Source organism: Chionomys nivalis, chromosome 2 (genome assembly GCF_950005125.1).
Source record: "Chionomys nivalis chromosome 2, mChiNiv1.1, whole genome shotgun sequence".
Classification (NCBI taxonomy): domain Eukaryota; kingdom Metazoa; phylum Chordata; class Mammalia; order Rodentia; family Cricetidae; genus Chionomys; species Chionomys nivalis.
In genome coordinates, this window is record NC_080087.1 from 132,243,822 (window position 1) to 132,388,000 (window position 144,179).

General features: G+C 44.4%; 2 protein-coding genes across 4 annotated transcripts; one reads left to right on the plus strand and one right to left on the minus strand.

Moving 5' to 3' along the window:
* Positions 1 to 21,357: 21,357 nt before the first annotated feature.
* LOC130869315 (uncharacterized) lies at positions 21,358 to 29,300 on the minus strand. The gene is made up of 2 exons (XM_057761305.1): positions 28,963 to 29,300; positions 21,358 to 21,703 (listed from the first exon to the last, which is right to left on the minus strand). The coding sequence occupies exons 1-2, from the start codon at positions 29,298 to 29,300 to the stop codon at positions 21,358 to 21,360; spliced, it is 684 nt and encodes a 227-aa protein (XP_057617288.1).
* Positions 29,301 to 29,535: 235 nt separating this feature from the next.
* On the plus strand, positions 29,536 to 117,290 carry Klf7 (KLF transcription factor 7). 3 transcript variants are annotated; one of them, XM_057762040.1, is made up of 4 exons: positions 29,536 to 30,068; positions 69,317 to 69,947; positions 104,821 to 104,944; positions 111,106 to 117,290. In XM_057762040.1, the coding sequence occupies exons 1-4, from the start codon at positions 29,967 to 29,969 to the stop codon at positions 111,155 to 111,157; spliced, it is 909 nt and encodes a 302-aa protein (XP_057618023.1). In that variant the 5' UTR covers positions 29,536 to 29,966; the 3' UTR covers positions 111,158 to 117,290. The 3 variants fall into 3 exon arrangements, with proteins under 3 accessions (XP_057618023.1, XP_057618024.1, XP_057618025.1); XM_057762041.1 differs by having other exon boundaries at positions 69,317 to 69,944; XM_057762042.1 differs by having other exon boundaries at positions 69,317 to 69,745.
* The last annotated feature ends 26,889 nt before the right edge of the window (positions 117,291 to 144,179 follow it).

The window sequence follows — 144,179 nt, forward strand, 5'->3', positions numbered from 1 at the left end:
CTGAATACAGCTTTTCATGCCAGAGGAGAATCATAAGTATAACTCAAAGGACACTGGAAAATGATGGCCTTTGTCTTCCAAGCATGGGTCTTAGAAGCAGCTGCAGCTTCTTCAAGGCCTCTTGCACCGCTCACTGTAGGTGAAGGCTGCTGCTGTGTCATGAAAATGAGCCCCATAGAGACCATGTGTTACAAATAGTGCCCCCTGCTAGTAACCAGCACCCACTTGCTACCCACCTTGCCTATTCTAGTCGGCCAAAGGGGAAATATATTCTCAGCTCCTGATGCCTGCATTCTTGGCCAGCACCTTCACTACAGCAGACCCAAATCGGAACTGTCTAGCTAAGCCTTTGGGGATTTTTTTTCATGTTGCAAATATATAACCAGTACTCCCCACAAAAGCCCATAGCTCCCGCATTTCTTCCCCCAGGCGTCCACACCAGAATCCAAGTTCATCAGTTCATGCAACAACTAATAACAACTTTGGCTAAGATGGCGGGAAGAGAGTGAGCTAAAGAGATATTTACAAACATTTTTGGAGTTTGGGGGCAGGAGATATGGCACAGAGTATTAGAGAACGCTAGGGTGTTGGGATGAGAGGCTTGTTTATTCTGCTGTAGGTTTTCCTGAGCTTTAGTTGAAATGGAAGGTGAGAAAAATCCAATCATGACGGAAAGGGGAAAGTATCAATAATATGTCACCGTTATGGAAAATGCTGACAATATTTCACATTTCTGTTCGCACTCTTGAAATTTCCTCTATGTAAATGATCACATTTTCTATTTATAATAATACTGTATGTCATTGGATTATTCTACAATGGATGTAGCAAGAAAGGATGATATTTGACTTAGTTAACATTACTATTGCTGTGATAAAACACCATGGCCAAGACAATTGGGGAGGAAAGGGCTTATTCAGCTCCCACTTCCACATCACTGCTCATCATTAAAGGAAGTCAGGACAGGAACTCGAGCAGAGCAGGAACCGGAGCTAGGAGTTGACGCAGAGGTCATGCAGTAAGTGCCCTTACTGACTTGCTCCTCAAGGCTTGTTCAGGCTACTTTCTTACAGAGCTCAGGACCAGCAGCCCAGAGATGGCACCACCCACAATGGGCTTGGCCCTCCCCCATCAATCACTAAGGAAAAGCCCTAGGGGCTGTCCATAGCCCAATCTTGTGGACGCAGTTTCTCAGTGGAGGTTCTCTCTTCTCTGATGATGCTCGCTTTTAACATGTTGGCATTAAACTTCCCTGTATAATGTTGTCAGTCTGTTAGACCTTCTTTCTGAAACTGAGAGGGGACCCAGTGCACAGCATATCAAGCCAAGGGTGAGTTTATAACTAAAATGACAGGAAGCGGAACAGCCTTCGACAAGGTGACTGGGCCCATTTCTTAGCTGTGTCTGCCGCTTCCTTGGTGTTCCTGCACTCTTGTGGCATGGTGACATTAGACTCTCAGCCTGATCACGCCCAACATCAGCTCAATGGAGCCAGAAGCAGTACCTTCAGCTAGCTTGTAGGAAAGTCCTGAAGTTCACTCTGATCAAATGTCTACCCTAAGTTAACCATTGCACTAGCTGACAAAAACCAACCAAACAAAACAGTGTGCCATGAAACACTACCTGTAAAAGCCGACAACATGCAGGTGAGCCGCAGTAGGTACGCGGAAAGAAGCTGATAAGTTGAAATGTAAAAACAGGGTTAAAAAAATAGCGCTTAAGCAGAAAATTGCCTGAATATTAGAAAGTGTCACTTGTACCCTAACATGGTGGGGGGTGAAGTCTTGCAGGTTTCAAAGAGGATGACTTTCCTCCTCCATCCACTCCCAGCTATCATTTCATTTCATGCTGGGGCAAAACAACCTCCACTTTAAGTTCTGAGAGAGGAAGCCATGCCCAAGCCAATGTACCGATGCACTGTTGTTTTTGAGATTCTGATCCCCAAAGACCCATGAGACTTGCGGAACAGAATGAGAAAGAGACCTGTTGGGGGGTATTGCTGAGGGCAGTGGACTATGGGTAGCTGCACAAAGGACCTACTGACATCTTCCCAGTTTGCTGAAATCAGTTTCCAGCCTGGAATCCTGGGCGGGAAACCTTCCTCCCACAGCAGAACAGGGCAGAGTATGCAGATGGGACCTACACCACCGCAGAACCGGCAGAACCGAGTCCATCTCTGCCGTGTTGTCAGAAGCGCGCTCCTTTCCCGGAGCGGCCAAAGGCTTTGTCCTTGAGAAGAGGCTGGGAGAAAGTGAGTCAGAGTGGAAGAAGCAGTCAGGGCAGGCCTGCTCAGTCGGGGCACAAGAGCTTTCTACTTAGACTCCTTAAAATGTGGTCCGATAACTGCTCTGGCTCGCTCAGGGGGTTAGCTTTGAACCCACCCAACAGGCTGGAATGTTTAAGGACATTTGGGGAACAAACGCCCATTTTGAAAGCATGACCTACAGCCGATTCAGTTGTGTGTTCCTTCTCATGGATGATCAGACTCCATATTCTGTCTTCAAGGAGAGCTAATTAATTCTAATGTGGGGAGGCTAAAGGATATTTCTTCCTGACTTCTGACCGCACTTTCTTTTCAATTCATTGTTTTTTTTTTTTTTTAAACACTCGTACTTCAGAAATGGCAAGTGACCCCTGTAGGAACACAATGAAGGGGAGGAGTACACTATAAAAGCATATTATATATATATATATATTGGTTTTTCGAGACAGGGTTTTGGAGCCTGTCCTGGAACTAGCTCTTGTAGACCAGGCTGGTCTCGAACTCACAGAGATCCGCCTGCCTCTGCCTCCCAAGTGCTGGGATTAAAGGCGTGCGCCACCACCGCCCGGCTATAAAAGCATATAGTGAGCCAAAAAGGCATTATAATCCTCATTATTACTAGCAATGAAAACTGAAGTTCTAAGCCTACATTCAGAAAGAAGAAATGGGAAAATTGCAGGCATGATTTGTTTGTTGAAGGAGAAAGGGCAGTACTTAGCAGCTGGTTTATACCGGTTTTAAAGGACCAGTTGTGAATGCCTGCCTTCCGGAGCATGTGTGCGCACAGGAGAAAGAAGCAGCAATATTTTACTCTTCAGACCCCAACCCCGAACACGAGACTGACAAAGTTTTACTCATTAATTCTCATGCATTTCTAACAATAGCCTCCAGATATGCTCAAACTCATCGTTTCTGTTAGGTTGAGAGCCTAGGCCCCAGTCCCTGGCGTCTATCTCAGCCCCCAGGCCTGGTCTGGACTTCAAATCCCAGCAGGCCAGGTCCTGACCCCTCCCTGGGGGTGGGGTCAGGACCACTCCTTAGGGTACTTAAGTGATCCCCCAAAAGAAGAACACGTGGTCCCCCTTTCTTCCTCCCGGGGGTCGCTTTTCTGTGGCTTCCCGTTTCCCCCTCGGGGCCACCCGAGAGCGCAGATCTCCCATTAAACCTGGATATTTCTTAATTCGGCTTGTTCTGATTTGGCTTGATTGGGAATTTTTGTGTCGTCAGAGAGCTCGGTTAGGAAATATTCCTAACAGTTTCCTGTCTGATTTGGGACATCTTCTGGTATAGATGGTCATAAATATTGTGAGGAATATTGCTTTTTTTTTTTTTTTTAAGAATAAATGGTGATTCCAAGGCGAGGGCTGGCAGCCTCTGTCACACCCCAACATGCTCTCTCTTCTGCGCCAATGTGCTCCATGGGTGCCAGCAATTCTCGGTGAGTGGCCCACACAGAAAGGGCACACCATCAAATCTTCCCGCTAAGGCCATCTTGTCTTCCTGGAATTTGTAATATTTTTCTGATACGGATAGGGAATATTTTTGAGAGTGCACAGTCATGTTAAAGTAAATGCCCTGGAGAAATCCTTTCAATTAAAATTCAGAGGGTTTAGAAATCCGGGCTAGAAAGGATTTCCCTGACCTACAAAACCTAATAAGATTTTTTTTACTTTCCATTTTATCCCTTCTTATACCTCCTAAGTGTGCGCGCCTGCCCTGCTTTCTTACCTGGTGGCCCCATTTAGCTCTGCCCTCTAGACATTTCAGTCAGCAAATGGCTTTCAAGAATATTTCGAGAAAACTTGACATACTGATCTACTCTCAAACTCAATGATTTTTTTTTCTGGTGTAAAAGATAAAGAAACCACACATGTGTGTAGGTGTGTGTGGTAAGTATACGTTCATGTAGGTGTGTGCATGTGTAAGTAGGTGACCACACTCATGTAGGTGAGTCCAGAGGTTGGTGTTGGCTGCCTTCTTTGATTGCTTTCCATCGTATTTTCTTAATATGTTTATTTACTTAGTGTGGATGTGTGCACACATAGAGGACAGCTTCCACCATGTGGGTTCCAGAGATCAAACTCGGGTTTTTAGGCTTGGTAGCCAGCACCCTTAGCTCCTGAACTGTTCTGTTTCTCTCCACCTAATTTTTGAGACACATCTCTCAGAGAGCTCATGGTTGCCTGGGACGACTGGCCAATGACCTTAGAGATCCACATCTGTCTCTCTGTCCTCCCAGTGCTAGGGGTTATAGATGCCGGCTGTGATGGATGCCAGGATCTGAACTCAAGTACCACGCTTGTGTGGTGCGCACTCTCCGGACTGAGCCATCTCCCTAGCCCACTGCCAGCAAAACGCCTTTAGTCAAGAAAAATCTTACCAGGATTAGTGGTACATGTTTGTGATAAGAGCACTTGGGAGCCCGAGACAGGAGCATCATGTAGATCCAGGTCAGTCTGGGCTACGCAGCTGCAACACTGCCTGAAAACAATTAAACAAACCAAACCAAATAAATCAGTACCGCCCCCAACAATAACAATAAAAATTAACTGAGAGATAGGCAAAATCTGTGACAACTGATAAAGGGAGTTAATGCAAGAAAACAGGGATGGGGCTGGAGAGATGGCTTGGTGGTTAAGTGTGTTGCTCTTATCAAGGCCCTGAACTCAGTTCCTAGCACCCATACCAAACAGCACACAATCACCTGCAGCTCTAGCTCCAGGGGACCCTAGACCCTCTTCCGGCCTATGCATGTGCATGTACCCACATGCAAACAGACACACATGCACAATTAAAAATAAATAATAAGTCCTGAAAGGAGGGCAAGCAAGGATGAGATGTTTCTATCGGCATATGCATATGCAGTTAGGAACCGTGCTCTCTCCTGTAGAGATCAGCCGCGGCTTTTCAGTTATCACATGCACTATGAATGTCTGGGATGAGAATTTCCTGGTGAATTTCACACACTGCATATGTGACATACAAGCCCACTTTAAGTACAGTGCCTCAAAATAACTCCTTGACTCTTTAGAGTTCTCACTATACAATACTAAATGTCCAGGTTCTCCTAATGGCCAGCAAACTCTCTTTATCTGTAAATGTGTTCTCATTAGAACTCTGGTTAAAAGAAAAGATATTCAACCCAAATTTGTTAAAACACCCACATTAGAGCCAAGAAGCAGGAGATGGGTGAGATGAACGCAGAGTGCCGGGTGCTCCTTAGAGTCTATTCTCATTGGAGGAGGAGCTAGAAACAGGGAGTTCCCAAAGAAGCAGGGGCCAGACACCAAGGAGGCCTGTGCCTTGGGGCCTCCAGGCCAGAGCCTGCCCAGAGCACCTGTCAAGTAAATGCCCTGTGTAACCCTCCTGCACTGTTGTAGTGCCTAACGATGTGTTCTGAAGCTACAGCAGCCACTATTGCCGAAGACCCAGCATGCGTGAGTGAACAGCGGGTTGTAGAAGACTATGAAGTTTAACTGCACAGATGACCTCACGTTCAGTCATCAAAACCCACGGAGGCACTCTCTAAAATTTCCACTGCCAAGGGTAACGAGTCATGACCTCATTCTCTCTCACACCAGTTTTAGTGAAGATGCTAAAAATAGCAAGTAGGAGCCTTTTATTGGATTTTCAGAGGGCACACTGGGGGCTGGGAAACGACTGTCACCTTCAAAGGCTGCCCCCAGATGGCAGAAGATAAGTGAAGTGTCTAATGTACCTCAAGAAACAGGGCAAAGGAACTCTAAGAATACTACAAAATTTCTCTCTAAAGAAAGCACAAATTGGACTCCTAGGTTCAAAGATGCAGGGTTATCCTTAAAAAAACATGAAGGGCTGGGTAAGTGCCCAGCACTCAGGAGACAGAGGCAAACAGATCTCTGTGAGTTCAAGGTCACCCTAGGCTATATGAAATTGATCCAGTCTAAAAGATAAACAAAACCAGGCTGTGATGGCTCATACCTTTAATCCCAGTACTTGGGAGTCACATGACTTTAATCCCAACACTAGGGAGGTGGAGACAGGAGTGATGTGGCTGGGTGGAGAGAGGAATATAAGGCGGGAGGAGACAGGAGCTCAGGTCATTCAGTCTGAGGACTTGTAGAGAGAGGACACCCCATACAGTCTGAGGATTTCTTAGAGGCTATTCTGCTTCTCTGATCTTTTAGTTTTCACCCCCTAATATCTGACTATGGGTTTTTATTGATAAAGTTTGCACTACACTCCAGTTTGGAGTAAAGATTTGAAATAACTCCTTGGAGCTCAAGTTGTGCTGGGAAAGAACACAGAGCTTACTTTACTATGCCCACCATATAGATTTGTATGTAACTTTTAAGTTATTACAAGTGGGAGTACCATGTCTGCTCTTAGCATCTTAAGGCTAGCAACATCAGGAAGTATCCCAAGGACCAAGTCAGTGGCAGACAGGAGTGCTGCTCTTGGAAGTGTGGCCGTTTATCCAGCTGACAAGGGCTTATGAAGATTCTCAGACCCAATAGCTAACCTGAAACAAATGAGACTTTTCTCAGAAATCACAGTAATGGAGCAGGAACAGTAGCTCCCTAAAATCTAACTCCTCTCCCAAAGGAGGCATCATTTGTGAAATGGAAAGGTTGCTACAGAAAATTAGCCCTTACCCAGAGTCAAGAGGAATAGGCAGGTGAGGGTGCTGTCCTGGAGCTTCATGGTGCTGCTTACATACAAGTTCAGAAAGAGGGCATCAAGGAACCCCAACTTGAAAAGATATTTCTCTTTTTAACAGGTATGTGTGCATGTGTGCTTGTGTGCATCCAGGTGCACATGCGCGTGTGTGCGCACGCGTGTGTGTGTGTGAGAGAGAGAGAGAGAGAAAGAGGGGGGGAGGGAGGGAGAGAGAGAGTGGTGTTCATATGAGCATGTGTTCAAGTCAGTGTTTTACATCTGGTGTCTTTAAAAAAATTCTTTTATTTTTTTTTATTTTATTGATTTTTATTGAGCTCTACCTTTTTCTCTGGTGTCTTTTTTGATGGTAACAGTTCTCCATTTTATTTGCTGGTGCATGGTCTCTTGCCAGATCTTTGCCATTTCAGCAAGCCTAGTTACCCAGCTTCCCCAGGCGACCCCTTGTCTCCTCCTGGAGAATATTAGGATCGCAGGAGTGTGTCACACTGTCCTAGCTAGGGATGCTCTTGCTGTGATGAGACACCATAACCAAAAGCAACTTGGGAAGAAAGGGGTTTGCAGTCACAGTTCCATGCGAAAGGTCATCATCAAAAGGGCGGGAACGCCATCAGAGCAGGAACCTGGAGGCAGGAGCTGATGCAGCAGAGGCTATGGAAAAGAGCTGCTTACTGGCATGCTTCAATTGCTTGCTCAGCCTGCTTTCTTGTAGAACCCAGGACCCTCAGACCAGGGAAGGCCCAACACACAATGAGCTGGGCCTTGCCCCATCAATCATTTACATTAAGAAAATGCCCTGTAGCATTGTGGTATATTATTTTAAGATGTATTACATTTGTTTATGTGGTGGAACATTTGTGTAATAATGCAAAGATGTGTTGCATTGTTTTATGTTGCATTTCTTTAACTCTGTAATGCTGTGTTACTTTGCCTGTCTGAATATGATTGGTCTAATAAAGAGATGAACAGCCAATAGCAAGGCAGGAGAAATGATAGGCAGAGAGAATAAATAGAAAAAGAAACCTGGGGAAAAGATCAAGGAGCAAGAAAAGAAGGGGCCAGCTACCCAGTCACACAGCTTGACACAGAATAAGAAGGAAAGGAAAAAATACAGAAATAGAGAAAGGTAAAAACCCAGAGGGAAAAAGGTAGATGAGATAATTTAAGTAAGGGAAAGGTGACTAGAAACAAACCAAGCTAAGGCCGGGCATTCATAAGAAAGAATAAGTCTTTATGCAAATTTATTTGGGAGCTGGGTGGCATGCCACTAAAGAGCAAAGAGCCAAAAAGTCGAAGAGTACAAAACAACCAACACTATAGCCCATTCTTGTTGAGACATTTCTCAACTGAGGTTCCCTTCTTTTAGATAACTCTCTGTCAAGGTGACATAAAACTAGCCAGCACAATTGACCCCTTGTTAGCTTGACACACAAACATATCACTGTTAAGCCATAACTTTTCCTTTTTTGTTCATCCCCAAAATTACATATGAATATCAATCTTACAATATAAACTTTCTAAATTTTAAAAGTCCCAGTCTTTTAAAATTCAATCACTTAAAAATTCAGTCCCTTTAAAATATTCAGTCTCTTTTAAAATCCAAAGTCTTTGTAAAATGGTTCAAAGTCGCTCAACTAAAATAATAAACTCAGCATCTAACGTTTGGGATCCACTCGCCGTATTCTGGGCTCCTCCAAAGGGCATTGGGTGACTTCTACAGCACACACAGCTTGTCTTCCAAGATTTGACAGGTTCTGCTTTGCCACTGCTGCTGTTCTTGGTGGTCATCCTACGGTATGAGCGTCTCCAAAATGCTGGCATCTCTTGCAGCTGAGCTGCACTTTCACCAATAGGCTCTCCTAGGCTCTCTTCGATATTCCAACCTTGCCCCTCAGTGCTAAGCCTCAGTTGCTCTCCATGATTCCTGTATGACTTCAAAACCAGAAGTACCTGACTGACTTTTACTCTACCAGGTTTGACTGCCAAGCATGAGGGATAACCTTGGGCCCCTCTGGAACACAGCTTCTGTGTGCTGACCCCGAGGAAACACTTTCTAGAAGATTTTAGCTCAATGATGATTTTAACTCGTGTTTTTGTTTTTCCTTTTTATTTGTTTTGCTTTGCTTTTTGAGACAGGGTTTCTCTGTAACACAGCTCCAGCTGTCCTGGAACTAGCTCTTGTAGCCCAGGCTGACCTCAGACTCAGGAATCCGCCTGCCTCTGCCTCCCGAGTGCTGGGATTAAAGGCGTGCGCCACCACCGCCTGGCTTGCTGGTCTCTTTTTAATCACTGATAATTTCTCAGCTCCAGCTAACCAGTATCGACTACCACAGCAAAGCAAAAGTTCTACTTCAGTGCTCTGGTCTCTTGATAATCATCACAGCTGATTCTTCAGCTCCAGCAGACCAAACACCACCAATTCCTCACACAAAATGCACAGCAGAGTCTTTGTTCCCCTCTGAAACTTCACACGCCCAGTCTTCAATGTCTCCCAACATTCTTACCTTTTTCTCTAAAGATTTATTTTATTAATATATTTTTATTGATTTGGGGGAAATTTTGCATCATGCACCCCAATCCCACTCATTCCCCAGTCCTTCCATATCTGTTCTCCACCCCTGCAGCCTCCACAACCTACCACACAAAAGAAAATTAAAAAAAATAAAAATAATTCTTTAAAAAGAAAAACAAAACCAACCAAACAAAACCCTTTGTTTCTCCATTTTTCCTGTCTCTTTGTTATAGACTCCTTTGTTGTAGTGGCCTTGGGAGCTGTAGGGTGTCACACAGTAGATCCTGTGCCCAAACATCTGTACTTGCAAATGTTCATTGCAAGGAGTGTTGGTCCAGTTCAAGGCCTCTGACTCCTGCTACACCATCAATGCTGTATGCTCACTGAAATGTCTCTTGGATATCCTGATGTCCCCGAGTCATGGAGTTCCTGCAGTACCATTCTGCAGGACCAGTCCCCTTGTCTAGCTCCAGCAGGTCATAGGTGGGGTGGGCCAACTCAAAGCTCTTGGTGTGAGCCTGAATGGTCAGCTTTCTAGCTCTTCAGCCTTCCTACATGCATGGCCAAAGATGGGGTCAGCTTTCCCATGTACAGAGCCGGTTCTCCCAGGGCCGTTTGAGGATTGGGGCCGGCTTTCCCATATCCACACCGCTGGGGCCTGTTCTCCTGCGGGTGTGGGGTGGGACAGGTCTTCCTCTGTGGCAGCTGGCCAGCTCAGGCCACCAGGGCCAGCTCTCCCTCGGTCTCTAGTGTTAGCATGGGTCCAGCTGCCGTAGGAACATTGATCCAGACATGAACTTCGGCTGTAGCTCAGGCCTGGATGTCATCATGTCTGTGAGTAGCAGCACAGGCCACTCAGATTGGTGTGACCTTGGTAACAGCGCAGCCCTTAGTCCCCAGTGTGGCCTTAGGCGGCAGCCCAGACCCTGGGCATTTTCATGGCAACGTTCTTATTTTATAGACTCGTACAGAATAGCTCACTGAGCTTTGAACATTCAATGACTTTCTAGCCCAAACTTCCGAAGTCCTTCCACAATCCTCCCCAAAATAACATGGTCAGGCCTGCCACAGCAACACCCCACTCCTGGTGCCAAATATCCTTAGTTAGGTTCAATATGGCTACGATGAGGCACCACGACTAAAAGCAAGTTGGCGAGGAAAAGCTTTGCTTCTCTCACAGCTCTACAGTGTGGACAGGAACTCAAGCAGGGCTGGACATTGGAGGCAGGAGCAGAGGCAGAGGCCCTGGAGGGGTGCTGTTTTCTGGCCTTGCTCAGACGGTTTGCTCAGCCTGCTTTCTTAAAGAATCCAGGACTGCCAACCAGGCCAGGGATGGCACCATTCACAATGGGCTGTGCCTTTCTCCACCATTACAAATTTGAAAAATGTCCTCCAGGCAAATCTTGAGGAGGTATTTTTTTCAGCTAAGTTTCCCTCATTTCAGATAACTCTAGCTTGTGTCAAGCTGACATAAAACTGATGAGACATCCTTCAAGCTTTCACATGGATGCAGAGGATCCCAACTATGGTCCTCGCACCTGCACATCTAGTTCTTTATCCATGGGGTCTCCTCCCCTGCCCCTCCTCTACCCTTACAGTGTAGCCTGGGGCTTTTATTCAAAAGCATCTACCAGCTCTGTAGGTCTAGATGGGGCTGTCTTCTGTGCTGCCGGGTTGTCTGGTGGTGCAGGTCTAAAGGTTACACCTGGAGCAGCAAAGTCCTCCCTGATCTCCAACGTGAAGCCAGCCGGGGGCCAGGAGCTTTCCAAACTGAAATTCTGGGGCTTTCTGTGCTTGGCCTTCCTCAGCTTGAAAACACTGAGGACTGTGGAGATCCTGGCCTGAGTAACCTACAGGATTCCTCAACAAACTCGGCTTACAAAAGAGTGTGGGAAAGCTGGAGGGAGAGACACACAGCAGAGAACGATTATAAACAAATGGTATAGATTAGCCTAGAATGTTGAAACCGAGTGCGGCATGTCATTTAAACATCATTAAATGATAATATGAGGGGGATTCGGGAGACAGACTTAAGGTAGAGACCCTACTTCCTGAACACTGTGGGAATTCTTACAGCAGGCTCTTGGAGGCCAACCAAAATCTCCTAAATCAAAAGTATATTTTTACTTTGACATAATTTCTTTAAAAATTCTATGAGTTACAGCTAAACTCGTAGGGTGTATGGACTCAGAAAGATAAGCAATAGTCTCTAGGGATCAACATCTGTGCTTTACGTTGGAGTCAGGCCAAGCAGCGTAAAGACTGCCTGGGTGGTGACCAAGCACGGCAGGAAGGCTGTGTACACAGTATTTCTAAGTAACACAGCCAGTGAAATGGACCATGGTGCTGGTGCTGCGGTTTGAACGTGAAGTGCTCGCGTGCGTTCCCTAGCTGATGGTACGATTTTAGAAGGTAATAAGATCTTTAGGATGTGGTATATGGCTTTTTCTTTTGAGCCACCAACCAACTTCCAAATCATGACAGGGAGACTTCTTCCAGCTTAGGCTTGTTTGTAGCTAGTTCTTTTAATTTAAACTAACATGTTTCTCTTTATCTATCTTTTGCCTGAGGGCTTTTTCCCTCAGTCTCTCCCTCCCTCCCTCCCTCCCTCCCTCCTTTCCTCCCTCCCTCCCTCCCTCCCTCCCTCCTTTCCTCCCTCCCTCCCTCCCTCCCTCCCTCCCTCTCTTCCTCCCTTCCTTCCTTTCTTCCTGTCCTACTTTTCCCATTTCTGTGCCTAGCAGGCTGGCCCTGGATGTGTCCCTCTCTTTCTCCCTCCTCCTCTTCTCTTCCTCTTAAGCCTAGATTTCTCCTATTCATTTTCTCTGCCCACCAGCTCCGCCTGTCCCTCACTTTCTGCCTATCTATTGGCCGTTCAGCTCTTTATTAGACCAATCAGGTGCCTTAGGCAGGCAAGGTGAAACAAATGCAGCACAGCTTTAGATAACTAAACACACATCCTTACACCATGAAACAAATGCAGCGTAAACAAATGGAACACACCTTCACAGGTTAAAGTCATATTCTTCAGCATTAACAAATGTAACATGTCGTTATATAGTTAGATATTTCATAACAAGGTGGGGTCTCTCTGGAAGAAGTGGCTCATCAGGATGGTCCTTCTGCCTCCTGTCCACACTGTCAGGATCCAAGGAGGAGAGGCAGTAAAGCTGCAGGCTCCTGCCACCCCAGCCCTACCTGCCACATAGCCGCCCCTCCATGCTGAACCCTATCTCCTTAAACTGGGATTCTCCCTTAAGTTACTAGTCAGAAATTCACTCACAGTGAAGATAAAAGTAACTGACACACATGGTACCATCGTGGGAAAGAGAATGAGTTGTGCAGCATGTGCTAAATCAGCCCAGTGTTAGATAGGAAGGCGACTGAGCTCAGTGTAAGAAAGGTGTTTGGGAAGGCTTCAGAGTAGCAGGGTCATCCTTGTTGGTGGAGCTGCAGGCTGTGTTCCTGCCGCCCGGCTCCTGGCCGCCAACTAGCTTATGCTCCGAAATAACAACACACAAACTCTATTCTTTTAAACACTGCTTGGCCCATTAGCTTTAGCCCTTACTGGCTAATTCTCATATCTTGCCTAACCCATATTTAGTAATCTGTGTAGCACCAGTCTTACCGGGAAAGATTCAGCATGTCTGACCTGGCGGCTTGCTTCATCGCGTCTGCCCTGGAGAGGAGCGGCATGGCGTCTGCCCTGGAGAGAGGCATGGTGTCTGAGCTCACTTCCTCATCCTCCCAGCATTAGGTTCTGTTTATTCCACCCACCTATGTTCTAACCTATCAGGCCAAGCAGTTTCTTTATTAATTAACCAATGAAATCAACAGATTGATATATGACACTCCCACATCACATCCAGATACATCACCCTCAGAGTTCTGACAGGGCAGGCACGGGCAAGCAAGGCACACAGGCTTTCCACTTAGTTCACCCAGCTTATCCCTCAGCGACCGTGCAGCCTAGAGGGGCTTGTTTCGTCCTTCGGTGCCTCACCATTTTAAATAGGTGGACAGTGGGTGGGGTTGTGCGTCCCATGGTATTCTGTGTCTACAACACCAAGATAGACACAGGATAATATGTGCCAATCCCTAACACAGGACCAGGTACACAGCAAGCTTTATGTGTTTCAGCTATAATTATCAGTCCTATCTATTTTGTATGCCTAGGTGACGAAGAGTTAGGAAGGGTACCAAATGTGTTAGACTATGAAATCAAGAACTTAAAAAGACTTTTGACAGGAAACATAAAAAAATATTAAAAAGTGACATTTAATGACAAAAAGTCCACTGGGGGCAAAATAACAAGAATGAGATTGTTTTGATAACAGTGCATGAATTATAAGTTTTTAGCTGATTATATTTTACGTAAGTTAATATATACTTGCGAAAACTAAATTGAAGTTGACTTAATAGAAATACAGTGTCCAACACTGACCCTACACTGGTGGAAATACATTTGGGATTTCATTTCATATTCTTTATAGGCATTGAAAGTGAGTGCATCCAAAGGAATCAAAATCTGATGGATTAGATGAAAACCCTTTTTTCTAAGATTTAATTTTATTTTATGGACGTGTTTTGCCTGAATGTATATAAGTATGTATGTATGTTCAGACACACACACACACACACACACACACGCATCACATGTGTGCAGTTCCTGGGGAGGCCAGAAAAGGGCATCACACTCTCTGGAACTGGAGGTCGTGAACTCCCACGTGGATTCTGGGAACTGAACCCCGGTGCTCTGTGCAATACGTGTGCTTCCCTGCTGAGCCATCTTTCCAGGCCCTGGATACATACCTTAAAAGGAAACATTTGTTTCAAGGAAGAGAAGACTCTGGGGAGATTTAGCCAATGTGATCCTTAAGGGTTGTTCAGAAAAGGGTATGGACCTATGGGGTGGCAGGAACTAAAGGAGACAGATGCACATCCCAGCGTGAAGAAGTGAGATGTCAGGTAAACATCTAACTCTTGAACTGACTAAGAAACCTAGGCCAATCAGTTGTGACACTCAAAGTCCTTCCCTTGCAGGTCATCTACTGTTGTTGCCCACTGTCCCCTCACCCTAGGCACTTACCATGCCAATATTGATCTCCCCAGACTTCTCCCCGACCCCACAATGCTAGAGAAAAGAATCCCAGCATCTCACACATGCTAAACACATGTTCCAATACTGAGCTCTGCTCTTAGTTGTCTTTCTATGCAGCCCACACTGACCTGAAGGTTGCAGTTCACCCGTCTCCACACCCTGTGTTGAAATTGGAGGTGTGTACAGTTGTGCCTGCTGAAACCAAGCTCCTTGAACTTGCTGACATTTTTCATCTTTCAGCTGTGTTTGCTACTTAGCTGCAGTCTAGTTATTTTGGTGGAACACAACTCTGCTGATGGATAAACGTCTTCCTGGCCTTCCTTTTCCTGCAGGAACTAGAATTGGTGAGTTCGCCCTGCTAGATCACTTCTTTAATACCTGCTGTGGGAAAAACCTTCTGTATGCTGTGAATATGTGTTGCTCTCATTGGTTGATAACAAAAGTTGATTTGACCTATGATCAGACAGAATAAGGCTGGGAAAGTCAAATGGAGAAAGAGTGAGAAAGAAGGGAAGAGAGGGAGAGAGAGAGAGAGAGAGAGAGAGAGAGAGAGAGAGAGAGAGAGGAGCCAGCCACAAGAGAAGCAAGATGCTAGAGAACAGGTAAAACCACAAAGCCATGTGGCAAAATGTAGATTAATAGAAATGGGTTAATTTAAGTTGTAAGAGCTAATTAGTAATAAGCCTGAGTTATAGACCAAAAATTCTACATTTAATATAATAATATAATTTTGTCTTTGCCTGTTTATTTGAAATTGGGTAGTTGGGACAAGAGAAAACTCCGCCTCCATCTACACCTTCATATTGAAGGTGTTCTCATATTTACCTACATTTTGTTTGTTCTCTGGGGGTCTCCCTTGGCTGGAGGCACATTGAGTCTGACCATGGTGTGGCAACACTTTCTAAAAGCCACGGCTGGGAACATGGGGTTTCAGCCTACCCACTGTAAACTCATGTGGAACCTGACCTGCATTTAGATTTTCACCCAAGAACATCTCATTACCTTGGCAACTTATGTTGCCAGTTATGATTTTTGTCCATATCCATTTCTCTTAGTTATTTTGGTTGTTTAACAGAGAGAGGAACCTGATTTAATGATCTTCTCAGCTGTGTTACTCTCCTTGGTTCTCATTTAGATGTGTCTTCGTCTAACATGTCAGTTCTGAAAGGGGAAGAATCACATTCATCCTTGTAGACCTAATCCCCAAACTAGTGCTTGGCAGGACAGGTTGGCAATTGCACCTGAGGAACTGAAATGATACAGCTCCCAATGACAGAGTCTGGGTGGTGGCCTCACCAGAAATGAAGGACCTGTAGCTCAGTTCTCCCTGTTTAAAAACCAACGACTAAATTCACAGAGGTAAGATTTTTGTGCTCTAGGGACCTTGATTCACAAAGTAAATTTACAAGGGACTAATTTATATATATAAAAAAATCACATTGTGATTAGTGTTTAATGGAAGGCCTAGCTAGAATGGCAAAGGGAACCTATTATATTTATTTTTCACCTTTATATTTGATTTTTGTCTTTCTTTAAATACAAATAGGTTTTTGTATTAAAGACCTTGTTTTTTTATTGCATTTATTCATAGGAACCTCTGGGAGTAGAAGAAATAATAGGCAAGTATGAAAATAAATAAAAATTGATACCATGTGTTTATCCAAATGTTAGCAAGGGCAATCTTGTATAACTCAGTCCACTCTGAAAATGAAACCACAGACTAGGAGGTGGCTATGGTAAGGACAAGCCAGAAAGGGAAAGTTCAAGGTTGCTAAATTCTCACTGTGAACTTCTGAAGTAGAGACCTCTCAGTCCAAGTGATCTTGAACGATCATTTGTACGAGGCCATCTCACCTCCTGATGATGTGGAAAAAGCTTGTAGTTCGCTTCCTTGCCAGCATTGCCACTGGTTCATAGGAAGGCCCATTATCACATCATGCTTTGTAAAGTGCCCGTATTAGTATCACATAGTTTCTCTTCTAAAAAACAATGTAACAAATCTCAATGTATTTTCTGGTAGGCCTGTGTTAAGATTTAGCTGTAAGCCTACAAAAGGTCCTCAGCCTGCTGGAAGCTGTTAAGATATGGTGGGGCCTTTAGGAAGTGGGGCGCATTAAATAAACCTTGTCAGAGGAGCGTATACCCATGGAGGATACATTGACACTGGAGACCCTGTTGTCTCTTTCCTTCTGCATCCCAGCCGCCAAGAGGTGACGAGGTCCCCTCACCATGTGCTGTGCTGTCACTGACCCAAACAGATGAGGTCCAGAAACCGTGCACCAAAGTCTCAAAAATCATGAGCCAAAAGAAAACAGTCTTCCATTTTCCTTTCCTCAGGTAGTTTATCATGATGAAGGGAAGCAGACACAACTGGAGAACACCTTATAGGAACACAGAGAGAGGTTGGGTGTGGTGGCACACGCCAGCAACCCCAGAACTCAGGAGAATCACACGTTTGAGGTCAGCCTGGGCTATATAGTGAGCGTCAGACCAGCCTGAATCACAGAAGGAGGATAGCCTGTCTTTAAAAACCAAAACAACATGCATGCTGAATCCTATACATTAAACATAGTATAGATAGTATTCATATATACAGAAAAATCCAGTTACTGAATACTAAAATCCCCTGATGCTCAAGGTCCTTCTGTAAAGGGGTAGTGTATTTGCATATAACCTCCACACATACGCCTGTGTATTTTAAATCATCTCTTGCTTATTCATAATACTTAATATGATGTAAATGCTGTGTAAACACTTGTCACACTCTATTGCTTAGAGAATAACTAAAGAAAAATGTTTGTGCATATTGAGGACACACTTCTCTGGGTATATAAGTGCCTCTCTGCCCTGTGGTTTACTGAATCCACAGCTGAAGAATTCATGTTGAAAACCAATGGCACAGAGGTCTTTCTAGAAATCCTAGAACTTTTATTTTCTTGAAGTCCACTAGATATCGTCTAAAGTAACATTTTCTTTCGTTTAGCCAACTTCACAGAAGCTGGTATAATGTATAAACACGCCTGTAGAAGGAGGAATCTTATTTAAAACTTTATCATGTTTTATTGAAAAAGATCATGAATTTGTTTATTTTCTGTATGTGAATTTATGTGATGTACACACATGTATATGGGCATATATATACATACACACACATATATGTGTATACACAAACACACACACACACACACACACATATATATATATATATAGTCGGTATGTCTGCCTCCTGAGCGCTGCGGTTACAGTGGATTGCAGTGCCCACTTGGCAATTAAGTGTGTGCTGTGGATCTAAACTCCCATCCCAAAGCTTGTGGACCAGACGTTTTACCCACTGGGTCATCTCTCCAGCCCTAAATCTCATAAATTATTTGAAAAGCAATGTGTATGTTTCCACAGATGATAGGAAATTCTCTGTAGGATTGGTCTCAAAGAGATTCCATCTTCTCAAAGGGGTTATGCTGCACGTATGTGCAGAAAGAATGACCGAACAAAGGAACTGGTCTAAAGCAAGCACCCCTCCAATGGTGAGAACCCATACTTCAGAAAAACAAAGGTGGCATTAATCTCTAGCACGGGGAGGTCAGTGGCCTCACCTTTGGATGGCTGGGTGCAGAGAGGACTTTTTCTGGGTTGTACTGGTTTTAGTCTTTGCCAAATGGGGCTGCTTAGTCTTTCCAAGTAGTGACACCCAACTTGGATGCAATGTAGGCAAAGAATATTTGCCAAAAAGCCAAAATGAGATAACCCCCAGGGTAAGACATGACCACTCTGATCAATCCTTCACCACTGTAAACAACAAGGAGAGTTGGTTAAGAATGGGAACGGTTCCAGACGGGCACTGAACCATTATGTCTCCATTGAGACTGCTGGAGAGAGTGTCTCGGCTACTTCTGAGAAGGGCAGCAACCACTAAAATCTGTGGACTTTCTGCCCATTCAAATAAGCATTCTTGGTAAAGAAAATCCAGTAGAATTCAAATGAGCCACCAGTCAGCAAAAAACTGCTGCTGACATTATTAATCTTCCAAATTACTCAGATCCATCATATACATAAAACTCATCATCGGGCACTTGTGGAATAGGTATCCTTCACTTAAGAAATGGTCCCTGTCAGCAAAGTTTGCAGTACAGAGACTTTCTATCAAATCAATCTTATTTTCTCATTGATTTCCATTACAAAATCCAAGATGCATTCTGCTGTTAACTACCATTAACGGCCTACGGAACCCTTTGGAAACGGCACACGTAAAAGAAAAATGATAATATCCCAATAAAAATGACATTGATATTTAATATATTAATAATAACATTGTGTTGTATTCAACATGTCACAACAAAAAAAAAACATTCAGGCTTAAATATAAAACTGCCTCACATTCACAAAGGGAAACATTCTCTAAAACATGGGACTTACTTTATCACTACCTTTATAACTGTCTAGCATTTCTATCCCTCTACAGTAAAAGTCATTTTTTATCATTTAGAAAAATCTTCTCATTTCCTGCTGGTTTCTTTCTTTAAATCTTTGTTCAGAATCCCTTTAAGGGTCTCTGATACTGCCCCTAGATGAGGGAAATCAGCCTATCAGGTTTAGTCATAGTGGGTTAACCCTGTGCTGCAGGGATTGAGGGAACTGGGCGCCTCCTGGAAGGGGCTACAGAAGTTAGCGTTAGTAAAGCATAGAGTAGACGCTTCTGGCGCCTTGTCTACATCCTAGGACAGAGTCTAGGAACTGCCCAACGACTGTCTGACACTGGTGACACATCTGTGTTTACCATATTATTTTCGGCCTATACCTTAGCACTATATGTTGTGTGTTTTACTGAATGTAAGTTGAATGACTAAATTTCAATGACTTTGCTCATTCTTCATTACTGCTTCTCAGATCTAGTTTTTCAAACTAGACAAGTGATTGATGATATTGATTTCTATAGAAATCATGTCATGATGGTGGAATCAAACATCTGTCTAGACATGGAGCCCGCCCTGGATACTCTTGACAATGGGCTTTTGCTGAATTTTTCAGTTCCTTACTTTTTCATCATGCTCCATGAAGTTTTGTTAAGCAATAGGTCACTCAAGTTAGAGGGAAAAGCAAACCGACTCCCTAGCCCGTGTATGCTACCAGTAATGCACCGAGTCATCTTTTTGCTCAATTTGGATGACCTAGTAGAATGCAAGCCTCAGTATTCTGTATTGGCCTTCACATTTTACGTTGAAATAAATATTCTATTAAATTGTTACCCACAGAATTCTGAAATGTTAAAAACTGAAAAATTGGGGTACAGCTTGAAGTAAAATCAGTAGACTAAATAGTTTTAATTTGTTAAGAGTCCTTGGTTAATTCAACCAAGACTTATTATTATTATTATTATTATTATTATTATTATTATTATTATTATTGGCCGATCATGTTCAGAGTTCTCAACATGTCAGTGTCTCAAGACGGAACCCATATAGAGAGTGAGGTCCATGCTAACTAAACTCAGAGGGAATAAACAGAATTTTATTTTAAGCATTTTTTTATTGGCATTAGCAATCGTGTTGGTCGCAGTGATCATGTTCCTTTAGGAGGTGCATCTTTTTCCTGCAGGCTGAGCAGGAGGGATGCCAAAGTATGAGTGGAGGGTGAGCATAGGACAACAACTAAGACAAGTATTTAACCTTTAGAAATAGTATTCTGTAGATGTGTGGTGGTCTGGACAAGGCGTTTCTGACGCTGTGTCGGAAGAAGCATGCCACTGGGCTGCGTTCTCAGAGTTCATGGCCTTGCCTTATTTCCAGCTCACTCTCTGTCTTACACTTACAGTTCAAGATGTGAGCCCCTGATTTCTGCTCCTGCGGCCAACCTGTCCCTGCCATCATGGATGCCAACTCTCTGGAACTGTAAGCCAAAAGTAAACTCTTTAAGTTTTCCTGGTCACGGTGCTTTGTCATGAGAGTATAGTGACTAAGGCAAGAGGCCAGAGAAAGCTGACTTTTTTCAACTTGGAATCACAGGACAACTTTCTCCTCTCTTCTCGCTCTTCCATCTCAGCCTTCAGCATTTACACCTCGTCTTGTCAGTTTTTAATCCACCTCCTGTCAGACACTCTTGTTTACACACTACCACAGACCGCTTCCTCACCTCTCACTTTATAAGAGTCTGAGGGACAGAAGTCATGAATACTTGAAAGTACTTTTAAATTTTTTATTACAATTATTAATGCATAACTAATTGGACACATTAATGAGTTTCATTATGAAATATCCATGCATGGAAAGTATTTATTCGTGGTAAGACCATTTGTATTCAAATGATCCTCGCTAATACTCCCCTTCCCCATGAGGACAAAGACAATATAACGCAAATACATTCAATTCTGTTGCAAAGTGAAACTGCAGGTCTGGCAAGAGGTATAAGCGTTCATATGCCAATGAAAGTGAGGTCAGGGAAACCACTGGCAAATGAGGGGTGCAGAGTTAAACTCAAAATGCAGGTAAAATCAACAGGCAAGATGACTAGTCAGAAAAGAATACTTCAAATACTAAGGAACTGAGATCTTCCAAGATGTGTATGAAGTCTCACGTTTTTACAAAATGGCCCTTTCTTTGATTATGCTGCAAAAGTCTAATATTAGACAAAGTGACTTAGGAGTTGAGTAATTCCTCCCTCCCATTGGAAGGTTTTACATCCTTCCAATATATACGGATAGCAAAAGATGACTTGGGAGAGAAAGCAAATAGGATTTATTGAATTAAGCAAAGCTATGTGTGAGATGAGGAAACTGCATCTTAGTGCTTCAGCTTGCTGAAGACGTGGCAGTTTGCTAAAGACGTGGCAGTTTGCTTAAGACGTGGCAGGTTGCTGAAGAAGATGTGGCAGGTTGCTGAAGAAGACGTGGCAGTTGCTGAAGACGTGGCAGTAGCTGAAGACGTGGCAGGTTGCTGAAGACGGCATTTTGCTGAAGACGTGGCAGGTTGCTGAAGACGTGGCAGTTTGCTGAAGAAGACGTGGCAGTTTGCTGAAGACGTGGCAGGTTGCTGAAGAAGACGTGGCAGGTTGCTGAAGAAGATGTGGCATTTTGCTGAAGACGTGGCAGGTTGCTGAAGAAGACGTGGCAGGTTGCTGAAGAAGATGTGGCAGTTTGCTGAAGACGTGGCAGGTTGCTGAAGACGTGGCAGTTGTGGGGAGTCTGAGGGGACAAAGGGCATACAAAGGAGAGTGACAGACTGAGGAAGTAAGCAAGGCTGCTGCTCAAAGGCTGCTGCCAGTGTGGGAAGGGACACTTTCAACAGGAGGATCTTAGGGGAGACAGTGGGAAGTCACAGGGTGGCACTCTTACTTGCTATGGGTCGTTTTGGAGGAAAAGAATCCAATTTTCACCACAACTTCAGGGGAGTAAGGAGAGGCCAGGGTAACCAAGAAAGATCTTCATTTTCAACTCAAACTACTCAGCACAGCACAACATCTTACTTTTAGAGTTTGTTGAGACCCCAGACAGGTGCTTCGTATTTTGTAGACAAAATCAAGTGAATAAAATTGATGTGTTATTAATTAATTCTATAATTAGCACAAAAAGTCCAAAACCACATTTTTTTTTTGCTAAGTACCACATAGAATAGTTATCTTTTAAAAATTGGTTTTGTTGAGTTATACATTTTTCTCTGCTCTTCTCCCTACCCCTCCCCTTCTACTCTCTACTCAGGAGATCTTATCTTTTTATCCTTCCTGTGCAGATGCATGCACGTCTCTCATAGGGTCCTCTTTGTTGTCTAGGTTCTCTGGGGTTGTGGACTGTAGGCTGGTTTCTCTTTGCTTTATGCCTAAAAGCCACTTATGAGTGAATGCTGGTGGGAGAGCAAACTGGTACAGCTGCTTTGGAAATCAGTATGGCAATTTCTCAGAAAATTGAGAAACAACCTTCCTCAAGACCAAGAAATACCATTTTTGGATACATACCCAAAGGATGCTTAATCGTACCACAAGGTCTATGTTCAACTATGTTCATAGAAGCCTTATTCATAATAGCCAGAATCCAGAAACAACCTAGATGCCCCTCAACTGACGAATGGATAAAGAAAATGTGGTACCTTTACACAATGGAGTACTACATAGCAATAAAAAAATAATGACATCTTGAAATTTGCAGGATCTAGAAAAATGCTGTGGCCAGCGCAGCCTGGACGCCAAGACTGGCAGGGCTGCTGGGATTGAGACACGGAGGCTTCATTTCAGGTGGAAGAACAGCAACTTTTATTTTGCCCAGCAACCTTTTATACCTCTTCTCCTTCTGTGGAGACCCACTGGCCAGAAAGAACACAAACATCCTTGTCAATTACAGACCACAAGGAAGTTCCCCTGTCAGTCAGGGGGAGTGAGGGCAGCTGGATCACAACAACTCCCCCCATTTTATTTTATAATACCTTGCCTGTCATGGGGAATAGCCATCTAATATTCCCTGTCTTAGGACTCCTGCCCCCAAAGTATTCAGGGGAAGTGAGGGCAGCTGGATCACAACAGAAAAAACCATATTGAGTGAGGTAACCCAGACCCAGAAAGACAAATATAGTATATAATCACTCATAGAATAGGTATCTTAAGACTTAAAGTTTTTTTATTTCTTTTTTTTTTTTTGAGAATTCCATATATATAAGTACAATGTATTTTAATTGAGTGTACCCCCTTTTCTCCCTCCTACAATGATGTAGGAGGGTCATCTGTCTATTTGTTACTTTCATTGGTTAATAAAGAAACTGCCTTGGCCTTTTGATAGGCCAGCCCTTAGGTGGGTGGAGTAGACAGAACAGAATTCTGGGAGGAAGAAAGCAGAGTCAGGCAGACACCATGATTCTCCGACCCAAGACGGAATCTTCCCGGTAAGCCACACTTCATGGTGCTACACAGATTATTATAAATGGGTTAATTAAGATGTGAGAGTTAGCCAAGAAGAGGCTAGATATAATGGGCCAGGCAGTGTTTAAATGAATACAATTTGTGTGTTGTTATTTCGGGTGCTAAGCTAGCCGTGTGGGAGCTGGGCGGGACAAAAAGCAGGCCTGCTCGCCTCATCACTACACTACAATTTCTCTTCTGTTTCCCTACCACCATTCCTTCCTCATTTCATCTTGGTTTTAAAATCCACTGCTACCTACATTTAGCATTGAGTTTTAGTTTTAAATAAAATTCAAAACAAACCCTTAATTAAAAAAAAATATTGCTCTAAAATTCAGTCTCTGTTTTAAGTAGCTGTCCCCTGAGGAAGCCCTACTAGTCCTAAGCACAGGAGGATAAGGTATCCATATATTAATAAAGCTGAACTTACCCAGTGGTGATGCCTGCCTTAGTTATGTCTGTGGGTGACGTGTCTGTATCAGCTACTTTCATGCCATTGTGGTTCAGAACCCATGAACAACTTAATGGAGGAATGGCTTATTTGGGCTTATGGTTTTGAAGAGCTGAAGTCCATCCCCGCAGGGAAGGTATAAGGAGGGCTCTGTGTGGCAACAGGATCATGAAGAGAGTGGTCACATCTAGTGGACCATGAAGTAAACAGAGAAGAACAAGGCCCAGGCGGGTACATCTTTAAAGATCCTATCACTTGCTGCCTACTTTGGAAAGCCAGGTTTCAACTTCTGAAGGCTCCATAACCTTCAGAACAGCAAGCACTACCAACATGGCAATCAAATATTCAAAGCACCAACCAATGGAGGGATATTCAGACCCAAACCATGCTTTATATACATACTCAATTACAATGCTTTTAAAATTTATATCATGTGTGTGAGTATATGTATGTATGAACACCGTTCATGTCCCTGGTGCCTGCAGAGGTCAGAAAAAGGTATCAGATCTCCTGGAAATGGAGTTACAGATCAATTTGAGCTATGATGTGGGTGCTGGAAATCAAACCTGGGTTCTCTGCAAGAGCAGCAAGCACTCTCAACCACTGAGCAATCTCTCCAGCTTCTTATATTAAATTACTATTAATAAAATAGTCTCATTTCTGAATTCACGAGGTTAATATTATTTATTCTTGGGTACTCCCTGTACTATTACTTCCAAAGTATTTTATTTATTTGATTATTTAAGGCAGAGTTTTACTGTGTAGCCCTGCACTGTCTGAACACACAGAGATCTGGCTACCTCTACCTCCCCAAAGTTGAAATTAAAGGTATGTACCACCACATCTGGCCATTATTATTGAAAATGTTATCAGTGTTTCCCAAGACAATATTTACCTAGGAGACAGGTTTGGGAGTCAACCTGGAGGGATAGCTATATCTAAATTTGCTTCTGGTACTTAACAGACACGGAAGAATGGAAAAAAATACATGCATTCTCTGAACTTCAGTTCTTCAAACAGACCAACACACTACAGTAGTAAAGACCTGATGTGAAAAACTGGCAGACACCGGATACTGCGAAGGCATTCAATGTGTGAGTCAGAGAAGTGCAGGCTACTTTGTTCCTGTGATCTTAATTTGTTGATTATTTTATACACTGACATACTTAACATGTATTTTTGCAATGTCAAACTAGGATTTCTAGGCTATTAAAAATACGGAACAAAATCCTAATACACAAGACAGCCCACTCCAAGTTGCTGGTCAGCGGAGTCCAAGAGACTCCCAAAACAATATAGGTCATTTCTGTTGACTTGCTTGCCTCCCAGAGGTTTATGGTAGGTCCCCTATTGTTGAAGACATGCACTTCCGAGGCTGGACCCAAAGGACCCGACCTAGATCTGATCTGAAAGACTCCTTCCGGAGGACTGGTTCTCATGGCGCAGGAAGGCACCATGCAAGTGTCGGAGAACCACAGCAGCCACCACCATGGCATGGCAACCCCAGTGGCACTCACCTTGGTGGTAACCAAGAGCTCTCTAATTTGAGGCCCCTCAACAGGAGGGAACTCATGCCTGGTAATGGAAACCAAATCAAGTACCAGGGTTAGTGAGGTCAGGGATCTTGGAGGAAAACCTACTGCTGCTTATCCTTACACCCACAGGTGAGTGCAGCTCTCACCCACCATCAAAGGAGTGTCCTTTGCAATAGACAGATACCATAACAGAAAACCACAACTTGTCAGAATTCAGAGAACAAAGAATCTCGAGATGCCCAGCCTTAGTTGCTCCATCTACAACACAACTCCTGCGCCTAAGGCTTGGGAAACACCAAGAAGAGGAGGCAGAAAACTGTAGGAGCTGAAGGACCAGGAAATCCGCTGTGAGGCTGTGTCTTCTACAAAGGCATGGAGCGTCACCCATGATTCCTCATGCGTTGAACAAGTGCATCTCCAAAAGATATGATGGTCTTGGTTGTTTTTACTGTTTTGCTCTTTTGGGGGCCCGTCCAGCTCCCAAACAAATACACACAGAGACTTGTTATTACTTATGAATGCCCGGCCTTAGCTTGGCTTGTTTCTAGCTAGCTTTTCTTAACTTAAATAATCCCATCTATCTTTTTGCCCCTCGGTTTTTACTGGTCTGTCTGTCTGTCTGTCTGTCTGTCTGCCTCTCTCTCACTCTTAACGTACATTACTATTTTGCCATGGGTGTCAGGTTTCCTGGACCTAGAATTACAGACAGCGCTGAGTTATCACATGGGTATTGGGAACTGAGCCATGGTCCCTCTGAAAGAGCAGTCAGCGCTATTAACCACTGAGCCATCGCTCCAGTCCATCTTTCTCTATTTCTGTATCTCTTTCCTTACTTCTTTCTCTGTAGTTTGCTGGCCCTTGGAGTCTTCCTCTACTCCTCGTTCTCACTCCTCGATCCTCTCTTGATTTTTTCCCCTTCTTTTATTTACCCTCTCTGCTTCCCAGTCCCACCCATCCTTTCTCCTGCCTTGCTATTAGCCATTCATCTCTTTATTAGACAGGTGTTTTAGCCAGGCAAAGAGACATAACATCACAGAGCTAAACAAACATAACATCTTTGCAGTATTAAACAAATATTTCAGAACATAAACAAATGTAACCATCCTAAAATAATATTCTACAGCATTATGCTAACAGGGAGGGGGGGGGGAGTATCACAGGGCCCACCCCTAGGCAAAGAATGCAGGTAACTAAAGAATGCTGAGCTTCCTGTTGGTTAGCTGGTATCAAGTGGTCATCCCTAAAATCATATACATACAACAACACTAAATGGACTGAGTACACATACATTTAGACATATGTGTGTGTATTACACAAAACCACATATATACATATACAAATATAACAATAACAAAGAAAAGAAGGCCATGAATTTGAGATGGAGGAGGAGAGGACATGGGAGGATTTAGAGGGTGGAAAGGGAAGTAAATTTATTAAATATCTAAATATGATGGATTTTGGAAGCATGCCATTTGGAGTGCTTTGTTGCATACATCTCTTAGAATGAATTCTCAATAATAATAAAAAAAAACCTCAAAATGTTATTTGTAAGATTTACTTTGTAAAACTTTGTAGGTTGGGTGCTTGAAAGTTACCTGGAGAAACCTTCAGTGGCAATCGTCCAACCCACTAGAGCAATTGCTATAAACACATCTTAACCTAAAACCAAGAAACCCAATATTTTGCCAGGCAGAGCCTCATGCAGAAGTCTTGTAAGTCAGGCACTCATGAGCTTGAAGCTCTGCCAAGTCACTTCCTGCCTATCTGATCTTGTTCAATTTATATACCAAACCTGGAGATCTTTGTCTATTAAATTAAAATAATGAGAATCCCTATTCCAGGGATGTCCTGAGGGTTAAAGGAGACATTACACACATAGAGCATAATGTGTTGAGATTTACAAAATCTTCAAACTCAAAAGTTAAGATATATTTTGTTTAAAAAATGGTAATAAGCTGGGTGTGGTGGAGCACACCTTTAATCCCAGCTCCCAAGAGGCTGAGGCAGGTGGATCTCTGTGTTCAAGGCCAGCCTCCTCTACAAAGTGAGTTCCAGGACAGCCACACGCTTCAGAGAAACCCTGTCTCGAATAAACAAAACCAAACAAATAAAAATGGTAATAGAAAAAAATGCAAAAATTTAATTTCCCTGAGCCTTAAATAACAAATTATGCAATCTTGCCTTGATATTTTCTCTTGTATCCAAGTTCTTTTTCTTCTCTTATTACTCATGAATACATCTTCGGCACTAGGATCTCTCAATGGATTTCTGCCCAAGTCTTACAACCAGGTAGTATTGGGGAAAGAGTGGTGGGCAGGAGGTCTTCTAACAAATTAATGCAACGGCTTGGGATCTTGCTTTCCTTTTCAAGACCCCGCTTGGTTCCCTACGGAGCCTATTAACTCACATGCTCTTTAATTTCCTTGCTTAAAGTCTGGAGACAGTGACAGCTAACATTTAGTGCTTTTAATAGTGACATACTACGCTAGGTGGATTGCAAACGGTATTTTGTCTCTTTTGACAAATAAAGGCAGAGATTGGCATTGTTGTGCCCGTGATGGGTAGGCAAAAGCCTCGACTCGACTCCGCCATTTGCTAAGGTGGCAGTGGCAGCGTTTTCTCCAGGAAGATATCAATTATAAAATTAATATGATCAACAGAATCTCAGGAACTGAAGGATAAATGAAACGGCATTTCTTCAATCTTAGTAATTTGTTTAATTTCCTCTGAAGGCTAGGGATTTTTTGTTTTACAGAACAAAGTCAATATTGTTATCAATGAACGGGAAAGGTAGGGAATTCTGAAATTGTGTCTTCCATTGAAGGTAGTTTCTTGTCCCTAAGAACCGAATTCTGCAGTCATTCCGAAAGTAGTACAGCTTTCGGTGTATTTTGGAGAAACTTGTACCACTAGCCATTTAAGGTCAAGCAATTGGGCAACTCTTAACCACGTGCACCGCGCAGGTTCCATCTCCGAGTTTGCAGAATCTCGGCATCTCTAAAGCCCTGCACCGTCCCAGCTGTTTGCACGACTCCAGGAAGCTCCTGGATAAACCTCGTGTAAGGACTCACTAGCTAGCTGCCCACTCCCGTCTGCACCCTAATTCTACCCAGGCTCCCTCTATTCTCTTTCACGCACACTCAAAGATGCTGGGCACCAGTACTTCAGCCAGGTCTCCAGTTCGGGCCAGAGAAACCAGAAGGCGGTAGGCGATCGGCGGCGCGCACGGAGACGCGCGGGCCGGGGCGGGGACAGCGTGCGGCGTCGGGGGCGGGCGCAGGCTGCGTCTGTGTGCAGCTCGCCTTTGTTCTCTGCCATTGTGAGGCACTTCCTCCTCTGGCTCTTCATTTCTGCACCGCACGGGGAATTCGGAAGGGGCTTTTGGGGTTTACTTTTGGGTATGTGACGCTGTCCTGTGCTTGGCCTCTCCCTCGCTGCCCTCCTTCCCATGCTTGTTGGGGAGACCGAGTGCAAAGAGCCACTTGACCCCCACCCCCACCTCCCGACGGCTGCGCCGCCCCTCAACCGGCTGCACCCGCAGGAGGCATTCCAACCCAGCACCAGGGATCGCACCTCCCGATCGGCCACCGCGGCGGCGACCCGTTCCCTCGGATCCGCACAGGGTCCGGGCACCAGCGGCACGGGAGAGCCCCGCAGCGAGGGTCGGAAGCCAGCGCAGCCCAAGCCCGGTCGCCCCGGCTCCCGGGAGCCAGCGCTAGTGTCGCAGCGGCCCTCCCCAGCGCGATCGAGCTCCCCGGCCGCAAGGCGGCTGCCTCAGCCCCCTTATATAGCCCTCTAAAAATAGCTTGCCTCGCACCGCCTTGTAAGGCAGCAGGGAGATCCGCAGCGTGCCAATCGGAGGCCGCCGTCGGGGCCAGGCCCCGCCTCAGGGCCCGCTTCGAGAGCCGCATTGGTCCTCAGTGACTTCATGAGCCCCCTGTTTACCTTACATGGTCACACGCGGCCTAATGGACGCCCTCCTCCGAGATCTCACGGCTGCGCGCAGAGCCCGGCGGAGGGAGGGAGTTTGGGGAGGGGGAAGAGCAGGAGGAGGAGACAAGGGGGGGGGGACTACAAACTAGCAAGGATGGGGTGGGGGGTGGGGAGGGAAGGGAAGGGGTGGGGGGGAGAGAAGCGATCGCGAGAAAAAAAATGCAACCTCCCAAAATAAAGAGCAAAGATTGCATTAGGAGCGAACAGCGCTGCAGATATAGATGGCAGCTTCGTGTCAGTGAGTTTGCGTCCCCTTTCCTGATCCACGAACTGGAGTGATTAGAGCCCTGGAAGGGAATCGTTGCTCCCGTGAAGTCCCCTTTTCCTGGCGGTCATCTGCCCTGTACACGCTGGATCCCTCGCTCCATCCACCCCACTCACTCGCTCCTCTCTCACCTCCTCTCTCCCTCTCTCCTGCATTGATTTTTTCTCTCTCCTTTTTTTAGTTGACTGAAACAAAACAAAACAAAAGGGCCACTGGATGTCTGCCTTCTTGGGGGGTGAGCCAGACAGACTGACAAACAAACAGACCCAGCTGAGCTCGGGGGAGGGTTTCTCCTCCGGTTTTGCCCGGCAGCAGCAGCATGGACGTGTTGGCTAGTTATAGTATATTCCAGGAGCTACAACTTGTCCACGACACCGGCTACTTCTCAGCTTTGCCATCCCTGGAGGAGACCTGGCAGCAGGTGAATGATTTAAATTACTTGTGTAAATCGTGTTGCGGCGGCGGAGACGCGGGGGCTGCGTTGGTGTGGGCTTTGCGTTGAAATTTTAAATTTTTTCTTATTTTCTTATTTATTTTTGTCTGTGTGTTGTTTAAAATGTTTTCTGAAACAATCATATGCGCTTACCTCTCCACCCACCCCTAACCCCTTAGTGTGCTGAGCTGAGCCGGTCCTGGTTCTAGCTGCCTGCGTTTCTGTCACCAACACACATCCCTGCGCACACGTTGTCGGGCTCACTGTCCCCCAGCAGAGACCTGCTGGTGAACTTCTGGGGTTTAGAGGAGCCGGGTGGGAAGGTGGTTGAGCAGTGGTTGACAGGATGCCAGGCTCCCAAATTTAGGAGTTCTGACCTTCCCAGTACTTAAATCAGGTTCATCTATTTCAGCTGGTGCTGAGGACCATCGTCAGTTGTGTGTGGAGGGTGGGGGGGCACGGAGTGTTTTCTCCAGTTATTTAGCGAGTGTCAATAACGAACAGAAGCTAGATTTTTAGATTAGAAAGTGAGCTGTAGGAATAGAAGCCAGGTGACCAAAGAGGCTTAAGGATGTGTACAGGAAGATGGGAAGATGGATCTTGGGCTGACAATGCATTGTAGGTTTCCCAGCTAACGCCTCCGGAATGAACAGCCAATACTGTGCCCTTGTTTTTCTTTTTTGTTTGAGGTGCCTCTCAGGTTAGCTCTACCTTGGACAAAGGGTGGTGTGTGCTTCCTTGCTTCCGACTTTGTCTTAGAGGACTAGTTAAGAAACTCCTAGGATGCTGAAGGGTATCGATGCCAAGTTGGCTTGGCATGCAAGTGAGGTTGAAGCCTGACTGGGGACAAGTTTACGGGGCTTTGTGAAGTGGAATAAAGAAAGTGCTGGTCAGTGGAAAGTGCTGGGTCTGCTGCGGAAACAGTGGTTTTTCCAGCACCGATTAGGAGCTGCTGAGGGGACATTCTGCAGGAAAGATGGTGGTAGGTGGGGGCAGGGCGGCTGGGGAGAGGGAACACGATGGAAAGTGGAGAGTCCAGGAAGACCTTCCAGATTTGAACGCCAGGAGTGTGAACTTGTACAGACATCCAAGATAAAACCACTTGCCCTTAGGGAGGGCTGTGCGATCCTTGGTGTGTGGCTGCTCGTGTAACTTCCCTGCTCAGTGACAGCAGCTTGTTAAGACTAATGAACGGCTGGGTTTTCTCTGCCAGGATCCAAAGCAGGATTTGCCAGCTTGTGGCTGGGGTGTAACAGTTGCTGCTTTAGGAAGAGATGTTTAGCTCGTGGTCTGAGGAGCCAGAGTGGCAAAGCCCTTGCTCTTCAGACGGTGCCATTGTTTCTAGTTGTTCTCGCCTGGCTAGAAGCTGTGAGTTCTCCTCCAGGTATTGGTGGCCTGTGTCTGTGAGTCTGTGCAGGGCATGCATTCCAATCGGAAGACTGGAAGACGGTCGCAGTTGCTGGCCTTTGCTAAAAAACACCCAGCCACACCAAAGGAGCATGCATTCTTTCCTCTCATCCTTAACAAGGCTAGGTCACATGAAGGAGCTCGCTACATCCCTTTCCTCCTTTTCATTTCGCTTGTGAAGTAAGCCAAAATGTTGGCAGAATTTCATTGTCTGAGCAACCTTCTTTTCACAGCCCGTTGGTGTGGAGTCTGTGGCGTATTAACAGCAGTCTAGACTGGTTAGGGAAGGGAATCTGTCGATGTAGTCAGCCTGCCCCAGGCAACCCTTGTTGGCAACTAACTGTTTAGTGTTGGAGGGAAGAAAGTTGGCTTTATTTGTTACAATGTTCCCTCCTGATGAATCACACAACTTTGTTTTGGTTCAGTTTTCAAGGTAGTAAAGCCTGCTCATGGAGAGGGGTGGGCTCTTTAGAGGATACCTGCCTTTCTAGATCTGCCTAGAGAATCCAGAAGGTACAGCTTCAAGGAAACATCATTGGCTTGACAATTAGGGGATGTCTTGGATCTATTGTTTCCTCAGAAGCCAGCTCTGCTCTTCCTCTCCCCCTCCTCCTCCCTCCTCCATTTCCCTCCTCCCTCTTCTAGAAACCTCTAGCTTAGTCTTGTTTTTTTTTTTTAATGAGTAGGCAAAGGAATTCTCATGTCCTCTCTTATTTTCTTGCCTCAACTGTCTCCAACTGCCATCTTCTGTCATGTTAAAACCCTTCTCCAAGTCCACATGGAAACATAACTTGTGGGCAAGCACTTGTAAACAGGGTACCAGGGCCAGGAGCTCCCAGCTACCGACTCTATGCATAGCTGCTCTGTATAAAGGTAACTAGGACCTGAGTTCATGCTGATGACAAAACCTTTAGCCTTTATCTCTTCCTTCCTCCCCCTCCCCAAGCCCCCTTGCTTCTGAGTCTAAGGGGTACTGGTGGTTTTACGCAACTGTTAGTTCACAATTAACCAGATGGTGAAATTTTAAGACAAAACAGCTCAAGAAGGTTGCTACAGAAACCCCAGGCAGGAGGAAGCTTCCCGATGGTGCTGTGGGGCAACCGGATTCTAGAGGTCAAATGAGGAATCATTATTAGATGTTTTTCTTAAAGTGAGCGATATACCTGGCCTCGGGGAAACAGAGGTACTGATAATCTAATTTGGTTTCTAGAGAATGGTTCTGGATGATAAATCCAAGAACCTGTGCATTGGAAAACTGAGGAGGTGCTGTTTGTCGACTTCCTTCAAACTTAGGCTGTGGGATAGTTTCCTATGTGTGTGTGACATGGATTCTTAAGCAGTGATAGTCAACCAGAGGTCCAGCTCCCAAAGTTGTTGTTGGTGTAATTAAAAATCCAAATGGACACGCCAGATAAGCGCCTGGCCCCTATCTGCGTGCTTAAGCTCCTGGCCCACGTAAGCTCACGTCTGCCTGTCATGTAGCTGTAAGTCATGCATGTGTGCTTATGCGGTCTGTTATTCTGCGGGATTCGGCTGACATAACTCTGAAGGCTACCAACCCTAAGCTCTCGAAAACTTTCAGGAAATATTTCAGAAGCTGTTTGAACAAAAGTTGAAAACAGTCAAGGCTAGAACAGAAGCTAGAGTAAAATGTAGGGTACCATTTGATGGCAAAGCGAGGAATATCCATAAAGTCAGGAGAAGTCGGACTCTTTGAACTGACTGCTGACTCAGAAAATAAAAAGCTTTCATATAGAACATTCATTTTCTTCCAGACCCTATAGAGACTTAGAATTTTTATAGATTCTTTATTCCCGGCATGCCGCTTCATGAGGGCAGTCCCAAGTCATGATAATAAGTGTTATTTGCACTTAACTTTGCTACATGTCACTGAGAAGCATGGCATGTTTGCTTGAAAACTCTTATGGAATTATGTTCCTTGTTAATGCTGATTCATAATTGGCAAATGGGGTCAATTTCAGGCCTCTCTTTTGCTTGGAGAAAATTTTCCACTGCTACTGGAAACAGATAAATAAATCATAGAACATCCTTCCCTCCTCCTCCTCCATCCCCCGTTGTTTTAAACTAATGGCAATCTTGGCTTCTGTGAGGACTAAAGTGTCCCCGTAACTCTGCAATTTCATCTTGGTTTCAGGCGTTCTGAAACACTTTTTATGAGGGCTTTTGGTATGGGACATCTCTAGGGGGAAAACCTACAGAAATGGTTGCCTTCCAAGAAGAGCCTCATGGTACCGGAGCTGGGATTTGGTCTGTGAGGAGGTCTTGCCCTTGCATTGCCTTCCACAGGCCTGGGCAGCCAGGTGCTACCTCAAGCATCAAGACAAAGCAAACTGCAGGATCTGTCCATCTGCAGGTTTGCCACTGTCCCAATTTGCAGGAAGCCTTGTCATGAATTAGAATTTCTTGGCAACAGCACCACCCTGAGAAATTTGTAGACACAAAGGAGCCTTGGCAACCACGTTGAAAGGATAAAATAGCTGGCTTTTGTGTGTGTGTGTCAGTTACTGTAAATCTATTTCTTTATTTGAAACAGTGTCTTGGTAGAAAAGAATCAGAACTACATGATTATGAATATTTCCTTTATCGATGCAGTCGCTGAATACATGCGGCTTTAAGACCGAGAGCACATGTGAGTCTATCCATCACACACTTAGCCTTTTTGTGATAGATCCACTTTTATGTTCTCTTCATAGACACGTCTTTGCGTGGGCTTAGGGACTCGCACACATAATCATTCAGTCTACCTGTTTGCAGTTTGGTATTTTAAAGTAAGCAATGATCTCAGTGCAGACACTGCTACTACACCTGTCTTCAGTAAGGGGAAGGGACTCACTAGTCTTTGTTCTCATGCGTCTCACAGCCCTGCTCACCACTGTGAGGAGATGGGGATGTTGGGGTCCCATCCATTTAAAAGGCAAAGTGGAGGATACTGAGTGACAGCTTTACCCTGAGATGATTTATGGGTGGGTATACCGGAGACCGTAAGTGTTGCAGTGTGTCTCTTCTCTCCCAGCCCCCTTCTACATAGAAATGCCTATTGAGGCTAATTTGCCTCCTCTTAAATGGGGACAGTTCGGAGAGGATCGGAATGGAGCTTTGAGTAGCCGTTCTCTTACGATCTTCAAGTTCTCCCTTCACAGAATCCTTTCATTTTAGCTGTTGGAGTATAGCATCTCCACGCTTCCTTTGTGCAGTCGCAGCGGCCTCATGGCGGTAGGGTACCTCCTCCAATATTTGACCTGTTAGATGGTAGAGGTTCCTGTCCAGAGTTTTTAATTGCCTTCCCTGGATCTGTTACTGGTGAGTGTATACAGTGCCTCCGTGGTCCTGGCTCACTTACTTGGAACTAGCACACATGTGGGAGCTGGGATTTGCTGAAAGTTTAGGACAGCTCCCCGACTTGACATGAACCATGCCAAGGTGGTGAGGGCAGAGACTTTGTGTCCTACCAATCCCTTTGTTCTCTCGAAGCAGCTAAGTTCTTGCTTGTCATAAACAGGTGGAAATGTGTTACCAACTCTACCAAGGAAGGAACCAGAAAACTCTACAGCTACTAACGATACTTAATCATTAATGCTATATATAACACTGACAAAACTAGAAAATACTCCTCTTTCCCCTACATTATATACCCGTTATAGAACATCCTCAAGAGAAAACATTCTTACTAAATCTCATTTAGGAGTCCCCCAAATAAAGTCTTGCCATTTTTAAGACGCGTGTTTGCCCGAATAGCTCTGACCCTGCCCTCTAGTTGCCCGTGCTTGCTCTGGAAGTCTGCAGTCTGTTGGTCCCACTTTCCGTTGCAGGAGCTCTGTCTGCCACATCCTTTGTGTGCATGCTCCAGCTGAGTCAGCAGTCGCCTTGGGGAAACGAGTCCCAAATGTCCACCTGCTTGAGATGCAAGTGACCTCTGGTTCCAGAGGGAAACCATTTCTGATTGACCCAGTGATAGCAATAGACCAGTGATGCTGTGTGGGACTTGGCTATTAATAAAATATTCTATTTATAAAGCTATATTAAACCTGTTCCATGGTAAATATTTCATTTATTAAGACTTTATTTGTGCAGACTGTGGTGTTTGAGTCATGCAAAGTTGAATAGGATTGCTGATTCTGCGCCAGGGCTGCTTCACCCCAGAAGAGAACATGTCTAACGTTAACGCAGAAAAGGTCGCCATCGTAAAAATGAACTCTTCGTTGCCGTCGATTTGTGCCTGTCTTTTTTTCGCCAATGGACTTGTTTATTTCAACCAGGCTTGAGATCTGCTCAGTTCTATTGTGGGCAAGCTCGGGGCATGTTGGGGGCCAGTGAGCACCAGTGTGACTTCACCTATTCGTAATGTCCAGGAAATGGCGTCTATGTGTGTGTCATTCGGAAATGACTTGACGTAATTAAAATAATTAATGTAGAACCGCGTGCAATATCTGTTTCTGAATATGGATTCATTAACCATTTCCTGAGGGTCATCTTGAAAGTCTGGCCTCTAGGTTGTAACAAAGCTAAGAACATAAAAGTCTTATAATTTCAAATCTTGAAAGGGGTTCTGGTTTGCGCAACCCTGAAATACTGGAGTTGAATCACTGTTAGCACTGATGACTCCAGAGACCAGGACTCAGACACTTGAGTAAGTTTCAGATAACTGCTTATGAGTATACTTCAGCTAATTTCTCATTCTACCGTCCCAAAGATACACAAGAAAAATCTTCCTTTTACCATGGAAATGAGAACAGAAACAAAACACACATACAAACACACACACTTTTGTTTACATTAACAGCGCCTTGGCCCTAGAACAAATCATAGAATACTTTAGGGAAAATGGATTCAGCTTGACCCTTCTCCCACTCTCAGTAATCTTTTAAAAATAAAAACTATGTTCTGTTGTTGGTGTGAGGCGAGAGCCCCATAGTGATAATGCCACTCTTCTAAACAGTGGTATCATGCAAAGAGTAGCAGATTGGTGGGGAGGTGTGTCTAGGTATAGCTCCTCACGGGCTGGGTGGAAGATGGATCTGGGGTTGCTATAGAAGGCAGCAGCTGGGAAGTGGCCCTGTGACACCTTGCCAGCCAGAGGACTGCATAGAGCACTGGCCTCTTCGTGGCCCAGTCCATGACAGCCTTTTCTGAAAGGTTCTCAATTCTCTGGAAATTTAGACGGATGTGGGGCTGGGGTGCATAAAGTAGGAAGAAATCCAGTCTCACAAACAGAACATTTATACGGCTGCCATGTCACTCCCAAGTCTAGGATCCTCTTTCTTCTTGTCTACCCCCTCACACTCCCTGCTAGTTCTCATGGGAGAAATTCTCTCCTGAAACTCGCCTCATGGTTACCCTTTGCCTTCTAAGAGCTGAGAAGCTGAAATTCCACACACCACCCCCACAGTGAGAGTCTTCCGTACTGTCTCAGAGCTGTGGTCTGTTCTCTGGTCTTTGTGAATGTGGTGTGCTGCAGGGTTTTCAGGTTGTTCACCATCACTAAAGCTCTGACTTTTCTTCTCCCGTCTTCCCTCTTCGTTTTGTGACTATGGCAACCCTTCTCATGACCTAGCTGCAGCTCTCCAGCCGTCTTTCGCTGCTCTCTGTATATTCTATAATATAAAAAGTTCTAGATTGAAAAATCCTGTGAGTTGATACATAAAATCAGTGTTAAATCTCCCATTGATCTGGCCTCGGTGTGTTAGCGCTGGCCTTCAAATTTGGCCCCTTCTGTCACTGCTCTGGAACTGTCTTTGTATCACCTCCTGTGGTCAGCTTTCAAGCCTCCGTATTACACATAGGATAAGTCTAAGCCTCTAAGTGTCAAGCTGTAACAAGACCAGGCCCATATCACATTATCAAATTGCCCCTGCTCTTAAGAGTAGCCAGTGGCATCCAGATGAGGCAAGTGGCTTTATCTACCTTTGTTTTTTTAATTTAAGGTTTTCCCCTTTACCCTTTTTCCACTTTTTTCTCTCTCTGCAATTTTCTTTGTCTAAATTCTGTATCCTTTAACTTTCAGATGGTTGCTGTATTTCCCAAGAAACCACCCACCTGTTTTTCTTGTGCTTAGTCACTAGCAACTGCTTCTATTTTTTTTTTTAACAAATTGTGTCTAATTCTTTATTTCCTTGTGATCTTTTCTTGTTATACTATTTTCTACTCGGGTTATATTTCTTAAAACAGAGTTGTGCCTTAATTACGATTTTGATAGTTACCTTTTAATATTTACCTCCTAGGTTTTAGTAAATCCAGTAGAGGGTCCATAGTTCCTTGAAAGCTTGCGGTGGCTGTGGTTTAAGATGTATTTTTTTAACAGTGGTTCTTAGCCACACAGACCAAGCAAATGGTATCCCATTGGGAGGGACTCAGTCGGGCTTCTATATGATTCTAATATGCAGCCTCAGATTTGAGCCACTGGTATACAGAGGGTTAACTATCAGTCCTTACATTAGAGCAATTTGAAAATAAGATTGCTGGCTGTTTCTAAGGAAGCAGAACAGAGATGTTCAATATTCCTCATCCAGCTTTGTTGGGATGTTGAGTTTTGTTAGGAGTAGCTGCCCAGGGGTTGTTCCACCCATCTTCTTTGTTTTTCCAAACTTGGTATGTCTGAGGCAGTTCTTGTTGGCTCACATTTCCTATGACCCACCCCGAGTTTGCTTAACCTGGTCAAATTCTATTTCTGGAAGCTTTGTGGTGTTGGGCATTAGTATCTAGTTAGTGACATTTTAGATAATTTATCCCTGGTAAGTCTGCAGTCAGGGTTCTCCACTTAGCTCAGCCTGCTCTGTGGTTTAAAAGGAATCTATGCGTGCATGTACGCCTGTCTATCAGATGGTACAGGCAGGCATTAGGGTCCACTTCTCCATTTTTCTTACTAACCACAGTGTTTGAAAGTAGACTCTGCTGATAACAAAGAAAAAAAAAATGAAAGGCGCCATCCTTCTAGTAAGAGGAACAAAAATAAACTGTAGGAAAATGACTGCTGAGGCCGTTTGGGCAAAGAGCAGCCTCTAGATCCATGGAAGGCTTGGCTCCTGTGGTAATGACTATGGGCATGTGGTGATATTCACAGAGCAGCTTTAGAAACGCCTCTTTCTCAAACTGTGATGTTTGCAAAATTACATCTCCTGTAGCTTTGTCCTTTAATCTATAAGCTGTCTTTGAAGGGGTGTGGTTTGCAGGAGAGACCTCTAGGAGAAGCTTAGGGCTCTGAGTTGAAGGATGCTTTTTGGAACGCTCAACCCAGCTGTGAAAATGGCAATTAGCCATGGAGCGATTGCCCTGCAAGGGAATGTCTACCTGCTTTTGACCCCACACACATTTGCCTTCCAAGGCCAAGCGAGCAGAATTCAATGGAGTGGTTATAGTCATGGTGCTTACTTTTGGAGAAGCGGCCGATTTGTTCAATCTACAAAGGAGTGGAAATAGATACTACCTGCCCCTGACTTTTGAGCCTTTGTGTTTTGTTCATCTGGGAACCATTGTCCCTGCTCATGGGCATAGTTTCTCCTCTGGCATTGGAGGTCCCCTGTGAGGAGGCTGTGGGCATAACAGTTCTCCTGTGATCCTGCTCATACTGAATTCTGCATTCAGGAGTTGTTAGCCCTTAGGTCTAAGTCCTCCCCTGTGACTCCAGATTCTTACTTCCTTTAATAATGACCAAGAGATGATTTACTCTGCAGTAAAGAGTTTCACATTAGCCAGGCAGCGGTGGCACACACCTTTAATCCCAGCACTTGGGAGGCAGAGACAGGCAGATCTCTGTGAGTGTGAGACCCGCCTGGTCTATGAGAGGGAGTTCCAAGACAGCCAGGACTGTTACACAGAGAAATGCTGTCTCGAAAAATCAATCAATCAAACAAACAAATTTTCACATTTGTTTATGAGCATCTTAACAAACATATATATTGAATTTAAAAGTTCTAAGGGGCTCATAGCCTTTTGACATTGACACATTCATTCTGTAAGTAGGAAGCAGAAAATATTACAGAATTTCCTACTCAGAGATGAGAAAACTGAGGTGGAGATGATTAAGCAAGTTATCTTACTGTGGCTGCAAAGTAAACAGTTTGCAAAAGTGGTGGTAGATACGCTGTGGTTACTATTCTTATTATCATAAAAGGATCGAAATAACACCTAATATGTATCAGATACTTCCTGAAGGTTTTCTCCTTTGAGGGTATTGTATGTATGATTTTATTCTCTCTTCTGCACAACCACGTGAAACACGCAGTGTGCTCGTCCCGCTTTAGAGATGGGATCACTGGGGTTTGGACATCCAGTGGCTTACATAAGTTTCATGCCATAAAAGTGGCTTGGCTGAATCCAAACCAGTGCTTCCAGTTTTGTATGTATGCTAACTCTTGGTTTGGTAGGAGACATAAAGGCACAAGTCAAAGATATGGCTTGGTACCAGTTAACCCATAGCTGGTTTTTGGGACGTCTTGCTTTTTGAACCTTGGTTTTTGTCCTCGCTACATGTTCCAGGTGCTTCACATGATTAGTGTTTTGTCCTACACAAATGACATGGAAGTGTAGCTGGAACCTCATGGACACTGCTAACTCTTATTCCTTACCTGAAATGGAGTTATTGGTTCCTTAAGAGTTGTCTCTGTGACCCACTCAGCTAGTGCTCCTAGTACTTAGAACTGGGGAAAGGAATGCACTGACCCCAGAAATCAGACCCAGGGTGACAACCTTGGAATTTTCTTGGCTTGTTCATGCAAACATCCAACCTTTTCCCTTTTCTTTTGCACCCGTCTTATTTTTAGCTACTTTTCCTGAGTTTTTCCAGTGTGCATTCCCCCCCCTTCTTCTTGGAGCCAGAATTAGGCACATATAACTTAATACAGTGCTAGTTACCACACCTCCCATTCCCAGCTTACCTGATGACTGAGCTTACAGCAGCTCATGAGAACAAATCAGGTTTTATGAGATCTATAAATATCTCAGATAGGAATTTTATTTCATTTTCCTCCTTCAAATAAGACATAATGGAAGCACTCACATATACGAGGAATATTCTTTCTGTGATAAAGTGGGGTGTTTGTGAATAGGCCTCTGAAAAGCAATCATTTGATACGGTTGTTCATGTTAGGAGTTTTCTCTCAGGGAGGGGGTGTAGCTGTGCTTACACTGCTATAAAACTCAAAGATTATATCTTGGCATTTCAGGTTTGTTCAGCACCTATGGAGAGGTATATTTTGCAGAAGCCAGCCTGTGTAGACTGTATCCCTTCCCTCAGTGGATTCTGCATCTCATGTTGTTTTAGAGATAGAGGAACAAGACCAGGGGAGTCCCATTGAGAATAAGGGTGGCGAACTTCCAGAAGGCGTCCTCAGTTTCCCTCACTGCTTCCCTTCTCCCCCTCTCTCCATTTTGTGGATTGTCCTAGGAAGACGTCAAACCACTGCTTAGCACTGAGGATGCTGTTTTCTCCCAGGTTTAGATTTTCAAAATGTGTTTAAGCTTCTTCATTTCCTTAAGGTGTGTTAACCTATACCTACTAATGGAAAAGCCTCTTTATTATTGTTATTAATTATTATTAGCCCTTTCCTTTGAATAGTAGTTGCAAGGAACTTGTGCATTTTATAGCATGGGCTTCCTTTGCTGTACCATATCCAGGGCTACCTTTAGAAGTTTATATATAGATTTAACAGAGGTTTCGTTGTTTGTTTTGGTCTTGAGGGGTATTTTTAATTAAATGCCAGACATAACCACTGAAGTTTTTCTTCTTTTCTTTTAGCACACATTTCCCCTCATCTCATGCCCACTTTCTGGGACTCAGTTAACTAGGCTAGAATTTAATTTGTTCTTGAAACAGTGAATCATTTGGACTAAGTATGCATAAGCCAGACGAGAATTTTTCCTCTAATGTTATTTGTTTGCTAATTCATTCATTCATTCATCCATCCATTCATTCATTCACTGGCTTAAAACTGCGTCTCGCTTGGCTAGCATACATGTGTCGTCTCCTTTATACCTGAGATGTTTGGGGCAGGATGGCATCTTCTTCCATTCACCTTGTCTCCGATGTTCACATTCTCCTACATCTGTGATTCACATGCATTTGGGGTTGACCTTTAGACTAGCAGTACTCTGAGGCTGCACCTCCCAACAGCTCCTGTTTGGGGACAGCCCTGACTTCTCCATCACTCTCATAAGCTGCATGGCTTTGTGCATTCACTCAGAATCCATTTTAATTTCTGCCTCAGTCTCTCCCTTCTTGTTGAATGTCTTTTCTTTGGGGCTCATTCTGTTTTATAAGGCAATTTCCAAATTGCATCTCACTTTTTCCTGGTCACCCAGGTTCTGTTGTAGATGATGGAAGTCTGGGGTGGAAAAGACCATCTGTCTTGCTCCTCCCCCACCGCGGCTGAGCAGTTGCTCCAGCACCCATTATTGGTATCTGCAGCACTTTCCAACTTGGAAAGAAACTGACTCTGGGTTTCCTGAGCCGTACAACCTCTTCTTGTTCTAAATGAGAGTAAAATGGAATTTAAAAACACCACACACACACACACACACAAATAAACAAAACAAAAACCCCAAACTCTTCAACCCCTTCAGTGCTATTTATGCTGACATTTAAAATTAAATGAAATTTATTAAATAAAATTAAAACTCAAAATCCTTTTTTTTCCCCACCAGACATTGCTTGCTCATTAACAAAAAAATGTTTTTGTCAAAACCCTGATGTAGAAACATGTGCAGAACTCTGCTGACACTTTAGCTGCAGGGTTTTATTTTGTTTTTTGTTTATTGTGGATGTTGACTTTGTGGGACTTGGAGAAGTGGTGCTCTTTGTGCTAAAAAGTCCTGGTTTTATAATAAAAGACTTTCTAAGGCTCAAGGGCTTTGCCCTCTTCCTGCCATTGACATTCAGAAATTGCCAGCGAGGCACTTGGCCTTCATTTCTAGTGCGTTCAGAATGCCTGTCTACATTAGGGGTGCTTAAAGGAATTATTCCTTTCTGTTGGCTTCCTTATATAACTAAGGGTATCACTTTTGTTGCCCAGATGGGATTTTTTCTTTCAGGGTCGTTTTTATGCCCCCCTTAAAGCAATCTCTTTGAGTGACTTAATATGAATTATTCCCCTCTTTCTCCAATCTCTAATTATTATTTTTTCTTTTGTAAAACACCTGAATACTAAGTCGTGACTCAAGGTCAGTCTCCATCTCTCTCTTTCTCTCTCCCTCTGTGTGTGTTTGAATAAGTTTTAGAATCCACGTGGCATTTATATTACTGTGTGAATGAACCACTATTAAAATGTTTCAGAAAATATTTCTAGCAAGAAAAGAGAAAAAGAAAGAAGGAGAAAGGCAGACAGGGTGTGGGCATGAAGGAGCTGCAGAAGAGAAGCAGAACGCAGGCCCTTTGCTCCACCCGAGACGTGCCTCTGCCCTTTTCCTCCTGCCTCTGGGTCATGAAAGCCAGAGTTGTGAGGACTAAAGTCCAAGAGTGCTATACATTTCATGGGCATCTCTTCTCCTCCCTCTCAATCTGCAAATAACCTGGCTGAGCTTTAGGGGCCATTAAGTCCAAGCCAGGATTGGTCTCTCAAGAATTGTGAGCCCTCTGTGTAGTAATATAAACACATTTGCATATTAGCACAGTGCATGGTGTGGGCTCGGTATGGCCTGCTTAGGGCAGTGCCTGCCAGCGTGGGCTGTGCAGGTTGGGATGTGAGTGTGGTACTAAACAACACAGCGCCACCTTGGGGGACAGCTTTCGTCCCCTTCAGCTTTCTCTCTGTCCTAATGCGAGCAAGGTCAGCGCTGGAGCAGCTCCTGCTGTTTAGCCTCTCCATCCTTCCGTCCCTCTTTCTCTTTCCTTTCTTTTGATTTTATTACCAATGCTATTACCACTATTTTAAATGAAGAAGTTCAAGATCCAGGACATCTGATTGGCAGACATTCAGTTAAAAGCTTGTAGTAATCGTTTTTGTTTTATGATTGTCCCACATGAGCACCTATTTTTAATAAAAACTTTTTTTGTCTGTCTGTTTTGTTTTTTGAGACAGGGTTTCTCTGTGTAGCTTTGGACACTGTCCTGGAACTCGCTCTGTAGACCAGGCTAGCCTTGAACTCAGAGATCCGCCTGCCTCTGTCTTTCCAGTGCTGGTATTAAAGGCGGGCATCACTACTGCCCCGCAATAAAAACTTTTGAAACACGCGTGCAGCTGTAGTGAGGAATGGGGCTCCAGCAGGTCTGCTGATCTCATAGAAATGTGTGATGGCGACCGAAGTGGTAGGACATGGAAAACGTGAGGGATTCAGTCTCGTAAAGCGTAAACGGAAACAAATCATCAAGCTCTTTTTCCCATCTGCAGTGCGGGCATTGTAATGACAGGATTGCCGTCTTCAGATGACATAAGGATGTGAGCACCTTGTATGCATCACGTGGCATCCTGGACTATGTTTTCTGGATTGTTGTGGGGTGACTGTGGTTTCAAGCTTTGAGCTAATGCTTCTCGTTGAGCTTTAAACCACATTTTTTATCATTAAAATGTGTTGACATATTTAAAATCAGTTGTGTGTGTGTGCGCGTGTGCGTGCTCACGTTCTGTCTGGTAGAGCGTGCAGAGATGAAGAAAGGCTAGGTTTGAGGGTGGGAGAGAGCTCTGTGTCTGAAAGTGGATCTGTGTGGCTAAGTGACTCATTGACAATGAACTGTCACATGCTGTTCCGTGATGGGAAGATGGGGCTTACCTGGGAAGTCCTGGGCTTACTGGGACCTCCGCGTGGTTTCTCTGAGAGTCTTCTAAGTTTCTACCACTGTAGAAGTGAGGCACAGAGCCGTATGTGGCTGTATTCGATGTGGCCTCTTGTCTCAGCTGGAGACGACCTTGGTGGGAAGAGTGAAGGTAGGAAGGGAGCACGAGTTTCCAATAGGGCCACGTTGACCTTGGATGGAGTTGCTGCAGGTAGGGAAGGACGTCACGTCCGCATTAACTGGACTGACCAACCTCCATAATATCTTTCCTGAGGATGCTCGTGCCTGTCTGCTGTTCAGGACAGGTCTTGTGCTGACGGGGCTTTGAGAATCAAGTGCCGGCTACTAAGGACATTCTCAGCCTGTGTTCCCAAGCACTGGGAAGGGATGTCAATTCTAGGTCTCTGTGAGAGTTGTTCTAGCCTCCTGTTACTTGTGATGTAGCCAGAGTGCGGTATCTATAGTGGACAGTGCTCTAGGGCTTCTTCGATAGTTTCAGATTTCCTAGATGGGAAGGCATGGGCATATGCCTGGGGACCCCTTTTATCATGTTAGTCTAGATCCCCAAAAACTCAACTAATAACAGTGCTTATGGACAGAGGGATGCCTCTGAATGGGGTGTTGCTTTTAGCATGGTTTACTTTTTTTCCCAGAAATCATTTAATACCCTTCACAGACAAGAAATTCCATCAATTCTTAATATCTCTTAATGTATTTTTTGTCAATTTCATATCTCGATCAATTTACTTCCTCTCAGGTCTCTCTCCCCTTCCCTACCAGTAACTCAGTGAGTTCAGTTTGTGCTGCCTGCTGGACATGCACGTGGGGCCACACACAGAAGAAAACATCCCTGCTGTCAGCTGCCCATAGCTCCTCAGCTAGGGCCGGGTGTCTGGTAAACACTTCCTCCTGCGTGCTGGAATGTCATGCCGGAATGCAGGCAACCGTAGCTTCTGAGTGCATGTGTACCGCAGTCCTGCCGTGCCCAGGAGACGGCATTCCACAGCCCTTCCTCATCCTCCAGCTCTTACGTTCTTTCTCCTCCCTTCCTGTGATATTCCCTGAGTCTTGGGGGCCTGATATAGATGCATAGGGCTCTGCATTTGGCCTGGCTTGCTTTTTATTGCTGTGATAAAGCACTGACCAAAACCAACTTGGAAATGGTTTCTTTGGCTTCCAGGTTAAAGTCCATCACCAAGGGAAGCCTTGGCAGGGTCCTGGATGTAGGAACTGAAGCTGAGACAGTGGAGGAGTGCTGCTTACTAGCTTGCTCTCTCTGCTCGCTCAGTTACCTTTATTATATAGACCTGCTTGCCTAGATGTTAAGCTCCTACAGTGGCCTGGGTCCTCCTATACCAACTAGCAATTAGAAAACACTCCCATGTCCACAGGCCCATCTGACTCTCTTCTCAGGTTTGTGACAGGTTGATGGCCCAAGTTAGGACAGCACTCTACAGTCACTCATTTGCAGCTCTTTGACCAGGTCTAAGCCACTGTAGTGACTGCTACCCAGTGACAAAGAAGCTCTTCTGGCAATGAAAATGCAGAGCTACCTCGTCCGTGGGTATAAAGAGAGATTTAGAAAGCAGTCTGACAGCGTGAGCATTTACCCAAACAAAACCAGCGGTTCTACGTGAAGGTCTGTGACCTCCTCAGCTGTGGGTCTTTGGCAACATTTGCAGTATCAGCCATGAATTCCCTCTTGTGAATGGGTTTCACATCCAAGCAGAAAGTGGTTGGTTACCTCCATAGCGGTCATGCCACCAATACATCTTGCTGGATATATTGGCACAATCCAAGATGCATCCTGCAGGCTGGGTTTTGTAGCATTCAGGGTCCACCACTGGGTAAGTCCGTTGAAGACATTTTCTCTACCAGTTGCCTTCATAGCTTCTTCTGGCACTGTGAAAACTGGACAGCAGAGAGGATGTTTCCTGTCCATTTGGAGACTGATGTCTCAGTGTCCTGCAACCAAAACATGGTTCACTAATTTCTTACTACTTTTTACAAGGTTTCTAAACGATTTTATTACTATTGTGTATGTGTGAGAGGGAGGGAGGGAGGAAGGGAGGGAGGGAGGGAGGGAGGGAGGGAGGGAGGGAGGGAGGGAGGGAGGGAGGGAGAGAGAGACCCCGTGCAGGTCATGGGACTGTTTTATGGAGTCAGTTTTCTCCTTCCTCCTTTCCCTGGGTTCTGGGATTGTGCTCTTAGCTTGTCATTGCCAGGTTTGTGCATAAAGTGCTTTTAGCCAGCGAGCCACCTGGTTGACTCCAATTTCTCATTCTTGTCTAAGAAGCCAAGACATCTAGACGGTATGTGGGAGAAGCTGGCTAATTTTCATAGTGCTGTAGGTAGAGCAGGAGGGGCGCTGGGACATTTCCTTTTTCCTTGTGATTATAAGCAAAACTAAGGAATTGGGGGGGGGCAGGTGAAGACTGGGTACGTAGCACGTGCTAAGAGCACCAAGAATTTGGAGAATGGAGAACAGATCAGGGATAGAAAGGTGATGGAGACATTAGCAAATACAAAGAGCCATGGGAGTGGATACTGGAGCTAAGGAGAGGCTGGCAGAGTGGCAGGTAATGGAGAGGTGGTAATGTTGGCATCTAAGGGGGAAGCACCAGTTCTAGCCAGCTGCTGCTGCTATGGGGGATACAAAATCTGCTGACAGATCTCGGATTTCAAGAGAAGCTAAAAAAAATCAAGACACAGCAAGAAAGAGCTAGAATTTAAGAATTGTCATTTCCTGCTTATTTTCTGTCTAAAACACTGGCAGAATAAAAATATTGAATGTTCAAATAAACATTGTGGGCTGGGCCCGGCCTGGGTGTTTAGTTTATCTGTCTTTTAGGCTTGTGCAGTTTTGTGCCTCTGTTTCCCTTCAAAGTGAAAGTTTGCATTTCGGGGTGACCTTGGCAGGGGTACCATCTACTGGGACTTTCTTGGTCTGTCTGCTTCAGTAGGCAGACTTTAAGTAGAGTCCAATGGGGTCTCTGAAAGCTCACAGCTACTGACGGTCTCAGCTCTAGATTTCCATGAGGAAGGAGAGATGAAATTGGGCGGGGATATTCCTCAGCCTCCTGACCACTTCTGTAGGGATTTGTTGGGCATACATTTGGCTCAGTTTCCCAGAGGGGCAGTTTGCTTCTGGGGTCAGGAATGTGACAGAGCCCTTGAACACGTTGCTAGGTTCTGCCGCCAATATGATTTGCAGAGAAGTGTGGCCATAGAATGCTTGAGGTATGACTTGATCAGACTCTTCATCTGGGCAGCTGCACCTGTCTCTGTAAACGTGAATACTTGTGTTTATTGAAGGTGTAGCTTTGATTTTTTTTTAAAGAGAGGATTAGAAAGGCTCAACTATTTAAAAAAAATGGTAAATGATTCAGATTAGGTAGCAGCATTCCAACTTATAACTATGACAGTTAACTTCATTTGAAAACAGTTTTCTTCAAAAAAAAAAAAAAAGATCAAATATGTCCTAAAATAGTTCAGAAACTGACTGGTGTTGTCCCAGGAGCCCTGACCCAGGTACCATAGAAGTAGCCAGGCCAGGGGTGGTAATATTTATATTCAGAATCTTTGCTCTCCTTAAGTAGGTCCCCTTTCTCCTACATGAGGGGCCCCTCACTGTGCCTTTCCCCTTAAAGCATGGAGTCACTCATTTTTGAAGACTTTATTTTGAAATAATTATAGACTCATGGGAAGTTGCAAAAAAAGAGTACAAAGAGACCTATGTGTCCTTTACCCAGCCTTCTCCAGTGAGAACTACACACCCGTCCTAAAGCTTGTTTTATTTTGAGGCATTTCTTAGGAGTGTTGTGAGATAGGAGAAATGCCTAGGAAAACCATGTGTTTATGAGCAATAAGGACTGTGGGGGGGGCTCTGCTCGGCTCCAGCGGGGGTGGGGGGCTCTGCTCCAGTGGGTGTTGGGGGGTAGGGGCTCTGTTCTGCCCTAGCCTCTGTACCTTTCAGATGATAAAATGAAAACCCCAAAAGCCAATCCCTTTCCTTCTATAAACAAGAAAAGAAAAAGTAATAAAACTATCTGTTGTGGATGCTGATGTACATAAAATTTGAATATAAGACATAGGAGAATTCAGATTGATAGTTTGGGGGAAGGGATGAGGTATAAGAGGATCCCAAGAAAGGGGAACTTGGACTTTCTATAACTTTCTGCTTTCTTTAAATGCTTTGGTCTTCCTGTGGGATCATTACTTTTTCAGTTTTAAAGAGCAGTCTAGGTAATGGAGTGATGGACCAGTCATGTTTTCCTCTGTGTGTGTGTGTGTGAAGTCTTACATGTTAGCAAGGTTCTTACTTGGTTTGCTGGTTTAGACCTTTAAGAGGACTCTATAATAGGCACTGCTGCTTTTTCAGCAAAGGCAATAAATGGATCTTTCCTCTTCCTGTAGCCTTCATGGAGTAGTCGCGAGAGCCAGGCAGGTGAACGTCAGATACCAGCTTTGTTATTGATGAAGCTGCATATAGATCCATCAGATGTACTCTCGGTCTAGCCTCTTTATGTATAACCACTTTTGCCCAGAATTGAGCTTCCAGTGGGCTGATGTGTAATAGTCCCCGTCCTACCTGGGCTTCAGTGGACCTGCTGTGTCTTGGCCCGTGATAGGGGTAGAATCGGGTAGACAGCCCCTCTCCAGGGAGAGGTAGAGTGTGGTCGGGAGAAGACAGCTGAGCCATGCACTGACCTCTTTTCTTTTTCTGTTTTCTTTTCTCTTTGGCAGCAGTGAGTGGAGTAAAAGGAATTCTGGGAGGCTGAGTTCCCAGGGTACCTTGAAAAAATTTCCTTACATCAGTGGAGGTCTGGATGGGAAGTGAATACCAGAAAAAGACAGCTTTCCAGGGAGGGTGTGAAGGGAAGTTTCAGGGAAGCAGGGGAACTGAGGGGGGGGTAGGAAAGGAAAAGAAGTACCAACAGATATTGGCTTTGCTCAGGGGCAGGGCTGGAGGGAGTATTTCCTCTTAGTATTGGAGAGAGTGGCAGAATGGAGCTAGTACAAGGGAATGATTTAGGGAATAACTTTGCCTGAAAGAAAAAATGGAGGGAAACGAAAGGAGTATTTAGCAGGACCCTTAGTGGGCAGGTAGTGTAAAGGGAGCAATGAGAAGACAAGAACCCTGGCCTCCCAGCCTTGTACTTGCCTGTTCTTTGTCACTTTAAATTAGCACAGTTACTCCTACTCCTGAAGTCAGCCTGCCTTGCTAGAAGAGTCCCTTGTCTACCAACAATGGGTGGGCACATGAGAATGGTTGCACCCATTCCTTGTAAGCCAGGGGATGCTAAACCCACAGCTAGCTATAGCTCAGGCTTCTCCTTCTGTTTGTTTTCTTCCATCCCCTCTATTTAATTCCTCCCTTCTTTTATTCTTTCTTCTCTTCCTTCAGTGATAGAGTTAAGCTCTGTGCTACGTGTGGAGGATGCTCTAGTGAACCAACGGGGCATAAGCTCTGTGCTACAAGTGGAGGATGCTCTAGTGAACCAAAGGGGCATAAGCTCTGTGCTACATGTGGAGGATGCTCTAGTGAACCAAAGGGGCATAAGCTCTGTGCTACATGTGGAGGATGCTCTAGTGAACCAAAGGGGCATAAGCTCTGTACTACGTGTGGAGGATGCTCTAGTGAACCAAAGGGGCATAAGCTCTGTGCTACGTGTGGAGGATGCTCTAGTGAACCAAAGGGGCATAAGCTCTGTGCTACGTGTGGAGGATGCTCTAGTGAACCAAAGGGGCATTGTCGCTGTTTCCATGGAGCGTAGTGTGTAGGAGTGGGACAAGAAGAGAGGAGAGTAACTATGGAAGCGTGAAGTATTCCTGGGATAGGAGGAAAGGGATGGCTGCCAAGAGTGGATGGGGTTCAGACACATCTGACATAGCCGAGGAATTTTCCTACCCATCTTTCTAAAACTGGCCTCCCAGAACTTTCCCCAGATGTTTATAGTTACTACTCAGAAAGACTCTAAAAAGGAACAGATATTTGATAATTCTTGCAGCAACCCTTGAACACCTGCGTTTCATTATTTTGAATCTGCAGTTGTTTCATTTTCTTTCTCTGCATTTAGCTGGAGTTCACTGTTGCTAAACGAAGGTCTTGTCACCTTCCATGTTTTCTGTATGGTGGCACTTTGTGTCCATTCCAACGCTGAGTCGAAACTTAGGAGAAAGTAATGTCTGTAACTGAACATGTGCACACGCCTCTTCCTCTTTCTTTCTTCCATATTCTGCTTTCCTAAACAGCAAGTGTGGCGGCTAGTTCCAAAGCACGCACACTGTAAAGGGTGTTAGAAACAATCTAGAAATTACTTAAAGAGGTCTGCAGATTATGCACAAATATCACTCCATTTTAGATAGTGTTTGAACAGATTTTAATGTCTGATGTAGGGGGGTTATTCTAAAAATTAGCCTCCCACATACTAGAGTTGAGTGTTGTCATTAGCATTGAATCAATGTGTTGTTTAAAGCTTTTTAAAAATTCCCTTGTTGGGGGGAGGTGAAAGAAAAAAGAAAAGTTAGTAGGTGTCCCTATGTGACTTAGTAAATCATGTCAGGCAAAAGAAATCCCAACAGAGCCCCTAAATACAGAGCAGGTGGTTCATGGTCATCAGGAGTGGTAGTTGGTTGCTGAATGTAGATTATGGGGAATGTCCTGGTCCTGAAGTTCTGCTGGAGACCCTGTGAGTGAGATGCCATCTACTCTGCTGATGGATGTGAATGTTTGTGAGCAGGCTGCAGGAGTCTGATCTACTTGGGCCTTTCTGGGGAGAAGCATGCTCTTAACAACAGACAGACTGAACGAATGTCTGCTTTTCAATAGGAAATGGTCAAACTTCTATTTAGAATCAATAGCTAGAATCTGAGAAGCTGAAGGAGGCATTTGCTTGGTCTGTGTGGAGGCTGTGGGGACTAATATGTATCTGAAAGTGTGCTTGATTATGTTTCATGACAGTTCGCTGTGTGCAGGCAGCCATTAGGAGTCTGATTTCACTGGATCTTGTGAGCTTTGGTGGTGGTTTTGACCTGGTGATGGAGGCATTTGGATTGGGTCATGAGACCTCATGGAGGGAAAAGTGACCTTTTTTCTAGGCTGAGAGCCCTAGGCAAAGCAGAAGTGACTCAAGCCGGGTGATGCCAGCATCTTGGCAGAGTTAGTGTATCTCCCCTGCCTTTTGTCCTGGGGTAAACAAACCAGAACAAAATGGAAAGTTTCATTTTGGTGTTTGAAGGTGACTCAGATGCAAGTGGATATTCAGTGACAGTGGGATGCCTTAGGAATTTATGACTGTAAATGAATGGATGTCATGTTTGCATGATACACTTCAAACTTTTGCCATAGCCCCCTGGCATGACTTTTCCCTTCTTGGCATTCAAGAAGCTACCAGATACTAGCTCTTTGTGGGATAGACTTTGCTTGGTGTAGCTGTTCTTGTTGACAACACTTGGACCTGGTGACATTTATTTTAAGGGAACCCTGGGTTACTCTGTTGTGCCTTCGGGGCCGCTGCCTCCTTGGCATTGGTAGTGTCAGTGGGTAGACAGTATCCTCTCTTGCATCTGACAGCCCCTCCCTTCTGCCTTCTAGGCAGTGGTAAAGCCCTCTCTCATGATATTGCAGAGTCCATAATACTGCTATATTGATTTTTCCAGCTGCAGTCATGGGGGGGGGGCACGTGGGGGCTGGGCCTGGAGCATCGGTGAGCCGCTTCCAACGCTCTGCAGCTTTTGTCAGTTTGGAAGCTGCAGACAGAGCTGGATTTTCAAAGTTCTGGCATTCCTGAGCACTTCGTCCTAAATGAGGGATCCTTGCCTCTAGAGCTCTTCTTAGGTGACCAGCATTGAACCCTTGCTGTAGCTAACAGAGCCCTCCATAGCCAGGTGCCCTGGCTAGATCTGGATTGCCCCCCATCCAGAGAAGGCCCCCTCCCCCGGAGCAGTGAGTGCCATTGGGTCACAGTTGGGTCACAAACTCAGCCTACAGGAATGGGAGAGGTTTCCTCTTTGCTTAGAAAGCCAGAAAAACATCCACAGTGAGAGGCTACAAAAGAGAAAAACATGCTCAGGCCAGGAACCTTTGGTTGGATCTTTGACAAAAACCTTTCTGACGGTTTTGAAGGAAAGTGTTTCAATGTATGAAAAATCTTTTTGTCGGGGACAAGTTTTTTCTCATTATCTAATTTCAGTGCCCCTTCCAGTGTGTGTGTGTGTGTGTGTGTGTGTGTGTGTGTGTGTGTGTGTGCGTGCGTTATACATACGGTAAACCTAACGAATGGCTATCTGATAGTTGTTTGGTGGGGAGGCTTTCTTAGCTCACTGAGGCTGTGTTTAGGAACCTTTCTTTTCTTTTTTTAAGCTGTTTAGGATAGAAGTCATATATGTATTGATTTCTTACTCTGTTTCGATTCTATTTTGCGCTTTGTTGTGAGTGTGCTTTATGTTGGGAGTATAAATCTGGAAAAGCAATGCCTAAGAAGACTTTGTGAAGACATATAGCTTCAGAAATACCACTTCCCCGAGTTGGTGCCAGCTACCTAGAGAAGCAGCCAGGCCGTTTCAGTGAGTGCCCCGGCAAAGCTGAACCAGAGAAAACTAGCTGACCCGTGACCTGCAGCTGATCACCCTTGGCCTTTTCTGGGCCTTGCTGGTATATTTCTCACTGTTCCTGATCATGTACCATGTGCATCAGAACCCCCTAGGTGGGGCATCTTTCCCCAGATACATGGTGTAGCTTTGATGGCTCCAGGCCCTTCCTCATGTGGCCTGTACTTCAAGAATGTCATTGTTCTGCCCTCCACTGCAAAGGCTCTCTTATTTGTCAAGGTCTACCTCAAATGTGCCTCTGTCACAACATTTTCACTGACCTCTTTAGGAACAATGTATTGGTTCCTTTTCTGTGTTGCCATAGCAATGAATCTATTGCAGGTACTAGACACACATATACAAGATCACCTTCCATTGTTCGTGTTTCTGAACACAAACACAACCCCAGCTCCATAGCCAGATGTCCTGGCTGGACCTGGATGGCTAGCCAAGAGCAGGAAAAGGGCCATTGACTGCCATGTTTGTAACCATGTTAAAAACACCAATATGATATACCGTGGGCAATTTTCAGTGAAGTACTGAGCTACAGGATCCCCAGGAGTCTCCATCAGTGCCTGACAGAAAGTAGAAACTCATGAAGTAAGCGTTGAGTTAATATCAGAGCAAAAAAGCTACAATCCCTGTCTCTCACGGCCTACCATCTAACCAGAACCTTTTTTGTCCTCCGTCATTATCCTGTTGACCAGTCCTACCGATCAGGGAGTCTCACTCACTCAGTCACCTCACAGAGGAACATGCAATGAGAAATAAACATGGCTGTATGAATCTAAATCTTTTAAAAAAATTCTTCATTTTTAAGTTAATTATGCCTCTCTTGAGCCCACCAGACTCCAAACTCTCAGACACAGATGGCCCTCATTAAACCTGGTGGCCCACAAAACCAAACAGATAGACGTGAACATGACAGAGACATTTGTGGGGAGGGGGATGGATAGGCAGGGTAGGGTAGGGGTTTCAGAGGTTAGAGTTGTCAGTTTGCAGAGTGTACATGTGGGAAATTAGTTTTTAAAAGATATAGAAGTACATAGAATACCAGAGAAGATAAGATATTAAAGTGCAGCCATCTAGTTCATAAATACATAATTTTATTAAATATGAAAATGTTTTTATGTAAAATTTATTTCATTGAATGACCGCCAGTTGTGCTGAGCACCATACTTAGCCCAAAGGATGTTTCAAGCTTCAAGACTGCTGTGAGTCATCGTGGTACCTGCCTGGGGTTCCATGCTGCGATCTCTGTAGTTCATACTTCTTACTGAGACACTTTGTAAGAATAGGGATTGTAGCTAGGAGTACTGAGTAAGAGCGTTAGCCAGATCTCAGTGTGCAAAGACGCTTGTTCTGTGTTCCTTCTAGTGGGTCTCTCACCAAAGGGTATTGACTCAGAATTGGGGGAGAGCAGTTCAGGTCTTCCTGGTCTGTAACTCCCCTAAGACTCAAACAGGAAGGAACTGCACAGATGTGCCTGGAGATTTTCCCCCCTCTCCTCCTTTCTTTCGGAATGGAAGCCTCAGTATGGCTTCTGTGGCTCATTTGCTTATCTCATACACTCTAATTTTTCATAGTTCAAACGTTCAGGAGAGTTCAGATAGCCTTCTTGGATTTGAGGCTTTTTAAAAAAGGAAAGTCAACTCTGGGTCTACATTTCCCAGGTGAGACCAGCGAGCAGAGACAATGTTTCTCTTTTTCAGTTAGCCATAGTCCCTGCTCCTCTCGACTGTCTTATTCCTTTCATGAATACATCTTATTTTCCTTGGCCCCTCTTTGTATTTGAGAACTATTGATTTATCAGGAAGAGGATTTAATGACTAGAAGCGTCTGTCCACAGAACTATGCTATCATCTGCCACAGTGTAGCAATTGGACTTTGTCTGGGAGATGGGGTAGAAACTGTGGTTTCAAGTCTTTATCACTGAGATTCCTGGAAACATGGCACTTTTATATGTAGAGGGATCAGAGCGGCAAATCCCATCTCCTTTGTGCCTAGCTTCTTGCAGACAGGCAAGATTTGGCCATAAGAAGTTTATTATATTTACACCCAGAGGATTTTCAGGTATTGAAAAGGATTGTGTATAGCTAGTCCATTTTTATTAACACCTTTAGTTTCTTGGTAAAGAAACCAAGGAGTAAGGATCAGATGTCTCACTGAGGGCCACACAGTGAATTAAGTAAGAGGGTCTGGTAGAAGTTCTCCTGGCTCTGGTCTGCATTCTTTCCGCTATATTTTCCTTGATTTTACATGCTTTCAAAAGTCCCGAAGTTGAAAGACCAAGCTCTTCTGGACAATCTGGCTGTTCCTTTCCCCAAAGTTACTAACAGAGATGATCCACCACCATCCAATCTGAGCCACACTCATCCTTATTTACACTGTCCCTTTTCCATTTAGTCTCTTACTACCAAATGACTGGATACAAAATGGTATAAAATTAATATTTACATTCCAGGTAGGAAGCAAAGCCGTATGTCTGATGGATCTTTATGCTGGGGGCCAGGATTTTTACACCTAAGGGAGAAGCTTGCTGTTCTATTTCCCATTGCTCTATTTTTTCCTCCTCTTCTTTAAGAAATATTTTAAGTCTTATTTTTATTGTCTTATTTATGTGTCTACGTGTGTATCTGTGTAGGGCTATGTGTGTGCCCTTCAGTTTAACTGTCCTCAGAGGCATCTGAAGTTATGATCACTTGCGAGCTGCATGACATGGTTGTAGGGAACCAAATTTGTGTTCTCCAAAAGAGCAGTGTACACTCTTAACCAGTGAACTGATGAGCTATCTCTCCAGCACCCTTGCTTTTCCTTGTTGTTTTAAAGATTACATTTTCGTGTGTGTGTGTGTGTGTGTGTGTGTTGTAGAGGGGAAACCAAGGAGATCAGAAGAGGGTATCAGATTCCTTGGAGCTGGACTCCCAGGTAGTTGTGAGTCGCCAGATTGGGTGCTGGGAACAAAATGGCGGTTCTCTAGAAGAGTAACAAGCTCCCTTAACCACTAAACCACTCTCTAGCCCTTCTCCTCCTCTTGATGCTCTTTTCCTGTGTTTCTTTTTGTTATTTGCCTTTTCTATTTGATTCTTAGACAGATATGGATGAATGATTAATAATATTGGTGTTAAAAAATGAGCCAAGAGGGCCAGTGAGATGGTTGAGTGAGAAAAGTGTTTGCTGCCAAGTTTGATGTCCTGAATTCAATCCCTGACTTGGTAAGGACATAACGTGGTGATATGGTAGAAGGGCAGAACCAGCTCATCGCTCCTATGTGTTGCCTTTAGACCTCTACACATCTGCCATGACATAGTCACATTCTCTCTCTCTCTCTCTCTCTCTCTCTCTCTCTCTCTCTCTCTCTCACACACACACACAGTGTTAAAGAAGAGAGAGAGAAAAGGAAAAAAGGAACCAAGAACCACTATTTTGAAGAGTAATGTGTGGGGGGGATGTTAGTTTTCATTAATAAAAAATTATATTTAAGTCAGGAAATATTTTTAAAATGTTGGATAGCAGGCTCAAACCCATCATTTTATATACATTGTAGTTTACATTAATCTGGCATTGATCAGTTAACTCAAATGAGGCTTCAGCACACTATATAAGTTTTATCTGGCCACACATGAACAACTTTCACTGGTGTTGTCCCTTTATATTTCAGTAAATTACACTGGAAGTTGAGAGATTAGAATGACTAAATCCCATTTGCCTTCAGCAGTTTTACCAAAGTATGGAATAATAGAAGACAGAAATGGCATAATAATGGGGTGTTTTCTGAACCAAGGGTGCTCAGCTCTGTTTTATCAGAAATGAAAGAAAAATATAGTCAAAAGCTTCTGGAATGAAGCTCAGGATCTGTGGGTTTTTCTGATTTAGAAGATCCCATTCCCTCATCAGAAAATTTTATTCCCCCAAAACATCTGAGGGATATCATATGTTGACGTTTTAGACTAAGATCCCAGGTTGAAGGCTCAGGGTTGGACCAGAATTGTTGAACCTAATTGTTATTTGCCAAAACTTTTGATTCCATCTCTGGTTTTATTGGTGATTTGGCTGCTTAATTGTGAAAATGCCAATTTTCTTACTAAGTCAGGTTTCATATACATTGGAATTTTAATCCTTGTAAGGCTACCCAACGGGACTCCCAGCTATGAGACTATGAAAACTACCGATAAGCCTTTTAGATGGTTTTTAGAATATGAATTCTGTTTGGAAAACAAAAATCATCATTTCATATGGATTGAATTTGAAGAGTTCTACTCCTGCCTGTGTTCCAGTTACGAGTTGGCTTCTTACCAGCCAGCTTTGTTTGGTTTGTTTGGTTTGTTTAGAGGAATGGAAGGTTTCTGTAGATTTCTAAATCAGTACATCATTGGTTGTCATCTCACCGTGTACTTTTGAGAACTCTGTAGATCCTCTCCATTCAGGGGCACGTTAACAAATGCTGAGAGTGTAAATGTCATCGTTGTTTTTCAAGAAAATAAGTCACATGCAAGAACAGCTTAAGTCATTGAAGATCAAACCAAATATGACCAAATTTGTGCAATGATATTCATATAAAACATCAGAAGTCCCTTTAATTAGAGCAGTGGCTCTACTGGGGCCCACATTCCAGGAATCTCAGTAGAGAAAATATGTTTTCTTTATAGGCGAGTTTTATTAGCAGTGATGTTCCGGTATGTGGTTCAGGTTAATTAATGGTGTAGTCACCCTGGTGTCTTGCCATGAGCTTTATTCCAGTGAGTGAGCACTAGGAAATCGCATTGGCTTATCTTGTCATACCAAAAAGAAATCCATAATTCGGACCATTGTAATGTGTTTCTATGAGGTATGTCAACAAAGTAATTTAAGAATTCTTCCATGAATATGGCTGTTGACTAAGAATTAATTCACTATAAACAGTACGTGTCCTGAGCAGTGGCCTCAATGGTTATACACAGTCTTAACTATTTTATTGGCTGAAATGATTGAGACCTCAAGGTTCAGACCACCCACAAATTCCAGAGGCACTGACCTTCATTGTATGAGGAGATTTGTACCAACGGCCATTTTCCCCCCCCAGGGGAGTTTTTTTATTATTAATTTTTTATCATGGTAATGTTTTAAAACTTAATTTGGGTTGTGCCTACATAGCAACCTTCCTTGGAGGTTGAAACAACAAAGCAACTGGATTGGAAATTAGATTTTCCCCCTTCCACAGCTAATGTAGTTCTCATTCCTTTGGGAGTTCCCCTTTGCATGGGCTGATGATTGCTCTGGAACTCTATGGAAATTGGTTCAGACAGGAACAAAGGGGAGAGGGGTGGCAGTGATGATTCAAATTAGTGTCTCTTCTTCAGTGAGAGTCTGGTCGCTTGAAAGTGCATGTCATCTGATGTCAGTCAAGCCGTCTAGGGTTAAGTGAGGTGCCAAAGTAACTGGAATCCAAACTTCAGGGTCTCAGCAGTGAATTCATCCTGTCAAGATGGCTTGAATTGTTCATTTGATGCCTGCACTATCTTCGCGTGGTTCAGAAATGGGCCACACACAATTTTACTTTTCATTACATGATGGAAAACTATCTCTTTTCTCCCAGGCAGCCCAAGAAAGATTCCTAGTGCCTAACATAATGAATTAGAAAGGGAACAGCTTAGCGACCCAGAACAATGACAGCTTTAGGAAGAGGCATCCAAAATACATTAAAAAGAATACACGCTTGCTGTCAGTGGCATGCATGCAAACACAGACACACAGTCAAGGGAATGCTGCACAGATCCTATTCAATATTTTTACCTTCAGCTCTTGCCGGTTCAAACACCATCCCCTGTTAATTGAATTTTGGCTTACTTCCAATGTTTGAGAGCCTGTACCCGTGAAATAGTGACCCGAAATAAATAGTATCTCTCAGTAGAGATATCTTTTTATGTAAAATTCTTAAAAGGAACAGAGAGGAATAAAATGCTTCTATGTTTGGAAGTTACGGGAAAGACGGACAAATGGGCCAACAAAAGGATTTTTAAGGCCCTCACCCATGGAAGTGCTCTAAACGACAGAAAATGGTAGTTCCTGGAGACTTCTAGATTTGGATGGATTTTTCTGTGGAAGGACTGATTTAACGTTTGATGGCCATACGACTGGTAATCCTTGAGACCGGATTGTTGTAAGCATCTGCGCTTTGAAGACTGAGTGACTAGAGTCACCTTTGTTGTGGACGCCCTATTCAGTGCAGAAATGGGAATAAATGGTAGAGAGTGTGTCGAGCCTCTCTCCCTCAGGACAACAGTTAATAAGCACCCATCACGCAGGTGCTGAGAGGGGTGGGTGTCTTCTCCTGAGTGACACTTGAAGTACATGATGCAATAAGGCCTGCTGAGAGGAAACAGGCGGGCGTTTGCATCCGTCTGGAAGGGGCAAGTTTGAGCAGCCCAAGGAGACTTTGTCTTCAGGAGAGACTGTTTCTCTCCTGTTTGATGGGTGTGAATCAGCAGTTACCTTCTAGGTGAAATGGTGGAGCCTGTCAGATCAGTATGACAGCATTTGGGGATGGATTTCCAAGCTCTAGAGATCACCTCAAGGGTTGTCTAAAATTCCCAGTTAAGACATAACTTCATTTATTCATTCAACTATTCTGATTTTGGGGGTGGGGTTGAAAGACATTTTTGCTGGGTACTGGGGATTTATTGGTATATTTCAGCTTCTACTCTCTGGATCTATTGTTGTAGGAAAAGGTAGGAAGGTAAATATGAGAACCAAGAGTTGAGATCAGTCCAGGACTTTGTAAACACTAAACTGCCAAACAAGGCAGTGTAAAGATGAGTAGATGGGTCTTCGGGGCTGGTTTGTCTAGGCGGGTCACAGCAGGCCTGTCTGTGTAGGTGCCGGCGAACCGAACCATGACAGGAGCCCACGCTCTGGGTAGGGGGACGGGGGTACGAGGAGAGTCATGTCTACCTGAGAAGGTAATGAGTGGAGAGAGAGGAGTGGGTGGGGGAAAGACAGGTCAGCAAGGTGCAGGAAAGAATCGGGGGTGGCGGTGGCTTATCCGCAGAAGCTTTTTGGGGGGGTGGGTAGTTTGAACGCGTAGTTCATGCATCTTGTAGAGAAGCAGATTGAGCCCTTGCTTGGGGAAAGCTGAGGGACCAGGTGAAGAAAGGAAATCCTGACCCAGATTCTCAGGCTCGGGTTTTTTCATCAGTGGTAGTGGGGGTGGGGAACAGCCACAGATCAAACAAGAGGAGCACGATGTCCACTTGTCCACACTGTTCTTCTCTTGGTGTTTTCTAGAGCAAGAGACAGAGGTGGCAAGTTTGTGACGTTTCTTCCGCTCAGGCGCCTTCTGTCAGGGCCATACCATGAAATGAAATTGCTGCTCAGCTTAGACTGTGAGGTTTATTCTGTGTTGTAAACGTATAAATTTGTCCTCAAAAGCCCTGAAACAGACATGATGCTTGTAGTCCAAGCTTCGTGAGAAACAGGAGCAGGGACGACCACCCACCCTGTCTCTTTTTTTTTTGCCACTGAAGAGGTTTTGAATTTATCACATTCCTGCCACCCCAGAATTGTGGTCACTGATGGCTTTTCCACCAAATCCAGGGTTAGTTCATTCATTCATTCACCTACCCACCCGTCACGCATTAGACAAGTATACGAGGGCAGGTCCCAAGTCGGGAATGGGTTCAGATGTTGTTGACGCTCCCACACCAGCTAAATTTACATTTTAGATACTGGTGAAGCCAGCAGCCACGTGGAGGCAGGAAACACAACATCATAGCATTCTGTAAATAGGATTGCAGAGAGTCCAGACTCTGAGTTCCTGCTCAGAGACATGTGTCAAAACACTGTCTAGGTTCTCCAAACCCTTCCCTTCACTATGGTATCAGCATTGAGCCATGTCTCGTGCTTCTGACCCTGCTCTCCATATGCGGGCTACACTTTCAGTCTGTCTGTCTATTTCAAGGGCTCTGCCTACTTTAGACGTTCAGGCCATTCTTCCAGTGGATGAGCACACCAAGTTCAGGGAGGTTAAGGTTGCTCCATCACGCGGCCATCTTAAATATTTTACGAAATCGATTCCACGGGCATACAATTACACAAAATGACAACACTCTGAGCAATGAAAGCAGCTCAGAGCTTGCTTTCATTGTGCCCTTGGCTGCCATTTTCCATGGCCTGGGGAGTACAGCACTCTCCTTGTTCCCTGCATTGTCTGTAACACTCTGCACCCGAGGTTCCTGGAAGCTGTATTTTCAAAGTGTCTTTTGTGATCATCAGCCACGAGATTGCATCTGCCACTGAAAACCCCAGTGGGCTTTGAACCTGTTGTTCTCGGGAAATTCAAGCTGTGAGAGGGATAGGAGAATACTGTGCGTGTGTGCGATGGTGTGTGTGTGTGCACGCCCGTGCGCGTGTGCGCGGAAGAGCATGTTTAATTAACCCAGTGCAGAAGGATGTAACAGTGGCCTAGGAGGAAGTCCGTGAAAAAAAAAAAGGAAGAGAAAAATCCCAGTAGCCTGAGTCAGGCTGTGGAGTGTTCTGGGAGAGGAAGGGGGATGATGTCATGTTCCCATCCTGGTTGCTGAGAGTGAAGGGGCCCAGGGAGTTTGTGGAGGGTGTGTGCATGTGTACACAAGGTTAATGGGAACGGGTGGGGTGCGGATGAGCGAGCCGTAAAGCAGGATTAATAACCCCTTGTCAGACCTTTCTCCGTTACTGTGTTTTTCAGTAATTTTCGTTTGAATGAGAGCTCTCTAGCCAATTAATGTTTATTTGTTTCTTTTGGCAAGGCACGGTGGGGGAAGGGATTGAGGTTGGTGAGTTTAAATTTTTTGTTTTGTTTTTGCATTTTGGAGGAAGTGTGTAGCAAGAGCTTGGATTTTCAGTGATGCCCCCCCCCCCATCTCTTAAGAGGCAGGAGGCAAGACATGGCCAGCTGGTGCCTTGAACTGGCACAGGTGCAGAGGCTGTGGGGGTGGGGAGCCAGGAATAATTACAGGTTTCTGAAGCATCAGGCCCTGCCTGACACAAGCACTCGTCAAGAAACTGCTCTTTATGGGAACTGAATGGTGAAGCTGAGCGCCCGTCAGGCTCACCGTTTTTCTTGGGACACCATCAGTGGGAAAGAGTCCTCCTTGGCCTGGGGCTCTGAGACGCCATCCTTCCCAAACAGGAGCTGCTTAGCCCTGTCTCCGGCCATGATAGACCTTTCCTTTAGGGCTCTCCCTTCGGGGGTCTTGTTTAATGTTCAGATATCATCCATTGCTCTTGACAGCAGTATATGGAGTCATTTTCTTTGACTCTTCTTAAGGCACAGGTTTTATTTTGTCCATGCAGATGTAATAATGACTACCTCTGGGACATCTACTGAAACTTAGCTTTGTGGCAAACAGTACTTTCACCAGCTTGACCCTACAGGGTGGCTTGGTTGGAAGAGATGGACAGAGGAAACTAAGTGTCTTCTCTATCTAGCTGTTCCGGAGCCTTAGCATCTAACTCACACCAGAGCTGGGATTTAGTTGTGTTCCATGGGTAAGGAACAGTGAGCAGCCTTTCCGAGGGCTAGCTGCAGACCCATGGACTTCAATTGCTTTTCAAACCCGTTTCCAAGTGTTCTGAGAATGAATGAGAACAAGGCAGAACCAAGTTTAGAGGTTCTGTTTGTGCTTGGTCCATCTCATTCCTAGTTGATGCAGGGAAAGGCATTCCAAGCTGGAGAAGGTGGAAACCCAGTCTTCCTCCTAGAACCCGAAGCTCGGCTTCATGCAGTGTCTGACGTTAGTATTTTATTTGGATTTGAGTTGTTTGGGATGATTTGCTTTCTGCATCACAACTAAAGATCCCTTGGAAGATGAAAGGGGTATTTGAGGATGCTGTACATCATGTACCCAGGCAAAGTAATTTCAAAGACACCATCCTCTTCCCAAGCTTTTATGCTCCTCTCCTTCCTTCCTGGCTTCCCCAGGGAAACATTTACAAACAAATATTTTCTTTATCTGTTGGAAATCATTTGGGGAGGAGAATCCCTTGAAGAGGTTTTGATACAAATGTCCTAACTTTCATGTTTGTTTGGAATTAAATTAATTTTCACAACATTGCCTCGGAATTTAGAAATTACTAGTGAAAGATGCTTTAATTTGGTTTCAGCTCCAGCAACCAGTTGATGTGAGAAAGAGCCAGGAGGAATGTGATCTTGCATCTCCTATAGTTCGCTGGTTGTTTTGTGGAGTTCAGCAGTTCTGACAGCAGTGTGCAATGGTGTTATACCTATGTAGTGTGCTATTGATGTGTTGGTTTCTTTTTAACCTACTAGCTAAAACATGCAGTAAGAGATTGTTACTTATACTGTATTGTTGCTTATTTAAATTCTTCCCTTTCCAACTTCCTACCATAATGTGCTGATAATAAAAATTAAGAAGGTGAAAATTGGCTTGGGGGAGTGACTGTCTAAGCTGTAGGAGGTGGGTTAGTGACAGTGACACCGGTTCGTATGCGTATTCTGTCCTAAAGTATTCTCTGTGTGACTGTGCCCTTTCTCAATCAGCTTTAAAATGTTGAGGCAATGGACTTTTCAAGTGCTTGGAAGGAAGTTGAAATTCTCTCCCAGGCTTACTGGGTTAGTCAGTGGTGGCTCTTCTCCTCTAGCCACAGAGGAAAATGGTACCAAATCTCTCTGGTTCCTTTTCCATCTTTCAATGCTGACCTAATTTTAAAAGAGTAGAAATATGCCAGCAACTTTGATCCTGTCATTCTTTGAAGAGAACAAAGCCATGAAGTTCCCATCCATTCAATCTTTGTAAATCTTTTTGTTGATTTCAGGAGTTGGATGAGTCCTTCTTTTTTTGCTAGAAAGTTTAAGCATACGCACATGCTCAGAGTCCCTGGGAGGAAGGTTTTAGAAGAGTCCATAGAGAGGGACCCGATGTCTATGCCCATCAGTAGCTTGTCTGGTACCATGCTGAATTTCCATTCTGGGATGTGTCTGAAGATTTCAGAGCACACACACAAAGTGAGCTTTAGGCCCCTCCCTGGAGAAAGCAAGAGGTTGCTTCCCCGCTTTCTCCCTGTGAGGCTCTTTAGGGACTGTGGCACCATGGTTAATAGCACGTGGCAAAACCGCATCTAATAATTGGCAGAAAGAGGTTCCCATGGGCAGCCAAGTGCAGTTCACCTGTGTGTGATTACCTGGGTGAACATTCTTGCTTGGAACAAATGCTCACCCCTTCCTTGCCAGGAGCCCCATCATTGCCACTTATTATTTTCCTCAACAGCAGCATCAGGTCAAAAGGCTGATCTGAGAGGAAGCCCGACTTTGTATGTTTAAAAAGTCTATATTTCCATTTATTTTTTGCATCTATGTGTTCTGCCTAAAATTGTCTTATCTCTGTGTAGGCTCAACTCTTGACCCTTCTAGGTGAGACAAATGGGATGATGATGATAGAGGACAACTGCCAGAAGGACCACAAATGACCATTGATTGATTAGCAAATTACGTATTGATTACTGGCCTTTTATTTCTTTGACTTTGCATTATTCCAGAAAAAAAATCATTAGCAAAATGCAATATATTTTCCTTTTTTTTTAAATTTAACTTAATAACTTGAATAAACATGGATCCAGAGTCCAGAATACCTGTTCTGCCATAGTTATTAAATAGTAACAGAAGTGTTTCACCTATGGCGTTGTCTCATGTTCAATTGAGATGAAGGATGAAAATGAAAACTTTTTACGGGCTAAAAGGTTTGAAAGGGGGCGATCCCGGGGAACCTAGGCTAGAGCTTGCTCTTCTTGCTTTTATGATCGTAATTGTAAGCATCCAGACATCTCACCACTCACCACACTTAGATTTGGTTTTGCAGATACGTATCATTGCCCAGACTTGGGAAGGAGAGTCTTTGAACATTTGGCAGTCAGCACATTTCCTCAGCACCCCATTTTGAAGACTAGGCTTCCTGTGGGACATGGACTCCATGCTGAGATTTGAATGAAGAAGGATTAGTGGGAGGGAGGGTGAAAGATTGCATCAAGCCTGTGAACTTGAGGAAAAGTAACGAGGAAAAAATGAGTGAGAAAACCCTTCAGGGAGGCGTGGCGGGGAGGTGGTAATGGATTGGTAGTTTGGTATAATTTGTAATGAAGTGGGCAGAGTGGAACAAAGCCATTTGGTGACTTTGACATCATATACCCAGGTGCTTTACATTTTTCTTGAACCCATGACAGTAACTGTTTACTGCCAGTGAGGAGATTTTTGATAGGCTTGTGTGCTGCAGGACTGGAATTTTCTTATTCTCCTTCAACTTTGGTTTCTAGAACTTGTCATAGAAGAAGAGGCTAAGGCCGTAAATGAAATCTTTTTAAAATCATTTTCTATTGTTTATTTGCATGGTGTGAGACAGAGACAAAGTAGGGAGTTTCAGGTCAAGGAGCCCCTGTAGAGATCAGCTCCCTCCTTCTACACATGGTTCTGGGCCTCTAACTTGAAAGTCAGATCATCAGGAATGGCAGCACCTGCTCAAGCGGAGCCCTTTCCCCAGCCCATTCTCCTTCTTCCTTTTTCTAAAGCCAGGTCTTGGATTGTTACCTTTAACAAGCTTGTTTCGGTAGCAAAGGGGCTGGGAAAGCATGAAGTAGGTCATGAAGGAGCTTTTAGGGTGATAGTTTCAGAGGCCGCTCCAGGGATCATTATTCGGAGACGGGGCAGAGAAGCCATGCATTTCAGATTTGGGTATCACAGCCTTCACGGAGCTCATCTATGACTCCTAAGTTCATAAGGAAATCACTAGCGCTTGCGAACTGGCTCTCCCTTTGCTGAGATTAATGGCTTGTTCAGGATTCAGGCTGATACAACGGATCCAGCCTTAAGTTGTGTTGTTAGATCAGGCTGCAAGAAGCCTCTGTCACCAATGTGAGGTAGCAGACAGGCATAATTCGTGTCATTAAACTTGATATCTGCTGACCCAGACTTGGAGTTTGGTGGCTGAAGTGTCATAGGAATAGAGAAAAACATATAAACACTCTTCAGATTTATAGCCTAGAGATATCAGCTTGCTGATGTTTGCCAATTTCATCCTCCTACTCTTCTTCAATATAGCTAACTGCGGTATGATTATCACTGCCAGGAAATTATCATTGGGAAAAATACCATTAGCTAGTTTATATACTTTATTTGAATTGCATTATTTTCCCAATATTTTATTTGTCTAAGATCCATTATACTTAAAGTATCATATCATTTTGTCTCTTCTGGTCTGTGACAGCTTCTCAATCTTGCTTTATAGCTTATGACCATGACATTTGTAACTGGCCAGTTGTTTTGTGTAATGGATTCTGTTTGGGTTTGTCTCATGTTTTCTCATAATTAGATTGGGCTTATGTATCTTTGGTAGGAATAGCACAGAATCTTGTAGTACACCATTGAGCGTATCATACAGGGGTTGCTGATGTGACTTGTCACGAGTATGTTAACTGTAAACAGTGGTTCCGGTGGCACCTGCCAGCTTTCCCCATTAGGAAGTTACCATTTTTGTTTCTGGATTTAGCATCTCGTTGGGAGATACTTTAACAGGACAAATACCTTGCTGCTTACGTTTTCCCCTCTTGTCATGAGCCTCCATTGATTAGTCTTACTTGGTATCATTACTGCTTTGTTGTTTGCCTAATGCTGGGTTCTTAATTACTGTCAACATTTCTCTCAACCATATACTTGTCATCTCATATAAGGGAAAAACTATCTTTCCCCTCCATTTATTTATTTAATAATCTGTTTATAGCAGTGTGAGGTTTTGATTTATTTGGGTTGTAATCTATTACCATTATAAAATTTCCCCTCACTGTCTCTATTTGGCCACTGAAGACTCTGTAAGTTAGAAGCATGGATGTCTTTACTGCACCCCACTTCCCTCATGAGCAATTCCTTACACTTCCTTGTCTTCTGGGATCACAGGATCTTCCAGGCTTAGCTAGTTTTAGTTTTACCCCAGTCTATGAAACAAGTATTTTTTTAGTGAGCCCTGACTGTCTTTGCAGACTATATAAGTTGACAGAGTTTAGGAACGTTCCTCCTATAGACACAGAAACTTGCTGTGTGACAGTAATCCCTGAACAGGAGACAGGGAGCTGCCCCAGGACATTCAGTAACCCATGACTCAGCTGATTCTTACCTGGACCGTTCCACGTCTCCTCTTTGGGCAAAAGGGTAAGAAGCGTTCTGCTTATGTACCCAAGGCCATGTTTTAGTGGTCACTTCTAAAACTGCCTGCCTCAGCAAGATGAGCCGTACTCTTGACTGTAATGTAAACCTCAGTAAACTTAAAAGGCTTGATAGCTACAGTCTGTTATTTGATGACAAAGAAATGAAATCAGGAAACACTAATAGATATCTAGAAAAATCTCCAAATATCTGAACATTAGCATACCTTTTGCTTGCTCCCCGTGATGATGGCTGTCTCCACTGAAACAGCTGTAGAATAATGAGCATAACAAAACTGTCTACATGAGGTGCTGGAGAGATAAGAGAAGCAAATAGATTTAGATGACAAATACATTCGTGTAGGGGAACTATACAATTATGTTCCCGCTTTTTTGGTGTGTGTGTGTGTGTGTGTGTTTGTTTGGGTTTTTAAACTTCGCTAGATGTTGGGTGGGAGAGTTACTTGGGCAGCTGGCTTTTGAAAAGTGGAGGAGACAGAATGACCAAAGCAAGGGTAGTTGGGTGCCCAGCGCTGTCCTTGGCGGGGGAGAAGGAACTTAGTAGTTTTAAGATTAAGGTTTTATAACACAGAAGTGAATCCATTAGAGTGAGGGCATCGGCAGTGGAAAGAAGGTAACAATCCATAGCAATTAGGTGGAGAAAGAGAGGGGAAAATGTTTAGGCGGTCCAGCAAGGTAAATACAAATTCTAGATCTGAGAAGGTAGCAGTATTGGTTATTTGTTTCTAATATAAAGTACCTGAAAGAACTGAGCCATTTAGCTGTGTGGTTGACAGTAAAATATCAGAACTTAGTAAACCTTCCGTGATGAGCTCTCCACATTAGAAGGGAGAGTCCCTTCCCCACTCACCTCTCAGCACCTTAGAAACACTTGCAGTCACCTCCCTTTGTGAATTCACGCCACTCTTAGCGCGTCACTGTTTATGCTGCCCCTACATCACATGTATGACCGCATCTACTTTAAGCATGATAGTTGTTTGTGTGAATGCTTGTACTGTGAATGTTGAATGAGTATGGGAACCATCCATTAGTTCATGGCATTAGACACCAGCTGGGAAGCACAAAGCTGACTTTTAGTCATGAATGTGGTTCTCATTCAGAAATACAAAGATTTACCTGGTCTGACCAAACACCAGTTGGTTTAAATGTTGCCAAAATAAAATCCTAACAGACACAATGTGTCTATGTATGTCATCAGAATATGTTCTGAACAAGATAAATCCCTTGAGCCAGACGCTGGTTGAATAGAAGCACTGTGGAGGCAGTAAATCTGGAACAGTCACATTTGGAATTGCCGTTAGCGTTAGAAGAAAGAGTGGAGGTGGGGTGAGTGTGCAAGTCAGCAAGATCATTTATGGAAGAGTCTGGAATGATGAAATTGAGGAGAACTTTGGAAGGCGAACTTATTTTGCCATGAAAGGGCTCCTACCATCTTTCAAGGACTTGCAAAAGCTATTTTTTTATGATTTTTATGAAAGTTTTATGATTTATAATCTTCTATCTTCCATAGGTATTTCACTCACTGCCTAAGCCAAGCCGGACTCAGGGACTCAGAGATTTGTGTCTCTGACTCCTGATTACTGGGATTAAAATTATTCACCACCAAACCTGGTGCCTTTTATAGGTCCTAACTGTTGTCTTTGAACTTATTTTTGCTGTACAGTCAGAGGTACCAAGCAGTAGTAATGAGATTCATGCATCTTCCTACACGGTGGAGAGTAATTGCATTTGTTACAATGTACTAAGGACGATAGAGGTTTTGTCTTATTTTATAATATTGTCAAGATTTTATAATAGGCATTCTGTAGAATGATATCCATTCCCTGTGGTCATAGAATCCAGACTCAAGTCAGGGCTGGCTCTGGCTGATGGCTCCAGAAGTTGCCTCTTTGATTAAATATGTGTAGAACACAGCTTGTAAAGTTGACTTAGCTTTGTAACTTGTTCGAATCTGTCTTGAACATTGGATTGGGACCATGAACAATCTTTGCTTCTATTTGCATCTTACTTCCACGGCAAATCCTAGTGGTGCTTCGACCATCTTAGCTGCTAAATTGATAGAGACGAAGTAGACCATGTTGGTGTTCAGGTTCTGTGGATTTCACAGGTGGGAGACAGTCTCTGGAGATCCAGTTTTCCATCTCCTACAGTAGTTGAAGTCATCCATGTGGCCTTGCTGCGCTCCGCAGAAGGACTCAAAGAGTACATACAAAGGCATCAGACTCATAGGCAAGAGCCTTTTCACATTGGCCATGAAAGCCTTCACTGCAGTTCCCGTTTGCCTCCAGGTGTCCTTTGCCTCTGATGGTTACTTCTCTTCTTCCTTCTTCAACAGACATGCCTTGAGTTGGAACGCTACCTCCAGACGGAACCCCGACGGATCTCGGAGACCTTTGGTGAGGATTTGGACTGCTTCCTCCATGCCTCTCCTCCCCCGTGCATTGAGGAAAGCTTCCGGCGCTTAGACCCCTTGCTGCTCCCAGTGGAAGCCGCCATCTGCGAGAAGAGCTCTGCGGTGGACATTCTACTCTCTCGGGACAAGCTGCTCTCTGAGACCTGCCTCAGTCTCCAGCCAACGAGCTCTTCCCTAGACAGCTACACAGCCGTCAACCAGGCCCAGCTCAACGCAGTGACCTCATTAACGCCCCCCTCATCCCCTGAGCTCAGCCGCCATCTGGTCAAAACCTCACAGACTCTCTCAGCCGTGGATGGCACAGTGACGTTGAAACTGGTGGCCAAGAAGGCTTCCCTCAGCTCAGTGAAGGTGGGAGGGGTGGCGGCGGCCGCAGCCGTGGCACCAGCTGGCGCAGTTAAGAGTGGACAGAGCGACAGTGAACAGGGAGGGGTAGGGGCTGACACATGCCCTGAAAACAAGAAGAGGGTCCACCGCTGTCAGTTTAACGGATGCCGGAAAGTTTATACAAAAAGCTCCCACTTAAAGGCCCACCAGAGGACTCACACAGGTAGTGGTACAAGTTGGCCGCAGGTCATTTCTTCCTCTTTTGCACATTCCCCTTGTGGTGACATGGGCTTCTCTTATAAGAGGTTGCCTTCCTGCTCACAGGCTGGAGAGCTGGCTAGGGAAGTGAAATGCCTCACCTCTGACTCTAGGGTCTTAAGTTCTTCCAGCACAGGACATGGGATTTTCACTGCCTGGCAGAGGGGGCTGGTTTCAGAGGCAAGGCTAATCCCAGAGAGAACCAAGGGTTGAAGGAAGGGAACCCTGGTGTGACATTCCCAGTACCCCACACTAGCATCTCTGAGTATGGTTCTGAGTATGATCCACACGGAAGCTGAAGAGGTACATTTCAGAACATCCACGGCTGTACCTGGTAGCCAGGACGTCCCTAGTCACTCTCCCCCCAGCATCCCTGATTTTTTTATCAAAGTCACCAACAGCAGGAGGGTTTCAGAGTTCATTAGATGTGATCATCCTGTAATTAATTGGCATCTCCTCTTTTGCATTGTTCTCTGGCGCGTGCTTTATGAAGAGGTGGCAGAATTGCTTTTTAACGAGCTTGTTACCGAGAAAAAGTGATTACACGGCTGTGTGTGCAGGAAGGGTGGCGGGGAGAGGACGGGATATTTCACTCAGGATTTCCGTGCTGCTCTTGGGGGCAATGGGATCATTTGGAAGTGGGTGGTTCACACAGGAAAGAGAGAGGTCGCCATTTTCCTTGAGACTGTCTGTGTTTTCAGTTTGGGGACTGGAGCTTGGGGTCACGTCTCTTCTTGATCAGCCTAAGTGCCTCGAGGAGAAATTCCTGGAGCGGGTGGTTTGTGAGTGGGTCGCCACCAGTGCATCACGTGTATGGCTTTTGTGCACTGCTTAGGGAGCATCCCCAAAGGTGTAAGAGATAAGAACGTTCTTAGGGGAAAGCAGGGTATAGCCTGTGAGGTAAGAGAAGAGCCTAGGGCCAGTGCTGGCCTTCAATCCCAGCACTCAGGAGGTAGAAACAAGTGGATCTCTATGAGTTCTAGGCTAGTCTGGTCTATGTAAGTGAGAACCAGCCTAGTCAGGGTTACACAGTAAGATTCTGTCTAAAAACACAACCAAGCAACCCGGCAACAATGTGGCTCTGAGGGTCTCTCTCAGACCTGAGGTTTGGGTTCCATGATGTCTTTGTATGACCATCAACAGTGTTCCTGAAGGAAAATGCACTCTGTGTGAAGAGAAGCCACCAGTTTGAACCTCAGTGGTGTCTTCATGCCATGGAGAGGCCTAGCGTTGCTTCCTGGGTCCTGACTTAGGCAAACACCCACAGGACTGAGCAGAAAGCATTGTGTGACTCTTGCTAGGTTTGTGGAGTGGTCTTCCTAACACAGCCTCTGAATCCATGGCCCAGCTTCAGATTCTATCAGGATCTGAGTTCAACTTCTCCAGCTGCAAACACTAAAGTCAATGCTGCTTTCTGTTGTCAGTCCTTTCCCCTTCCCTCCCCCTCTTTTTTTCTTTTTCTTTTTTGTTTTTTCAAGACAGGGTTTCTCTGTGTAACAGCCCTAGCTGTCCTGGAACTGGCTCTTATAGACCAGGCTGGCCTTGAACTCACAGAGATCCGCCTGCCTCTGCCTCACGAGTGTTGGGAGTAAAGGCATGTGCCACCACCTCAGCCCTTTCCCTCTCTTGATACTATTTGAAATCATTTTAATTTTTATCTTCTTTGAGTCAGGGAAGAAAATAATGACAAGACCTTACAATACCCTCAGGCTGTAGAGCAAAACTCACTCCTTCTGTTCCCCAAGGAAACCAAAGAAAGCAAAATAAAGCGATAATGTTGTGATATGCTGAGTTGTGAAATGCGTGATTACAGATAGCTACCTTCCTGAACGTTTGGAACTAACCAGGTTACCTCTTGGCTAGAAGCTGGGCAGCTCTGAGGAACAGAGATTTCGGGAGTGGTGTGGAGTGTCTAGAGTGTGTTCCTCTTCCCACCGTGTGATCCCAGCAGGGGTGTCCGAAGGGTCACCATGATAACTGATGCATGATTTGGGGATTTGTTCTTTGAAAATAGGTATTCAGAGTGAGTACCAAGGTGGAGTTTGTTATGCATAGCGCCTGCAGCCACTTGCTTTGTAGTGGACGGAAGTGCCAAGATCGCTGAGCACAGAAATGTACTGAGAAAGGCAGTGTTGAATAGCAGTTGAGCAGGGTGGTATAGTCAAGTCCATTGGGGTTTGTGCTCTGCCTCTTCTAATACCTAGACTTATGACCTGTATACATTATCTTTTCTGGGCCTCCATCTCCTTGTCTATGAAGAAGGATAAGTACGTCCACATTATGGTTTCCAAGACTGAATGAGCTGTTTGCTTGGCAGATAGTCGTAGCTCATTAACAATAGTAGTGGAGCTGTTTTGTTATTATTATGGTTGTGATGATTCATTGGGTAATGATAAATTAGTGGAACAGCTGTGTGAAAACTACACATGGGTCAGTTAGGCAGTGCTAAAGAAGGGCTGAGTGTCCTTAACCACAGTGTTCCAAACTCCCACACTCTCTTTTGGTGTGTATGTCTATGTGTTTCTGGGGGTTGTGGGTATGTGTACACATATGCCTGTGGAGGCCAGAAGTCAGCGTTCAGTGCCTCCCTCAATCCCTTTTCCCTCTTAGTTTTTGAGAAAGGGAGACTTAATGAACATGAAGCTCATTGATTGGCTAGACTGAGTGGCCAGTGAATACTCAGGGTCCTCCTGTCTCCACTTCTCCAGCTCTGGGATTATAGATAACATGTGGTATCTGTCTGTCTGTCTATCTATCTATCTATCTATCTATCTATCTATCTATCTATCTATCTATCATCTATCTATCATCTGTCATCTATCTATCTGTCATCTATCATCTATGATCTATCTATCATCTATTTATTTATTGAAAATAGATTCTTTTCTCATATATCCTGATCAAAGATTCCCATCCCTCCACTCTTTCCGACCCCCCACCTCTTTTCTCCCAGATCCATGGCTCCCCTACATTTCTCTTCAGAAAAGAGCAGCCTCCAGGAGACAACAACCAGATACAACAAAACAAGGCACAATAAGACAAGGCAAATGGACTCACATTGAGGCTCAACAAGGCAACCCAATAGGAGGAAAAGAGTCCCAAGAGCAGGCAAAAGAGTCAGAGACATACTGGCTCCCACTGTTATGAGTTCCACAAAAACACCAAGCTAACAGTCATAACATATATGCAGAGGACATGGCGCAGACCCATGTAGGCCCTGTGCTTGCCACTTCAGTCTCTGTGAGCCCCTTTGAGCCCGTGATCTCCTGATGTCCCCCATCCCCTCTGACTCCTACAGTCTTTCTTCCCTTCTTTTTCAGTGTCCTCTGAGCTCCGAGGGGAGGGACACCATGACCTCCTCTTTAGACTCTTTACATATATAATGTCTGGCTGTGGGTCTCTGCACCCGCTTCCGTCTGTTGCCAGAGGAAGCTCTCTGATGACTGCTATGAGTATAGCACACTTCTCATTACAGGCGTGTTTGTATAAGATCAGAAAGTACAAAGTCTGGGATACTTCTGCACCTAAGCTTTTTGGAAGGATGCTCAGCATACAGTCAAATGGCTACCATGGCTGATTTGTGGGTGGGGAGGGATGATGCTGTTGGACACCAGGGTGCAGGGTTAAACTGGTCTTGCAAATTCTATCCTAGGGAAATGGCTTTCCTCAGATATCAAGGGAAGCTGTCCTGGAAGAAGAACATGGATAGGAGAAGAGGAGCAGTTGCTGTAAGAAGGAGAAATCAATGTGAAGGGGAAGTGGGGAGAGGAATGGAGGATGGGGGAAGGGATATGAATTAATTTGGATTAAATGGATGGGAATCAGAAGTATTTATTTGGAATTGGTGTGAATGGGGCACATGGGGAACTGAAAATGAAGGTGATAATTTATGTGGTGTGGATGAACTAAGAATAATGAGAAAAGCACGAAGGGTAAAATCAGACTAAGTGCCTCCGTATAGGAGATGGGCGGTGCAAGCCTAAGGGCAAAGGTACCTGGCAGGGGGAACTGGGGTGGAAGGTTCTGCTTCTGATGGGAAGAGTGCAATGGGCAGAACCAAATGATGAGATGACTCTGGATAGATCCGGGCAAGCTATTCAAGTAGAAGATTCACTCCAAGTCAGTGGGAATATTTCTCATGTTTCTGGTGTTTGGGGACAGAAAAAGAAGGACCATAAGGAAAGGATCCCAGAGAAAGGAGAGAGACTGGCGTTTTGTTCTCTAGAGTTATATATATTTAACTTATCTCTTTTCTATAGTAATATGTTGCAAAGGAGACACAGTTGCAAAATGAGATGAAATAAGATAAAATGTGTGAGCCTGTGTCTTCTCCACATAAAGACAATACATTGTTGGTGACGTGAATTTGTTCACATTGGGGAATTTCAGAGTGTTATTCATTTAGTCTTTATACAGATGGGATTTCCTAGGCTGGAAAAGATATGCATTTTGTTTTTCTTTCTTCTGTGAATGTTTTTGAAGATGCTGAATCCTGCAAACTTTCTGACCCAGAGGCTATCAAGCAATGAGATGGTTTTTGGTTTTTTCCTTTTCTTCTTCTTCTTCTTCTTCTTCTTCTTCTTCTTCTTCTTCTTCTTCTTCTTCTTCTTCTTCTTCTTCTTCTTCTTCTTCTTCTTCTTCTTCTCCCCCTCCTCCTCCTCCTCCTCCTCCTCTTCCTCCTCTTCCTCTTCTTCGTAACAGATGTTCAGTTGGTAAGTTGGGTCCAAATACTGTTTTCTTTTTTTTTTTTTTTGGTTTTTCGAGACAGGGTTTCTCCGTAGCTTTTGGTTCCTGTCCTGGCACTAGCTCTTGTAGATCAGGCTGGCCTCGAACTTACAGAGATCCCTCTGCCTCTGCCTCTGCCTCTGCCTCCCGAATGCTGGGATTAAAGGTGTGCACCACCACCGCCCGGCTCAAATACTGTTTTCTAAAGAAGAAGTTAGGGATTGGGCATCAAGTGTGGAGGGGTAAGAAGGTGAGACAGGAAACCCGATGATGGGAGCATTGAGGAAGAGGATCTGAGTGAAGGGAGGTGTGTGCACACGTTGACATGTGCACCATTCACGTGTTCAGCAGCCATGCCATTGCACACACCTGCCCCACCCCCTTCTTATCTGTGTAAAGTCTTTCCCATTCATTGACGTGCTTTGACCATAGTTTTCTCATCCATCGGCCTTCGTGTAGTTGAATTATCCTTACTTTCGTTACCAGGGGAACCTTCTCTTCCAGTGTTTAAGAAAATCTCAATTATGCTCATTTTCATCAGCCCACAGCTTCTTAAGGTGTGACCATCTTTCTGCACAGAGACAAAGTTCATCTTCTTGATCTCTGCTCAGAAGGACGACTGAGGTGGCAGCGGGGCTGTGTTCACAGGAGGCCTTTCTTGTTCAGCGACCCAAAGAGAAGCATGTCCATACTCGCGATAGTAAGAGTGAACTGTGTAGACAAAGGCAGGACAGAAGGCAGCCATTCAATCTGGGCCTCAGGGTCACCCCAGAGGGAGAAGGAGCCTGCCCTCCTGGGTGCTTCTTGGAGAACCCTTTCTTTGGGGTGGGGTGTCGAAGGCCTTGAGCAGGAGGACATAGGTTTTACATGGAGGAGTGTGGCAGGATGCTTCCCAGCTAGTGTGAACACAAGTGTGAAGTCTGCTTTGGGACAGTTTCAGGTGGAATCAAGAGGTGATATCATTTATTTTCAAATGAGAAGGTGAATAAAAGTATTTCAAACAAAGGGACAAGTGTGGGTGTTTGGAAGGTAAACAGAAGTGGTTATAAAATGTACACGGTGAAAGTTCTCTAAGGTTTGCGTGTAACTTGTTTAGTTTACTTGCTCAGCAGACTCTTGAAAAGTGCTGCCGCATGCCAGGCGTCATTTCCATCACTTACGAACCTGACCCCCCAGTTCTCATGCTAAACGGCGCGAGTGCTGTCTTGTCTTATATAGGAGGAAGTGGCTCAGAGAGGTCAGATGGATTTCACACAACATCACCCATCTCACAGGTGACTAGACTAGGGTTTGAATCGAGAAACAGTGCTTCGGTGTGAGATTTTAACTGCCATGTTCAAACTAATGACAGAGGGAAGTAAATTTTTTTTTTATAATCTATTTTTTGTTGTTGTGTTGTTTAGTTTTTCAAGATAGGGCTTCTCTGTGTAACAGCTCTGGCTGTCCTGGAACTCGCTCTGTAGACCAGGCTGGCATTGAACTCACAGAGATCTGCCTGTCTCTGCCTCCCAAGTGCTGGGACTAAAGGTGTGCACCACCACCTCCAAGCTCATAATCTATTATGAAATGAAAAACATAGTTTAAATATAGATAGACAATGAAAACTTCTTTAAGTAAATAGTTACAAGTTAGGGGCACTTTAAATATTCTTCTCTTTAGGCACCTGGGACTCAGAACAAGGAAATGGCAAAGCTAGCTACTATTACTATGGTTGTTACCACCTTCAGCCTTAGGATTAAGGAGAGAATTGCTTGCAGATATTCCATTTCATGTGTTAGAACAGCAGATATTAACCACTCTCCCAGTAAAAGAAGAAGGGCAAACAGTATCACACACAGGGGAAACTGAGATCAGAGGTGAGGCAGGCTTAGCCCAGGCTCTTCAGTCCCCTCACTGACAGCCTTACAGTTAGACCCAGCTTTCCTTCCCACCTTGTGGGTTTTCATCTTTTGTAACAGGTTATCTTGCTTCCCTTATTTGTTCTTCAGCTATCCCTCAAATGCCACTAAGTGCTGACATTGCTGACTGTCATTGTTGCTGTGGCAAGACACCTGACAGTGTAGGGAGGGAAGAATATATTTCGGCTCATAGTTTCGGGGTGCGGTCCGTCATGTCTGGAAGACGGCAGAAAGCAGGGAAGAGAGCTGATCCCATTGTGACTGCAGGGAAGAAACGGAGAGGATGGATTTGTGTTCTCGTTCTTCCTCTTTTTATTCAGTCTGGCACTCCAGGTCAAGGAGTGGTGTTGCCCGTAGTTAGAGTGGATCTTTCCACCTGCTGAACATCTAGGAAATACCCTCACAGACATGCTACCCTAAGACAACCCTAAATCCCGTGAAGTGAAGTGGACAACCAAAATTAAGTGCCGCATTACTCACAGGTGAGATCCACTGTGCCACTGAATGACCATTAGAGCAGGGGAGGGCATTCTGAGAAATCTCACAAGAGAATGGGCTTTTATCAGAATGAGAACAAGGGCCTTTATCAGTAGGGGGAGGCAGCATGGAAGATTCCCCTGTTAAGAAGTCGCTTTTCCCTTTTTGGATGGGCGTTTAGTGATGCTGTTCATGTTTTTAAATGACAGGAATGGGATAATACACTAATTTATATAAATAAAAGACCTAATTCAAGGTCAGGCATATCAGCAGGATGAAATTAAATACCTCAGCACCAAACTGCAGGGGGCCTATTGGCCCACTTTCAACTTCCACAGTGCCTTGGATAGGGCTTCTTTGAATTTATACAATAGCAACTGAAATGGGGACAATTTAAAGACATTAAAGGGGCCTTTAAGATGCTAAGACACATGGCTGCTAATGCCGTTTATCCATGTGTTGAGGCAAAAACCCATTAGGCCTCTATTAGGGCATGGAAATTAAATAAGGGTTAATCATTCAGTTCACGAAGTAGGGAGAGTTCACTACTCTGGATTTAGCTTGGGAGCTTGAAAAGAAGATGCGCAAAATGAGGTGGTGGAGACAATTGATGGGAGAATTTTATGATTCAGAGAAATCTAGTCTTCACTACATGATAATCTAGTAATACGAATGCTCTAAACATTTATGAAGGTAAATTTATCTAAACACATGTTGGGTAGAATGGTTTAAACTCAGCATATCTACAATAAGCACATTAATTTTATCATTATAGTATAGTAATAAAATATAGGCTTTGTGGGACGCCTATTCCAGAAGTCCTTTTAATGGATAATTGGTGTTCACACAGTAAATAAGTATGTTAAAATAAAAGAACCAAAAAGGAAGAAGCATGAAATGACTCAGGATTTTATTGCTCTGCTAGAAGGTCTTCCTGCCCCATCTCTGAAAGAGTGTGTCCAGTCTGCATGAGTGGCTTCTTCCTTCTTCCATTCACCCTGGATCTTCACCCATGCCTTCGTTAGATCTTTCCCCCACCCTCTCCTTCTGCGGCTTCATGTCACGTGTCTGTTTATACTTACATCTCAGTTCCACGTCTGTGGGAAACCTGCAGTATCTGTCTGGGTCAGGTTTGTTTCATTCTGTTTGTTAATTTGAATCTAGTGAAGTTGCAGGTGAAACCTTGACAGTGCATCACTAAGAAACCAGCTTTTCACATGTGGTAGTTCTGAGGAGCAAGTGGAATTGCTTGGGCACATATCGGGAGAAAGTCTGGCCCTTCCCATCCAGGCAGTTCCTGATCCTACCCTGATGGAGCATACTGAGGGCCTAAATCCCAATTCCTTCTTCTTCGCCCCCTTCCCAGTACCTGATCCCCTTCTCCGGTTGCTTCTGTAGCCTTCCTTAAATTAGGATTCTCTAGTAGTGAATAAGGTTGATTGGTGTCTTACATGTAGCTGAGGACAATGGGATGATTTCTTCTTTTAATTAAAAAATTCTCAATTATGTGAGATTGTAGAATTTTCAGGGTCTTTAAACAAGTTGATAGACACGATGGAGGTTTTAGAAATTACTCCATCCCTGCTTCTTCATCTCTGGTTCTCTGTCTTCCTAAGACTAGCTTCTCTCCAGCGTTATGTACAAATAATATATTGACATGAGAGTCACCACACTAATGTCAGTGGAGACATGACCATTAAAGTCAGCAAAAGGTAGCAATGTTTTAGCATGCTTGGTGTTTGACCAGCCAAGAAGGCGTTATTCTCCATTCTTACAGTGCTCCTGTTCTCAGCGGTGCTGTGACCTTTGGGGCTTATGCAGTGGTGCGCAAACCCCCTGAATTATTTAGGAATATGTATAGCAACAAGAACTTTACCATGATTTGTTCTGTGTTTCGATTGCCTTACCAGCACGCAAAGAAGCTGGCCAGGGATTGACCCAGAGCTGAACCACATGCATCTTCAGGGAAAGGAAGGTCAAGGAATATCCCACTGCCAGTTCCTTAGGAAGCTCAGATACAGCTTTGTCTGAGCCAAGCCTCTTTGATAGGCCATCTTCTCTTTGCCCTTGTAGCTTTCTCTGTCCTCCAAAATTGTATCTGCCCTCAAGTACATTCTTTTGTTGATGTTTTCAAAATAAAATGCATTTATAATTTGGACCTCTTTATGTTTTAAACCATCATTCAGTATCATAGCATATACTTAGGTTTCTTTTGTTGTTTTGGCCTTCAGAATATAGCCTCATTTTATCACTATGATGAACACTAAATATATGAAAATCAGGAAGGTGTGCATGCTGCTTTCAGGAAGTTCTGTTTCAAAAATTCCCAAGTATATTGAGACAAAACAGTTTCACCCATTTTATTGGATGAACTAAAGATAACAAAGCTATCGGTCTTTTTGTTGCATCAAGAAGGTGGATGCTCTCTTCCAACTCTCTTGCCTAGTTAGGTTGCTGAGCCTGATGATGTCTTCCTCTGGATCCCTCGCCTCCACATCAGGGCGGTCTGAAGGAAGAGGATATGTTCTTATATGTAAGCCATTGTCAGAAGAGGACGATCTAGGATTCTAGTGGGTGCCCTGAGAAGAGTGGAACTGTCCAAGGTTTGCTAAGGAATAGGCTATAAGGAAAGGCTCACTCTCGTATAGATTCCACTGAATGGCAACATCAAGTGTAGCAGGAAATATATTTTAGAATAACTGTAGGAAAGTCATATTTAAATGTTTCCTATCTTCATTTTGCGTGTTCATGGAGTTTGATGTCACCTTAGTGGGATTCACTGCTTGATTTTGAACTGATGGGACACACAGCATCCTTTGCTTACTTATGAACTGATAACATGAAGATGGAAGCCTCCTACAGTGGGACACACAGCATCTTTTGCTTGCATTTAACTTGTAGCATGGAAATAATGATTGCTGATATTGAATTCTCAATTGCTCATGAGCCTGTTGAAACTGGTATTGGTATTTTAGAAAGAGCAACAAAAGATACATCTCCCTTTTCTGATACAGGTAATAAGACGTATGTTCCCAGTGTTCAGGGGAGCATCAGAAAATCAATATGAATAAATTCGAGTACCCAGAAGATCCCACCTATTTGAAGATGCAGAGCACGGCAAATGATAGAATGTATTAGAAATACTTCTGCTTCTCTCACATGCTAACGCTTGCATGTAGAAGAGGTTTCGTAGGCTCCTTAGACGTTTAGGCAGAGGGAGTGTTGCGGCTTTTCTTTTTCTTCCTTCTTTGTTGTTGTTTAGTGTTTCAAGGCTTACAGCTAAACTGAATTTGAAACTAAATACTGTCATTACAGAAGATTTTTTTTTCTGAGTTCTTCCAATTTCTCTGGGGACAAAATAATGGTTGCTTGAAGCAGAGGAGAAACAGTAATTAGGGCAAATAGTAATACTGTGCATGATTGAGGAAAATGTGGGGTGGGGGAGAGAATTCAACAGACAGACTTGTACAGCTTGTTACTAGGAAACCACATCAGCATTAAATACAGTGTGCTAATTGGCTATCCTGTTTCTGCCTGGGTACCAGCCTGGGCCTGCTACACAGCTGTTTCTGCTCCTTCTCGTTGCTAGGTAACTGCATCATTCCCCCTCCCCCTCTGTGTTCTGGAGGGTAATTGGCTACTTCTGCTCCTGGTGTTGCTGCTGGGTACCAGTCTGGGCCTGCTGCTCTGCTGTTTTCCAGAGGGATTTAATGGGGGAGGGGAGGAAAGGGGAGAGGAAGATATGCTGGCAATTAATGGAGCATAAGTGCCAATTCTACACAATGTCTGGCACCTGCGTCCCCTCGGCCTGCTTTCTCCACTAAACCCTTTAGCTCTGAAAAACACATTAGGCTCTTGAAGTCTTTCCTTTCTCTGGATGCCTTATGAGTATAGTTTAAAAGAAATACGGCATTTAAAGACCAATCACATATAAATGATAATTTGGGTCTTATAAAGAAACAACAACCTGGCAGACCGTTACACACTGGCATCTGATAGAGGCACCAGCAGAATCTGCACAAAGGTTAAAATTGCTGTCACTAACAAAGCAGCAGCTTATGGGTCCGGTGTAATACCACTTTCTCTCTTAAACGGGCTGAATTCTTTTGTAAGCCTCTCCTTGATACACGGTACACGAAGTACAAACAAAGTGAACCAAAACACAATAGGATTTCTCCCAGTGGTTTTGTTCCCTACAGAGTGGTAGGGGAAGGCTTCTGGACCCTGCTGACTCGGCATTGTGGGTTCTGTTCTTCTGATGTGCACAGCGCATGTCCAGTGCTTAAGGACAGTACATTGTTGCAGCCGCAGGGAATCACAGTGCATGTTTTTGCACAACTTGATCACTTGTGGCAAATGACCAAATACAAAGCGAAATACTGAAACCAATCCTTGGATTCTTAAAAGAGATTTGAGGTGAAAAAAAAAGTAAAAACGTGTCATTACAGTTGTCAACTCCTGCTCAGGTCGAAGTTTCCAGTTTACATTATGGAAATTCTCCCTGGAAGAGAGGAGGATTCTTCAGATGTGAAGTCCTGCTCCAAGGACATTTCCCTTTCGGTGGTTGGGAAAGTCTATGTAAACTGGGGCCCCTTGAAGAGGCAGCTCTCCTCTGGGAAGAAAACTCGGTGCATGCGGTGTGACCGTACAAAGAAATAGTAAGCAAACTTGGCACCCATGGCTGCTGCCGGCTTCCCATCCTAAGGAGATCACCATGCCCTTTTAAAAGAGGAAGACCCTACTGCACAGGCAGGCCCTTCTACTGTACGTTCAGATCAGGCCCCGCAAAATCAGGTCTGTTTAGCAGGGCTTTAAAAACAGTGGATGGACTTACATCGTGCGAGTTGGATGGAGAGACTGTGGCGTGTCCCACAGTAGCGAACCAGCTGGCCATTAGTTGTGTTCAGTGAGCAAGAGACAACTCTCACCTTTAGAGGGTACCACCAAGCCGGTGCGGTTGTATTTCCATTGTCTGCACTCAGAGGACCAGTTCTTAGTCACTCCTACGTGTTGTACGTTGCAGTGCAGCCATTTGCTCTTGTGGCACCACCAGAAGTCGGAACATTCATCGTGTGTCAAGTTGTATATTCCAATGAGGAGCGTGTTGTTAATTGGAAGGTTTAATCATTGTTGGTAGCAAATTGCCAGAATAACATTTTTTAAGTGTATATTGATTGTCCCTAGTTGACTTAAGTAGTATGTAAATTAAAAAGTCCCAAGGAGTCCTGAGGATTTGTCGTGCCTGGCCCTATTTGTCTTTGTCCGTTACTTGGATATGATAATGTGGCCTCACTGTATTTCTGACCAGGGGAGCTCAGAGGGGGAGTCTTTGAAGTCTTGGGTGATTGGTGGTTAGTTCCAGTGACAGGTGCACACTTCTGAGTTCCCTTTGTACTCTCCAAGAGAACAGATTTATTGTCTTTGGGTATCCCCATTTCTAAAAACACGTGTATTCAATCAAGTATACTTCGGGCTCTGAAGGAAGGAGGAATACCACATAGCGCTTCAACATCGCTATTCTCTGCAGTCCTAAAGACAGACTTGCTAATTCTCGTGCTTCACAGAGCTAATGCCTGCAGTTGGGACCTCTGGACAGAGGAATCTGATCACTGCTTCCCAGCCAGGATCAGTGCTAGCTGTAGAGTGCCTTGGTGGGGATCTGAAACAGGTTGGGGGGGCAGCCTGGGAAGGGGACAGATCTCTGCTTGGGAGTAGAATCAGCTCTTCTTCCCCTTCAGCTTTTGAGCTGGACACCATGTGTTTACTCTTACATGGCCACCTTCTCACCAGGGCAGTGACCTGCTCAGACACACATTCCCTCACTCTTAAGCCCTGAGGCTAACGAGGTTTAGCAGGAATATGAAAGTCAGCAGTTTAAGGGGAAACTGAGGACTCTGCCTGGCTGAACAGCCCCCTACAAGTGCAAACAGATCTTTGAGTCCAGCTGTTTCCCACAAATGTGAGATCATCAGTTGCTAAATATGGTGGTTCCCAGCTGAGAGTGGGGGAGAGTCGGCCCTCGGGGACATCTGGCAAGGTCTGAGGATACATTTCATCTCCTGTCTTGATGGGGGTGGAGGCTGGTAAAGCTAGCATCTGGTGAATGGAGGCTGAGAGTCTGCTAAATTTCCCGTGGTGCACAGAGCAGCCTCACAGCTGAGGTGGAGAGATGGTTGCCTGTTACAGCCTCGTCATCTGCTCCCTGAGTCACTATACACAACTTGAAAAATATTTCCTATTCACTTAAGATCATCATCCAGGCCTTCCCTTCTGTTTAATGGTCTTTGGCGATATGGACCAAATAGATGCATTTCATACGGTATTATTTCTGTTGAGGTTTAGAACCTATGCTGATTCCCCCTTAGGAAGTGAAGGAAATCACCCTACCTGCTAGATGCTTTCCTTTCTAGATTAACATTCGTGAACATCATCCATACAGCTTTTGCTGATGGCTCCTGACCTGTAATAATTTGACATTTTGCCGAAGCAAAAATTGGAATTAGACAAGCTTCCGGGTTGCTGGCAGTTGGCCTAGCCGGCCAGCTCTGCATTACCATGTGTTGTTGTCTTTCTATACCTGTCTGCTCATGTGGTGTGTCCACAGGGATTTATGATACCCATTTCCCTGCTATCAAAAAGATGAACTCTTATAATACAGAAATAAGAGAGATGAATTTCCAGCCCAAAATGTTACTTTTTCGAGGAAACTTTGCATTGTATTTGATTGATGCTTCATTTCGTTTTCTGTCACTCACTGTGGAGGTCTGCAATATTCCTTAAGGAATAGCCTGCAAGTGTTTGGAGTTTGTAGAGAGACAATCGTGCCGTTTCAGGTAACGATTTAAGTGGTGCAGCCCAATGCACAAAGTATTTTATATGTGCATTTTGTGAGACGTGAATTATGCATTGCCCTCTTAGCTGTATTCACATGCATAGAGAATAAGATTGTCAGCCACGCTCTCCCCAGATACAGTGGACAATGTGCTGTTGTAATTGTGAGGCCCTGGTCTTACTGGACACAATACTGCTGACAGTATTGCTCTGATACGTGTGGATGTGACTGAGTCCGTGACATCTGTGGCTTTCACACGGATTAGCTTCTCCATTGCCACTTGGAAAGATTGCCATTAGTGAGCTGGCCTCATGGGGTCCTAGTAAGTGTCATGTTTTGGATCACAGTTGTTATTGGACCTAGTTTTAGGCCCTGTAGGGAGTCAGTAATATTTATCTTGATGACCTATAGATGCAATGGTTATTTAACCGGTTCCCCGAGCAGATGTGACAAAGAAAGGAGAAGCTGAACTATTGTGACTTGGGCTGGCTTTGAGGGTGAGGAGGCAATCTGGGTGCCAAGGCTATTTCTACATCATTCCATTACCCAAGTATGCTATAACATCCCTTGTATCAATAGTTATAGCTTACAAAGCACACTCTGGTGTTCACACTTTTAATAAATCTCACCTTCCTAGGCGTAAGTCATTCTCATACCCATTTTACAGACAAAACGCACAACAGAAGATTGCTAACTGTGATCTGGTAACTGTCACAGAACTTGTCACCCTAGTTCCCCTTCAAGGCCTGTTGTTTCTTTGGGGAACTCTGTCAACACAGAGGAAACATAAATTACTAACTAGTTTCTGTTCTGCTTAACTCACACGCAAGACAATGGTCATAGGAAGTATCACCTCATCCAGTCGGATGGCAAATTCGGAATCGCTGAGAGAATGGAATGTCTTATGTATTCTATCCATGGGGATAAAAAGGGAGTCTTAGGTGGATATTCCCATTGCAAGTTAGTTTGATAGATGCAAACAAATTTAAAGCATAAATTCTTAAAATGATACCTAATAGCAGAGAATTGGTGGCCGGAAGTGTAAACAGAAAATTCTGCCTGGCCCCTTAGTAGCCGCCACCTTTGGTTACAAGACTGGGAAGTCAGATGAAGATACAGTAGGAAATTACTCTGTGTATGAATGGATCTTATACCAGTGTTTCATTCTGATTTTACTTATTTCATAGTCTTCCTAGCAGTGTTTGAAAGAATCACTTTGCTTGTATGAAAAATAAGAGATTATGAATAATTCTGTTTGGCCCCTTCCCACCCCACCCACCCCACCCACCCCAGTTTTTTGAGAATCATTAAGGGACAAGCTAAACATCTTCAGAATCGGAAGCTGTGGAGATGCAGGAACTGTGTGTCCACTAATGAGCCAGAGCACGATCTTGGGCCAGGAAGTGCTGTGATCTCTCCTCTGTATTCAGAGGGAGCACACGGTGAAGAAGAATGCTATTCTCTGCCAGTCTGTCTGCAGGATGTATGGGGACCACAAAGAGATGGGCACTTACATTGTCTTCTAGAGATCTGAAGGAAACAAAGACACTAACACCAGCAGACAAATTCCTAGAAGGCAAGGGAATAGCACACCTTACCCCTCAGGGCTCGCTCTTCTGAGGTCTGTTTGCCTGTGGGTTTTCCTTTGTGTGGTCCTCTATTCTCATGAATTGCTGTGTTTTCAAATCCCTTTCTCCCTTTCATTTTCTCCTTCCAGCTGAGGAAATAAACTTAAGAAGCCATTGTAATTGGCTCGCCCTACCCCCATCTCCATTTGATAATAGACTTTAGCGTGTTTGCCATTTGCTGTTGAGCATTTAGAGTAGTTCTAACCTGCCTTCATGTCCTCTCTTCCCAGTCCTGCTGCCACAGGGTTTTCTGTGGTTTTCCTTGGTGCCCCTCCTTCTACCAAAACCAGAATGTTTAATGATCAAAGCCAAGAACTGGAAAGACTCCTTTTCAGCCAAGGAAAGCCTACATGCACTCTTCCCACGACTGTCGTTGCGTGGCCTAGCAGGGCCCTGGGCACAAAGCTTATTGGATCAGTTACCACAGACTCGCTTTTACACCTTTTTTATTCTTCTTTGATCTGTTATGGGATGAATAAGGCAATACTTAAAATTAACTGAAAAGCCTTTGCTCTATTGAGGCGTTAAGTCTTTGTGTACACAACTACATTGTCCACAGACGAGTCCTTTCAGATGTGGTTTAGACCACTGAAATTTTGAGGTCTGTGGATCAAGGGCCCATATTGACATGGTTTGAAAAGTCACCTGATTATTCTTGTGTGAGTACCTGCTGCTGCAAGGAGAGTTGGGAACCCATGGAGCTCCCTGCCTGATGCCACATCACAGAGATTCGGCTGGCATTTGGCAGATAGCTTCTATGTGACAAGTGGGGGTAGGGACTGTCCATGAAGAGAGGCTGCTGTATATGGGGGCCAGCGGGGAGTACTTGGGAGCCACTTTGGCCCGGGCAATGAGGCAGTCCGAATGTGTAGAAAGCAGCAGTTATAAAATATAAATGTGTTTATTATTATACTGGGCCTGTGCTATATAATTTTACAGCCATATTTGTGATTTACGGCTGGAAATCCATATGGAGGGGAAGCTGGCTAATTTATCCAGATTGACAAGGAGAGCTCTGAAGATGCTCCAAGAGGGAAGAGGAGACGAGGCTGAGAAAATGGCCTCCTGAAACAGCCTCTGAAAGGTGGGGGTAGGGACTGCTCTCTCAGATACTCCTTTGTTCATTTATTTTGATAAGCAGAGCTTGGCTTTAATTATTCATGATAATGCTTGCCCTGGAAGGAGTGGGCCTCCGATGTCACGGCTGCCGCAGGCTGGTGTCCAGTTCTCTGCACAGTTAACACTGAAATGTCTGCCCCGCTTTTCTTCGTGAGAGTTCCTGTGCTTTCTCCACCTGAGCCCTGAGAACTAGTTCCATTGACGCCCAGTTGCCTCTCTGGGGACTCAGTATTGGCTGGAGTAGAGGGAAAACGTTGAGTTTCTGAAATGTTCTGAGCAAACTGGGGAGACCAGTGTTTCTTTACATGTTTTATTTCACTGGATTTTTAGGGAAGGCAGATTTTTCGAGTTCAGGAGCTTAGGTGTCTGCATTTAGTAAATGGTCACTGAGGTGAACTGCCCTTGAAGCTGAGTATCATCGTGAAGCTTGCTCGCCTGCACTGTCGTGCTACAATTTCCTAGGGAGGAAGCCAAGAAAGGGTCCCAGTAGCGAAGAGCCCGCCCCCTCAGCCCACTGGGGCCCATTTGCTGCACTCTCGTCCTCTTCCCTGGACTTAACATCAATTACCATCCTCATTTCCAGCAGCATTCCAGAGTGTTTCTTGGCTTAGCACAATCTGAAGTAGTTGTTCTGAGCTCTTGAGAAAGAAAGCACCCTGGAGCAGTGTGTGCTTTAATCCCACCATCCCCAGGGCGTCTGCGATGCATGCCGCTTGAAGGAGGACTTCGTGCATGCTGGCTACTGCAGCCTCAGGACACTTGATAAACCAGAACGATTAGCAATATAATGCTTGAATGCCCGTCCACTCTGCACAGAGTTTGTAGAGTGAAATCCACGATGTGAAATGTGGCCATCGGAGTGCTTTTCAACAGGAGCGTCATATATGTCATTACAGTTTTTTTCTACCACTTCCAGTTCAAAAGCAGCCAATCGGCCCAATTGATTAATTCTAATACTGTTTTATTTGTTCAATATCCAAAATACAACTTCAAAAGTAATTAATATAAGCAATTATTGCATTATTTTGTAGCCCCTTCATTACTGCTTTCTTCCCCATTTCACAGACTGTGTATTGCTCACTTAGGACGTAGCTCCACTCAGATCACTCACGTTAGAAGTACTCAGGATTTGCAATGCTGGAGGCTGTCTGACTGGATGGTACCAGTCTATAAGCCTGTGCCGTCTGACCCCTGCCTGTTCTCCAGTCACACTGAATAGCTCCCGATTGTATGGCAAAACTTTTCCTGGGGAGATGCAATAAACAGGTCTACTCACCATGGAGGAGGAGTCCACCAACTTGGTAACCAGTGAGTTTTCTTGAGGTTACTTACTGGAACAGAAAGGACTCAAAGACAGCTGCATGACCAAAATGCATCCCCTGCATAGGTGGCAGCTCCCAAAAGCCAGGAACCTGGTGCACACTGTATAGCTTGCAGGCAGCTCAACACATTGAAGAATATCCTCTCCAGGTGGCCCAGTTAATCTGAACCTCCTCCAGGCAGCTCAGCTGGTTTCTGCTTCTTCCAGAGAGCTGGTCTGCTCTCAGTCATCTTTGTTGCTTGTCTTGTCTGAGAGTGACCCTCAGCAATGTTTATTATTTATTACTGGGTGGGAGGGGCCTAATGAATCTGGTCAGTTTTAGGGACTTCCTGGAGCTATTTTGGGTTGTTTCGCTTCTGTTTTAAGGATGAAAAGTTTCCACCTGGGAAGACACTGCGTGTCCCAGCAGCACACGTTCCAGCTCCTCTCTTTGATGGACCAGGTATGGGGGAGGATGTGACTGGGGAAAGAGAGAGCATCAGGCCCTGTGGCGAACTTGTGGGAACTTGTTTCTGGCAAGGCTGCCGGCCATTGCACCATTGGACATGGGTGACGAACGAAGGCTTGCTTTGCAGTCGGCCTTGTGGCTTTCCAGTTTGGGTTTACCTAGAACTGTTTCAGGCAACAAAGATGTGCAGAAAGTGAAAGGAGTTTAAAGAGAAAATGCTGATACAGCTGATGTGCCTTCTTGTCTAGGAAAAATAGCCCGCCTTCCTGCACTGCTGTACTGTAGCCAGTAGTGTCATTCTGTGCACCAGCCATGAGGCCTTGGCCCCTGGAGGAGGTTTCTAGTCTTTGCAGGTTACATTCCTTTGTTTCTTCATATGTTAAAAGTACTACAATGTAGGTGCTTCAAAATAGCGCTGACAGTCTTTCCCATTGAAGCATTTGTTTTTTTTAAAAAATATTTATTTATTAAGTATACAATATTCTGTCTGCATATATGCCTGTAGGCCAGAAGAGGGCACCAGATCTCATTACAGATGGTTGTGAGCCACCATGTGGTTGCTGGGAATTGAACTCAGGACCTTTGGAAGAGCAGGCAAAGCTCTTAACCGCTGAGCCATCTCGCCAGCCCCTCATTGAGACATTTGTTTTATGAGAACTTATTTCCAAAGGAATGTAAGCATGATTTTTTTCTATTGTAATTGTTCAAAGAGGTGGTAAGATAGAGATTATGTATGTTAAGTAAATTAAGGTAAAATTGCAGAGTCTTCCTCTCGTACTTTAGGTGGATTGGCACATAGCTTCGTTTCTCATCTAGAAAAACAGAGAGGACTATCCTGGTCTCTTCAAAGAATTAAAGAGCAGAATATTCATAAAGCAGCTCAGGGACTTCAGGGATACAGTATCTAAAATATACTTGATAAGTATTAGCATGGCCCATCCCACCATGAAGTGCCAAACATGTCCAGCCGATAAAAAAAGAGGTGGAATCAGGCCGTGGTCTTAACTCAGTGATCATCCATTGTCTTTCTTCAGAGATACATTTCTTGTCAAGCTTGCCTGGGCGTACATTTTGTCCCTCCCACCAACATTCTCTTTCATTCTTTCTCCCCCGGCCCCACTTCAGGTAGATACACAGATCTATTAGGCAAATACAGACATTTGACTCTGTATTTAATAGAAAAGGGGCGCACATTTCACTGAATGAGATGTGACGTGGTGAGTTGCGCGCCATAGTTTAGCAGGGTTTAGACTCTGGGGTCTGTTTATCAATGCAGCCTTGAGCTTATGTTGTTTGGTTCAAACCCTTCGGTTTCCTAACCATTGCCACGTCATCTGTTGAAAAGCTGGAATATGGAGGCGCATCTCTACTGAGAGAAACACCGGTCTGGACATGTGTCACTTTCTTCTGCTCGTTTCTGTTATCATGTGAATTCATTGGGTCCTAAACATAGCTTTTGTGTCCAAGATTCAAGCTAGTTGAAGATTACATGTAAGATTTTCTCTTTTATGAGAAACCTGGGCTCTTAGCTCTGTTCTAAGCAGCCAGTCAACACCTAGACTCATCATTGTCCTGTGTTCCCGTCCTCAGGGCTCACGTTTTAAAGAATTGCTTGTCCCTGCTATTTAAGGTAGCTCCCAGCAGGTCTGCTTTCCAGGGACCCAGTTTTCACACAGCTCTTTTCAAAGTGGGAAGGAGTGGGGCTGTCCCAGCCTTTACAAGTGCGTTTGTCACTTGGACTCATATCTCATGAGCCAGGGCTTAGTCACATGTCAGCAAGCAACTGCAAAGATCATCTGTCTGCCCGTCCGTCCATCCATCCACCTATCTATCCATCTGCCATTGCCTTTTGAGACCTTTTGAAGTAGGGTCTTGCTGTATAGCCCAGTCTTCCCTGAGCTTGTAGCCCCCACGCCTCTGAAATACTGAGGTGATAGGGTATATACCACATTCCTGGTCAGATATAATCTTTATTCTTGGTGCTCATTAGCTTAGCCAAAAGTCAGGGGCTCTACTGCATGGGAGAAGTGCGTCAACGGAGGCAGTCACTGGCAGTTGGTGCTGCACGCTTTCAGCCTATAATGCAGATATCCTAATATAAAATGCTTGGCTTGTGAAATTCCCAGTGTGCCACATGGTCCGGGGAAAGTCCTAGTGCATTCTAGTTGGTATGTGAAAGTTAAGCTCCCGATGGGAGTTTCCGTGTGCATTTTGCATGCCATGGAAATATAGCTCTGTTGTTGGAAGAGGATGAAGTGAATACCAAGCCCCCAGCTTGAGAGAGTGAGCACACGGGGTCAGGTTGGCCACACGCTAACATTTCTTGTACCTCTTCTCCCTCTAGAATGCAAAGTCAGATTGCATTGGCAATTTCTTCCCAGGGTGCCTTCATTTTTCAGGAGAAGAATAAAGAGAAAATAATATAGCTGTGGGTCTAGCACTGATAAAATGCAGCCTGTTTGGGGTTAGGACTCTGTAGTCTGACAGATTGTGTGGGGGTGCTTCTGCATATGTGGGTGTCTGGTGTTTGTCGATTCGAGGGGAAAAGGAGGTTGAGTGTGTGACAATGTAGATTCTATAGATGACTTTATCACTGTGTTTTCTTCCTGATGCTCCCATGAGGAAGCATGAGACAGAGGACAAATGCTGGTGGACAGAACAGTGCTTGAAGAAAGGTGTGTGTGTGTGTGTGTGTGTTCGCATCAGGTTAACGCAAGTTCTCTACCAGTCTTCCAGGTCTTGGGAACATTGAGGTGGATTGCTGTTGCCCTTAAAGGGACCATTGGTTTTGTAGTTCAGGGCCTTGTAAAACAAATTTCTCATATGATAAGTCTCACACGGAAGGAGGGAGGGAGAGGGAGACGGAGAGACAAGTGGAGAGAGCATGCCTATCCGTGCTAGTGACAACTTCTCAGAGTACAGGCTTCTGGAAGTATGAAGGTCATATGTTGTGTCAGGTTCTGAACATACAAGAGTCACAAACTGGGCCTCTGGCCTCAAGACCATCCATTTGAAATCAAGTCCCTTGTTCTGGCTTTTACCGTCTGTCTGTCCGCTGCTAGTATTGCTCCTCATGTGTTCACCCTTCACCTCCACTATGATAGACCACTGCTGCTGCTTGTCTCTGGACCTTTGCATATGTCCCTTGTATGTCCCTTCTCTTTGGAATGCCCTTGCACCTGGCATCCTTCAAATTTTACCATCTCTGTTCTCCTTCGGTGGCTTCTGTTTTAATGATCCTCATGAGTTATAAGGATTTTCCTCTCTACATGATAGTGCATGTGTGCATGCATGCGCACACACACTCACTCACACACACACACTGGACCCTGCATCATTTGTGTGCATGCCTGATGCTTTCCCCCTGGAATTTCTCCAATGGAACCATTCTTTCCTACTCACTTTCCTCTCTAGCCATGTAATTGGTGGATGCATATTAGAACTAATGCTGGTGGAACCCAGTATGTCACAGAGCAGGGCATAGCAACGAATTAAACCTGATATGTTTACTATGGACAGAGATGAAGGAAGGGTTCATTATCTTTATGATAATGCATCTTAAAGGTCTGTGGATCTGGTAGGCAGTCCAGTGCCAGTAAGATCCCAGTGCCTGGTCACACACTCTGCACTTAATATTTATTGAATTGCCAGTGTAAAATGTCCCAGTTTAAAGAACACTTTGTGTCTGATGTGGGTGGGGAAAATCAGGGCACAATATTGTGCCATAAGAAGATAACGATCTACAGGAGCTAGAAGACAGGTGGTCATACTGAAGATGTAGAGAAGGCTAAAATTTGGGGGGAGGTAAAATACTTTAGTAGGGGTGACATGTGGAAGACAGACATCTTATCAGTGGAAGCCAATGACACTCCAGTAAGTGAAGTTCTAGGCATTTTGAGAGGATGCAGATGCCATGTCGTAGACATGGTAAATATCCGGTGACGTAGAAGAGCAGACCACACAGTTTCTTGGACACCTTCTCTTAACTCCCTCGGTAGTGGGGACAGTGTCTTGCCCTAGGTTGTCATTTGTCAAAAAATAGGAAATGTAGGTTTTTCTTTTTCTTAGACTTTTATACTAAGGTAGAATAGATGGTTGGATTGATTTAGACAATGGAGAGATTCAACTTCTGAAAAGAACGTTTGATTATTTAGAAAGAGGTTTTAGTAGGTTATTGATGACTTAACCCTTTACTTGTTTGACATTTATCGCTAAAGGAACTGGATCCACACATATTCTGTTGAAAGGTAGCTCATCCAGAGGGGGTATCTGCCTCCGTTATCTCTGTGTAAAGTCTCTAATTTGAGCTTTTTGGGGGTTTGATAGACTTGCATTTTTTTGACCCATTAAGTCTTAGAGCAAATTATCCTGTGAAAATTGATGTGTTTAGGCTGCATCTCTAGCATCAGAGTTGTATAATCATGGAATAACAAAATATCATCATGATCTTAATCAAAACATACTCCTTCCAGTCATTTTATAGCTTCAAAAAACAGCCCTGATGTGGGTTTGGATAATCCTGTCCTATTTTTTTAAAATACATATCATCTCTGTTCATAGTTATAACGTGTATCATAGGAAGCTCACGTCTCATCCTAATAGTAATTCGGCCTGTATTCTTCAGTTTGTAGTTAGAACTAAAGAAAGTGCAGCATGCCCAACGGCGCGTTAGATGTCGTGCAGTGGATGTGTCGTTTGGTAGGAGTCACACATCTCAGCTCTGGCTTGTTCTAATATTGGACTCTCGCTGTCCTGAGCGTCCCATCCTCTCCACATTCTGTGATTCCCAAGTCCCAGCCACCCCTCATTGTCCTCAGCTTCCCAAAAGTCATGTAGGCCAGCCCTTGTCCAGACTTCAATGTTCCCCAGTTGTTCTGTTTTTTACTATCAAATTCCAGTCAGTAAGAATAGACTTGCCACTACACTCTGGGGCTGCCAGCCTTTGAATGGATTGGCTCTTCAGGGGGTCCAGGCCTTGTCAGAAAGGCTTCCTAATGAATGTCTTCAAGACTCTTTATGCTTTACAGTTTTTGTTGTAGTGAATGCCTGCTCTTTAGTCCTTTATAACTATTTCTATATTTGAAAGTGAATCCCAAGGATTGGCCAAAGGTGAATTTAAATAAAGCATATTTTTTAACAATAAAATTCCTACCTAAATATCAGCATGAATGGTAGAAACTTGACTTAGGGAAGAATTATTTTAGTAGCAAATGGAAGAATTATCTTATGCATTAATTTCAGTTCGTTCACATGGTACTGAATTTGTATGTTAAAAGGAAAATATGAATGCTTCAGTAACTTTCTTCTTCAAATTTGACATATTCCTGGTCTTTAACTGTTATTTGAACCAGTCATCAGCAAAATATGTTAGATTTTCCAGGGACATCAAGCTTTCGCTAGATTAGTCTCTAAAACAGCTGATAAATATCATTTTTAAAAGTAAACTCAAACCAAGTACAAAGAAAACAGGAAAAAATACTTTTGCAAGTAGCTTGGTGCTTTAAAGAAATGGTAGTAGTTAAGCTATCTTAAGTTCAAGTGGTCATGATTTCCTGTTTCATAATTTGAGGACAGAGAGTGCCAGATATGGGTGCTGTTGGGGTTTTATTTGGTCCCCCTCTCCTTTTCTCGGGGGAGGGGGGCCGTTCTTTGAGACTATTGGCCTTGACCTTGCTATATAGCCAAGAATGACCTTGAATTGCTGCCCAAGCCTAAATGTGTAAATGAGTTCACAGTGATGAAATAACAATGGACCTATCTTAATCGTTGTGCGATTTGGCCTTGTTGTCTTGAGGGATGATATTCACTGGCTGTGCTTCGCCTGGCCCCACTAGTACAGGTTAGAACACTTCATAGATTTTCCATTAAATATGAAACTTGACTGCAACTTTCTTCAGCATTCTTTGGCTTATGGGAAGCCTGGTGCGGTGTGTCTCCAAACACATGGGACGACGTCACGTGTTCCACATAGAAAAGGCTTCTTAGCTTGCAGCAAATAAGTCATTTCAGCATCTAGGTTGCCACCTTGATTTCATGACTGACCCAACATTTCAAACACATTCACTTCTGTGTACATGACAGGGGCCTCTGTTCACACCGTCCTGTCTGGCCTCTCACGTGCCAGATCCTTTTTGCTACCCCCATCACAGACCAAAGTAACACCTTCCATCGAAGTGGGGCAATGTAGTCGGCCAGTCACACTCACACACCTGCTCTCACCAGAGCAGGTGAGCACATGGGCCAGAACACGTGGAGGACAAGGAGGAAGTTGCTTTTCACCATCCACCTTGGGTTTTGTTTTTGTTTATTTGTTTTATTTTTTAAAATTTATTTTTATTCTATGTGCATTGATATTTTGCCTACCTATAAATCTGCATGAAGGTATCAGATCCCCTGAACTAGAGTTACAGATAGGTGTGAGCCGCCAGGGGGATGCTGGAAATTGAGCCTGGGCCTCTGGAAGAGCAACTCATGTTTTTAATCACCATCTCTCGGGCCCACTATCCACCTTGTTCAGGCAGTTGGCCTCGTTTCAGCAGCTGTGCTGTGTATTTCAGGTTAGCTGGCACTCAAACTTCTAGATGAGTCTCCTGTCTTGGCCTCCCACCTCACTATAGAAGTGCTAAGATTCCAAATGTACGCTGCCACATCTAGGCGTTCTCACACGGGTTCAGGAAGTTGAGCTCAGTCATCAGGCTCTTGGCGTGCCTAGGTAGTGCTTTTGCCTGCTGAGCCATCTCTCCAGCCCATGGACTCTGGTGACTGACTCCGAGGACACACTGTTATTATATGACAAAGGTATGATCCACTTCCCCCTTTGGAACAATGGTTTGTGAAGCATTGACTAGGAATTTGCTAGACACACAGATTCTTGAGTCTTCCTCTAGTGAGTCAGACACTCTGGGTGCAGTTCAACTGTTTTTTTTTTTTCCCTAGACCTTAAGGGGACTCTAATGCAAACTGAAGTGAAAAAAACTCCTGCAATAGGAGATTATCCATGGCAAGAGAGGTTACTATGGGAGATAAAAACCACAAAAAAAATAGTAATTATTTTGGACTTCTTATTGTACTTTGTGGATATATATATAGTTGAACATGTCAAAATTAACATATAGATGTTAATGCCATAATACACATGTTAAACTTTCATTGGTTTAAGTTAATGTAGTCCTACAAAGAGTCTAAAATATTTTATACTGCTTCCGTTGTGTATGTGTCTGTGAATAAGCACGCACGCACACACACACACACACACACACACACAGAGAGAGAGAGAGAGAGAGAGAGAGAGAGAGAGAGAGAGAGAGAGAGAGGTAGGGGAAGTTTATGCTATGCTCTGTGAATAAAGGGAATAAATTAATCATGGATCCTGACCTCAGTGAAACTTACTCTCTGGCGAAGAGGAGACTGTCCACCTATTAAATTTGGGAGATCAGAGAAGTGTTCTTTGAGTCTTTGGATAAACATTTTTTAAATGCTCCAAGGATGTGTTCCCATGCCCTTACCACATGGTGTGGTTTAAACGTACAGAGTTTCCTTCTTTCCACACGTTTACTGCCTTCACCTTGACATCCTGGCTTGACTGTCGCTTGAGCAGACTTCCAATGAAGGCATGCCCAGAGAGTCTCAAAGCAGACTGCATAGAAGGATAACTCAGGCAGTCAAACCCATTGTAACAACAAGGAGAATCCACCAACGAGGGAGGGTTGCTGGTACATTTGGGGAGTTTGCCAGAGCCTTCTAGACAGAGAAATAAGAGGCAAGAGGAAGAGGGAGGAGTAGAAAGAGAAGGGGGAAAGAAGGAGAAGAAAGGAGTAAGTTTGAGGATGCACCAAAGTAGAATAACTGAATGGGGCTACCAAGTCTCTCTCTTCACAGCCTCTTAGAGTTGAGAATTCGTGCAGGTTTCTCAGTGTGGGAGCAAGCTTGCTTCTCCCACAGGTCAGAACATGGAAATGCCAACCGTGGGTCTAAAGCCATGGGCTAGACATGGGAAGAACTGTCGTCACATTCGGGAGGATGGACCTTTAAGGTTGAGTTGGTCTGAAACTTGTGAAGTTCAGTTGAGAACAGAAATATATGTATGCCACAAAGACAATCTCTTATTTTATCTGTGTAAAAAGAAGGTTGGGGGGAGAGGTTAGCTTAGTTGCAGAATTCTTGCTCAGCTTCAACAAAACACTGCCAAAAAGTAAAAGAGAAACAGGTAAAGTTAATTTTAGCAACATATAGTATATAAAACAATGCACACAAATATGATAACATAAAATCGATGTTAAAAATGTATTAATATGTCATATTTTCCACTCCTTTTAGAGTGGGTCTTTAAAATCTAGTATGTATTACTTTTGATGGCATGTCTGAATCCGGGTGTTAAACTTTCAGTTGTGAGTGTAGTCCGCTAAGAGCACAAAGCATTTTCTACTGCTTCAGTTTCTAAGGTGCATTTTACAACTATAGCTTGTAGTTCTTAGCTCCCCTAGAGCCTTTCAGTTGTGCGCAACCACATGCAGCTTGTGCTCTGCACCGATATCAGAGCCTATGAGAGGAAGCCAGAACCCTTCCCATCTCTCTCCATGTTCTGAAGTAGGACCTATCTGTCTTTGAGGTTGTGATTTCACTTGCTTACTTTTGAACAGCCATCTTAAAGTAGATACTCAGGCTATGGAGAGTTCAGCTAACCTAAGATGGCCATTGCTTTATAACTGTTTGAAGAATAAATTTTAAAAAACAATAGATAGTAATTTGCCCTGAAAATGGATAAATGCTTTGTGTAAATGCAGTAGTTTGGGTCCTAGTGCCTGGAAGGCCTTGGGTGAGGGAGTAACAGGTGAATGGTAAAAACAACATGAAGTCCAGATTAGCAAAGACGCTATTTTATGTAGTAGCTATTGGAGATGCTTTCGCTATTCTGGGCAGGTGCAGTCTTTGTCTTAGATTCCATCAGTCAGCCAATCCTTTATTGGAAAAGAAGAGAAACTACTTAAGATATAACTGGAATCAAAGAGAAACCTGGGCAATTTTCCAAAGCGGAGCCCATCAATAACTTGGTACTGGTACCTACAGCCTAAGCTGGTAGGACCAGCTAGTTTGCTTGTTGTTCTGTTTCTGGTATTAGGAAAGTTTCATGGCATTGCCTCTCCTGATGATTCATTCCCTACGTACAACACTGTAGTCTTTAGTGCTGTTGAGTGGGATGTGAAAGCAATTGGTGGGTCTGTGCTGATGGCCTTTGGTTGTCCTTAAATGAAAAAAAAAATGAACCCATTGCAGTATTTCCCATCCTCTCCATTTCCTGATCTGAGAAATATCCGTGTTCTTAATCCAAGTCCTGAAAGGAATGGAGCCTGATGTACCAGGATGCCTAGTAATCACATCACAAGTAAGCAAAGATTTAAATTAGCCTTTTCAGACCTCTAACCATGTCAAAGTTCTCCTTCTTTTAAGACATGGATTCAAAATGACGTTCTGCAGATCAGGAAGTGGATTTAGAAAATTTGCGTGCACACTGCTCATTTCCAAGGGTCTTTTAAAATCCTTGCATGCACAATTCTGCTTCCTGCTCATATTTCCTGCTCCCATCTGTATCTTAAAGGTGAACTTGAAACTCGGTGCATCTGCTCCATCACGGATGCTCTCCAGTCCAGCCCCAAAGGCAGCCTTTAGAACTGGACTTCCTAGGTCCATGCGCTCCACTTTCCAGGGGGCAGTTTTTCAGAAGGCCCAGGTCCTAGGTGTGAGATGAAAGTGGTCAGGATGCCTTTTTTTTTTCTCTGAGAGATGGGAAAGAGATGGAAATGGGGAAGTGGCCTGTGGTGGTGAAGCAATTACATTTAGTCCACTTCCAAGAAGAATGACAGATTTAAACAGCCATGCACACATTTTACCTCTTAAACCAGCAAGGGATTAGAATTCACCCCAGCTTTCTTGGTCCTGTGTGGACTCCAGTCTTTGTTAACAGTGAAGATGCAGTATGTTTGAAGAATTTATCATCATCATCATCATCAATATTAATGTAGTGTGTTCTACTGCACACTCGGAGCTGTACATGGATGCTTTGCCTGAAACTGACAGTCTCACAGAGAAAGGGGACAGTAGCACACTAATGCCAAGGCACGCACCAGCACCGTGCCATCTCGTTTCCAACATGGCACACACCAGCCCCACGTGGTCTCATTTCCAACATGGCACACACCAGCCCCACGCGGTCTCATTTTTAACACGGCACACACCAGCACCATGCCGTCTCGTTTCCAACATGGCACACACCAGCCCCACGTGGTCTCATTTCCAACATGGCACACACCAGCACTGTGGCGTCTCATTTCCAAGTGAGAGGGACAGCGTGCACTTTGTCTTTTATTTCATCTTATTTAGAGACACGGCTGGCTTTGAATTCTGCATCCTCCTGCCTCCTTCCACCTCCCACATGCTAAGATTGCAGTGTGTGCCTCTGAGTCCCCCATCACCTGCTTTTCCTCAGAGGCTAATGAGGGTAGGGCTCCTTTGAGCCAGAAGCTGAATGAAGAGCTGTATGAAGGAACAAGAGCCAGAGCATACAGAGGCCCTGAGGTAGAAGTGCCTTTAAGAAGCAGAGCTGCCGGCAAGATGGCGATTCCTGGAAGGGGAGGCTGGTTGATGAGAAAGGTGGTCAGGATTCAGGTCATGCTAAATGCACACTGTAGGGCTCTGTAGACTTGCGACTTTTTCTGAGAATGATGGAGAACAACTAAACATTTGTATTTCATTTTAACCTTATTTGAGGTGGGAATGGTTATGGTAGCCTGGTGTAGTCTGTTGTTACCTTTCACAGAAAATGGTGTGTGGGGATGTGTGGGGGTATGTGGGGGCATGTGGGGGTGCAGGCATGCATGCACACATGTGTGTGCATGCATGTGAAGTTCTTCAGTTTCTATTATTTTCTACCTCATTTGCTTTGAGACAGTCGCTCACTGAACCTGAGCTCACTGGTTTTGCTAGGCTGGCTAGCCCGTGAGTTTCAGGCATCCTGTCTCCACCCACCTAGCTCGGAGATTATAGGTGTGTGGCACAATGCTTGCTGTTTTAAATGTGGATGCTGGGGTTCCAAATTCAAGTCCTCATGTCACCTACTGAGCCATCTCCCCAGCCCTCAGAAAAAGGTTTTCAGATGCTTAAGACAAAACCCATAGAATGTCAAAGAAGCCGATTGTGTGGGTATGTCAAGGTGCCCTGAAAGAGACACATGCTGTGGTTTGAATTTTCAAAGGTTTCTGTGAAGAATTAAACTGTAAGGGCCAGGAACAGAAGCAGATCAGTAGCGTGGAGCTAGAGCAGCTGCCTCTCTTTGCCTTCCAGGACCCTGGCCTTAGAAGCTGGGCTGTGCAACTCCATCTTTTTGAGTGCAAGAGGGAAAAAAAATGTATAACTTTTATTTATATTTAATTTACAATCTTTTTGAGTGCAAGAAGAATAATGTATGACTTGATTTATATTTAATTTGCCCTCATTCTTTTTAACGATTGCTCTGTTGAATATAGGCTTTACAATATCCTAGCATGCTAGGACTTTAGTACATTTATATAATTCATGAATAAATCTACATGTGTTTGGACTGCATGGTCAGAAAGTATTTATGACACTGTTTTTTGATCCATCAGGCCTGCCAGTTGCAGTTTAGGGGGAGTGGCCCTGTGAGAAGCCGAGAAAATGCCATGCTGCTTTAGAGCACACTCCATTTCAGATCCATTTTGTGGGAGCGTGTGAATTCTTGCTGTAATTCAACCTCGATAAATGTCAGTTGTGTTTTTCAGGCACCCTCACCTCTCCTTAAGAGCCCTCATCCAGCAGTAAATCACCTCTGAGGTGGCATGTCTCCCCCAGGGAAACAAGGTTTGTGATGTGCTTGCCAGGCAGGCAAAGTGGTTCTTGATATTCAAACTGAGATCCGGGGGTTGTGAAGGGTGCTCTCCTTCCTGCACTGGGAGCTGGGCGCATAGTAGCTGGGTGTGCAGTCGCCTCTGGGAGGTGTACGCCTGCCTCTGCTCTGTGATCCACTGAGGACTCTAGACCTAATGCTTTATGTGTCTCTTAATCTGTCTGTCTCAAACGCCCTTCACCTGGACATTTTTGTTCACTCTTGGGGTGCAGTGGATGAATGGTATAGCCATTCTCGGTGTCCCTCAGCTGCCATCTGCTTCATTTTTATGCCCTGGAGGAGGAAGTCATGGTGAATGCGAAGGCCAGGTAGGGAGAAGAACTGGGTCACAGCTTTCCTAGGCCGCTACCATCCCTCTGGTCTTCTCCCTCTTCCTCATCCACCTTCCTTCTCTTTCCTCTCCTTCCTCTTCTTCCTCCCCCTCTTTTACCTTATACTTCCCCCTCTCTCTTCCTTCCTCTCCACCCACCTCCCTCCTACCCCCACTCCTATCCTTCTTTCTCCCTTCCCTCCCCCCCCTTTTTCTCATTAAAGTTATTTTCTTATTCCAAACATGGAAATTCCTTTATATAGAAAGAAGATTAAGCCTTTCATGAAATGAGCAGACTTTGCTTTAGGTAGGACCAGTAGGGTACGAATTCATGCCTTTTAGGTCTCGGTGGGTCCACACCTCAGATCTAGTGAGATGTTAGAGTCTATGGAGAAGCTATCCTGACCACGGTGAAAATGCTAACAAGAATTTTACAGACCTGCCTCACCAGTATAGACCAACTTAAGGATCTGGGCCCAGAATGTGGAGGTACAGCAGCCTGATTCCTGGTCCTGATGAGAAGGCGTATCTGCAACTCCGTGTGTCTTTTCTGCTCCTCCTCTGAGTCCTGTGTTCAGGCACAGCCCCTTCATTTTGCTGAATTCTCTTATGATTACTAAAATTTTCTCATTAATGAGTATTTGCAGGAATGGTAACTTGAAGATAAACTGATTAGACATTGAGAAAAACAAACCTAAAACCAAAAACCAGGTCAGTGAGTCACCGTAATGTAACGTGACTCAGATGTCCTTTGCACTCGTGCCTGACCACAGCCAAGACAGTGCAGGGAGAATGACCCTGAGCCGCATCAGGCCTAGGCTGTCTCACTGTACCCTGCTGCCAGAGTCACAGCCCCAGGGCTCTGAACCCTCCTGCGTAAGACAACTGGTGTGTGCAGGGAACAAGCCAGGCAGCTGCAATATTTGGGGGAAAATAACTGAAATTTAATTTAAGAAACAAAACAGTTAAAAGAATTCAGCAAAAGAAAACCGAACACTTTGAAATGAGAAAAACAAAAACCCTAAGTGCCCCTGCTTCTGTTTCCTTTCTTCTCTGTCCTTTTTGGACCCCTTCTAACATGATTAGCACTGCTGGACCAGCCAGTTCCAGGGCGACATTGATCTGGCGCGGTGGATATTGGTTGTGGCTGTGGGATTCATAGTATTTCCTCAGCTCCTTGTTGTCATTTGACCATGCTTAGTTCCTGGAACTAGGAAATTTCGGCCTTTAGATTTATTAGTATTGTTGTTGTTGTTATTATTATTATTTGAAGGTCTTTGGGACTGGAAGGCATTTTGAATTTTTGAGCACTTAGGTGCCTTGTTCATATTTACATATGTATTTTTGCATGATCCACGACATTAAGTAGCTGATGCCCACTAGTCTTTCAAACAGGTCACGGGATGGGGGTAGGGATAGCTTCCTTTCCTAGGGCATCCCTCTCGTTCTGAATGTACCTGAAGAACACTCTGGTCTTTTCTCCATCCACATACTGAATAGCTACCATAACGTGGACTGTCTCCTTGTTTCTCAGCATTGAAGGTGACCATATTGGCTCCAGCCTTGCCTGTCTGGAGTCATGAGCTCTCGGTGCTTTTTAAATTGACATCTGATTAGGCCTTCCTCCCAAGCAGTTCCTGCAAACACAGAAACTAGGGGAAGAATTGACGTTCATTGGCTATTCACAAGGTACCTGGCCCATGAAATCTGTTGTACGTACCATAGCTTATTTTAAAACAGATTTACTAATAAGTCCACTGACTCCCATTGAATGGATAGAGGCACTGAGTAATGAATTCACAGGTGTGCTGACTCACAAGCTGAGGGGAAATCTTCACGCTTCTCTGCAGCAAGTATGTCCTTTTCACATCAGGAGTTATCAGTAAGGTAAACCCAATATTGCTTGCTGCACACACACTTCCATAAATGAATCCTTTCTCCTAGGCTTCCTTGTACTCTTGGTTCCCTTTGAGAGAAATTTGTGTCTTGCAAAGCTTACTTGGGCAACAATTTAATGAAGTAAGAATCTCAAGCATGGGTGGGTGGTGGAGCCTCATACCTTTAATCCCAGCACTGGGGGGTGGGGGCAGAGGCAGGCAGATCTCTGTGAGTTCATGGCCATCCTGGTCTACAGAAAGAGGTCTAGGACAGTGAAGGCTACACAGAGAAACCAGGTCACACACACACACACAAAAAAAAAAACAACGGGGGAGGGGTGGAGAATTTCAAGCATGTTTGATTTGATTTCAAGTGATAAAAATAGAGAACTGTGAGCACTTTTTAGTCAAGTTTAAAGGGAAATGGTACTGTAACTAGTAATGTTTTCTTAAATGCGTGCTGGGAGACGTAGCTTTTGAAAATGCAGAAAGATGGTTGTATCCATCGTACTTTGGATGGGTAGCCTCTGTAGCCTGAAACATGTGTGTGTGAGTGTGTGTGTGATGTGTGTGCTCTTGTAGCTGTGTCTGTGTGTGCATGCAGATGTGTGCTCATGAACACAGAGGCCAGAGGTCAGCATCAGGTGTCTTCTTCCATCATGTTCCACTTTGGTTTTTGAGATGATCTCTCAGTGAACCTGGGGCTCCCTGGCATGGTTAAGCTAACTGGCTGGTCAAGAATGCCAGGGATCAGCTTGTCTCACTCTAGTGCCGGGGTTGCGGGTGTGCACAGCTGTACGCAGCTGTTTCCCATGGGTGTCAGGATGCTTATTTGTGTGCCCGTGCTTACGCATCAAGCACTTTAGTGAGCCTGGCCCTCAAATCGTATACTTTATAATGTTTAGTAATAATGTGAGTCTCCCATTTGCCTGCTACTGTTTCTAATTAATTCGTAGTATGTAAGCTATATTGTTAATTTTTGCAAACCTTTTAGAGGTACACACTATTGTTATCTCTGAGAAAACATGCCTAACTTGCCCAAGGTTAGACAGCCACCCAAGATTAATCACCCTTGCCTGTGGTTAAAGATGGGACCCCAGGAAGATTGACTTTGAGTCCCAAACCACTGCACTCACCTGCCTTTCGGTGGCAGGGCCTCCATGTCATGATTTCATTTGGGGTTTTAAACATTTTTCTACTTAATGAGGATCAGCTCATTATATAGTTAGAAGGATAAATATTTGTCCTATTTGATGACAGATATGATGGGTTTTTTTTAAAAAAAAAAAGCCCCAGGCAAAGTCATGCACGTTTTCTTACATACTCCTCCATCTGTAATAACTCTTGTGAAAAGGTCGCTTGAGCACAGTGCTCGGATTTCATGTTCCTCAGCAGCTTCTCTGTGGCTAAAGCTTGCTCTACAAATCGGCTTCTGCATTATTTTGTGATGATGTATATGCTATCCAGTGCGAACACTCTAGAAGAGAGCCACTGAGTCATGGGAACCTCCCAGCTAGGACCTCTGGGAGCTTTCCCCATGAATGCCAGGAACTGGGAAGTGAGTTTTGTCTTTCTCTCAGATGAGATCCTGCCGTCTGTCCGACCAGTCACATTTACTGGAAGGAACACTGTTCTGGGAGCCTGAGAGGTGTCTCTCATCACTTAACTACCTGGCTATGGGTTGCGGGGAAAGAGGCAGGGAAGGGAGAGACAAAAAAGACTGAAATGGTAATTTACTGCAGGTTCTTGAGAAAAATAGAATTAGAAGCATTTGTGGTTCGGATGAAAATAGCACATTTCCTTTCTGCTTGGACCACGAGGCTCAGAGTGCTCCGCGGAATAGAAAATACATAAAAATTGATTCCTCACCAGTTGAAGGAAATGCCCTGACTCTGGGAACTGAAATGACAGCCCCAGAACCGAAGATCATGTAAAGCCACTTTTGAAGGTTAAAAAAAGAAGGAAACGAAAACAACACCAGGAGGCACACACACACACGCATACACACACGCACACACACACACGCACACACACATGTACACACACACGCACACATATACACACACCACACCACACACACAACGCACACGCACACGCACGCGCGCGCACACACGCACGCGCGCGCACACACGCACATATAAATATTTATATAGGCATTCTATATTAGGGAACATAGTCTACCTACAATGATCTGAGAGGCCATTTTCTGATACTGACCACCAGGTAGCAGAAGCTGAACAGGCGTGAAGTCCTTCCTTGCTGACCATGGTCCTTCCGTGTCTTCTGCAGGTGAGAAGCCTTACAAGTGCTCATGGGAAGGATGCGAGTGGCGTTTTGCACGGAGCGATGAGCTCACAAGGCACTACAGGAAACACACAGGTGCAAAGCCCTTTAAGTGCAACCACTGCGACAGGTAAGGCCACTTAGAAGCTGCTGGACTGAGGAGGAAGATGGCGCAGTAGGTTGGAGGGTGATCCACACGTATGAGGTGGGACTAGTCACAGGCCTGTTTCACACCCAGCTCCACGGCACTAGCAATGCCTTCTACTTCTGTACTGCTTTAAAAAAGTGAGATGCAGCATGCTCGTACGTGGTCTAAATTCAGGTTCTTGATTTGGTTGCACAATATTTACTCTGGCCGGGCGGTGGTGGCGCACGCCTTTAATCCCAGCACTTGGGAGGCAGAGGCAGGTGGATCTCTGTGAGTTCGAGACCAGCCTGGTCTACAAGAGCTAGTTCCAGGACAGGCTCCAAAACCACAGAGAAACCCTGTCTCGAAAAACCAAAAAAAAAAAAAATTTACTCTGAATTGGCCTTAAACAAGTGCTGGTCCCTGGGTACAAACAAGACATCAACACTGGCTCGCACAGAGGTGGTGGGAGAGAGAATTACAGTGTACTGGAAGAGGGAATAGAATGTCTCATCGTGGTTGCCCTTTGATCTTTTTATTATCATCCATACCACCTTTCCTCATCTTTCATAGCAAAGGGAAGAAAAGGTTGATTCATGGGAGAAAGACTGATTTCCAAGACTTTTCTCTGAAGCAGTATTGGAAATGGTTTACTACAGGAAAGGCCTGGTCTTTGGGCATCTGGACTATTCCTTCCTCGATGAAAATATGCTTAAGGGTCCAAAGACGGCAATACTCCCCCAACTCACCCTTAATTCAATTTCAAACCTTCAGCATTTGATAGTGGAAGGATCACGTAGCAACATATAGTAGCCGAGTAACAGCATCTGACAGCCCTGGCATTATCAGCCGATAAACCCCAAAATGGAGACTCTGCAGGCCAAGGTGAAGGCAGGATTAGGTTTAGACATAATCAAATAATGGGCTTGCATCTGAGCATGTTATCCTTCTAATCCTATTTCTGTGTTTAAAAGGAAGCTTAAGAAAATTAACCATCTTTTTAATGCAATACTAAAGGTCTCAGTTATGATGAGAAAAATGCTTCTAATACAATAAAAGCCCCTGAAAGCCTCAGGGCTCCTCGGCTTTGGACAGAGGCTTGCAGGATGGCAGGAGGGGGAGCAGGATGTCCACCCAGGCCTGGCTGTCCTTGGGAGGAAATGAGATCTCTCTCACTTCCTGCGTCTCCCAGTCCCTGTGCTCTACGCCTGCATCTCCCACTGGCTAGACCTTCCTCTGAGGGTTTGCAAGCTTGGAGAGCAGAACAGAGATGGGAAGTCCGTGCTCTGCCAAGTTAGCCCAAGCTTACAAAGGACAGTTCTCCGTTTCCTCCCCCATTCTTCCGGAAGAGGCTATTTTCCTCTTATCTCTGTACTCTAAGAACTAAATAAAGATCCCGCGCCTCCTGGAGGCAGAGATAACCTCCCCCCAGGCCTGAGGAAGTGTGCCTCTCAGGGCTATTGTCTTCTACTGCCTGGAGAGCTGTGTCTGCAACCCAGGAAGTGGCCCTTGTTCCACAGCCATTCCTTTTCCTAGAAGGCCTCAGGAGTGCAGCCTCTTTTTTCTTCAGCGTGTCCCAGTCAGTGTCTCTGTGTTTGGCACCATCTCCAACCTCGATTCCCATATCCCGGTTGAGTCCTCCCCAGCCCTGGCTGATAAAGAAGCCTATAGGTGGGTGTTGGCTCTGCCCACAGGCCTGTGAAGAGCTTCCCACTGTTACTTCCTGGGATGAAGATGAATCTTTGTGAGTTGTCAGCGCAGTGGCAGAGGTACCCTGCCCATTTCTTGAGGGTGTTGAGGTTGACTTGGAGATGGTGGCATTATGGCTTGTCCTCGTGCTTAGAAGCGGCCAGTGAGCACTTAGGAGGAAATTGCCAGGTCAACTCAACTGAGGAGTTCCTGACTTGATCCATTAGCGGTCAGTCATCCACTTGTGTGACTGATGCGGAAAAATATTCCCAGCCTGCTGGGTGTGAGGGAGAGAGCGGTGATGGGAAATCTGGTGAGTCATTTGCTTTCTTTTCCTCATCAAAATGCACTGTGGCCTTTGGAGGTGGAGTTTGTTGTGTCGATGGCACAGATTCGGTGGTGCTGAGGGAATTTGAGTAGACCAGAGCCCTATGCCCTAGGTCAACCTCAGGAATAAGGGCGGGAACTCGCTAGTGCGTCTCATGACAAGCAGTACCTCCAATTTCACCACTTAGGGTGCTAAGAATAGACAGGTCTGAGAGCTGTCGTGAGGACCCAGAGCAGATGAAAGTCCCCAGTGATGGGAGCTGCCATTCCTTAGGAGACTTTGACCTTTGGACATTGAGGATATCTACAGCTGCTAGCAGGATCCTGTGTCCTGTTGGCTTCACAGTGTGTGTGAATGCATTGTTCCTTGCCTCAGACGTTGTGCAGTTCAACCCCTTTTCTGTAGAGACTCAATGAGGTTTAGCCTCCCTTTTCTTAAACATACACCATGTATAATGTACGCTTTTATTTTGTGTGTGTGAGTTTTAAAAATACACGAAGTAATTAAATTTATTTGCTTCCTTTGCTCCTACTTAAAATGTAGTTTTATCTAGAACAATTGTACCTGACCACCACAGGCTCCTATTCCTAGACGTTGTCATGGCGATTGCTTTTGTACTGTCCCCACCACTCTCTGTTGCCTCTCCACCGTGAAAGCACGGCATTGGTTGTCTGGTATTATCCTACTTCCTGTGATATTTCCTCTCACAAGGAGCACTATTTCTTCATACGTACTGCCTTTTCACACGTGGAAAGAGGCAGTCCTGGAGTGTTGTGCATTTGTTAGACTAGGCTCGGTGTGCTTACATACTTTCCCTGCCTGGCCCCAAGGACACTTGAGTTTTGTGACTCCAGGCTTCAGGTTCAGGTTGGAGAGAAAACCAGTGAGGACTGTATCACATCCTCAGCATCCGACAGAGCCTTCTGTAGCCCGACAAGTGATCCGTGCCAGAGGGACAGGTCCTGTCTCAGCGTAAAGTGCACGAGGCTAGTGATGGGGATAATCAGAGCTCCAGTTCTACAGGGAGCAGGCTGGTAGAATCCCGGTGGGCCTGCTACCAAGGTGGTCATAAACGGTCTTAGATAGTTGAGGGTGAGCGTTTTAGTTCTATAGTAGTACACCCTTAGGTGATAAAAACAGTTAGGTCAGCCACCAAGTCCTCTAGAGGGTTGCAGTTGGCTTAGCATACATTCAGAGTGCCCCGACTGTAAGTGAGAATGACTAGTCCTCTGCAATGTACCGATTCCAATCACTAAAGACCTTGTTATGTAGTCACTAGGCTACTGTGTCATGAATACCTCCTGGGGTGTGGGAACCTTAAAATGACTGACATTTAAGATGCCCTTCTAGATGCTCAGTTTATCTACTCCTCTTTTCTCTTTCTATGCAGAGCTCAGGAAGTATAAATTGATAAATATAAATTCATCTTGACTAAGTACCTAACCTGGTATATTGAATTTGAGTGGAAACCTTAATGTTGAGGAATCTGGTCTGAGTCTAAATATCAGACATTTCCTGGAATTTAAGCAAATGAAGATGCTTGTTTGGGTCACTTGGCACGCAGCTGTACTTCATACCAGGCAAAAGGACTTGGCTTTTTTCCTGAAAGATTGGAGGATAAGGGTAGACTTGAACATATATGTCTAGATGTCCTGCCATAGTAGAAGCAAATGGAAAGCTGGATACGGGTGACTGAATAACATTGCATAGCAGAGATATGTGCCCAGGACCTGAGAAGGAAAGCAAAGAGGTCCCTCCTCATTTCACCAGTTCAAATCCCCACGTGCCCTGGATTCCAAGAGCCTGCTCTGTTGTTTTCTCTCAGGTCCTAATTCCACCCTAACCACTGATCCTTTGGGTTGATGTTCTGGTTGGTGTGGCCACCTGCGACCACAGATGTCTTGTGTTTATTTACATTGCAAAATCCTTCCTTTGGCAGCCTACATTCTACCTCAGAGGTTTTTTTTCGGGGGGGGGGGGTCTATTTCTTGCCCTTTTCCAGGATCTAGAAGCTGCCCATACTCATTGTTGGAGACTCCAGTCCTCCATTTTCAAAGCTGCTCTGCCTCTTTCAACCCCCTCTTCCATTTTAAAGACTGTGCTTTGATGATGGAGGGGAGGGATAGAGTCTCCAGAAATGGTGTGGGCAGCCTGTAGGTGCTAGAAAAAAGTCAGGGGAGGCAGGGAGAGAAGGAAGGAGAGACGACAGGCCCATGACAGTATGGAATTGTGCAGGTTAAAAACTGAGTTCCTACAGATTAGTTAGCTGTATTGCTGTTCTATAGTAAGTCAAAACTGCTTCAGAGTTAGTTCAGAGGGACTGCCTAGGTAGCTCCCTCCCTCCAAATTAGGGCCTAAACTAAGCTGCTGGGGCTGGGGCTGTTGTTCAGGTATCATTGCGTTAGATTGTTTCCTGCTGTAATTCTCTCATTCTGTAAGTTTTTCATTGTCTTTCTGTCTTATTTCACATCATCTCCTTAGGTCCTGTTTTGGGTGTGTACTTATTTAAGGACTGGACACAGACAGAGGATGTAGAGACTGTTGGGGTCAGGGTGAATTTGGGTTTGTTTGTTTGTTTGTTTGTTTTAAGAATGAACAAACATAAGAAAGTCTTGCTTTGGACCGGAAATTCTGCAAACCTGAGTGGGTAGCTTACTAATGTTCTAACAAGGGTTTTGAGTGATAGGGCTATCTCAGGCTACAGGGATGCCTAGGAATGTTTTCATAGGCAAGGCAGAGGCTGGCTTACGGAAAGAGGGAGAAAGGGAGGGCACACAGCCAGGGTTAAACTGGAGTTAGTTTAAAAGGTTATCTGTAGCCGGGCGGTGGTGGCGCACGCCTTTAATCCCAGCACTTGGGAGGCAGAGGCAGGCGGATCTCTGTGAGTTCGAGACCAGCCTGGTCTACAAGAGCTAGTTCCAGGACAGGCTCCAAAACCACAGAGAAACCCTGTCTTGAAAAAAAAAAAAAAAAAAAAAAAAAAACCAAAAAAAAAAAAAGGTTATCTGTTAGCTCAGATAATTGTCAGAAGTGCAATTCGGTTTGCCTTTAAGGCTGGTTCAATCCAAGTTCTCAGATTTCTCTCCTTTCACCCTTTTCTCTGCCCGCTTCCTTCTCCAGTCGGCTTTTCCACAGCTGCAGTATAGGCAGCTCCAAGCTCATCTCACAACAATTCAGCATTCCCAGTCGAGGGTGAATGTCTCTCTTCCAGTAATTTCAACAACTAAGACCTGCCTTCCTTTGGCTTCTGTGGGCCGTGTGACTGTTGCTTAGCAATCACTGCTGCCATAGCTTTCACCTTTGAAGGAAGGTCAACTTTAGACGACTGAGAGCGTGAAAGGGTTTCTACCCGAGAGACTGTCATGTGTCTACTATCAGTAAAGATGACTATAGCGTCTGCCAAGGAAGGCGCTTGGTTATAGAACTTAAGCGCCAAGTGTTGGTCCAAAAGCCTCAGTCCCATCTCCATTCCACTCACTCCTCCCACCTATGTAGCCTCAGCCCAGCTCTTTAACACACACAGAAACAGACAGACGCATAAACCCAGACTGATGGACGCCAGTAGGGTAGTGTTGAGAGTACGCTGGCACAGTGCCTACATACTCCTCGGTCTGTGAACACCGTTCTCCATTCTCTGCCCTGTTGTGTATGTATTATACCTGTGTGAGCCTGTGGGAATGACAGGTATACTACATTCCTGGGCTCTCATTGTAAAGCTTGAGACTGCAGTCTGGGTGTCGAAACATCAGTGCTCCGCCAGCTGATGATGATACAAGCCAATTATTCGTTACTGTATTTACAGTGTATGAGCGTGATGTACGTTCTGAAAGCATCTTCGATTATAATTATAGTTATGATTAGAACAGTTAGTGTGCATTGACATCTTAATCCATGTGATGTGATATTCTAACACTGGTTTGGTTTAATCCTGCGAGCAAGGCTGTGAGCTGCAGTGAGCATCTGTCAGCCCCACAGCTACTGGAAGAGCTTGGGTTTGAACTGGAGCAGTTTAACCCTAGGGACTCCTCCAGTACACTTCTTCATCTTTCCATAATTCATGGGTGTGGTCTCTCTTTAAGACTGACCATTTGGTAAAGTGACAGAAGCAACTGGGCCTCTCTAACATGCCTATTGTTTATTGTTCTAGGTGTTTCTCCAGGTCTGACCATCTTGCTCTCCACATGAAGAGACATATCTAAACAAAACAAAACAAAAACAAGAGTCAACAACAACAACAACAAACACCATAAAGTCCAGAGTTGCCATGGCATCAGCCAGTGTCTGAAGGAGATGCCCTGAGGCAGAGGCCTGGACTTCAGGCGGGGAGCACTGCCTCGCAGAAGAAAGTTCTTGCTTACAAACCTCTGTGTACACATATGTACACGCACACATACATACACCCTCACACACAGACCCACACACAGACCCACTGTCATGCACTCAACTATATTTAAAGTATATATGTGTATTTCTTATGCCTTGCCCTAGCCAGATGGTAGAAGACGAGGAAGAAGAAGCCAGGTGAACTCAGCAAGGCACTGGCTGCTGACTCCACCCCTATTGGAATTACTTCCCGCTCTTGCCAATGGAAAGAAAGCAACCAGACAAACATGGATGTCTCCATGGCGGCCGGCAGTGCGAGGGGCTTATGTAACTTTGCTTCTCAGTGCAACGTTATAAGAGAATTCAACTTCTCCCGGTTGCGTACGTGTAGCACTAACATTTCTTTTTAAATAGTTGGGGGAATTGACCTAGCAAACCAAATTGCAGTTTGGTAGCCAAACTTAACTCCTGGTTTATTTGTCCTTTGTGTGTGAAAAGTCCTGCTATTCCGTGCGTCACGCTTCCTCCCAGAACTGTCGTTTGGTTTGGGTTCTCCTTAGGACCCTTGAGCTCTTTTGAGTCGGTACCAACGGCTTAGCGGCAGCAGCCTGTGGATTCCCATCTTACACCTCTCTGGCCTGCATCTCTCTAGACTTCACTCTCAAGGGAGGAGTTTTCTTTTCTTATCTTTTTGACTCTCGCACATCATATGCACTAGGGATTCTGGAGACTTCTAGCATGACTGCAAAGTGGCCAAGAGAATAAAGTCCTTGATGACAAGTCACAGTGTACCCCTTGAGCCTCACCTTCTTGCCAGTGCTAGATTTTTTTCTTTTTAATCTCTCTGATTTTTTGCTAACGGAAACTTGAAAAAAAGCTTATTTGGAAGCTTAAATGTTTTATCTTTTCTCCATGGACTAAACCTCTCCGGGACTCTCGCAGCACCTGGATGTCCAGCTCTCGAAGCAGCCAATCAGACGGGACATCCCAGTTCTCTCCTCCCTCCTTGAGGCGTGGTGACCTCCGCTCACAGGGAGCAGCTCCTGTGCTGTCATGGCTACCCTAGAACCAGTTACAGCGTAGATGTCGCTAGTCTCCAAGGGCAGCTGCATATTTAATCTAACTCTGGGTTATGACCTGACAAAAAAGCCAAAAATATCACTCTTTTCCAGGAGTGGGGAATCTGAGGATGCCTTCCAAGTCGAGAGGCATCACAAAACATCATCCCATTCCTTCCCTCTTACCCACTGAGCTCGTGGTACCCACTTGTTAAATACATTCTCCAACATGCCATTGTGGGAATGAAGGTTGTCCGTTTACGGAAGGATGGAAGTGTCTCTCTTGTGATGTGTCTAGGGGGATAGGGGGCTTTCTTTGGGGGAGGGAGAGCTGGTTCTTTTGGCTAGGCCCACCATGACTTGTGACCTAAAGCACCCAGGATCAACAGAGGCCTCATATTTACTCCAAAAGCTGACTCCAAGGGGTTATATTGCTCACCTGCCTCTCACACACATACACCCAATGTTGGTCTCTATCTTCCTGAATTCTCAGCTAGCTGGCACTGGCCTAAACTCCAAAGACTGCCTTTAGGACCATAAAATGTCCTATGCAAGCAAGCGGGGTGGTTATTAGGGCAGATTGTATATTTTGTATATTCTGGGACCATCCCTTCAAGACATGTCTAACAGACAAAATGGCATTTGGTCCACACATGGTGGCTGCTCCTTCATACCAGCCGGCTCCCTCCTGCCTTCCTCTGACTGCTTCACTCACTGACTGTTAAAGTGCCACCCCATACATACTTGGGATGCAAAACTGAAGTCTTTTAAAGGAAATAATAATAATAATATAAGCAACACAAACACACATGACAGCAACCTTCAAGATCCTGGGCACTTGGGTTCTCAGCTTTCTACAGCTTTTGTTTCACTGAGATGTTGAATCTACTCGCCTGAGAGTGAAAGGACCTCCTTGTCACAAGTGCTGTAGCTTCCAGTGGGACACTTGGAGCATTTCGAGGTCTGGCCTTTAGAATTTTCTTTCTTCTTTTACTTTGTTGTTTCAATTTAGACCAAAAATAAATAATAAAAAAAAAAGAAAGGAAAGCACCCTAAAACACACACGTGCGCACTCAGACACACACACACACACACACACATTCCATTTGCCAGAAGCAATTATGTATATGTTAGTTGGAGGGTATTAAAGAAAATAGAAATCTGTTTTATTCCAAAGATTTAAAAGCGGACATGACTTACTTCCTGGAGCTCTGCTTACTGACAATCTCAATCTCTACTACATTGGAGTGCATTTTGCAGCCAGTCCATCAGGGCACACCATGGGATTATATTTGAATGTGCGGTGCATCCTCTTTGGGTGAAGGATGTGTGAGGGACCTTGAACCTCAGCTGTATTGAACTGTAGCGCCTCCAGTCAGTGCACTAGATGAAACTTTACCCAGATTTTGTTGGTTTGTTCCTTTTTTTCCTTCTCCAGCAGCCTCTAGCATGAATGCACGCACACGCCAGGGATGGCATTAAGCCGTGGCTGTCACGATTCACAGATGTTCTCTCCAAGGCTGGGGCTGCTCTTGCTCTCAAAATGTTATTACTAAGGTTTATAGTGCTTAATTTAAATTTTGTACTGACCATTGCAAGGCTCTATTTAAAAAGAAAAGAAAAGGAAAAAAAAAAAAAAGAAAAAGAAAAAAGTGAAAAAAATATACAAAAGAGTAATCACTGCTATTCGTCCCTCTTGTCGTCTGTGGTTTCATTTGAATGTGGCAGAACAAAGGCTCCTTGGTCCTCTCTGGTGTCTGAAATGTTTGGTAATTTCTCTTTTGTATCAGTGAGGTCCTCTGTCATCTGCTCCTGCCCTCTTGGAGCATGGTGCACTGAGATGCCATGATGGTGCTTGCTTGCTTCAGAGTCCTTTGTTGACTGTGGGAATCGGCCTGAGAATTTGGTGGGTGCTAAGCGCTTGGCTTTGAACCTCTTCTCTAGCCCCGTGGACACCTGTGGAGAATATTTAGTCTACAGCATGAAGCGGGCAGCCCTTGGACATTTTGGAAATAGGTTTGTGGAGAAACCATCTGTCCTTTCTCAAATTGCAGAGGTGGTCTCTTGAAACCTCTCGGGGGGAGGGGAGAGCAGGTTTTCCAAGAAAAACACCTCAACATATTTTGCTCCCAAGAGGACTGGTTATCTAGAATGACGTAATGGACATTTCAATCACAAAATCTCTTTCAGAGTTTAAAACATTACCTCCTAACAGTCCAAGGGGTCTAAAATTTGAAAGGACAGGCCTGGCAGAGTGTGTCATAGGCTGTCCTCTTGAGGGCTCTATCCAGGGTCCAGAGTTGGCTGTGTAGAAGATGTGTTTCTAAGCCACCGGCGATTTCCTTTGCTTCAAGTGACGCCTCTTTCTCGTCCACACAACGTCAGGGATGTGGAGACCTGACTTTGTTATGCTGCTCCTTGCTTCTGGCCTCCGGTCCCACTGTCGGCTCACTGGCCCAGTTTCATGCTCATGGTGATGAGCATTTGGTCCAGAAAAAAAGAGATGTTTGGATTCCATGATAAAGCTGCATTTTTGTAAAAATATTGGAGACCCCAAAATGACCTTCATGCTGGCCATTTACCCCTTCCTTTCCAAATTCCTTCATAAAATCCTCCCAACACCCCTCTCCCTGCCATCACCTCCCCACGCACACCTCCTCTACCCTCTTCCATCTTCGATTGCCTGATGATAACAGGGTAAAAAGACAGCCGACCTCATGCCTGATGAGCAGAATGGGTTCTTAGGGGTTTTTTGTTTGTTTGGTTTTTGTTTTTTTAAATCTTCTTTGAAATCAGAGAAGAGCTTATTTGGGGACTTGAATATGGGCTAAGCTTCCAAATGATCCCTGTCTATTTGCATTCAAGGGAAAACAACTGGGGTTGGAGTTGGGGGCTCACCCATGCATTCAGAACTTCCTGCCTGCAGCCTCCACTCCTGCCTCCTCCCCTGGGAAAGCCCAAAGAAACACATTGCCAGTGCTAACCTCAGCAATGGTTCTTAAGAGTTCTGGGTGATGACTTCTTGATCATTTTATAATGTCAATGTAAAAACAACTTTTACTCCTCTTTTGTGTGCGTTCCTCCAAAAGGACAAAGGTGAGGAGCAGACGGCCCATTTGAGTACACAAATCAGTCTGCTTTCTCCCCTTTAAAAACAAAGAAACGAAAGCCCTCATGTCAACATATGGCTGAAATCTTGCACCCAAAATATTGGCCGAGTGGAAATTTAGGATGTAGTACCTGGCTGAAATAAATTAACAAAAGCTTTCCCTCAAGCTTTCTAGAAGCGGCAGAAGCTGGGCCAGGCGGATACTTAGTTCTGAGTGCCCAGGTTGCAGTTCGGGAACATGGATGATGCTTGTTTAATTTGGAACTTGGGGGCCCAGCCTGAGTATAGTTTGCTGCCTTTCTGGTGGCCTCTTTTTCTCTTTGAGGATCTTTGGAAGCTTTTGAGATGGACAACAGAAATATGTCAAAGAAAGCAAAATCTGTTTCTATGAAATGTGTCTCATCACTAATGCCTGGGGCTTCAGGGTTTCTTGTTTTCAACACTTAAGTCTCCTCTCCTGGTTCCTCTACCAGATCCCAGAAAGGGGACGACTAAGCTGCAGTTAACTTTATGTGCATCCTTTCGATATAGTACTGTATTCTTCAGGTGTTCTTATCTGCATGTAAGTCCTCGGGAAACAGGTATCCAAAACAAGAGTGAAATCCAGGCTGTTACTTCAGAAATATCCCTAACAAGATATACTCTTTCAAAACAGGGCTCCCTCTCTGTGGTCACGAGGGAAGGTTGATGTGTTCTTGGTTGGGGACCGTTTATACGATTTTTTTCAACTGTGAGCTCTGACCCCAGCTTCTGTCTACTGCCATAAAAAGGACCCCACGTCAGAATAATGAGGGTGGTGTGTGTGCACACGCCTTCCTGGGTGTGCACATGTACCTACCGTACCTTCACAGAAGGAAAACAGGCTCCTGAGGTATAAGAGGGGTAGCCACCAGTGCCTAATCTCTTTTGGGGGGATGAATGCTTATAACGCCAGTGAATAAAAAACCACACCACTGGGAGTTAGTTCCTTGTACAGGGGAGGAGCAGTGGGTGGGGAGAGGGGACATTTTAATCCTAGCCCTCGGGACCAGAGGCAGAACACTTTCTGTAAATCGGGTCCTGAAGACTCGGGGGCTCATGGATGGTTCTTAGTTTTGTTTCCCAGCATGCATTTCCTAACCCAAACTCAGACAGTTCGATTTCTCTCATTTTCACTTCTGCTCCATTCCAGGGAGGGAAAACACACCTGTTAGGGCCAAGATCTCCTTGCTAGCACAGAGGCAAAAATAAATGTTTAATGTCTTTGGAGCCTCCCTCCCTCCCTTCCCTCACCACCACACCCCTGCACCGGCATCCCTGCTCATAACACATGCCTCCCCGGCCACCATGACTTTTATTTCTACTCTCTATTATCTTCTTCACAGTTGCTTGAAGAAATTTAATTTTGCACTATACATTTTCGTTTTGCCGGACGTGTCTAACAAGCGTGTTTGGAAAGACTTGCTCCCAGCCCCTCCCCTCCCCCCCACCTCCCCGTCACATTCTCTCAGGCCTTCTCTGGTATTTATAATATATCACAGAAGTACCCAGTCTTATAGCCCTCGGTTATGCCTTTTTTTGACATTTTATTTTTTTTAAGCTTTTTATATATATATATAAATATATTACTTTGTCAAGTTTTTTTGCTGTACAAAAGTCTTAAGATTTAAAACTATTATTTGTATTATATGATGGTGGTATGTTAATGTTACAAAATTATTAATGAAGAAAAAATTTATTTTTGTTACTGGTCTGTTTCATAATTCTTTTTTAAATTGGTATATTGTAAGATATCTATGCAAAAATGTTATGTGACGCATTTTTATTTAAGAATGTAATATGTGTAATAAACAGTAGAATGTGTTTGGCCTTGGGATGGTTCACTGGAGTCTCCATCAACTCATTTCATTAGGGAAAATATCATCAAGGAGATACAAATGGCTCCTCATAATCTTCATATAACTTTTCTTTCTTGGGGAAGGGGAGGAAAAAGGTGTCTCTCTCCTCTCTCTCTCTCTCTCTCTCTCTCTCTCTCTCTCTCTCTCTCTCCCTCCCTCTCTCTCTCTCTGTGTGTGTGTGTGTGTGTGTGTGTGTATGCATGCACTTCATGGTTTCAGTGAAGTAAAAGAAATAGCAAATGCTTGGAGGTTATGAAAAGCAATATTTTAGAATGAGGTCGATTATGGGATGCTATTTGTTTAGGGAGCTTGGAGAGGCTTATTGAAAGCAGGTTATTTGATGAGGGAAAGGGGGCAGTTTGCTCGGTACTGCCGTTAACCAGAAATGTGTTTGGAAAAGATCATTTGAGGCGGGTGTGTGGAGAAGGGCTGAAGGGGCCCGGGAAGAGGGAATCCCTGAGGTAAAGAGGAGGGAGTGTGCACAGCAGCAGTGGGTAAGGAGGGGCGGGGATGGCTAAGCAGGCCAGGAGAACTCAACTGACTCCATAGATGCAGGTACAAGTACCCCAGAAAGCAAGAGCGAGAAAAAATCGGAGAGAATCTCGGAAGGAAGAGACTACTGACGTTGCTTCTGCACCAGGCTTTTAGAGGGAGCGTCAAGGTAGGACGTCAGATGGAAGATCCAACTGCATTGTGACCCCAGCTCTCTTACCCTGCCATTCCCCCAGGGCAACAGTATTATTAGCCAAAATCAACAATAAACACTCTGTCCCATGGGACACACAGCTACTGGGGCTTTCTTTTCGTGTTTTGGGTTTCCTGAAATGGATATGATGGCTTAAAACCGCTATCCCTCGTCATGAAAGCTGGCAGAGAAAATTTCAGTAAGTGTCCACATTAGAAACCATGACTGCAGGGACTGAGCCTGCACAGGAATGCAGCCAGTGCTTCCTGGACAGTGAACTGAGGAGTGGGGTGGGAGCTGCCAGAAAGATGGGAATGCTTCTACAAGTGTGATTCTTAGCTACCACCTCTGCGCAGGGAAGCAGCCCAGACAGGCAGTGACGACCCTGTGAGGGAAGGCACAGCACTAGACCTGCAGAATTCGTGCAGGTGAACAATTGAATTATCATAACCAAAATCATTCTCTGGAAACTTCTCTGAGCAAGAAGGGGAAAAGGTAGCTTTGCAGCATTGCTTGTGGCAAGGTTTGCTAGTCTACTTTGTTGCCTTATGATAAGGTATCACATTGGACATTTTAAATGACTTACAGCCTGCACTGGACTGGAATGCTGACAGAGGGTAAATCTAATCTGTATGGCATAAGGAGATGAGATACACTAGGGAATATTCTAGACGACAGAAGGGCCCTTCTTTAGAGACATAATTTTGCATAGAATCAGTTGAAATATGGATTATCCATACCACAACTTTTGAATATCCTTTTAAAAATTATATTGGTGTGCGCGCGCGCGTGTGCGCGTGTGTGTGTGTGTGTGTGTGTGTGTGTGTGTGTGTGTAGGCCAGAGGACAATTTTCAGGAGTCACTTCTACCATGTATGTCTCAGAGTCTCAGAGATTGAATTTGACTGGTCAATCTTAATGACAAGCTCCTTTAATTATTGACCTGTCTTGCTGGCTCTTGAGCATCCATTTTATGGAGTATAAATTTGAGGATAGCTCCAGTCTCCGGGTTTTACTTCCCTGGCACTAAAAGACTATACTTTATGTAGAATAGTAGTAATATATATGTGTGTGTGTGTGTGTGTGTGTGTGTGTGTGTGTGCGCGCGCACGCGCGCGCGCGCGTGCGTGTGATCTTTGCCCTCTTTGGTTGTGGCAGAGTTTTTGTTTGACATTTTCTAGAAGTATCTATATTCTTGTGAAGTAGCAGATCAGATAAGTGAGATCAGGAATGTCTTAAATAAATAAAAAATCAAAAACTACAACTGGAACCCAGCAGTAGTCTGAGCGTCCAGCCTGGCTCTCCTTGGGCGTGAAGAATGTGAACGTGGTAGTTGCTGCAGTCTGAGTTTGTGATTCCACCTGAGCATAGTGTGGATTCAATAGAGTTCAATGGAATTGATGAATATATAGTGTTTTGTAGCTCATCTTCCACTCACAGATTTAGAAGAGGAGATGGCTGTAATTTCTAACTCCCAGCTAGTGATGGGTTCTGGTTGATCTAGTTTCATCTCCCACTCTCAATGTTTTAGCTGATAGTTTTAAAGCTGTCAGTATTACCTGGCTTGAGTTTCATCACCTTTTAAAAGTCTATCTGAGTTTGCTGTAGCTATAAATACAACCAAAGCCTATTTTTAAATGATGAAATGGTCCAAAAAATCTACAAGAGAATGGGAGGCCAAGATTTCTGTTTGCGGACATTTTTTTTCTTTTCCAAAGCTGCATCCAGCAGTCTGAAGACTGAGTAGTCACTGTCTGCCACCCCAGACATTTGCTCTCCTAAGTAGAGAAAATGGGAGAAAATGGTCACACTGAAAGACAAATACTGCAAGGTGTCATTTATAGAATGAATCCTAAAATGTTGAATTCTTAGAAGCAGAAGGCCACCACAGGCTGCACAGGGCTGACTGGAGGGGATGTTGGTTAAAGAAGATAGAATTTCAATGGGAAGGAATAAGCTCAGTAGGTTATTGGACCACATACTGACTATAGTCAATTAAAATGTATTCCACTTTTAAATATTTATTTTTGTTATTTCCTATCGTGTGTGTGTGGGGGGGTCATGCATGTGTGTGTATGTGCGTGTGGGCTCCATGAAATTCAGAAGAGAGCAGAGGAACTCCTGGAGCTGGGGCTGCAGGCTGTTGTGAGCTGCCTGATGCAGGCACTGGGGACATAACTCACGTCCTCTGCAAGAACAGCGATCATCTTAATGGCTAAGCTAGTTCCAAACAATTGTATTCTTGAAAATCACAAACAGAATAGACCGTAAGTGTTCTCATCACAATAGACAAATAAATAGGTAAATATGTCAAAGAATATGTTAACTAGATTGCTTGGAGTGAGTGGTCCACCATGCAATTCAAAACATCACATTCTATAATAAATATATGATATTTTTAACAATAATTGTTTATTTAGTTCAAAATTTATTCTAGAATTTCATCATCAACATAAACAGAATCTACAACCTTCTACCTCCAAACAGAAGTATCTTTTTTGTACCTTTGCTTTTTTCTTGAAATGGTATTATATTAGGATATATGCTATTTTTTAAAGTTAAAAATGATTAATAAAAATAAGTAAAGAAACTGCCTTAGGGAGACATTTGATTGTATTGATGCCACATTACACATGAGACAGAGGTGGCCACAGTTCCTTGCTTCCTCATCTAATACACTTACTTTCTCCTTCCCTTCTTTTGGGAAACCAAGTGTTGCCTGATGCAACACTAATTCCATCTCGTCCCTTCCTCTCCACTTCCCACAGAAGGCTTCCTGCATGGTAGTTAGCGTTGTCACGTGGTAGGTAGGAGAGCACCTTGGAGATGTCTGCCAGTGCCACTGTACCACTTGAGTCAAGAGTTTAGCAGATTCCACCTTGCCCAAGTTCACATAGCACGTTCCTTGCACAATGAAGTCAGCCCAGGGATGTTGATAGGCCGCCATGTTCTAATGGTCTTGATCATGGTCCTTCAACTTGAGCTACTTCAGTGTGCCATTCAGGAGCCCTGTGATATCTTTGCACTAGTAATTACTTCCCTAGTAATTTTCTGCCGATCAAAGTGCTTTTAAGACATTAGGTATAAGTTTTAGTTTTGTGTTAAGCAAAACCATTTCCAGATCATTGGCAGCTTACGGGGCAGCCAGGCAATCAAGGGACTGAAGCAGTATTTGTCCCCAGTAAAGTCTTCTGTGTGATCAAAATGAAGAATCGCCAGGAACCTGGGTCTGCAGAGCTGATCCCAAGAAACAGCTACTAGGAAATGGCTGGATAAATAACCACGGAAATTGCATGTGCCTCTCATGCAGCTGGGTTTGGCCTGCTCTTTGGAGTGACAACTAACTTCCAATTGAGTCTCTTGGATATAAAGTCAGCAGGCTATCTTGGCTGATGACGATCGAGCCCCTGGGGGTGTATTTAAAGACACACTGTTGAGGACTCTAAATAACCTCAGAGCCACAGCGGTGGTGGTGAGTCGTCTGTTCATCCACAATCTATACTGCTATTGTCATTAAAACTGCAAACTATTTTGAGAAGTATGTGAGCTGCAGTTACACAATCTCTGCTCAGAGAAGCCCAACTGCTAGAAACAAGATGTGCAGGCAGTATTTCCACGCTCTGCTGAACTCAGGGAAGAAGGTACAAAGTGCTGGGTAACTATACTAAATAACGGCAAAACTTAGACCTGGTCTTTGATTCTGAGAGCTTTTAGAACCTTTTGTTCCTCATCTTGGAATCCTGCTTTTTGTTTGTTTGCTGCTGTTTCATCTTGTTTGCATTTATTCTCTTCTTCTGACTTACCTTTCTCACTCCTGTTTCTGCCTGCATGTCACTATGAGAGGAGTCAGTTCCAGAGCCCACATTGAGCTTTCTTCTCTAGGGTGGTCCCAGTGTCGCGGCCCATCTTTCTTGGAGGTTTTTTCATGCTCCTTTCTTCCTCCTCTGTACAAGTCACTATCTCTATTTTTCAACACAATTAGGATGGTAATAAGTAAAGAATGCATTTAATTGGTCTTCTGCTTTCTCAAGGTATAACCATAAAATGGAAAAGCACAGGGAAGATTCCAGCACATCTTCACATACTAGGCACGGTTATGCCAGACAGTGAGTCTGCCGCTTAGAATGTGCAAGTCCGTCATATAGATTTCAATATTCCTTACTGCACTTGAACAATAAAAGGTACATAATAATGAAACAGTTATCTGCTGAGTTCTAGAAAGACAGGGCTGTAACATGGCCAGATGGAAACCACTTCCTGTCGTTTCCAGTCCTTTATACCACTGCAGGGCCAGCTTTGGCTTACGTGAAAATGTCCCCAAGCAGAAACCATCCTCTGTTTAAATGGAGGCAGAAGCCTACTGTGGGCAGTGTTTCTTGAAGTGGGCACTAGTGACCACAAACATTAGACTTGATCAGCATTCGCTTTAGAAGTGCCATTTTCTGTTTCATTTCAACTCATTTTAAACCTCGATGGCCAGGACCTAGAGCTAGGGGCTCAGCGAGGGTGGTTTAACAGGAGAGTCCCCAGAGGCAGAAACACCAATACAGAGATTATAAAACAAATAAGATTTTTTTGTAAGGTAAATAAATATTTTTTATGGTTTTGTTCTGCGAAAATATGGATTTGCAAAGAGCTCCAATTGAGATTTTGCTAGGTTAGTGCAGCTATCATTAGGCACCTGTGACAGAGAAGAAATCCGCTCACCCCACACACGTATCCCTTACTTAGTATGGGTGACTTCAGTAGGCGGCTGTGCTAGGTTCCCCAAGGATGTGCTGAAGTGAAACCTCCATGGGTCTTTTCCTTTGCATTTTTTTTACCAAATTCAGTCATTTTCAAGTGTGTGTGTATGTGTGTGTGTGTGTGTGTGTGGTGTATGGATCAGAGGAGGAGAACTTTTGGGAATCTGTTCTCTCCTGCTGTATAGGTTCTGTGGACCAAACTCTTATCTCCAGTCTCGGTGACAGGCACCTTCATCCAAGTCCCATCCCCACCCCCTCTCTGGGTCTTTTCTCGGCATAAGCCTCTGTGGTCACAATTCTTTGAGGAGATGCATTTTCAATCGTTGGCTTTGTTCCAACTGCCTTGTTTGCACTTGGCAGCCGGCGCTCTACGCAGCAGTGATGTGCTCTGACCGTGCCATAGTGGGATGCCAGGAACACTGAATCTGAAGGTCTCACCCCTTTGGGGAATAAGATCACAGTTTGGGGCCCATCCTGGGCTGCAGAGGAGTTAATGACACTCTGTCAAGTCCTGTAAGGTTTTAAACCTCTGCCTGTCCCTTCACCATCCAAAGAAACCTAAGACCAAGCACTGGAAGGAAGTCCATGTTAGAAAGAGCTTGAAGTATGGCTGTCAACAAATATTTGGAACTAAGTCCAGTTCTATGTCCAAATGTTCCCAGTCACACTAGGGGAAGGACTGTGTGTCACAGCTGAAGAATATGGGCTTCTCTGTATTCTGAGAAAATTTCTCTAAAAATAACCTCTCTGGAAGCCCCAACAGAAAAACACGAGCAGAGAGGAAATTATGGGATTATGCCAGTTCATGCTTCTCTCCTTCACCTGACCTACAGGACGGGGATGGTGTGGGTGACTTGGGGAACAAAAAGGACATGCAGTAAATCTGAGCTAATTTGAATAGGGAAGGATGAGGGAGATACATGGTAATCAATAGAGCAAGGCCTTGTTCTGTGGTGGGTGTTAAGGGCTCGGCTGCTGGGATGTGACCCTGCCGCGCCTAACCCTGAGCCAGGGGAAGAGACAAGTGCATTCACAGCACGTCTCCCCTGTGCGTGGTGGGCCTGCCTCTTCCGTACAGGGACTCCTCAGTTTCCCCACTGGAGAAAACGGTTATGGACGAGTCTCTACATTTTTCCTTTTTATGCCTCTGTGTTTTTCCCATAAAAGAGGAAAATGACCACTTTCTACCCGCCCCGCCCCTCCCCCCCAGTCGTTTGCAGGACGGAATGTACGAATTCGAAACATTTCCTTCTGGAAAATTCTGTTGGGAGAACAAACAGGGAAAGCAGAGCCGCAGTGAGCACAGGGACTCAATTGTTCCTCCGCTGACTAAGCCAGCACGATGCCTTGCTCTGCCACTGTGCAGGGGGACCAGGCAGAACGGGCTTCCTGGCCCTGGAAAGGAAATGGCATGAAAATGCTTTGACTGAAAAGTGAGTGCATTAATTGATTGTTAATGACTGTGCAGCCCTAAATGTCTGGAATTTGGTTTAGATTCAATGTAATTTGACAGTTGCCAACCATTATTAAATCCCTTTGATGCGCTCCCTGCGCAGCCGTGATGAGCAGCTGATTGACTCTGGGGCATGGAAAATGCAACTGGCTGGGCAGGGAGTCAATGGGTGTCTGGAAGTCAGCCATCCTCCCCTGCCCCCGGGTGGGTGGCCTTCCCCACACCCTGCCATCTCTGTTTCTCTTATTCGGCAGCCTGTTTTGATTCCCTTGTTCTCAAAGGGGCATGCCTTCCAACACCTATGCACCTGGCTCAGAGCGAGGTGTCCTCTCTTCCATTGCTTTTCTCTGAATTAGAAGTCAGTCTTCCTTTCTGATAAAAAAAAAATGCTACAGTTGTATCAAGGGTTAAGAAAAAGGTGCAGAGATTGGGGGTGCAGAAAAGCTGCTGTGGGAAAAATAGCACTTGTGGGAATTTGAGGAATTTTCTCTTTCCCCTTCCCCTCCATCCCTCTCCTCCTCCCGCTCTTCCTCCCTCCTTCTTCTTCCCTCCTTCCCACACTTCATTTCTATCTCTCACAACTCCCTTGGTTCCTCATCTCTTGCATATGGTACAACGTAGCTTCACCATAACTCCTCCCAAATAACTGGATTTCTTTCCTGGCATGACCTGTCACCTGGCTCCCACAGAAACTGAGTCTGGGGACCCCATTGCAGTTTCCCGGGAGAAAGAATTTGATTGTCCAGGTTCAGGTCTGTGGCTCAGGGCTGGCCAGGGACATATGTTTATCCTTCTGGAGCCCAGGTAAGTCATCGGTAGGCAAGGAGCCAAAGGATACGGCGCCCAGAGAGGTTTCTGCGAGGCATGGCACAAGGCCTGTTCTTTCTTCTTGAGGTAAACTCTTAGAAGGTTCCATCTGGCCTTGAAAACAGTTGAAGTGTGTGTGTTGTTAGTTCGCGAGGAACGCCTGCCTTCCATGACGACACCCACTCGCCTCAGCAGGAAGAATGGCTCCTCCTCAATCAAAACCGTTAACACCCATTTGTGAAAGGGTCTGGAGGAAACCGTAAGAATCCTTCAAAGCAGCTCCCATGAGTTAAGAGCGGAGCACAACCATGACCATAACAAAGAGTCATCTTTCTTGTCATGAACAGACAGCCTGATGGGAGAACGGGCTACGTGAAGGCTCTGGACTCAGTTTCCTAGCTCTCTGGCTGTGCCTCTGATGAGCTGTGTGTCCCAAGGTCCGTCGCTTGGCCTCTCTGGGCCTCGTTCCTTCAGCTGTGCTGTGATAGTTGCAAATACGAAAAATGGACATAGCAGGAGGGAGACACCAGGCTATTTCCCCTCCTGCTTCAGACCTTTCTAACTGCACTCTTGCAGTTTGGAATTACTTCCAAAAATATTTCAAGATTAGTTTTAAAGCATCAAGGATCTTTGAGCACACACTAATTATGAATCTCCTACCACCTGTGCTGTTCCAGGCTCTCTCGGCTCTCTCCACGGTGTTTGCAAGAATCACTTGAGTCTGTGCAAGTGAATGATGGTATGTGTGCACCCTGGCACACTTCCTGGGGGAGTGCGTGCACCCTGACACTTGCGGGAGGTGTGCACCCTGACACACTTGCTGGGGTGTGTGGGCACCCTGACACTTGCTGGAAGTGTGCACCCTGACACACTTGCTGTGTGTGTGTGTGCACTCTGGTACACTTGCTGGGGGGGTGCATCCTGGCACACTTGCAGGGGAGTGTGTGCACCCTGGTACACTTGCTGGGGGAGTGCCTGCACCCTGGCACATTTGCTGGGAGTGTGTGCACCCTGGCACACTTGCTGGGGTGTGCATGCACCCTGACACATGCTGGAGGTGTGCACCCTGGCACACTTGCTGGGGGAATACTCATTAGTGTCAGAGACAGACATTCTCATCACAGATGGGAGGGGCCAGGGCAGGGAGGAGCCCCTAGTCTGGTGTAGTCCTGCCACAGTCTCTTTGCATGCTCATTTGGGTCCCCAAACTCCTCTCTGAGTCTACCTAGTAGCTGGTTTGTTCACACCTGAGGTGGGCTTTTCCCAGCTTCTTTCTGGCCCTTTCTCCAATGACTCAATCCCTGAAAACCTAACCAATGTGTTCTCAGAAAATGGAACCTGGCCAGGAATGTTTGTCATTTTCTTAGCTAAGAGTTGCTTTTTTTCCATGTTGGGCCTCTGATTTCCTACAGTTCTTAGACAGCACTAGGAGGAAGAGGGCAGGGAAGCATGTCCCCTAGAGGGGCTGTGCTTAAGTTTGTGCCCTCCTTTCCATTTGGAGGTCCCTTCAGGACTGCAGCAAGCTGGGTGTCCTGCACCAGTACCCCCCTACCCCATAAAAACACAGACAGCACAGACACAGATATACACAGACTGACAGACACACACAGACACACATACAGATACACACAGATACACATACAGATATACACGCAGATACACACACCCATATACACACACGCAGACCCACAAGACACACACACACAGAGACACACACAGAGATACACACAGAGACACTGACTGACACGTACACAGACACACACACACACGCACAGATACACACACACACACATACACACACGCACACACAAGAAGACAATGCCTTTGATGGTGTAACTTTAGACGGTCCCTACAGAACCATCCCTGTACTCTGTCCCTCCCCAGCAGCATGATTTTCCCTTGGCATACTTGTTCAATGGTTTGGATTTCCTTCCAGATAAAATGTAAGCAAAACCAATGCACTACTGTTCTTAGAAAACGCTACTGCCTTGAGAAGTGGATTTCAAAAAGTGGTGGAGATGGGAGGTAAGGGAAAGGAAAGGTACCAATGGTTCCAGAAGCATCCCCACGCTGGGCTAAGAGGAACTTCAGATTTTAATGTCTGTGTGTGCATGTGTGTGCATATCCTTATGCACGAGAAGGCGGAGGCCAGAGATCAAGATCAGATCTTAACCCTCTCTATATATACCTTCTCCTCCTCGCCATCACCGAGACAGGATTTCTCTGTGTGACAGCCTTGGCTGTCTTGGATCTCACTCTATAGACCAGGCTGGCCTTGAATTCACAGAGATCCGCCTGCCTCTCTGCCTCCTAAGCCCTGGAAGAAAGCCTGTCCCATGTCACCACTGCCCTGCAACTACCCTCTCTTTGAAATGTCTCTCACTCAGTTTGGAAGTCACCTACTGGCCTAAGCTGACTGGCCAATGAGCTCCAGGAATCCTTGGATCTTTGCCCCCACCCCCTCCCCAATCACAGGCGCCTGCCTTTATTAGCCATAGATCTAGACGGAGGTCCTCCTCGCTCTTGTCAGGCGAACACTATACCAACTGAGCCATCTTCCTTCTAAGGAAAACTTGGTAGTGACTGTCACAAGCTGATCATGGGTGGCAGTGTGTTTCTATCTATGATAGTGCAGCTTATTTCACTGTTTCGGTATCTAGATTTTAAATAATAGTTCACATGGTAGGGGACTATGAAAACAGCCATTATTTAAGCCCAACTCCCTAGCACCACCTACCCCCACTTTTTTTTGTTTTTTGTTTATTTATTTATTTATTAAAGATTTCTGCCTCTTCCCCGCCACAGCCTCCCATTTCCCTCCCCCTCCCCCAGTCAACTCCCCCTCCCTCAGCAGCCCTTAGAGCAGTCAGGGTTCCCTGCCCTGTGGGAAGTCCAAGGATCTCCCACCTCCTTCCAGGTCTAGTAAGGTGAGCATCCAAACAGCCTAGGCTCCCACAAAGCCAGTACTTGCAGTGGGATCAAAACCCAGTGCCATTGTTCTTGACTTCTCAGCAGCTATGTTCAGCGAGTCCGGTTTTATACCATGCTTTTTCAGACACAGTCCAGCTGGCCTTGGTGAGTTCCCGATAGAACATCCCCATTGTCTCAGTGTGTGGGTGCACCCCTCGCGGTCCTGAGTTCCTTGCTCGTGCTCTCTCTCCTTCTGCTCCTCATTTGGACCTTGGGATTTCAGTCCGGTGCTCCAATGTGGGTCTCTGTCTCTGTCTCCTTTCATCGCCTGATGAAGGTTAATATCCTGGAGGATAACTATATGTTTTTCTTTGGGTTCACCTTTTTATTTAGCTTCTCTAGGATCACGAATTATAGTCTCAATGTCCTTTATTTATGGCTAGAAACCCATTATGAGTGAGTACATCCCATGAGTACTCTTTTTGGGTCTGGCTTACCTCACTCAGGATACTGTTTTCTATTTCTGTCCATTTGCATGCAAAATTCAAGAAGTCACTGTTTTTTACTGCTGAGTAGTGCTCTAATATGTATATATTCCATACTTTCTTCATCCATTCTTCCACTGAAGGGCATCTAGGTTGTTACCAGGTTCTGGCTATTACAAACAATGCTGCTATGAACATATTTGAGCATATACTTTTGTTGTATGATAGGGCATCTCTTGGGTATATTCCCAAGAGTGGTATTGCTGGGTCCAGGGGTAGGTTGATCCCGAATTTCCTGAGAAACCACCACACTGCTTTCCAAAGTGGTTGCACAAGTTTGCATTCCCACCAGCAATGGATGAATGTACCCCTTACTTCACAACCTCTCCAGCAAAGGCTATCATTGGTGTTTTTGATTTTAGCCATTCTGACAGGTATAAGATAGTATCTTAAAGTTGTCTTGATTTGCATTTCCCTGATCGCTAAGGAAGTTGAGCATGACCTTAAGTGTCTTTCGGCCATTTGAACTTCTTCTATTGAGAATTCTCTGTTCAGCTCAGTGCCCCATTTTATAATTGGGTTGATTAGCATTTTACAGTCTAGTTTCTTGTGTTCTTTATGTATTTTGGAGATCAGACCTTTGTCAGTTGCGGGGTTGGTGATAATCTTCTCCCAGTCAGTGGGTTGCCTTTTTGTCTTAGTGACAGTGTCCTTTGCTTTACAGAAGCTTCTCAGTTTCAGGAGGTCCCATTTTTCAATGTTGCCCTTAATGTTTGTACTGCTGGGGTTAAATGTAGGAAGTGGTCTCCTGTGCCCATGTGTTGTAGAGTATTTCCCACTTTCTCTTCTATCAGGTTCAGTGTGTTCAGACTGATATTGAGGTCTTTAATCCATTTGGACTTGAGTTTTGTGCATGGTGATAGATATGGATCTATTTTCATTCTTCTACAGATTGACATCCAGTTATGCCAGCACCATTTGTTGAAGATGCTCTCTTTCTTCCATTGTATACTTTTAGCTCCTTTATCGAAAATCAGGTGTTCATAGGTTTGAGGGTTAAAGTCCAGGTCTTCTATTCGATTCCATTGGTCGACTTCTCTGTTTTTGTGCAAATACCAAGCTGTTTTCAATACTGTAGCTCTGTAATAGAGTTTGAAGTCAGGGATGGTAATGCCTCCAGACGATCCTTTATTGTATAAGATTGTTTTGGCTATCCTGGGTTTTTTGTTTTTCCATATAAAGTTGATTATTGTCCTCTCAAGGTCTGTGAAGAATTTTGATGGGATTTTGATGGGGATTGCATTGAATATATAGATTGCTTTTGGTAGAATTGCCATTTTTACTATGTTGATCCTCCCAATCCAAGAGCAAGGGAGATCCTTCCATTTTCTGGTGTCCTCTTCAATTTCTTTCTTCAAAGACTTAAAGTTCTTGTCAAATAGATCTTTTACTTCCTTGGTCAGAGTTACCCCAAGATATTTTATGCTGTTTGTGGCTATTGTGAAAGGTGATGCTTCTCTGATTTCCCTCTCTGCTTCCTTATCCTTAGGGTATAGTAAGGCAACTGGTTTGTTGGCATTGATCTTGTATCCTGCCACATTACTAAAGATGTTTATCAGCTGTAGGAGTTCTTTGGTAGAGTTTTTGGGGTCGCTTATGTATACTATCATATCATCTGCAAATAACGAAAGCTTAACTTCTTCCTTTCCAATACGAATCCCCTTGATCCCCTTATGTTGTTTTATTGCTATTGCTAGAACTTCAAGCACTATATTGAAGAGGTATGGAGAGAGTGGACAGCCTTGTCGTGTTCCTGATTTTAGTCGGATGGCTTTGAGTTTTTCTCCATTTAATTTAATGTTAGCTGTCGGCTTACTGTAAATAGCTTTTGTTATATTTGGGTATGACCCTTGTATCCCTAATCTCTCCAAGACCTTTATCTAAAAGGGGTGTTGAATTTTGTTGAATGCTTTTTCAGCATCTAATGAAATGATCATATGGTTTTTTTCTTTCAGTTTATTTATATGGTGGATTACATTGATAGATTTGTGTATGTTGAACCAGCCCTGCATCTCTGGTATGAAGCCTACTTGATCATAATGGATAATTTTTCTAATGTGTTCTTGGATTCGGTTTGCCAGTATTTTATTGAGTATTTTTGCGTCGATGTTCATGAGTGAGATTGGCCTGTAATTCTCTTTCTTGGTTAAGTCTTTGTGAGGTTTTGGTATCAGGGTGACTGTAGCTTCATAAAAGGAATTTGGCAATGACTCTTCTGTTTCTATATTGTGAAATACATTAAGGAGTATAGGTATTAGCTCTTCTTGGAAGTTCTTGTAGAATTCTGCATTGAAACCATCTGGTCCTGGGCTTTTTTTGGAAGGGAGGTTTTTGATAACAGCTTCTAATTCTTCGCGACTAACAAGTCTATTTAAATTGTTCACCTGGTCTTGGTTTAACTTTGGTATATGGTACTTATTTAAAAAAATGTCCATTTCTTTTGCATTTTCCAGTTTTGTGGCATACAGGTTTTTGTAGTAAGATCTAATGATTCTCTGATTTCCTCTGTGTCTGTGGTTATGTCCCCCTTTTCATTTCTGATCTTATTAATTTGGGTGTTCTCTCTCTGTTGTTTAATTAGTTTGGATAGGGGTTTGTCGATCTTGTTGATTTTCTCCAAGAACCAACTTTTTGTTTTATTGATTCTTTGGATTGTTTTCTGTGTTTCTATTTTGTTGATTTCAGCCCTCAGATTGATTATTTCCAATCTTCTACTGCTCCGGGGTGCATCTTCTTCTTTCTTTTCTAGAGCTTTCAGGTGTGCTGTTAAGTCTCCAATGTGTGCTTTCTCTGTTTTCTTTAAGTGGGCACTTAGTGCTATGAACTTTCCTCTTAGCACTGCTTTCATCGTGTCCGATAGGTTTGAGTTTGTTGAGTTCATTAAATTCAAGGAAGACTTTAATTTCTTTCTCAATTTCTTCCTTGACCCAGGTGTGGTTCAGTAGCTGACTGTTCAGTTTCCATGAGTTTGTCGGCTTTCTGGGGGTAGCATTGTTGTTGCCTTCTAACTTTAATCTGTGGTGATCTGATAAGACACAGGTGGACACTGATTTTTTTTTTTTGTATCTGTGGAGGTTTCTTTTGTTACCGAGTATGTGGTCAATTTTCTAGAAGGTTCCATGAGCTGCAGAGAAGAAGGTATATTCTTTCCTATTTGGGTAGAGTGTTCTATAGATGTCTGTTAAGTCCATTTGCTTCATTACCTCCAATAATTCTCTTAATTCTCTATTAGGTTTCTGTCTGATTGACCTATCCATTGGTGAGAGAGGTGTGTTGAAGTCTCCTACTACTAGTGTGTGTGGTTTGATGTCTGCCTTGAGTTCTAGTAATATTTCTTTTACATAAGTGGGTGCTTTTATATTAGGGGCATAGATATTCAGGATTGAGACTTCATCCTGATGAATTGTTTCTGTTATGAGTATAAAATGTCCATCTCGATCTTTTCTGATTGATTTTAGTTTGAAGTCAGTTTTGTTAGAAATTAGTATGCCACACCTGCTTGTTTCTTAGGACCATTTGCTTGAAAAACCTTTTCCCAACCCTTTACTCTGAGTAGATGCCTGTCTTTGTGGTTGAGATATGTTTCTTGTAAACAGCAGAATGTTGGATCCTGTTTTTGTATTCAGTCTCTTAGCCTGTGCCTTTTTATGGGTGAATTGAGTCCATTGATATTAAGTGATATTAATGACCAGTGGTTGTTTACTCCGGTTATTCTTATTGTTTTTGGTAGTAGAGTTTGTGTGTCTCCCTTCTTTGAGTTGTGCTGGTGAAGGGTCGCTAGATGCCTGAGTTATTGTAGGCAGTGTTGGCAATATTGGATTCCTTGTGTTGTGATTTTCCTTCTATTACTTTCTGTAGGGCTGGATTTGTGGCTACGTATTGTTTAAATTTGTTCTTATCTGGAATGTTTTGTTTTCTCCATTGATAGTGAACGATAGCTTGGCTGGGTATAGTAGTTTGGGCTTGCATCTATGGTCTCTTAGTTTCTGCAGTACCTCTATCCAGGACCTTCTGGCTTTCATGGTTTCCATAGAGAAGTCAGGTGTAAGTCTGATCGGTTTACCTTTATAAGTTACTTGACCTTTTTCCATTGCAGCTCTTAATATTCTTTCTTTAATCTGTATGTTTTGTGTTTTGATTATTATATGGTGAGGGGATTTTTTTTGATCCAGTCTATTTGGTGTTCTGTTTGCTTCTTGAATATTCAAAGGAATATCTTTATGTTGGGAAAGTTTTCTTCCATAATTTTGTTAAAAATATTTTCTGGGCCTTTGAGCTATAAGTCTTCTCCTTCTTGTATCCCTATTATTCTTAGGTTTGGTCTTTTTATTGTGTCCCACATTTCCTGAATGTTTTGTGATGAGAATTTGTTGGCTTTGCTGTTTTCTTTGATCAATGCAGTTATTTTCTCTATGGTGTCCTCAGAATCTGAGATTCTTTCTTCTATCTCTTGTATTCTATTGATTATGCTTGTTTCTGTAGTCTCTGCTCGTTGACCTGGATTTTCCATATCCAGCTGGTCTTCAGTTTGTGTTTTCTTCCTTGCTTCCATTTCAGTTTTCAATTCTTGAACTGTTTCCATTACCTGTTTGATCATTTTTTTTTGTTTCCCAGGGTATCATTTATGTATTTACTCATTTCTTCAAACTTTTTGTTATACTTCTCATCCATTTCTATAAAGGCATTTTTTACATGTTGTTTAAGGGACTCTATTGCTTTCATAAAGTCAATTTTTTCCACTTCTTCTGTGTTAGGGTGTTCAAGTCCTTGTGTTGTAAGATCATTGGGTTCTGATCATTGTTTTCATGTTGTTTTTCAGATTGTTGGGTGAATTCTTGCCTTGGCGCCTGCCCATCTCCTCCTACCAATGCTATCTAATGGGTCTTCTAAAATAGGATCAGGTTTCCCTGCTGGCCAGGGGCCCCGCTTACAAAATGCCCCTGCTCCCTTTCCTGGCTCTCACCACTCAGAAGGTCCTCAGGAACAGGACCAAGCTCCCCGTTAGCCAGGGACCTTGCCAACAAAAGGCCTACCACTCTGCAGGCCAGCCACCAAAACAAAGAAACCCCCGCTGCCCTCTGCCCTGAGCACCCGACCCAGTGCCCAAACAGGCTGAACTGGGTGATCCTGCGGCCCCGCAAAAGGGAGGGAGAAGGAAGGAGGCCCCTGGGCACAAGCTGGGATGGGCCAGGGAGAGAGAGGTCGCAGCAGAGGAGGAGCAGGCCCAGCAGAGGGGAGCAACCCCCACAGAATGACCGGGGAGTCAAGGGGGTCGGGGAATGCCCCCGCTCTGTTTCCTGGGTCCCACCGTGGGCCAAGAACACTCTTACCACTCAGGAAGGTCTTCAGGGACAGGACCAGGCTCCCCGTTCGCCAGGGACCTCGCCAACAAAAGGCCTACCACTCTGCAGGCCAGCCACCAAAAAACCTACTTGATTTAATTGTAGTGGGACGATCTGTTCTCAGTGTGGGCTTCACTGTTTCATGCTTGGACCATCAGAAAATATAAGTTCGCGTCTGGGCCGCGTCTGCCGCGTTTGCGCCGCCCCCACTTTTTTTTTTTTGAAAGAAGACACCAAAGACCAGGGAGGCTCGGTTCCATGGACCCTAAAAAGGAAGCTTTGCTATTCTAATAATTCTAGTTCTCTTTGGCGTTCTGTCCATCCCATACCAAGCAAGTTTAACCAGCTGTGATAGGCTGTACAGCGATCTTTATGTTTATAATTGAGTTATTCCGGAAGTTTACTCAAACGGTGTCTTCTACTATATTTATATTAAGATAGGCAGCTTCATTTTATAAGCTAAAGCAGAGCTACACCATTGTATTTGCTCTTTTACAAGAGGAGGCATTTTCATTTGGTGTTGCAGGACACAGGAATTAGAGTAAGAATTAATTAATTTACCAATTTAGCTAATGAGTATACAGTAAGCTAAAGATTGTGCTGAACACTGGGAATACAAAGACGCAGAAGGCAATTTATATTTGTTAGAACTGTGTGTTCATATTTACTCATTTGCTTTGCTGGTGGCAGAAGCTCAACATGAAGAGGCCGTGGACAAAAGGGAGTTCATTGTAAGTATCTTAGTATATGTATAATTCATTACAGGAATATAGGAGTGGAATGTGACTTCTAGAACCATTAGCACTGGGACCTCAAATGCACAGGGCCTTCCCCTCCACTCATTTAGTTCACTGTTCTCTTTTTAGAGACTTCTATTTTGCCTTTAGATCAGAAAATGCGGCTGCCATAGCTCCGAAGTGTACCCCATCAGAACCAGAGACACTGACTTCCCATTCTTGGAGACAAAACAGCAGTTCCCAGGGAGAGCCACTGCTGGGCTCTGTTGGAGTCAGGAGCTCATTTTACACCCACTGACTCCTAACTATGGGTGGCCTCCTCCTCTCCAGTCAGGGGCACGCCCTCAGTCAACAGGGGCCAACTGTAGCTTCTCAAAAGCATAGGGCCACTGTGATAAAGACTGTGGTACCCACATGAGTTCTGCAGGAGCATAGATGGAAAGTGGATGCTCCTGGAGGAGGAAGACAGCCCGGGATCATGATACCGTGTGTGCGTGTGTATGTGTGTGTGTGTGTGTGTGTAAGCTCGCGTGTGTGCATGCGCGCGTGTGTGTGTGTGTGTGTGTGTGTGTGTGTGTGTGTGTAAGAGTATGTGCGTGTGTATGCACGGTTGTGGGGGATTGCGGGGGGTCAGTATACCTGCACGTGTGTGTGTGTGTGTGTGTGTGTGTGGAGGCTAGAAGTCAACCTCAGGTAGCCTTTCTCAGGTGGTACCTACCTTGGTTTCCTCAGACAGGGCCTCTCAGTGGCTAAGCTGACCGGGCACATGCTTCAGGGATCCATATATCTCTGCCTCCTCAGGACTGGGGTCACACGCACCACTGCACCCATGGGCACTGGGACTAGTACAATAAGCACTCAGCCAACCGAGCTAGCACCCCTACCTGATGCTATCTTGAGCTCGTGACTCTTAAAAGGAGAAACTTCGTTGCCCAAAGAAAGAAACTGGGGAGGGTGTACAGAGAAAAGAGAGGGTCGTTCGAGTGAGTCATGAAATGTGAAATAAAATCGGCCAGGGAAAGGTAGTCCAGGAACAGGGAACAGCATGCATGGAAGCTCAGAGGCATGGAAATCCAACACAGGCATAAAAAGATAAAATCAAGAAGCATAGCAGAATCCTTCGCCCCTCTCTTCCTTTGACCCATCTTTTGTGGGGCAAAGGAAGTCCTGAGATAATGGAATACAGTGCATAGAATCCACTGTGATAACATCTGGGCATTGCTCAAGGTTTGTGGGATTCCTCAACAGGCAGAGTGGACAGGGTCCCCAGGCAGTAACTGAGAAAGACAGTGTGTGAAAGTGACGCCAGGCTACAAAGAACCATGTACTTGACAATGAACCTCAGAATGGCTAGAAGAGGCGTCTCCAAGGCAGTGACATTTGAACTAAGACCTGAGGAGGATGAGGATCCAGGGAGAGAGGTTCCGGAGAGCTGGGGACAGGAAGCCGGCTTTCATGGCCAGAGCATGGGACGAGAGGATACCAGATGGACGAGAGCCCAACAAGAGGCCAGCAGTATTCTGTTGGCAAGGGGCTACACGAAGAGCAAGAGAGAGTCACGGGCCCCCTGGAATGGCAGCTCCCCCGTCCTGACTTTCACAGCGAAATAAACTCTCTGCCAGGTGAAGAACATCCGTGTCTAGTCCATAAGTGAAAAGCCTGAGATAGGCCTGGAGGGATGGCTCAGTGGTTAAGAGCATTGACTCTTTCTTCTTCCAGAGGTCCCGGGTTCAATTCCCAGCAACCACGTGAGATCTAGTGCCCTCTTCTGGGGTATAGGTACATATGCAGGCAGAATACTGCATATATAATAAATAAATGAATAAATCTTTTAAAAAAAGACTGAGATATTCTTACTTTCTCAGTTTCCCTCCCCTGCCCAGTCAACCAGCCTCGAGTTCTTGTTCTCTAGAACAACCCCAAAGTGTCCTGGTTTCTTTCTTCCTTCATCTGCGCTCCACTTGCTTGTCTAGGCTGTGGATGCTGCTAAGCCCGGGCTCCACTTGGTGGGATGTCTAAGGCAGAAGTTGGGACTGAAGGTTTTATAAGGTGACACGCCAAGGTCATGGTCACAGCACTTGACTTTTAAAGTGTTTTCCATATGTTTGATCAATCTTTTTCTCCTTTTCTTTTTTTTCCTTTTTTTTTCCTTTTTTTTTTTTGTAATTCCCATCTTCCTAGTACACTTTAACATGACAAAGAGATCAAGGGATTTTGGACAAGAGACTTGAATTTTATGTCCTAGTTTAAAAGACATGTGGCCTTGGGCAAGCCCTAAACTCTCTCAGCTACAAATCCCTTCTCTGTGAGTGAGGATGCTGGATACTTTCATTCCTGTTACACAGGGCTTCACATAGATGTGAAAATGGTTTTTTTTTTTTTAACTATTAGAGATTACTCTCTATTCACCTATATTTCTTAATTATACATTACATTTTTAAATGAGATGCACAATCATAATACCTTGATGAAGAACAGAAATATATATACATAATATAACAAAATTGACCTTCAATTTGTATCAGTAAACCAAAATCTATACCCATGCAAATCTCTACAGCATTTACCCATTTAAATGTAAAGAAACATTTATAAACAAAATTTGGAATTTAGGGCATAGTTCTCTAGACTACTTCCTGTTGAGTGGGGCGCTATTAATAAAGTGGTGCATCCTATGTGCTAGGTTCATCAAAGTCAGCAGTTGGGTGAAGTAATTTTTGGGAGGTGTTCACGGCAGTCTTTTAGGAGCTCTTGGGCCATCAAACTACATTAGTCTGTAATACTAACTCCACAGGTTCTCCTCCTCTGTGGAAACAGAAGAAGAGCCTCTTTTCAAAAACAACATATCCTAAGACACAAAGTGTGAAGTTAAGATACCTTTAAAGTTTATATGTTGGTTACTTAGCTCCTTCACAGTCAAACTATTCAAAGAAAACACAATAATATTCATAATCCGGACTTCCTGTGTATTTTCCATCTTTATGTGGTTTTTCTTACTCTATGACTTATTAATATTTATTTTGCTATCTTTACTCCTTTAATCTATGGCTGTCTGCACTCTTTTATATTATATTTTCTGTCTCTTTACTCTTTTTCTTCCTCTCCCAAGCCTATGTACATTCTTTAAACACTGTGATGTGTTCAGAGCTCAGCTATATCTGAATCTGACAAATTTTTATGTGAGTGATCAACTTTATAAAATTGTATTTAATTACGTTTCCTTTTGTATGTGATCTTTCTGATTCCTATACTGTAAGACACCAGAAAATAAATTTTAATATAGAGTACTGGATTCTGATTCTTAAAATCCAGCCTGTGTGATGTGTAGCCCAATTGATCTTTCTGCTAATTTGGAAACGTAATTGTCCTGTTCAAATATGGTACCATTATGTGCTTGAAACGTGGCCATTGTAGCTTAGTAACAATGCATATTGTGTTTCTTGTGTTAGTCAATTTAAATTTAAATATTCACACGTAGCTAGTTGTTGCTCAGTAACCACTACAAATCCAAGGCCTCTGCATTCTTGGGGTTCTGGTCCATATAGCAAGGACCACCCAAGGACCTTTCTAACTATGCTTTAAAATAGACAATTCAGAAGCAAGTAAGCCAATTCAAAATCCTTACCCAGGTTTCTTGTTTTTGAGTTGAATATAATTCTAGACTCTCTTTTAGGGTCATAGTTAGTTTATGCATCAACAAGAGGAAAGACTTCAAAACAAGAGTCTCAAGTAAAAGGCAGCCTTGGAAGATAAGCTGCCTAAGAAACAATCTCCTGGGAGTTATATTTGAGCATGGAGCTGTTCCAAATTTAACAGACTCTCTTTCTCATTAGGAAAAATAGCTGTGGAAAAGCAAGAGTTGAATTTTAAAAAGGGTGTGTGTGCCTAACCAGGGATTGTTTCATGATGTTACAGTCTCAAGATCACAAGGGGTTTCCCTAATGAATTTGGTAACACACACACACACACACACACACACGCATGATTATCGTCCTATGTCTGGACATTTAGACCATAATGGACAAGCTGACAGAGAAAGGTACAGAAAGAATGGAATATGGTAGAATTGTTTCGAGAAGGCAAGGAAAGCTCAGCAAAAAAGAATCAAGACTGTGGAAAAGACTAGCAGAGGGGGGATGCTGAGCTCTAAGAACAGCTTTTGGAGGGGAAATGAATACAGAGATGAAACCAAGAGGAAGAAGAGAGAACAGATTGGGGTGGGCGGGGTGAGCAGCAAAGAAATTGAAGCTCCATTTGTTAAAGATCCCCCCCCCCGTGTGTGTGTGTGTGTGTGTGTAGAGGGAGAATCAGAATCAGAAAATAAGAATGACCAGAATGAAATTACTTTGTAAAGAAAGACAGGGGCAAGGTAGTGTGGACAAAGAAGGACAGCTTTTTCATCCATGCAATTAAGGAACTCTTAATGGAGCAGGCAGGTGGACATAGTGGGCCTTTGCTGTTTTAGGAGCTACTGAAATTCCAGATAATAGGAGTGGACGGCTACAAAGTTACTGAGAACCAAAGTGATAAGAATGTTAATTTAATTGATAATAACATTATACTTAGTACAATGCTTGGGAATTTAAAAATCACACATTAAATAAATTTAAATGACTAGTTATCATCCAATTATGATTGGTTAAATAATGTAATATAATTAAATGCAAAAAAAGTATTTTAAGCAGTCACTCTCCTGTTCGGAATTCTCCTTTTAAGCATTTGCTGTTTGATTCTGCAGTCATAGCTGGAGCCCCACGGCCAACTCTTTCCAAACAGACGGAACTGTGAAGAAGATAAATAGCAAAGATGACTTCAAGACCCCTTATTTCATTATTGTTATTTTCTCCTTCCCTTGTTCCATGGACACAACGGTTACCTTCTTTCTTCAGACACCAGTGGTTTAGCTTAACAAAGCAAAGCAGACCTGTGGTCACTATACTTGACAGCAACAACTCACGGATTCATTTAGACTTGTGGTTTCAATGGGTGCCGTCCTTCATGATAGAGAGGCAGGGTGCAGCATCTCAAGTCACCTCATGGTCGACCAGGAAGCAGGGAGCCATACAGGGAGTTGCCAGGGGTTAAAAATGTCCACAAGGATCCATGCTAGACCTATGCCCACTGATGTACTTCCTCCAGCCAGGCCCCACCTCCTAAATTTCCAAGGTCTCCCAAAGCAGCCTATATGCTAGGATCAAACACTCACAGGTAGAGCCTGCAGGGGACACTTTACATCCACATGTCCAGTTTGTCCCTTCACCTTGCTCTTCCCAACAGGCAGGTTTTCTGGCAAGACCTCCAGCATTTTTTCTGATCCTACTGGCTAAGCTTGGCTGGTCACACAGAGGTTTAGTCAGGCAAGTGGGCATCACAGAAAACTGTCTGGATGGTGACCTTAGATTGGGGGCCATGGCCTTATCGTTGACTGAGGTTGTCATCTGCCTCCTTTATGGGCACCCTGGCCTCCAGATTCTTCTCAGTTGGAGTTATAGCCTCATTGTTGGGAGGAAAAATAAGTTGACACATCTCCAGGTTTGTTTGAAATTACCTTTATTTTTTTCGGAGAATATGCAGCACTGTAAATTCACTTTTTAAAGCACAGAGAAGGTTCTTCGAGCCTGTCCAGAACAGTCACAATCCCAAATTGTTGCACCTATTTTAAAAAATTAACATGCACGTTAGCCTACGTACAATCTTATCTACGGACCGCCTGTAGGATCTTTTTTCAAATAGTGTATTGGCTACATTTCTACACTGATATTCCATGCTTCATCAATTTGAAGATGCCTGTGATTTTAAAATTCTGTGCCCACTGAAATGAGGAAGTACTGCTGATTATCATTGGCAGATTTCCTTAACCAGAAGAAACTGGTTTCAGATATATTATACTAATTTATAAAAAAAATATAAAAATTATATAACATAATATCCTCCCCCCCAAAAATAATGGATGTTTCTGTCAGTTCACAAACTTCTTGCTTGTTTGCTTGCTTTGCCTTTTGGTGACATGCTCTCTTGTAGCTTGTCCACGAAATAATATGCACCAAGGCTTTCCTTAATCTCCCATCCTCCTCTACCTCCCTGGGGCTGAGATAGCAGACAGGAGCTACCATTACTGACTTTCATGAACTTTTAAATGTGTTTCTTTGCACGTTTGTCTTTTCACTTCCTAGGGTTAAATCCCTAGAAACAGAACTGATGGAGCACAAATGTGAATTAGTTTGGTTCAGCCATTCCGCAATGAATATGTATTAAGTATGGATAAGTTTTGTCAATTAAAAAAATTTAATCCCAGCACTTGAGAGGCAGAGGCAGGCAGATCTATCTCTGTTGAGTTTGAGGCCATCTTGGTCTATAGAGAGAGTTCCAGGGGCTACACTGAGAAACACTGCCTTGAACACCCTAAATAAATAAACAAACAAACAAATAAATAAATAAAGTTTTTGAGGCATGTGTCATGGTGTACACCTTTAATTCTAGGACTGGGAGGCAGAGGCAGGCAGATTTCTGTGAGTCTGAGGTCAGCCTGGAACAAAGAGAGTTCCAGGATGGCAAGGGCAACCCAGAGAAACCCAGTCTCCAAAAAACAAAACAGAGAAATAAATAATAAAAAAATATCAAAAGGCCTGGTACACTAAATTGATGAATCCTGCCTGTTCTGGGCAATGTGCACTCATGGGGTTGCCTTTACAACATCTGTGTAAATCTAACCTGTGCTCACATAAGAAAATCCCCAAACCACTTCCCTCCTTTATTGTTCCCACAGTTCTCATCTTTTGTCTTGGCATCTCCAGGACTTTGAGATAGTGACGCCTGCAGGGGATTCCCTGATAAAGGGAAAGTCTGTGAGTTTTCAGAGAGCCATCCTGAACAACAGGAGTGTTTGTGATAATCAACCTGATTGTCTTTTATCTTGCAGTCAGGTAAGGACAAGGCTCAAGAATTGTGACCATTTGCAGGGGACAACAATCATGGCGCCAGTAACTAGGAAATGTTTTGGGGTCACTTTCCTAAGGTCTTTTGTTCATTTGATCTGAAGTTGCTGAAGCCCCCTGGGGGCCTAACTGTGGGAAGCGACGATAGCCATGGAGAGTCCTGTAATGGGGAAGAGAAGTGAGATGTGGTCACATGTAAAGTCACAGAACAACAGAAAGACAGCGTATGATTTAGTATCAAATGTGTAGACATTAAGTTCAGAGTTTGAATGTGGTCTGGAGACAAAAATCCCCTCTTCCTCTGAAAGGGACCAAGACAAATGCTAATTTGCCGTGACCCTCCGGCAGCACAGCCGTGACACACCGTCTGTCCTTTACAGGGAACATCTGTGTCCTGCAGTGTCCCTCAGGACTGCAAGTCACATCAGCAATGTTCGATCTTTTCCTGGAGCATCTAAGGCACAGCTGCATCTCTGATGTCCTGGATGTCCTAGAGGGAGGCCAGGGCCACTCAACTCAGGATGCTGAGAGCACATGACCCGGGGCTGCCACTCTAAGAAAGCAGGAACTCAAGGAACACATTTCCATGTTCAGTGATGTGGAAACCACAAAGCGGGCTTTTCTGTTCATCAGCAATTCCAGTTTGTGGGCATGTGCTTCCACACCGAATTTCATAAGAGAGAGGGAAGGAAAGAGAGATGGTTCTTAAAGGATACAGAAAATAGTTCCTAAAGGCAGATTCACATGACTTTTGAGAAGCACTCCACTGCTGTCTGGCTGCAGGGCTCCAATCTAATAAGGATGGCAAGAAACAGGCCAGTCACTGCCCATACTGAAAAAGAACACATGCACCTGCCCCGGGCCCTCCACGGCAGGGCACATGCTTGTAAATGGTATGCAGACTGCAAACCCAAGGGTGGAGCCCCAGATGGGAGGCAGAAGAGACAACTGGGCCAGATGAGTAGATCTTAATCAGAATCGCCCAGAACACCCCAGGGTGTTCAGCATAGACACGGGTCCCAAATATACCCCAGACTTCCAGAATCTTGGGCCAGATTCAGCTTTATTTTCCAAGATTCTCTGGCAATTCAAACACTCTCCTATGGTTAGATATTACTAAGCCTGGGAAGGTCAGAGAGGGCCAGGCAACCTCATTCCTTATGTATTGGGGCTCCTGCATAATTAGAAAACAAAAAATGAAAATTGAGCTTTAAAATTACACAAGTAGGTAAACACATTTTAGATACCGTAACCTGTGTCTACAGTTAGCCCAATCGCGATGAGCATAAATTGCAATGCAGCTTAAATATCACAAGGTAATCAAAAGATTTATGAAAATAATTTTTAGAAACCATTGGTCATGTGATGCAAAAATGGAATGAAAGTTTGAAGCTGTGTATATACTTGATGATTTCTTTCCATCTTCTTGGGTCTGACTGAAGGACACCACCTCACCTGGAGAAACGACTCCATCTTTCCTTTGTTAATGGGAATCCCAGGCTTGGCGATCCTTTTGCCCCCTTTTCCTTCCTGATCCCTCAAGCATCCCTGTGGACAAAGTCCTGGGTTTCAGATGCAATCATGAAAGACTCTTAGAACTTAGAGTCAATAGCAATGTTCTTGGAGACAGCCATGTCCCCTCTATGGGAAAACTGTTACTATGGATACCAATGACAGCTGCTCACATTTGAGGTGCTCCTGTTATCTTTCAGGTTCTATGCTAGGGTCAGAAAGTAGATCTTCTTTTTCCATCCCAATGGTCCAGATGTCTGAGAATATACAACTAAAGAGAAGCAGCTTATGACCCCCAGTACAGGTATCCTACAAGTCCCATCCCAATGGTGAAGACGGTGCTTCTCGGTTTGGCTTTCATATGACATCTATCCCAAGAACAAGCACACCAGGTTTTAAGCTGATGACACCGGACACAGCCTTAAGATTTGGTGGGCAGAAGTACACAGAACCGGAGATAGTAAATTCTGAAGTAGACAGGGCTTTCCAATTGGAATGAGAACTACAGGCTGATAGGAAATCTTACAAGTGTGTGGGCTGAATGGTAGATCTGGTCTTCATGGGGACAGGTCTTCGCCACCTGCCCCTCTACCCAGAGCCTTTCCTTCCTTTCCACATCTTGACCCTTTGTGATGTCAATGCACTTACGGTCTCATTCCGTGGTGTCTCCTCTGAAAGAAGTTCCTCTGCTGATGGAATGTGTCCTTAACCACACCCTTCAGAGGGTTGAAATGCTCCTCCACGGTCACCCCATGGACACTCACCCTCCAGACCCACATGAGAGCAGCATTTTCAGCTCTCCACTGCAAGAATCTTTCAGAAGGAAACAAGAAGGCTCCCTTCTCACCACTGCCTCTGTGTATTTCCATGACATCAGGAACCAATGTGACTTTTACTCTCACTGTGCTGTGCCCCTCGCATCAGCACCACCCCCATAATATCCAGTTCCCCAAGCCCTTGCTGTAGCAAATCTTTCTCTGTATTGTCAGCCAGCTCCCAAATAACAACACAGAGACTTCTTATTAATTATGAAAGCTTCGCCATTAGCTTAGGGTTATTCCACTAGCTCTTATGACTTAATTTAACCCATTTATGTTAATCTATGTGACATCATGTGGCATTACCTCTCTTCCATTTTGCACCCCCTGTTACCTCCCTGTGTCTCCTGCAGGCTTAGTTTCACC

What these genes read in the sequence shown, in the direction of transcription:
- LOC130869315 (XM_057761305.1), bottom strand. Translation starts at nt 29,300, where the DNA reads ATGCGGCTCTCGAAGCGGGCCCTGAGGCGGGGCCTGGCCCCGACGGCG. An exon ending in CCGCGGTGGCCGATCGGGAG is followed by an intron (nt 21,704 to 28,962) that starts GTGCGATCCCTG and finishes TTGTCCCCTCAG; the next exon opens with ACTCCCCACAACTGCCACGT.
- Klf7 (XM_057762040.1), top strand. Translation starts at nt 29,967, where the DNA reads ATGGACGTGTTGGCTAGTTATAGTATATTCCAGGAGCTACAACTTGTC. An exon ending in TGGAGGAGACCTGGCAGCAG is followed by an intron (nt 30,069 to 69,316) that starts GTGAATGATTTA and finishes CTTCTTCAACAG; the next exon opens with ACATGCCTTGAGTTGGAACG. An exon ending in CCAGAGGACTCACACAGGTA is followed by an intron (nt 69,948 to 104,820) that starts GTGGTACAAGTT and finishes TGTCTTCTGCAG; the next exon opens with GTGAGAAGCCTTACAAGTGC.